The following is a 119,775-nucleotide window of genomic DNA, read 5'->3' on the forward strand; positions in this document are numbered from 1 at the left end:
CCAGTTGACTTACTGTACCAGTATGCCTTTGGACTGTGAGAGGAAACAGGAGCACACAGGGGAAGCCCTGGTTCACTGGCTTCAGCTTTGCACTTCATGCAGGTTTTACAACTTGCTTTCAAAAGGTGGAGAGGCATCAACCCTGTACCAGTTTCTGAGTTTCTGAACTGCCCTCACGCAGCTGAGGAAGTTGAAATGTGACCAACTGGACCTCTGCAGAAGGACAAAGCCAACACATCCATGTCCTTCACTATACCGTCACTGTGTCTGTCCACCATAAATCAACCCCTTGTTATTACTCGTCAAAAAAGAGAAGAAACTGAGGGTAGATTGCATTATAGATTGATTTGATAGATTGATTGATACGACAGATTGCATGATAGATTCATATGATCGTTTGCAGCTCTGTGTGAAGTTGCTGCAGAAGCAGAGTCTTTTTGAAAGCAGGGACCGAGTGCAGGAAGAGTTCAGAGTCTGTGCAAGGAAGTGGATCAGTTAAGGCCGTCACTTAATAACCTGTCATCACTGGTTTAAAACACTTTAGATTGCTTGTTTCCTTGAGTCGCACTTCCATGTGTTTGTCTGGAGCCACTGGAAAGCTGAAACCTTACCTCCCTCTTGTGGCACAACCAGTACATTACATTTTTCCTCCAGCCACCTCTGTCTCCTCTCTCTAAAACAAGCGACATCTCTGCATCTGCAAAATCTTCTGATTTTTAAAGTTATTCTGAACTATCTCTAAGGAGATCACTGAGAATGGACAGAACCGTTTCTCATGAGACCTCTTAAATGTTCCTCAAACAATTTTGTCTCTCTCCTACTGTTAAAAATATTTTCTCTTCTCCAAGTATAATAAGCTGACCTACAGTAAATGTTTATCCTGAGGTATGACAGGCTATGCATCTTTTACATTTTCAATAAGCACATTTATTAGAACAGCCCACTGCCTCTGTAGCTGAGTTATTGTGGATGTGCAATTAAATGCCCGTAACTGGAAATTTAGATTGGGTTGCTTTATTGATGACATACGGCAAGTGCAATACATTAAAAACGAAAACAGTAACGCAGGGCTCCAGTCAGAGGACACACGTGGCTTTCTAACTCGGCAGTGCCGGTCCTCGTTAGAAAAACTGTGACCCTCCTCCTGGTGGAAATCTCGAGGGCGCAGTGGACCCCCGAGCTGAGATCCAGTCAAATACGCAGAGTGAATTCTGTTCTCAAATGAACTGGGCTGTCCAAACATTTCACTTCTGTACGAAAGGCCAACCCGCAGGAAGACCAAGGAAAATGCCTTTGGAGGTTTACAGCACCAACTTTCCCTCAGCGTGCAAAGGTCAGATCCCACGATGCAACGTGTGCAGATAAAATGGGCGCCCTACCCCTCCGGCCCCCTGGGCGCACGTCCCTCGCCATTTTGTGTGACGTGACTGTGAGACGGTGGGGGGGCCTGAGCACGTGGGGGACTGCACAAGCCCATAAAAACAGCGACACCCGCGTCCGGGTTGTTCTTCTTTTTGGGCAAGATGTGAACACCCCCACTCGGGTGTGTTACCCCACAAGCCACTGCCTTCTGCCAGCTCTAGCCCCACAAGCCTGCGGGTGGGCACGCCTGACAGCCCAGCAGGACACCGGCATGCGCCTTGGCAGAGGAGGAATCGGGGCAGGCTGGGAGTGGGTGGGGGGCATTATCTTTTCAGGAAAGGGGGATCAGGAGCCAGTGGTTTGGATAGAAGCTCATGGGGTCAGACCTCCAGTGCAATCACTGCTGCGGAGTCCATGCTTCTCACGGTGCCTCTCTGCTTTGTGCTGGCCTGCTTTGAGAAGGACCCTGCAGCAGAAAAAGATGCTGTTTGAACCAGTACATGATCACTCAGACCTTGGTTGTTGAGCAACGTGGAAGAAGTGCTTTAAGCCTGAGAACGGGAGGTGTGCCTTTACATGAAGGGGGGTGGGAGAGTGCAACAAGCTACCCAGCCATGTTGTTAAAGCCAGCACCCTGACTTCGTTCAACTAATGGCTGGATGAGTTCATTAGAGGAATTAGCTAAAACAACGTAGATGGGCCAATTGGCTTCCTCTTGTTTGTAGCCTTTGTTATGGTCGCATGTTAGATTGCTGATGTTCAACCAACATAATAAACTTGAGCAATGTGACATGAATGCTTAGGCCGCGGCTAAGATAGTTCAACAGTGTTCTCTGTTCTTCCCACTACACATCCATGCTCCTGCTGTGTAAATATGGCCATTCTGCACAAGCACCTGTGTGGTATATTTTTTTAAATGTATAGTAGAATGCATTGTTCATCTGTGTACTGCTGTGTTTGAGTCTGGTCTTGTTTGTGCTTGGTGCTGTGCCACACAAATACCATTTACTCCCTCCTTCACCTGGCATCCCTCAGTATGAGCAAGGCTCTTCAGTGCAGGAGCAGGCGTGCAGCAAAGCGCTCTGTGATGAACAAGGGACATATAAGGAAAAAGTCTAGAGTGTGAGTCAGACTGAGTCATGCATTCTGTGAATGTTACAGCTGCTGTGTGGCTGTGAAATCAAACACTGAGACAGGTATTTAAAAAATAGAGCTCCCAAATTCCCTGCTTCTCATTAAAGCCCTGAAAACATAAAAGACATAAAACCATGTGTTAAAGCTATAGAAGCAACGATCGTATGGAGACACAGCAGTCTGTGAAAACCTCGGTGTGATGTGTGTATCTGGAAATTTCGTAGCACTTGTCTTTGCACACTGCACAGGCTGGAGAGTGCAGACAGCACAGCTGAGCCTTCAGGAGAGGACTAATGGAGTCTCTGGCCGCTTAAAGCAAGACTCAGGGGGCGCAGGGGTGCGGTCTGCCTTTGAAGCGCCTGGACATCTTCGCCCCCAGACAACCCACATGACAATACACCAGTGCAGTCTTGTGCTCCATCTGAAAATGCTCACTGAACATCTGCATGGAGAATCAGTACACTGAGGGTTCTGCACAGACAGGAGGGTAGAATGCAGGGTAAAGTAATAATAGTAATAATAGCTTACAATTATATCACGCTGTTCTGGACACTCCACTCAAAGCTCTTACAGGTAATGGGGACTCCCCTCCACCACCACCAGTGTGCAGCCCCACCTGGATGATGCGCCAGTATACTTGCCACACACCAACTCTCAGTGTGGAGCAGAACAGAGTGATGAAGCCAGTTCAGAGATGGGGATTATAAGGAGGCCATGACTGGTAAGGACCAATGGGAAATTTGGACAGGACGCCGGGGTTACACCCCTACTCTTTTCGAGAAACACCCTGGGATTTTTAATGACCACAGAGAGTCAGGACCTCGGTTTTACATCTCATCCGAAGGACGGCGCCTTTTTACAGTATTGTGTCACCATCACTATTAAGGCTTTAGGCTTTAGGACCCACACAGACCACAGGGTGAGCACCCCCTGTTGGCCCCACCAGCAGCAACCTTAGTTTTTCCCAGGAGGTCTCCCATCCAGGTACTGACCAGGCTCACACCTGCTGAGCTTCAGTGGGTTGCCAGTTGTGAGTTGCAGGGTGATATGGTTACTAGCATAATCGTAGTATTGTGCTGCATGAAAGGAATAGTTTTTATACTTGCCTCTTTTTCCAAAGAGCAAAACGAGGTAAGCATAAGCATAAACATCTTTTTGTGCAGGGATTTCTCCTGACAACATTCTGAAATGAGAACCCACCTTATTTGGGCGTGTGGGCGGGGTCAGTCGGGAGGGAGGTCCCAGGCTCTTCAGCGTTGTGAGCAGAACTGGCTTGCCAAAGCCAGACAGGTGGTAAAACACAGAACTGCATGCAAAAAAAAGATCCTAAAGAGACCGATAGAAGTTAAGTAATTTATTGATTTATTAATTTATTTATTTATTATTTTTAGGCTACTGAGACAACTAAGCGTTTCACCCAATTCAGGGTCTCATGGGAACCGGAGCCTATCCCAGCGAGCGACAGGTGCAAGGCAGGATACACCCTGGAAGGGATACCAGCCCATCGCAAAGCACACACAGACATAAACACTCACACTAGGGCCAGTTTTCCCAAAAAGCCAGTTGAGTTACCAATATGGCTTTGGACTGTGAGAGGAAACAGGAGCACCCAGAAGAAGCCCACACAAACACGGGGAAGACAGCACCCCAGGTCCCAAATTCATCCCCGGACCGCAGTGTTGTGAAGCAGCACTGACCACTGCGTCACTGTGACAACCCTCATTCATTTATATATTTAATTCAATTTATTTAATCTGATTTATATCTAATCGGATTTACGTCAAGCTTCCTCGTTCTCTTGGGTCAGCTCCCTGCTCCAGACCCGATCAGGCCTGAGAACATCTGTGCGTTCGTATTTCTCATCCCTTCTCTTTCTCCGCCTCACAACCGCCCCCCCGTCTCTGTTCCTCCTCTCGCCCTCCCTGTGCACCTTGTACTGGCCAGCTGGGCGCTGCCTGTCCATCTTTCTGTCTTGCCCTGGGTGCCTGTCCGTTGTTCTCTCTGTGTGTGCCCTGAGAGCAGCACGGGCACCTTCTCTGTGCTCACCCGCTGCCACTGCGCCCGAGGGTCCCCCGATCTCCCTCACGGAGTTGCTGAACTAGGAAAACCAAAGGACCCTGGGGAATCGAGCTGGGGATTTCTTCATCCTAAGAATGAAGAGGAGGACAGAACTGGCCAGCGGCTCGCCTTTCGCTCGCTTCTCTAAGGAGAGCAACAGGCTTGAGCACAATTTTCATGCGAAACATGCGCTGATTTATTTATTGTTCAGTAGCAGTGTGTCACCATATAAGGTGTAAGCAAGGTCAGAAAGTTAGGGAGTTAGGTCAGCCTCGTGCAATTAGCCAAGATCCCTAATTAGCTAAGACGCCTGTTCCCTTTCATGTTGCTTACCAAGCGTAGGATACATGAGTTACACCTCCACTCCAGAGACCTTGAAGAAACATAGGCCAGATGGGAATGCACAGAACTGTAAAACAGCTCTCCAGGGCCCGGCTGTTAACTCCTAAGGGGCATAGAGTCCTTCAAACTGCAATCACCAGCATGGCACCACCTGACCCCACCTGCTGCCGAAGATCGGACCTCCTGCAGCCCTTCTTGACACCACTGTGCAGGTGTCATCCTGCTGCTTGCTAAACCAGGCTGCCCGCACAAGTACATATGGCAAATGGACTCCTCTCTCTCTCCCTCGCCTGGTTACTTAACTGATTACATTGCCATCCTGCTGTGCAAGCTGTGTTATACTCGATCAGTGCGCGGCTCTTTATATGTACCTGCCGGCTCAGAATGTACATTATAAATATGATATAGCTGGATTATGTCATGCAAGGTTATAATTTGGTGCGAGTCAGTGTGGATGAAAGCCTCAGCCTGGTTAATAAATAATGAATGACAACACAGCCTGTCTTTCCCGAGCTCTGAATTAGCTGGATTGAAGAGCGAGTGCACACACTCTCTCCCCTCTGATGTCTGCACAGGCTGCCCTGCTGGGCTTCTATATTTAGTGCCCCGGGCCCTGCGCAGTGGCAGGGGGGTTTGGACGGCCTCGGGCAGGGTGCTGCAGTGACATCAGCAGCCTGGGTGACTCACGGTGACTCAGAGGGACGAGCCTTGCGCAGCGCCAGGTGCCGTGGATGGAGCTCACTTCCTGCAGCTCCGGGGCTGCATGCAACAGCACGGACAACAAACTCCGCAGGTTGCAAGATCCTTAAAAGGGGAAGAGCGTGAAAGAGCCAGCCGGCAGGGCCCCTGTGACTTCACTGGGTTGTTTTGTCAGTCGAGCTGGGTGGGAGTCAGCCATCCACCTTCTTACCCCTTTATCCAGTACAGGGGCGCGGGGGAGCTGGAGCCTATCCCAGCAGGCAATGGGCACAAGACAGGACACACCCCGGATGGGACTCCGGTCCATCACAGGGCACACACTCACACCAGGGCCAATTTGGGTGAGAAAGGTGCCCCACTGTAACCTAAAGAAAAGTAATGAATAGGTAACATTTTGAGGATCTGCTTTTAAAGATAAGATCACTTTATTGGTCATATACAATTTCTTGCATTAGGAATGTGTCTTTTCACATACCCCAACTCGCTCTCCATGAGACACACAGACAGGGAGAGAAGCTGGGGGTCAGAGCGCAGGGTCAGCCATTTATAAAGCACCCCTGGAGCAGCTGGGGTGAAGGGCCTTGCTTAGGGGCCCAACGGAGTAGGATTCCTCTGCCAGCCATGGGATTTGAACTGGCAACCTTCCAGCCACAGGCACCGATCCTTAGCCACAGAGCCAATGGGAGACAGAGGGAAGCAAATTTCTTTTATGGCTTCATAGTGGCGAAAGACAGTGTGTGACTCTATTTGCTGTCCCTTCTCTCTTCCCTGGCAATGAGACTGACCAGTTGAGGATTAGCAGAGACTGACTTGGCTTCACAGCTGAGGAACACAGAACTTTGACAGGGTCGTACAAAAAAGAGCAAGACGTTTTCCACGCTGACCTTTGAGAATTTGTTTCAATCTGTGGGTGAGGAGAGGGGGTCTGCAGGGGTATAAGAGTCAATTTAAAAAAATGGGATCGACTTCGAAACCAAGACCTTATTCTGTCAGTGGATCGGGAACCCTGGGATCGACAAGAAAGAAGGAAAGAATACGCAGAAAGAGCACGCTGACCGTGTAAACCATAAAATAAATTTTTATTGAAAATTAACAAAATAAATAATCTACTGTACAACATAATAAAATCAAGAGGTTGTCTAATGCTCTCGAGCCAGAGGATCTAGGCAACTAAAGGTGTAATGGCAGGTTTAGCCACCCAGGGGGCGCTCTTCCTTTGCACTCCTGTAACCCAGGGGTATCAAGCTCCAGTCTGGTCAGATCTTCCTATTTGTTCTGCAGCCACACTCTTGGCTACTTAACCAAATCAACTATTTGCCTCAGTAGCTGCACCCCTGCCCCACCCTGCCCTTGGGTTTCCTTGTTGGCGGGGGCAGCCTCTTGTCTGTGTCTGTGAGGGCGGTACTGTGAATGTAGTGCCATGACGTTCCCTCCTGGTTCCAGGGCACGGCCCTCTCTCAGCACGGCCGGGTGATGGGGAGTGTCCTGAGGACTGGAGCAGGGGTGTGCTTGTCATCCAAGTCCGAGTCGCAGTTACTGTGCAGGCCTGAAGAGTTTGCTTGTGGGTATGGTGCAAGAGACTCTCAGACCCCCTCGTGCCCCCCAGCACCAGGACAATCAGTAGGGTAGTGTATTGGTACATCACTGACTCGGTGGGAGACCCATCTGGCTAAGGAAGCCAGGATCTCATTTCGAGAGCTGTGAGCTTGGGCAGCTGCTTAGAGACACCAGTCCGTGACCTGCGCACAGACCATTGCTGAATGTCAGTGCAGACAAGGCTACTGAGCGTCCACACCACTTCACCCCTTAACTCTCCCTTACAGGCCCAGCTGCCCGACAGGAGCGTTTGATTCATCACGTTTATGCATTGATTATTGACACTTAACTTTGCGTCTTACTTGACCACACCTCTCTGTGCCTTCTCATGGTTCCCAGTGGTATGACTGTGCTGTGCTACAGCTGAGTTAACCAGAGTATTGCAGTAGCATACAGGGGTGGCAGCCCAGAAGTGTGTTAAGAATGATTTCGGCTAGTCTGATGTTTTTGAGCTTACTACCAGTGGAGCTGTTTTAGATGATCAGGTGTTCCAACTGTGTCTCTTTGATGATGGCTTTCTGTAGCAGGGAAGCTTGCTATAAACCAGCATCTTGCTTGTACTCCGAAATCAAGGGGCTGTATTTGGGCCTGGAAGTGCCAAAATGAGCAGGTTTGTCAAGTTGACCCGTGCCTAAGTCTTAATAAACAAGACAGACAAGAGTGTGGCTGGAGCAAATCCTGAAGACTCTGACTCTTCATGGGACCAGAATGTGCCTGTTTGGCAAATCTTCCTTGGTGAGCAAAGGACTTGTACCAGCCCTGTTGGCTAAAGTTACTGCCAACAGCTCAGACACAAAATAGGTTGCATAATTTCTACTATAAACAGCAACAACAACAACCCCGAAAAAAAATAGATGTACTGTGGAAAAACACCCAGAGAAACGAGAGGAGGAGCTCCGATCTACCCAAACCGAAGCACGAGCCATTGAAAGCGCTGAGGGACGATGGCGTGCTGTTGGTTCGCCGGCACGTGCCCGAGCCCGAATCCAAAGCCGCGTTTCGCCAGACGCATCAGCTGGCATGCAGGGGGCTGCTGGGACACGGAGGCCCAAGCGTCAGTCAGAGCCGAGACAGCCAATCAGCGCCCGGAAGCCCCCAGGCAGACAGCAGGAGCACTCACACAGTGGCAGGACAACCCTGATGTTCGGTGACCCGGGCTTGACCTGGCCTCGAGGGGGGGGGGTCACCGGCACAGCAGGTCACATGGGCTTCAGCGGGCGTGATCCCTTGCCAACACGAGGAGTCGGCTCAGACGAGGTCGTCATCGCTACCTCTGTCGCCTGCCTCTGTCCCACAACACTGTCCTGTGATTTCGGAATCAGATGAGCAGGCAGCGCCTCCGATCTGAGACTTAACCAAAGTGTGTTTTCATTGTAATGGACGCTTTTAGCACAGTTTTTCTGTACACAGTACGTTGTAGTCACTAATTGCCCTGCGTTTCCACTGGCTTAAGGTCTTTTCTCCCCCTCGGTGCACTGCTTTGCTTCACTAGTATAATTATCACGGTAACAACCGCTCTCCTCGCTCATCGCCCCAGGCTTTCACTTTCTCGCCAACCTGTCCTCTCGCCTCAGCTCGTTCCAGCTCTTTTCAGACTCTGAAACATGTCGCCCCTCCACCACCGGGCTCCGGCGGTTTCCCCCGCTCAGCTCGCGCGCTCCAGATCACTCTGGGACTCGAACCGTGAGCGGGGCAGGACGCTGCGTTTTCCTGACGCTCCCAGGCGCTGCGGCTGCCATTCGCCAATCCCACGGGCTCAGGCCAGGGCCACGGGAACACAAGTTGAACCACACGAAAAAAAAAAAAGAGATAATAGCACCAGAAAAAAAAAATCTCTAAAGGAAGGTTTGAGGCAGACCCTCTGCTGCCCCCCCTCAGGCCGGTCCGTGTTACTGCAGCTTGTGTTGCACTGCAGAGGGGTCCGGACAGGTTTTGGCAGAAGAGAAGGAAATTATTGCTGGATAGAGGATGGCTGGGGGTAGGGGTATGAATTGTGGGGAGGGTGAAAGTGGGGTAGGTAGGTGGTGGTGGGGAAGGTGGGGGGCTCTCACTTTCCGCTGTGATCCGAATCGTCTTTGGTACTGCAGGAGCTGCTTCTTCTCCGGTGCTGGGACAGGCGCCTCTCGCTGGCTCTGTCTTCCTGCTCTGCAAAGAAACGGGCCGTGCAGATGATCAGTCTGGGCACACCCTCTTGCGCATGGTCTTTAACAGTGTGTTAATCCCTAACCCAACGTTAGTCGCCTCGGGACAAATAAAGGTTTATTCCCTGCTGAAAAGAGAAGAAGAGAAACACAATGTTTCAGCTGTGGAGCCTTCTTCGGGCGTGAATCACAGCCAAAACGTTGTGTTTCTTTTCTTCTCTTTTCAGCAGGGAATAAACCTTTACTTGTTCCTTTGCAGGCTACGCATGCTGACGCAGCTCCCTGCTTGAACTACGTTAGTCACCTTGGCTTATCTGGAGCAGATGCCATTGTGAAACCCCTGTTCCACGCTGTCCGGTCTTTTTAGTTCCACTAGTAAGCCCAAAAACGTGCAAACAGCCGAGCGTGCTGTTGAACAGCAGACTGACAGAGATCAGTGCACTGTGGGCCTGCAGCAGAGCAACACTTTGCAGTTAAAGGCTCATGATAACCTAATTGAGGATGAGTGGAGGACTGAAACCCAGTGGCACCTGCAGCCTTGTGGGTCAGAGCTTGCTGGACCCTCACTGACCATCCTCATCATTGTCCATGAGAGCGTGCTCCTTTCTGCGTGCATACCAAATTTTACTGCTCTTTGACGATCAATTTTCTTGACACCTTTATTTCAAGATGCTGCTTTTCTTTAGCAGTGCCCTGTAAGAACAGCTCTCATGCTGGATGTGTACGTGTCTGACCCTGTAGTATCCCCACACAGTAATACGCACTCAGCACAAGCACAGATCTCAGCAGGGATGAATACAGCTGTTTCTGGTGTGGGTCAGCCTTGTGCTCAGATGCGTGTGTGTTTACCAGGTCTATACCAGGAATCGATGGTGTGTTTTGTGTCTCCTTTTAAATATGGGAGGGCTCTGACTCGATACAGAGACTTTCCAAAGAGCAGAACACAAATGCCCAAGATATTGCAGCTGGGGAAATGTGAACATCTTAATCATAATGCCTTAATCTGCCTGAGCAGCTGGGTGCAGGTCTTTGAAACAGACCCCTTCAGCATGCATGGAAGGTGCCTTTCAGCGCTGCTTTCCGAATCAGGGAGCACATAATATCAGGAAACAGAGCGAGACAGGAGGGGGAGAGAGGGGAAAGGCTGATGAGCAGAGACGTCATATTCAAATAAAATAATTCTCCTGCTTTTTCTAAAAAAAAAAAAAAAGAATCTGAGATGGCAACCAGCTCCCTGCCCACAGCTTTTTTTATTTTTACACCACTGTGCCATGCGAAAGCAGCTCTCAGTTACTCCCCTCCCACCACTACCCACCCACACACATCCCCCCCTCCCCTCCAGCTCCCTGCAAACCCCCGCCCACAGACACACGTCTGTCTCCCTCTGCTCTGACGTCAGGGGGGGTTTCCAATTCAACACCCCCCCCCCACCTCTCCGCCTCCCCCTCACTCTGCCGCCCCCCTCCCCCCAGCTGAAGCTAGAATTAGCTCAGGCTGAAACACACTGAAGGAGACTCTCTGCACAGCCAGAGAAAAGGCAATTAAGAAGAAGAATCTGCCTCAGAAGGAAGGAAGAATGAGAAAAACAGAGGCCACTTGACAGAGGAGTACAGCTCTTGAGTCGTCCTGAATGAACTGTTCACCAGTACCAGTGCGAGGTCTGTCAGCACCGGTGCATAACAAGCCTCTCCTCTCGCTACGAGGCCCAGCAAGATCTACAGCCGAGAACGTTTACACCCGCAGGGCAGGACACTGACAGGCACCCATTCGCAGCAGACAGGGCACACCTCGTGCAGGAAACCCCAAAACAACTCACCGGAGTCACCCCTCCTTTCCTGTGGTTTCCCTTAGCTTGAGCCATGAGACACCGAAAGAGAGGTTTCTAAGGAAAGTCTTCTATTATAGTGCACCTGGGCCACTGACGCCAGGGTGAATTCACTAGGAACAACACCACCCAGGAAGTAAGTGTAGTTTAAGGTTTTATGGAGTGTTTCATCAAAATTCGGCTTAACCAAACAGGGCTAAGGGCTAATCTCCTGGCCACAGGAGGAGTATGCTTGGACCACCATGCAGAGTGAGGGGTGACCAAGGGGCAGCTGCAGAGCTGAAGGTCAAACGCTCACAGAAATTCGAAGTAAATAAGGGAATCGCGGACAGTATTTATAGCGTTTTAGGAGAGGAAATGATGTCAGAAGTGGTTGTGATTTTGTGACTGCTCAGTCTGATTGAACTTGGTTGCTGTCACCCCTTCTGAACTTTCATTATAAGCTCCATTCAACAGGAAGTGAAAACAAGGTGCTAAAACACAATAAATACATGTGGGGAGCCCTCATTACAGAGATGTGGCCCTCCCTGTCTGTGAATTCCTGGAATCCTGGCATGCAAGAAAAAAAAGCAATAGGCTCTGGGTATCAGTATGATCAGTAACAGTAATTCCCGGAATTCATTTCTCGCATCAGTATCACCTCTGACCCCCCCTTCCCCAACTCACCCGCAGCTTGGACCACCACTGTCATTCCTGGGCTGACCCGGCCCACGTTGTCATGTGACACCAGCCTGGCCAATCGCAGCCCCTCGTCCATGAGAGTCTGCTGCATGAGGTGCCGGCTCCAGGCAGAGGGAGCAGCCGCAGTGGCGGGGGGGTCAGCGGGGGGGCAGGGGGACGAGGAGTGGCTGGACTGGGATCCCACACCTGAGGGGTCGGGCAGACAGACAGGGTCACTAGCTGTGTTGTGGACACTGGAGAGGTGCTGTTACATTCTGTGAGATGACAGCCAGTCAGAACCTCCCTGCATGACTGCTGGAGAATTTATACTGATGTACACTACACTGATGTAGAAACTAGTGTACACGCTAACATAACAGGTCTTAATTCACAATACTCTTATTACAGGATGAAAGGCAGAAGGGGACTTGAACACACCTTATTTGGCTGTTTTGCTCTGTGCCTGAAGTTTGCAGAACCTCACTGTTGTGACAAATACACAGGAAAATATAAAAGTCACACTTTTCATACCTCTTAGGTAGCTGGTACAATTTTCCATATTAGGAATTCAAGGCTTTTTAGTTGTATAGCTTAACATCAAGCAGGAAATCAAAATGATTAGGTCATATGTTTCCAGCTGCGCTATTTTTATCTAGTTTGTTTTGACTTTGGCTTTGCTTCGTGATTTAAAAATTCAAATAGCTTCATTAAACAGCATTCCTTTGCCAACCAGAAAACCACAGGCAGTGTTATGTACAGCTTTGCCATATTAAAATATATAGCCTCCAGAAGACAGCAACATCACTGATGTGTGCATCTACATCACGCCCTGCCTAATTCTCTTGGCCAAGCTTCCAGATATTCTCTTGGCCAAGCTTCCAGTGTTTGAGTAACCTCCATTTTCTGAATGGTGTTTTGCCTTTTTTTCCCCAAAGCAGGAATAACTGGTAGGTTAACTCGTTCACATGGTTTAAAGTGCCAGAGATTAACCCTGTTTGTGCAGCATCAAGAGCACTGAGAGCATGAGAATAACACCCACAAAATTACAGTCCATCACAGCACAACTGCTAGTGAGTACTATTGGAGCAGATATGTTCAGATGGAGTGACTGGATTAATCTATGCAAAATATCACACTCAAAAACACAACAGCAATCTCCCCAGTGAGCACTCGAACCAACAACCCTCTGGTAACGGGTCCCGAGCACTAACCACTGCCCCTGAAAGCAGCCATCATCTCAGAGCGACCAGAAGCCGTCACTGATAAGACTGGAGAGGGTGCAGACTGTGAAGCCCTGGCCGAAGCTGGAGATACGTGCCCTACCCTGTGCGTGCCCATCCAGGCTCTCTCCAGACAGGCTGTCTTCGTCCGCGCCATGTCTCAGCACCCCCTGGTGGTAGCTCTCCGAGCCGGTGGGCTGCCCCTCCGCCACATCGTGAGAGGAGGAGACGCACTCTGATATCACCACCTGCAACACAGCGCAGGGCAGCCAAGCCACCCAGTCAGACTCCTGCGGGCCAGGGGGCTTGAGCTGTCAGGGTGGTCCGGCAGCACGCGGGTGACTCGGAATGTCTGCATGTAGGCAGCGTTTGAAGTCCTGTCAGTCCAGGAGTGGACGTGCGGTCACTCAGCCACTGTCTCGGGCGAGTGCCTTCATCCGCGCTGTCGAACCCATTCCAGGCCTCCAGGGCCATGGGTCCCAGGGTTTCCATTACTGGGTCTCACTAATCTTTTGTATGCAAAGTCAAATCTCCTGCATTCAAAGGTCTTAATCACTGGCCAGTGGAAGGACATTTGCCAATCCTGCAGGACTCTGGCCCTCCAGGATACATTACAGACAATGAGTCATTTCACATGCATTTAATACATAGCACCGGCCTCTCTGGCTCTCTCTCTGCAATAATGGAAGGGGTCTTGCCTCTGTGTCACAACAGGTGATTAACCCACAAGCATTTATCCCAGAAACATTCACTGGGAAAAAGTCAGGACAGCTGGACAAGGAGCACTGAACACGATGGTACCGAAACTCAGTGCCTTTAGGGCTGGGAACGAATTGTGCTTCTTTACGCAGAGGGTGGCAGGTGCCTGGAACAAGCTCCCCAGCCACATTGGCGAACCACGTTTCCCAGAGCCCTCAAATAAATCTGGGCCAGATAACAAAGATCAGCAAGATAACTAGAGACCAGAGAAGCAGGGTGGGCTCCCTTTTCTGTGAAGCATATATTTCCTTTTCCGTATTTGCTTGCCTGACAAACTCCTGAGTCATCTGAGAGCACTGTTGTGTGTCTGTGGAAAGGATATATGCATAACATACAGTACACGTTTCTCCACTGCAATAAAAGCCCGTAATGTAATTATAATAACACTCCGTGACTCATAAATGAAGACTGACTCCACTGACCTTTACTTCTCTCCCCCAAAGTGCTAACCCACGCTCCCCTCTCTGCTGACCGATTCCGCTTTCGGAACGCGTCTCAGCACGTCAGCGCAGACCCCCACGTACCTCCTGTTTGATCTTCTTCTGGGCCGGTAGGGGGCAGTCCTCCATGCTCGTCCTGCGGGGGGAGGGATGGAGAGGGGGTGTAAGTGACTGCTAGCCTGGCTCAGAGGATCCTCAGGGCCGAGGTGTGGCAACGACACGAGTGAGCCGCATAGCCCGCACGGCGTCAGGGCAGGGGTGGGCACCCCACTGGTCACAACGGAGTGTAAGTGTTAAAAAAGATTAGTGAATGGAGTACAGAAATAATTTTGCACATTTTAAACATTCATGTCTCTGTCAAACACGCCTGTGCTCTTCCCCTTACAAGATGCTTCTCCTTGAACAGATAGATGCCTCCCCTACATACTGTATTATTCTCTTTGAGAAAAGATGACATTATGTCTGAGAAGCCCACTCCCCCCGACAGGAACTCCTTACAGTTTTACAGTTAAAACTCCTTACCCCCCCCAGACGGGCAGAGATTTGAGAGGGACGCCTTTATCCCAGCTCAGATCAGGGGTTCGAGACTAAACGGTTTCCGAGCCACTCTTCTGGTCTTGTTAAATCAGGGCCAGGCAAAGAAAAGCAACAATGTCTTAATGATAAAGCTAATAATAGTAATCTGTATGTCCAGCGTCTTTCTTTCTTCAGGTTATTCTGAAGTGCTGTACGATAAAAACTTAGGAAACAAAACTATATAAGAATCAGACAAAATACAAAAAGACACATCTACAATGGAGCAGGAGGTTTTAAAGAAGAGATTCCCAAGAGGGGCAAGGTGATTTCCTCTGTGTCCTTAAAGGCCAGGAGCAATGTGTTACAGTCTGTAAGAAAAGCCAGGGTAGCAAACAGTATGAGTGCTGCTGGCGACAGTCAGGTGCTTGCAGCCAATGCTGAACCTCGTGAAAGTCAGCACAGAGAGGTTCAGTGAAGCACTCAGGTTAATGTATGACACCAGCACAATAAGCCTCAGAAAAACCAAAGCCTTTTTTCTGAACGATGAGCACAAGCAACGGTACAAGCAGTATCTCTGCTTACCAGCTGGTGATTTCGCTTCGCAACGCGATCTTGATGGAGCCTTGCACATGGCAGCTGTGACACAAACCAGAGCACGCAGCGGGCTAGTTTGCGTGTGACAGCAACTCACAGACGTGCAGGTGGAGACAAAGCTTGAACCCCACAATGCACGCTGGCCGAACGCACAGGGGGACGGAGACGGCGTCGGCCGGCGGGCGGGCTGCGGGCGGGGGCGGGGGGGCGGCCACCGACCTGGCGTTCTTCAGCGTGGAGGTGTAGGCGCACTCCCGCGCCACCTGCCTGGCCAGCGAGAAGAGCTCCACGCGCCGCAGGAGCAAGGCGTTGTCGCGGATGCAGAACTGGGCGGCGGCCTCGTTGATGATCATCTGCAGGGAGACGCAGGAAGCTCACGCCCGGGTCTGGCACGCGCAAGGGAGGACCTTCGCCCCCTCCTCCCACAGGCCAGACAAGCCGCCTCACCAGTTATATCACACCACACACCTGCATTCCAGCCACTCCTTCACACTCTTTCATGCTGTCTGCGATGTAGCTTGAAAGGCTAGTTAAGAAAAGTCAACTAATCATCCAATGGATAGATTGATTGATTGATCGATCGATTGATTGTAAGGCTTCTTGGCTTGAAGTTCGGCAATGGGAAAGGTTCAAGTTATAGGAAAGGAAGGCAGAACATAGTGGCTTCCGTTTTACAGTGTAATGGGCTGTTAAAAAAATTCAATATCATCACTGAGGTCTCTATCTCATTCCGTGCTGCGCGTGAGCTTCAACTTCAAATTGAAATCAGCTCCGGAGGCTCGGGAAGAACACAAATGAGCCGATCTGTCGTGCGATTGCAGCAGCACCCTGCCGGAGCGTGTTCAGTCTTGCTACAGCGCCGCGTTACTCATACGCCTCATAGCGCAGGTCCTCCTTGATAAATCATTCACACCTGCGCCTCAGAGCGTGGAGAAGAGCCGCAGACGCAACTGCTGGCATGAATTTTGAAAACGCCTGGGAGAGATGTCGCTGACCAAGTGATACACCTGATACACACAGGACTTATGTCACAGGGAGTACTCTAATTGCAGATACTGGCTCCTGAAGCGTGGCTCTGCAGCTGTGTGTAAAGGAGACGTGCTGTTAGACAGCCTTCAGAGTGCATCCCTGCCCCACTGTACAGCAGCTGTCCGACTCACAGCGAGTGTGGGGGTCTGTACAGTGACAGCAGGAGATCGCAGTGGCATGTTCTGCACGTCATACTGTATTTCGAATCTTCCCAGCTTCCCTTGGCTTCACCCAAGAACTAATCTGTTTCTGCTACAGACCCCCCCCGCGCCCTCCCCCCAGCTAGCGTCATGGTTTGCAGCAGCTCTCCGCTGCACCACGCTGTGTCTGCCTGCTCTCCGATTGGACCATATCCCACCCCGGTGCTGGAAACCCGAGGACGGGGAGCTGTGATGACTCAGGGCTGCGAAGCCTGAACACGCAGGAGGCACAGGGGACACAAGCAGGCTGAGCCCCGTGCGTCAGGACGGCGAGCCGCACCTCGTGGTGAGTCAGCTGCTTGCCCTCCCGCCGCTTGGAGTCGAAGCGCCCGTAGATCAGGCTGTACTTGCGGATCTCCTCCTCCTTGGCCGGGTCGCCGGGCTCCAGCCCGAAGATGTGCCCCACCGTCTTGGCCAGCTTCTTGTTCAGCTTGAGCAGGGCCTTCACCTCCCCGGGCTCGGCCCGCGGCACCGTCCGCAGCAGGCGCGCCACGCTCTCCGCCACCGCCCGGGCCGTCTCGGGCTCCAGCCGGCCGCCGGGCCAGGCGGCGGACGGGGGGCCGGCGGAGGAGGAGGAGGAGGAGGAGGAGGAGGGGGCCAAGGGCAGGGGGGGGGTGCAGGAGGCGGGAGGGGGAGGGAGGGGGGGGCTGGGCTGCTCCTCGTCGGCGCCCGACCCCCCGGCGCCGTTCCCATCCGGGTCAGGGCTGAGCCACTGGGGGTCCATGGGCGACAGCTTGTCCCGGTAGAGGATGCCCTCGGGCTGGGGCGAGGCCTGGGAGCAGGGGCTCTTGGGACTGGTGCTGCGCATGGGAGTCAGGGAGGCCCGCTCCTGGCTGCCCTCCCTGTCCACCCCGGGGGATCCCGGCTGGCCGTTGCTGAGGGACTTCCGCGCCCCCGCCGCCCCGGCCGTGGCGTCGATCTTGAAGAGCGGGATGCTGTTGAGGGGCACGCTGGCGAGGGGCTGGTTGAACAGGGCGGGGTTGGCGGCCCAGTCGCGCAGGGCCTTCTGCAGGCGGCGCACGTGCAGGGGCTTGGTGGCCATGCCCACCAGCGCCATGATCTCCAGGAACTCCTCCTCCCCGGCCTCGCACAGCTGCTGCACGTCGTCGCCGCCCTGCTGGATGAAGGTGTCGTAGTAGGCCAGCAGGTTGGCGCGCTGCAACACCCGGTACAGCTGCAGCTCCCCCAGAGTCCGCGGCAGAGACATGACCTGCGGGGGCGCAGAGCACAGGAGAGACGCTGGATGACTCACCGGCCCCCGTGACCCCCCAGCCCCACCTTCCAGCCCAGTCCCGGCTGCATCTGGGACGGCCCTCCTCTTACTTCATCGTCTGGGAGCCGAGGCGCGTCAGCAACAAAAAAGAAAGCCTGGTGCACAGTCCGGGCTCGTTGGAGTGCACCCCTAATTCAACTGCTGAGGCCAGTTCTCGCATCTCCCCCAAGCTGCCGTGTCACTCAGGTGGGGCTGCACTGCAGCAGTGGAAGAAGTTGGCCCCTTTCTACAGGCACTTTTATGGCCACTTGAGGTGAAAGGCGCTATATAAATGGCTTGGACACAGTGTTTCGAGTGCATATATGAAAATCGGCATAATAATTATGACTGAAGAACGCCATTAATAACAAATGATTATTAAATCATAATAATTTATTATTATTATTATTATTATTATTATTATTATTATTATTATTATTATTATTTAGGGGGTGGGTCTTAACCGAAGTAGCTTTCTGCCTCACCTGAGACTGTGAGGCTCCCAGAACGAGTCTGGAGGAGAGACGGATGTTGGGCCAAGAGGCCAGGAAAACAAATCGCTGGTCCGTGACCAAGCCCAACTCATGCAAGCCACCTAGAACTGCACCATCACTGATCGGGCACTGCCTTTGTTCTGACTGCACCGTGTGCATGTGGAAGCAATCACCACCGAAAGTCCATATTAGTACCACTATTGCTGTTAGCGGTGTTGCTGCCACTATGTTTATTACTCAGAGAAACACTAGACTCCCACTGCACATCACTTTGATCCATTTCGGATTTTGCTAGCAGCTGGTCTGAACTGACTCGGGGTGCGGCGTGTATTTATCCCAGTAAACGGATCGGGTAAAGTGCGTGGAGCTAAATCCCATTAACCACGCCGTCTTTGTGCTTCGCCGACTCCACTGCCACAGCCCGCTTGTTTTCCTAAGCTGCTGTCACAGTAGCAGACAGTAGTAAAAAGAATCAGAAAAGCGAAACGCATAGAACCTCACTTGTCTGCAAACTAAATACTGAACACGCCAGCAGAGCAATCTGAGAATATCAAAGGCAGCAGCGGTTGAGGGACAACTCTTCAAAAACACCTCGATATCCTGATATCTAACACAGTGCATGCTTGCGTTTCCCACGTTTTTAAGAATGCTGATAAGACACAGCCACGTCCGACACAGAAAGACCAGACAGGCAGAAGAGATGACATTTGGCGCCTCTAGCAGATAAAGGTTTATCGGGGTCACTGTCTGGCGAGACGTCGGTCTATTGGCTCGGAGAAGAGACGCTTTCTCGGGAGAAGGTGCGCCTTGCCCACGGTGGCCGGCAGTACCTCGCCACGGAGCAATAGAACAACCCAACCGATCCGCTATCAGGATATTCCTAATCACCGAGCCCCCTGGCTGTGATGCGCCCATGGGGCTTCTTACTTGCGACAGTAACCTCGTCCTCTCGACAATACATCGTTGCGTACTGCGTGCGCGCTCTTCGGGGGGCAGCGGGTTTAGATAGAAAAATACCAAAGATACCGTATGACGTGGAGCACAGCTCGCAATTTCTGATTTCTAGATCCCCCGAAAGTACAGAATTCTGTTTTCTGCAGCTGTTGACGGAAAACAGCGGTCAGCAAAAGTTTGATTTACAAGGGTCTGAATACAAAAGCGACTTATCTGGAGGAGCGGCGAAGCACAGGACTTGGGAAACACGATCAGGATAGTATGTTCAGAAACACAACCTGCTCGCGGGGGGAGGGAGGCAGTCAGAATGGTTGCCTACAGCGGCTGAAACACCGGCGACTCGCAAACGTCGCGATTCCGCGGATCTGCGAACGGGCGGACAGCTGCAAACGTAATAATAAGCGCACAAGCTGGGGGTGGGAAAGATCATGTAAGTGCTGAACGGCATCTGTGAAGAGGGGTTTACGCCGGTGTGTCTTGCTCTAGCCCTGACGCAGAACGTTTCACAATAGTTACAGTTTCAGAAGTTGCCACCCGCAGCCGTACGGGATCACTCGCACCCCAAAATTGCACGAAGGCAGCCGGCTGTGGCACCCGCTCCTTCCGAGGTCACCGGGTAAGCAAAGACGATCGCCCTACCTCTCTGGGATCCGCCCGGTCGGCTGCGATCACGTAGAGACGGTGCCCCGCGGGCGCGCTCCTCGGCTCGGCTCCCGGCGGGAACGCCCAGCCAGCTGCCCGGCTCGCCTCGCTGCGGAGCGCGGCTGTCCCGCTCACGCTTTCGCGCTCGTCGCTGTTCCGACGCTGAATTGGAAAAGGCAAAAAAAAAACACCGCGCAGGGAGAGGAGCGTGTGTAGGGGGAAATAAGTGAGAGAAAACGGAGAGTTTCCCCCGTTGCCCTCCCCTGCTCTCCCTTAAGTCCCGATGGGTGAGTTGTGCTCCGTCTTCTGCCTCGGCTTTGGTCTGCTCCCTGTTCACCCCTCAACCGCCCCGGCGCAGACAGGAATCGAAACGTTTAGGCAGAACTTCTAGAAACTTTGGTCCAACATGCCCGCCTGGTTTTTGTACCCCCCTATTCTCCCTGTTTCTTATCTTATGATAATATTTATTGTTCCCCCCTTAATTTCTGCTCTTGCCGATACTTTGTTGTCCTGCGGGCTGCCTGTTTTCTCTGGCTACTGTCCTCTCTCGGCGGACCGCATTGTTAAAGACAGTGTTTTGCAGGGTGTGTGGGTGAGAGAGACCCGGGGGCGGACTGCAGCGCGCCATCTGACCGAAAAAGAGCTTTCCTCTCCCGGGTAGAGAGGCGGCTTTCAGGGTGGGGGTGTGGAAGTTGGGGGGGATAGGGTGGTGGGGGGATTCACATGCTAGCTTTTATCATTTTAACCCTTTCTTTAAAAAAAAAACCAACAACAACACAACTGCGGCGAGAGAGGTCCCGGCCACCTACAAACTTCCTTTCGGTCTGGTGTGTGCGTCTAACTCTACAGTGCGGGTTTCTTCTCCTGAAGAGAGCTGAACGACCCAGTCACACCCCCTGTGTCGAGGCCGTTCCAAACCGTGCAAGTGCTCAAAGACTGCTGCGGATCACGCAGTAAGGCGCGGAGATCTGTCGACAAATCCCATCACGCCGCTGCCGTCGATTTCAACACCTCCCCAGCGCCACAGAGCGGCGTTGCCGCTGGCGGGCTCAGTCGTGCACGCACAAGTGCACTGCCGCGACTTCTGCACGGAGCCCCAGCGACAGCCCCTGCCCGCATCGCCCTCCGCCTGCGCGGCGCCCGGGTCACCTCGGCAGTAGCCGTAACACAGTAACAAGCCTCTGATTGAACAAAAAAGTTCTGAAAAAATGACGCAACTTAAAAGCAAGAGAAGCTAATTAAACATCAGCAATGCAATTAATATTACCACCATCACCAATAATAATAATAATAATAATAATAATAATAATAATAACCCACCATCCGTTCCCACAGCCGAAAAGGCTCCAGTCCTGTAGATTTATGGGAGTAAAACACATCTATTGCTTCCTATGACTTGGGTTGTGCATCTGGAGTCTGTGAAATTCGGGGTATAAAAAGAGCTTCGCTCCTTGTCATCAGAAGAGCTACGTCTCGCTGTCTCCACTTCACACTCCATAGCGCTTAGGAGTGAAGAACTACGTAACCACAGTGTTTCGAGTGTGTTTGTGAACATCGGTATTATTATTATTATTATTATTATTATTATTATTATTATTATTATTATTATTATTATTATTGGGTTAGAATAATTCAACAAACACCTTGGCAAACTTGTAAAACAAGGTACATGATAGATGTGTGTCTTGTTTTATGACGAACAGCAGAAAAACTCCATCAGCAGCACCGCGGCTCTGCGGGAGCGGGCTGTGTGTGAGCGTGCCAGCGTGTGGCTGTCCGGGGGAGGCGCGTGGGCCACTTCCGACTGGGTTCGACGGATCCGAAGCGTGACGCAGTTGAGAAGGGGGGATTCCCCAGTGATGTAATTCTCAGCTCACATAAAACCGTTCGAAAACTCTCCGCTCGACTGCAGCCGGTATGATATGCAAGAGCAGCGTTTTCTTGTCAGGCACCCTGCGTCTGGCGTGCCCATACCTCCGCCGCGGTGTACGTAGTTGGTCGGCTGGGTTGCTTGTGTGATCGCACCAGTGGAACACCCGGCTTTCGTTAGCTTGGGACTTTCTCACCCTAGAACGAACACAGTCTCGTTTCCTGTTTTCGCCATGACGTTGCTTGAGAAGGACAGCAGGTCCAAGTGGGTGAATAGCGAAGGCGTCTGCAAATCGCCCACCTTCTCTTTTATCCCCTGACGTTACACAACAGGCCGTTATGCGTCACTGTGTGGATCCTATTAAAAGCAATTAAACAATTAAGATGTTTTTTTTTCTGTCAATTCGCAGCACCAGCATTACAAAATATCAACATCTCATTATATAAGGCGGCGCTACGGGTTCGATTCCGACCTGAGGAACCGTCTGTGTGAAGTTTGCATGTTCCCCTGTGTCTGTGTGAGTTTTCTCTTAGGTGTCTAGTTTCCTCTCAGATTCGGAAGACATGCTGGTGGGGTAGTTGTTGTCTCAGTTGTTGTCTCCTTGTGTGATGGGCAAATGTTCCACTCGGGATGAGATCCCATAATCCCAGGAGATCCCATAATTCCTGTATCGGCTCCATTTCCTGAGCCAGGTATACAATCGTCTTAATTATAATGGGTGGAATTTGCTGAAATACTGGACTTTTCTAACGGCGAGGTCTTGAACACAGCCCCCTGGAGGGGGACTGGTATCTGTTTGTTTGTTTTTTCCCACCCAGACTTACCAGCTGGTCTCGTTAGTTAATTAACTGCCTTCTAGACAGGCTGAGCCGGGTTTTGCAGTGAGTTGTCATCAACTATAAAAGACCTGGCAAAGACAAAAACTCCTGCGCATGTACAACAAAGACAATAATCGGGCAAACGGTTTCATGACTCCGGCGAATGCCAGGCAGACACTAGGCACTCAGGGAGCTGCGTCTGAGGCCCCCGTTCCTAAGAAGATCGTGCACGAGCGCCTTTGTGCAAGGAGGAGCACAGGCAGGGGCTGTCTTGGTGCATAAGATTGAAAAGAGTAACTAGGAGGAATCCAGTAAAGACCGAGGATGTTTTTCTGTCTTTTGTATCTTGCCTCCTTGCAATGTCTATTTGTCATCTTTTTCAGCTGAAAAGCCAGATTACGTGTTTGAAACTGTGATGAAGGAAGACTGCTTCCACAGCCGGGCTGCGATGGGGTAGTGAAGCTGGGACAAGCCTCGCATGTCTGGGCAAAGTAGGCGACCGAACCATGATTTCTCGATCGGGCCATGCAGGGATCTGTTCTGGAGAGACACTGTAGGAACGGATAGCAAGCAGTCGTGTTATAGGAGCAAGAACAAGGGGGCAGTTTTCAGGGTCTGATGTTCCCCTCTGCGAATGGGCTTCAGAGTACTGAGCAATACGAAATTCGCTCTGGCTTCCCCTTAATGCAGCCCGGACTAGGAGCAGGCCCCAGTGCAGAGATTTCGGGGGACAATACGTATCACACAATGAGGCCACTCAGGCTCGTTTGGACTGCTCCCGGCCCCTCTGGCTGGGATGCGCAGGCAGCCCCAGGGGCATGTGGGGGCAGCCTCACACTGCAGGGCTTGTTCAGCACCTCTGCCGGGACAGCAGACTCATTGTCCTCTGGGGCACAATCGGCTCGTCTGTGGGGGAGCCGGAGATGCCTGCACGTCCTTCCTCTGGTTGCAGGGGGCGGCCTGGCCACTGGCGCAGCCCGAAAGCAAGGGCCCCTTTCCCTGCTGGGAGCGACGACCACCAGTCCGCCTCAGCAAGGTGCCGAGCCTGGGAGAAACTCAGCCCAGCAAAGTCACGCTGAGTGCAAGGGACAGTGGCGATGAAGCAAGCCCAAGGCAAATACCAGGAAATGACAAGCAGTTAAAAGGGGAAAAAACTCCCCACGAGCCTTGCCAGACTGTTCTGTTTGTCCTTTTTCAGGCGGTGGAAACAAAAGTGCACCTACATGGGGGTACATTTAAGACCCTTTACACAAAGGGTGGTGGGAGTGTGGTACAGGCTGCTCAACCAAGTTGATGAGACCCTGGCTTCTTTCAAGGAATGGTTGGTGAATAATAATAATGAACCTGTATAATAATAGTGAACCTGTACCCTCACCACACATCAGCTATCAGTGAGGAGGAGAACAGAGTGATGACGTCAGTTCAGAGATGGGGATTTAAGGAGGCCATGATTGGTAAAGGCCAATGGGAAATTTGGCCAGGACACTGGGGTAACACCCCTACTCTTTTCGAGAAACGCTCTGGGATTTTAATGACCAAAGAGAGTCAGGACCTCGGTTTTACGTCTCATCCAAAGGACAGCACCTTTTCACAGTATAGCATCCCCGTCACTATACTGGAGCATTAGGACCCACACAGACCTCGGGATGAGCGCCCCCTACTGGCCCCTCTAATAGCTCTTCCAGCAGCAACCTTAGCTTTTCCCTAGATGTCCCCTAATCAGGTACTGGCCAGGCTCACACCTGCTGACCTTCAGTGGTCTGCCAGTTGTGAGCTGCAGGGTGATATGGCTGCTGGCTTAAAAGACACGCTTCTGTGACCGGGAATCGAACCCAGTCCGCAGCAAGGAGAGCACCAAATCCTAACCACTAGACCACCAGGGAGATCCCTGGACCAATTAGCTACTAACTACCAAACGGGCCAGCTGAGCCGAACGACCTCTTGATTGTAACCTTGCATGTGTGCGGTCCGTTAGACTGACAGCGCTGCAATGCAGGAATATGCTGTGGTGACTTGGCCAGTGTGAGCTACTGGTTGCCAGTTGTGCTCTGTGGCTCCTGCGGTGGTAGCACAGCAGATCCAGGCAGCCTTAGCCTGTCATACAACATTGGTTCAGGTCTGCAGTACTGAGGATGGTCACAAGGCCCCAGTGCAATTTGATTGCTTGGGTCTCGTCTTCCTGTAGGCCAGAGCTACACCTTCTGTGGCCCTTCCAGGCTGCTCCAGTGCACAATTCTGCCACAACCTGCTGCGTAACTGATAATCAGAGGAGTCAATATTGTATCGGAGGAGTTGGTTACAACAAAGAGCAGCAATGGCGTAGGTTGGCGGGGCCAGACATGGAGTTGTCGTGCTAAGGGGATCCGTCTCCCTGTTTTTCCCAGGATTATTTACACACCACTGGGCCTTGACCAGGCTGGCAGGGGCTCTAGGAGGTAACAGCTCCTTCCCTCTCTTTCTCTCTCGTCCTTTCCTGCTCCCACTAATCCATTTTCCCCTCCGCCGTTCACGCCCTCTCTCTCTCTCTCGGTCTCTCTCGCTCTCTGGGTAGCTGACGCACATCCTCCCGCCCCCGTATCGAGCCGCTCCCCCCCCCCCCACCACCTCCCGGTATACAAGCATGAGCTCCAGTTGATCTCGCCCACCCACAGACTGCAACTATTCCTCAAGGAACCCATTAGCCCGGCATCCGGAATGGGCAGAAATAGAAACCGCACGTCCGGGCGTGTGGGAGGGAGAGAGACAAAGAGGAATGGAGCCCTGTACTGTATGCGGCGGCAGGGACTCGGAAAATAAATGAGATGGAGAGAAAAAAAAATCAAGAAACGCATAAAAAAAGAGCAAACAGAGCCCGTAGCTCCGCTTTATGAAAACGCCAGAAGGAAATGAGCTAATCAAAGCCCTTTTGCGTTCGCCTTTTTGAAATATCATTGATCTTCTGCATACGGAGCAGGCCGCGCGCCCCTGTGCGAGCGGCGGCGCGCACGGGGGCCCAGGGCAGGAGAGCGGCCTCGGCCGGTTGCGGTGGCGGGGAGGGGCGTGTGCACGTTTGTGCGCGCTCACGGGCCACTCCAGTCGTCATCTTCGAGCTGCCAAGTCAGTCGCAAACGTTGATCTTTGAGCATTTCCGTGTGAATGACGGATTCAAGGAGTCTGATATTATGTTACACCTTGCAATATGTAATATGACAAAAACCCATCTATTTATAATGAATCGGTTATTAATAGTGAGTAAATATCACATAAACGAGACAAAATAGTCTAATGTGACTCCCCTCTTTAATGATTATAACGTGGAAATGCAGTATTACTTAAACTCCATTAAAACATGAAAAGTAACAAAAAAACACAACTGACGTACTGTGCAAACATAACTTATTGTGTTCGTTTGCAATTATATCTTCTGCTCTTTTATTGGTTCATTTATATTTTTTTCTGGGCTCCTCTTCTCCCGTGTTCAATTCAAGTTTGAAATAAACTACCGGTTCATCCAAAACACGTCTCTGCACGCCGCTCACACTCATAACAAAAATCAGTCCTGGACAGACTTTAATACTGTTCATTCAGAGGCGTTCCGTTTCCGGAGTTTATAGCCTAATTTATCTGGCCTATGACGTATCGTTTTTTTAACGAGATGTATGATTTGTTTAATGTAATAATTATATATTGTCAGTTTTGCGCGGATACATGAAAACACTTTGTTTCCCACAGGGAATTATCGATGCCTGATACAGATACCAAACAACAAGGCGGAGAGACGAGACGATCAGTCCGTGTTTAGGAAAATGACGAGAACAGACGCACGGTCTCTGTCCTTTCTTCCCATTGAAGTGTCTCATGATTTCAAGAAGGAAACAAAAAGTCGTTCAACCGAGCAGGGGGCAATATTTCTGGTTTTGAGTGTTCTCGGGTGTGTGGGTGTGTTCGCACATCTGGAATGAGAGCCGTGACGTTTGTCTCCGTAGGCCTGTGTGTGTGTGTCTGTGTGCTTAAACAACTTGTGTAATGAAGGCGCTGATGTGTGTGGGCAGAGGAGGAAGTGTAGAATAAAGAAGATTATTTATGGAGGGGGTGAAGTTGCCTCAGTCACGGGAGAGGATGGCAGAGGCTGAGCGGACTCCAGTGTCCTTAAAGCTACGCAGCAGTTGCGTGATCAGTTACACAGGCATTAGAAGCGTGCAGGTGTGTAACATGACAGGCCACCACGTTAAAGACGCGATCTTTAGCGCGCATTCACCCTCTCGCTTCATTTGACTCGGGATTGAGCGTGCGGTTTACGGCTGTCCAGTCTCGGCCCTGGATCCGAGTCTGCGGGGCTTCTGGGTTTCGCTAGACCGGGCGTTCCTGGAGGTGCTTTTACACAGAAACAACTCCGGATGGCTGGGAGCTGTGAAGCACCACGCAACGCAGGAAATGTGCAGTATTGGGAAAAACACGTTTTCACAATCCCCCAAATGCTGTTTTTACGGTAGGGGGAAATATTTAGGAGTTGCAACACCGCTCTGAAGCACACTCCAGGCCGGTGGTCCTCACTGGGGGTCATGTAGGACTTGTTCACCCCCCCTAAAGCAGGGCTCCCCAGCCCTGTTCCGATGACCCACACACCTGCTGGTTCTCTTTCCAGCCGAGCCCTTAGTCACCCTATCAGACCGTTTATTGACTTAATAATAATAGTGGGATTAATTTGAACTGTTCGCTCCCAGCTCTTAAACATGTGGGAGCTTTAACCGGTGTATTTTGCACACACAAAAAAGAAAGAAAATCCCAAACCTGTGACTAGAAACAAAACGCAACCATTCAATTGAAGCAGTGTCTTCGATCAGTGCAGGCTTCAATGACCTCACGAAGGTGGGACAGGAGGGATTCTAGCAGCGTGGATGACCAGGTACCAGGACTGACTGGTTTATTACAGAAACCTTTTTTTTCAGATCTATTACACATTGAACAGTAGCTAAAACCACATGCAACTCCACCATTATACTACAGAGGATGATACAAAATAAGACCTTTCAGTGTGTGTATTGTAACTACATTAATTTCATTTTTTGCCCCATCAGTAAGCCACAGGTGTAAAGCAAGAGCTACTCCAGAGCTCAGACAAAAACTGGTCCAGTTAAGACAGTGATTTGCCGTTTTAGCTCGCTAGGATCTGAGAAATTAAAGACTCTACTGACACTGCTCCCGCAACATAGCCCATGTGCCCTCGCGGTGACTTTCACGGGCCACCCACTGTGAGACAATATCAGATTTTTTCAACTATCTCTTGCACTGAAAAAATGTTAATGTATAACGTTATCCCCGTTTATGTGTTTTTCTTGCGATTTAAGAGTTCCGTGGATCCAGTTTACTGACTATTACGTAACGGTCTGCCCCACCGCCCCTGCCTTCCAGATCCAGCAAGGTTGAGTGACGCTCAATCTGTTATTGTTGTTCCAGTTGACGAATCATCTAATTGGACCCGCCTCCCAGCAATTTACTTTCACAATGATTGGTCTGCCCTCAGTGCACTCTCCTATTCTCATTGGTCGATACTGTGGAAAGCAGGGCAGGGTTCTGCTCTTTGATTTGTTGCAGCCGCGTTTCTCAAATCGGTTGCTAGGCGAAGGAGCCAGCAAGTGCTTGTGCGCGTTTGTCTGTCATGGCGGGAGAGATGAAATGGATGGAAGAATTTGATTTTAAAAGCGTGAAAACTGTGGCTGTCTTCCTCTGTTTCGTGTTGCTGTGCCTCCCGACCATTACCTCAGGTACGAAGCCACTAACGGTACATATTTTTTTAAATTTAAATTTAAACTCAGGGCATGACAGGGGAGTTCCCGTTTGATTGTGAAACTCTGATATTGTAGGAAGTAATGAATATGGATGTCTCGTCCAAACCAAGTCTCTAGTTTTTGGAAAAGTTAAGGAATACGGTTAGAAAAAGAGCGGAGTTTATTGAAACTTATTATTTAAATTGATTAAATCCAAGTATTTAAAACCTGCCTATCTGGAAAAGTTGACGCTTTAGTTAGGCATTAATCTCGGACAGTTATCGATGAACGGTACCGTGGGTTTCAGGAAGTGCCGGCGCGTCTGCCCGTTCTCATTTCAAGGTAGCACTTAAAAGGCCTAAATTAGATCGCCAATGGCTTAATCGAACAGTTTACAGATATTTTCCAACTCTTGGAAAAATAAAGAAACACAAAACCTTCAGATTTCCCGCAGGTCCGGAATTGATGGCTGTTAGTGTAAAAGGTGCTTAATGATGTTGAAGCTGCAATATGAAAGTATTACCTTAAGAAAACAAAATATGGAGGCATTGTGAAAAGATCCTTTTTTCAGTGCAGCGCCTTTCCTGTCTTTCCCCTGAGTTGTTACACTGCACAATTTAAAGAAGGCAATTCGGGTGTTGTAAATCACGTTTTCCATGCTATCTGGTAAAGAAATGGGGAAAAATGAAAAAAAAAAACAGGATTACGGAAATTGCAGTATCACACAAAAAATGAAACGACAAATCTAAATGTGCTGTGTCTTTGTATAATCTCATGTATACCTGCAACTTGTGGATTTAATATATGACTAATATAGGAATTTTAGAATGTTGTTTTTAGTAGATGTGATAGTTAGCATGTGGTGTGGGCTTATGCTGGAGTCTACACCTTGTGCGATGGATGTATCATCTGTTTCCCTGAAATAGTGGTTCAATAAGTGTGTTCGACAAAGGTGACAAAGTAACAGGAATAGGTGCAGTTCGAAACTGAAGTCTGCGTGGTTAGTAAGTCCTTAAGCATGGAATTGGAAAACGCAGAAGTTCCCTTCGGCGGTTTTAAAAGGACACCAGCTTTTTAAATTGCTCTCCTGCCACTTTTCTGTTTTTGTATCTCGCAGGTGATGAGCTGCCCATCATCTCAATCAAGGATGGAGAGGCGCTCAAGAAGCTTAATCCTCAGCGCTTCTGTTACTACAACCACCTGCAGCCTGGCTGGAAGGAGACCTGGACTAGAATACAGGTAAGCTATTGCACTGGTCACCTGTCGACATCTGTTTTACCCCGTGTAAGCTGGTAAAAAGATCTTAAAAGTTCCCCAACAGGCTGTGATGGGGGGGGATGGTGGACATGCCTGTTTTGTGCCCTTAAGTGATGGCCATGTCCCGTGGCATCACACCATGGAATTAATTTTGTGCTGTTTCTTGCAATGTACTGTGTTTCTTAGTTGCTTTCTGTGTTAACCAGTTTCATCAGAGCGAAACGAAAACCAGATTTTGATCCGGTCTATTTGCACGATACTTGTACCTCTGCAAACGTGGCGTTGCTCTTGGTGGCAGATCCAGGTGCGGAGCTCCAGTCGGCTCAAGGTGACAGTGGCGCAGGACGAGCAGGAGCTGAAGGAGCTGGAGCAGCTCACCCTCTGGAGCCTCTTCCAGTACATCCTGAAGGAGGGCTCCAACGAGACCAGCATTGCCGTCAGCCTGTTCCGGAACAAGACCTGCTTCCGAGTGGACCCGACCGACACCAGCACCGGCTATGTTGTGCAGCTCACTCGCAGTAAGAGCCCCGGCGCGTACAGAGAGAGGCTGAGCTCGGGTCCCGTTATTAGCCTTTTTACCCATAGCAGGTGATATGCTTAATTCAACAGGGCTGTTGTAGTGAATGAATGCCAGAATCACATAAGTAAGGCTCCACAGACTTGTCCAGCAGCCCGATCCTTGACTGATTTTACAAGCATCTCCCAGTGCTTTATATATTAATATAAAAATCAACACATTGCACTGACAGTAAGCCACAGTGTTTCTCCATTTCATCAGTACAGCCCTGGTGAGTACCTGGCAGACCTTGACACAGATCAGCAGGGGGAGTCTTGTTTCTCCATATGCTTATAGGCGTTATAAAAAAAGTTGAGGAAGCTTCTTACCTACTACATTGGTAGATTAATTTGGATGAAATTTGGATGACTCATAACTTCCTTCATCTTAACTGTGACAAGACTGAAGTCATGCTTATTGGTACCCCCCATCAACTTCGTAAAGCCAGTCCTGTAACCCTGTCTGTAGATGGCTCTGTTCTTGAGCTCCACTCAAAATTGAAAAACCTTGGGGTTATATTCGATTCTGGCTTAACATTCGACCCACATGTACAGCATACTGTCAAAACATCTTTTTTTCACCTTAGAAATATCGCAAGACTACGCCCTATGCTATCATTAACTGTGGCTGAAAAGCTGATCAACATATTTGTATTCTCTCGAATTGACTACTGCAATGCTCTGCTCCCTGGGGTATCTAAATCTACTCTGAACAAGCTGCAGTATGTCCAAAATTCAGCAGCCAGAATCCTGACCAGATCTAGTGCAAGTGTCCACATTACTCCTATCCTGGAGTCCTTGCACTGGCTTCCGATCAAATTCCGCGTAGACTTTAAAATCCTCATGCTCACCTACAAGGCTTTACATGGCTTGGCACCTCAATACCTGTCTGAACTTTTATCGCCCTACTCCCCACCTCGCAACCTCCGCTCTTCAAATTCTGCCCTCCTTACTGTCCCCCAAGCCCGTCTACATTGTATGGGCGACAGGGCCTTCTCCTGCTATGCCCCCAAGCTCTGGAACTCCTTGCCCAAGGATATTAGAGAGTCACCTTCTCTAAACTCCTTCAAATCCAGACTCAAAACCCTCCTTTTCAGAAAAGCCTTTACCTAACTGGTTCCATTCTTCACCCCTCTGCTCTTCTTAATACCATCTTCCACGGTCTCCTCTATTGTTATTGTTGTATTGTTGTAATTATAATTGTGTCCTGTCTTGTGAAATTTTCTTATTTATTGTTGTAGTCTTCTTATTTATTGTTATTGTCATCCTGTAAAGCGCTTTGAGAAGCCACCTTTAAAGGCGCTATATAAAATAAAGTTTATTATTATTATTATATTACATCTGTTAACTACAACAATAGCCCGAGACAAGGAATTTTCATCCTTTCGGCGCTGTAAAGATCAGAATGACATTTGTCGGTACAACTGGAAATGTGTGCTTAATGCGCTTTCATAAGACTGCACTGCAGCAACTGGAAGTGGGAGGATGGGCAGTTTTCTCTTTTGATTACATGTAGTTGGCAAAACTGCTCAGCACTTTACAAGTGTTTTGGGCACCTGCAGTGGTTTAAGTTGTAATTGTTTGTGTTTTATGTGAATTAATTTCCCTATCTTACAAATGTAAAATTGCACGAACATTGAAATGCCTACCGTGCTCTGTAACGGGGCCATGCGTAGGCAACAGTAATCTTGAGAAGACGGACCTCCCAGCACCGCTGTGCAATCAGAAAATTCTAAGGATGCTTTTTTTCCCCCCAGGATTTGACATTTGCCTGTTCATGGTCTTCCTGGCTGGTTTATTCCTGTTTTTCTACGCAAATGCACTAAGCAGGTAATCCCATTCTATTTTCCATGCTGCCACGCGAAAGTCGAAGTGCCTTTCAAAGTCGTGGGTTGTTTCCTTGCACTGCTTTATTTTTAGTGACCTGATGGTTCTTGTTTTGCCCTTGCTGAGGAGATGTGCCTCAGTGCAGCGTGCTGAGCTCTGCCCTGATGCCAGGGTCTCTGGGTCTTAGTTATCTTTGTAGCTATTAGGATGGACTCGGGCACATTGTTAGGAGTTTGATCCATTTCAGGATTTCTGGGTCACAGGCCCTCGGTTAAGTGCAACCGAAGGTTGTTACTAAGGGATTGTTTTTATTTATCTTTTATATAACACCATGATGATCTCAAAATCATTGTAATCATCATACTTATGACCTCATGCTCATACTTTCTCTGCAACCTAGTAGTAAGTCAAAGCACTGATGACCTTGCATCTAAAAATAAGTGTTTTAAACACAAACACTTCTTTAGTTAATAGCGTGTCCTTTTAATTCTGACTTACCGGAAGGCAGATGGGTGAGGGACCTCTCTTCAGGAGACCAGGAAATGAATCAGAGTCTGGGCTACAGAGGAAAAGCGATCATCAGGTTTTTATTTCAGCCGAAGTTATGGCACAATAGCATGAGAGGAAGAAAACGTTTTTTTTTCTTTTCCGTCAGTTTCCCCTGGCTGAGCTGTCTCTATAGCCAGAATTGTAAATTACAATTCTCATTTCCACACCAACACCCCCCACCAGCAGCTGGATGACTTTCCATTCTTGCCTTTCCCTTATCAAAAACATTTTGGTTGCCTGAACTCTGTGCGTTTCATATCGGAATTACAAGGACATATTGTTAACAAAAGATGCATTTAATAAACAGCCTTTTAACGATGCAAGGTTATGGGTGCTTTGAATCTCTACTAGGATGCACAGAAAGTACAGGCAGAAGGTTACAAGTGTAATGGTCACAATGATATTGAGATTATACATATTTTATATGACACCATGATAAAAACAGACCTTCATTATATTATTCCAAGTAAATGGGTGAAGACAAGAGAGCACAGATATGTTCTTGAATCCAGATTACAGTAGAATGTGTAGAAGAGCTGGGTCCCAATGAGACACACCCAGGGTCTCATTTCAGTTCCTAGATGACTCTGATGGTGATTTTTACATTTTCTTGCAGGAGTCAGGTTTTCTTCTACTCTGCAGGCATGAGTACTGGGTTGATCGCTTCCCTCATTATTCTGATCTTCATTGTGGCCAGGTTCCTACCAAAGGTAAGTTCCCTGGGGAGGACAAGCTTGTCTCTAGCCATGGCCCAGTACCCGGAGGGCACTTTTTATACTTGTACTCAGTCCTGCCAGGTGTTTACTGTACATTTACCTTGTACTATATGGGATGAAAAACATTTTGGTACCAATGTAGACAATTCTTTTATTTTTCCCTTGTCTTTGCTGCCTCTCTCCCCAGAAAAGTCCCTTTTTTGTGCTGATATTTGGAGGCTGGTCCTTCTCCCTCTACCTCATCCAGATGGTGTTCAGGAACCTGCAGGTCATCCTCCGTGAGCACTGGCACTATGCTGTTGGTGAGCTCTTCCTTGCTGCAAGCGGACTGCTGTGTCTCTGAACACAGTCTTCCATGCTGACACAGTTGCTCCAGGAGCCAGGTGACCTCTGTGTCTCTCTGTTCTCCTTGAAAAGTAAAATTAAAACTTCATTGTAGTTGGGAAACATGCAGTGGTCCTTCTGCTTTGATCCTGGGTACCCCCGATTCTTCCAGTTTTGTAGATGACTTCATTTAGTGGCTAAACATGATAATCTCAACCACTCAGTCCTATAGTTTTAGCAAGAGTGTTTTGAGAAAAGATCAGAAAGTCCTGTGGCATTTCTGGACTAGTGTCAAAGACTTTGTGTTGGGGAAATTTCTGTGTGAATGTGCTTGATAAATGAGTTGCCACTGTTGTCTATGCCTGATTTGGAGTGTTGCTGTTTTTCAGGCTACGTGTCAGTAGTGGGGTTCATCAGCTTTGCCGTGTGCTACCGGCACGGCCCCCTGGTGGAGGAACGCAGCATTAACATCCTGTCCTGGACACTGCAGCTGCTTGGCCTGTTCCTGGTGTACGTTGGCATCCAGGTCCAGCAGGTGGCGCTGGCACTCATCATTGCTGCCTTCTGTTCCAAGAATCTCGAGTACCCAGTCCGCTTGGGCGTGGCCTTGTGCAGGTATGACCATTCTCCTCAAGTGCTCCTGCAGAAAGAGCCTGCTGCTATGAATGGCATGGGACCTGGGACCTTTATATAGCTCTTGTAAATCTGTTCCAAAAATCAAGGAAAATGTGTTCTTTTGCTCCTCCCTAGTCCTTGTATTTTGTCAATTTATTTGCATTAAGATACAAAGCTTGACATTGCAGGCTAGTGTTACTACTGTATGTGACTTGCATAGGCCCACTGCTCTTAAAACAATTCTGAATTCTTCACATCACCTTGCCTGGTGGCCTCAGGGGGTTTCCTGAGCTTTTTGCATGTGAGGTGAGCCATCCTCAACAGTTCATCTTCAGCAGCTCATCACAGGCAAACTGTCTGAAGTGAAAGTCTGTCCCCAGTGGTGGTGAATGGGGACAACGATTGTGTACTATGGACAAGATGCATGTTGCATACAATATGCTGTTTTCCCCAAGCAGGAGAGCAATTTCTCAGTATTGGAGTGAGTCTGCCGGCATCTCACTGCAAGTCTTCGGAAAGTGTTTATCCATGAAAAACGTAGCACTTTTTGCCTAGACAACCAGTATATATCGTCAAGATACTCCAACTGCTTTCATTTTCAATAACTCATTTTGTTTACAGCATCTTTTGTTATTATTCAGTTATTTTACAGCAGTTTAATGAATGAGGACAAAGGTTGCAGTGCAGAAAAACAGTTCACAGCAAACACGGAGTATGTTGTATGTTCTCTAGTTGGCCGTATTTAACACCAGTTTAATTATGCGGTTTTGCTAACCTGTGCATGAAATGCCTTCAGTTGCTTGTCAGTTTCACCATGTTGTACATGGTGTGGATATGGAACTGCAGTACTTGTCCTTGTTTTTTGAGGGCCTGGAGAAGAATTTGTCAGAGAGGCAGAGACATACGATTTGCTGCTCCCAGGTGACAAATCACTGACGATGAGCTGCTGGTGTCAGCCGTGAATTGTTGGTGATCAGTCGTCATTGATCACTAGGGCTTTGCATTTTCAATCGTCATTAAGGAAAAATAAACCCACCTGCCTTTCATTGCTTTTTGTGGCAGTTTTTTTTATTATCTTGAAGCAGTTCCGTTTAGATGAGCTTAATTGTATTTTCTCATTAGTTTGGGGAAAAAAACCCTCACTCTGTATATAATGGAAAAAACGTCAAACAGCATCAACTGATTTTTAAAACGTATAAAGGTTGTCAAAATGCATTTCATCGTTTAGTTTTTTTTGGCATCAATTCTGAGTTTTTTTGGGGAAAAAGCTTTCATAAAGAAGTCCTTCTCTCAGTGTGAAGTAAAAAAATTCATTCAAGACATTAACATTGACAAAAGATTTTAATAGGAAAGTGGTGAGAAAGCTGCTAGATTTTTTGCCTGTCACTATTGAAAATGCACAGGTCTAGTGATAGGTTGTTGGTGGTGTGTTGTCTGGGACCAGTGGTGTTCACTGTGTGTGTGCTCTGCACTTTTCTGTGGTCAGTAAGTGCTGTGTGTTTTGTGTGTGAGGCTGTGCTCACTTAGTGCTCTGTGTTGCACTTGTGTGTGTGTGTGTGGGGGGCTGCGCTCACTCAGTGCTGTGTGTCGCACTCGTGTGTGTGTGTGGGGGGCTGTGCTCACTCAGTACTGTGTGTCGCACTCGTGTATGTGTGTGTGGGGGGCTGCGCTCACTCAGTGCTGTGTGTCGCACTCGTGTGTGTGTGTGGGGGGCTGCGCTCACTCAGTGCTGTGTGTCGCACTCGTGTGTGTGTGTGGGGGGCTGTGCTCACTCAGTACTGTGTGTCGCACTCGTGTATGTGTGTATGGGGGGCTGCGCTCACTCAGTACTGTGTGTCGCACTCGTGTATGTGTGTAGGGGGCTGTGCTCACTTAGTGCTGTGTCGCACTCATGTATGTGTGTGTGGGGGGCTGCTCTCACTCAGTACTGTGTGTCGCACTCGTGTATGTGTGTGGGGGGGGCTGTGCTCACTCAGTACTGTGTCGCACTCGTGTATGTGTGTGGGGGGCTGTGCTCACTCAGTACTGTGTGTCGCACTCGTGTATGGGGGGGGCTGTGCTCACTCAGTGCTGTGTCGCACTCGTATGTATGTGTGTGTATGGTGGGGGGGGCGTGCTCACTTAGTTGTGTGTGTGTGTGGGATGGGCTGTGCTCACTCAGTACTGTGTGTTGCACTCGTGTGTGTGTCTGGCTGTGCTCAGTCAGTGCTGTGCTTTGTGCTGCAGACGTCTTACGAGCTGGAGGTGGACACCACAGCCCCGCCGGCTGCTGACAGAAGAGGAGTACCAGAAACAGGGGGAGGTGGAGACACAGCACGCCCTGGAGGAACTGCGGGAGTACTGCAACAGTCCAGAGTTCAAGGCCTGGAGAGCCGTCTCCAGACTCCAGTCCCCCAAAAGGTGAGAGCAGGAGAGTAGACCCCTAGGGTATGATGACCCCCTGCTGGTCAGCAATAGTGCATTCTGTCCTTCCATGACTGCAAGACATTATGGACACGGGCCGTCATCACACTAAGGTGGCGCAGTAGCATCTGCCCTTATTTGCTGACATTGTCTATTGGATTGTGTTCCTCGAGGTTCCATTTCTATATGTGCCGAGTTCGATATTGCGTGGTTTTGTCAACGCATTTGTTTGATTAGACCATATAACTTTTTCTCTTCCTTTGTGTTCTTTATTTTTAACTGATTTTTTTTTATTTCATGCATGTGAAAACCTAAGAATACTCAGCGGTGTCAAATGCAGTTTCATGCAGAAAATCTCAGCTGTTTCATACTTGGACAATTTTAATATTGTGATCTATACAACCTTTCTCTCCACTCTCCTATGAATCAGGTGCATCTTCTAAATCTGATTTAAATCAGGTTTCCTTGAGAATAAAATCTTTAAAATAGAGCAAACAATTGGATGGTATCCACTGGGCTTGAGAGTTTTGACCCTGTTGACGAGCTCATTGTTGGTGTCTTCTGACCCCGGCTGCCGAAGGCTTATTCGTAAATGTGTTTGATGTGCCCATACAGGTTTGCGGATTTCATGGAGGGCTCTCCTCACCTGACACCCAATGAGGTCTCTGCTCACGCCCACGAGTACGACCTGGGGGGGTCCTTCTTGGAGAATGAGCTCTTTGGTGAGGATGAAGAGGAGGAGGAGGAGCGGATGTTGAAAACGGAGGAAGAAATGCTGCGACTACAGAACAACCACAGGAGGTTGTGACCCATCCCACACTCCCTCCTTGCCCTGTCCCCTGACTCACAGCTACAGCCTTAATATGCCAGTGCTAACACACTTAGTGTGAACACTGCAGTAAAAGAGCCTTTTTGTCTGGTCCCAGTGGATCCAGAGTCAGAGCTGATCAGGCCAGGGAGGGGGCTATGCCCTTATCTCAGTGTGTACAAGACAATCTACCCAGAACATGTCCTGTCAAAAAGCAGGCTTTTTTCAGAGAAGAATTCTCAGGCCTATAACTTCCTGACTCTGGTAAATTTGCTCTTGCACATTTCATTTTTTATATATTTTTTTCTCGGTAAAATGAAAATCGTGTTTTTTTAATTATGTGCAACGAGCCTGGTTTCGGGAGATCAAAGTCAATCATTCTTTTTTTCCCCCGTTTGGTTCATTTGACACTTCGCAGGTTGGAGGAGAGCTGTTTGTTTCGGGGGGATTGTTAAGGGGTTTAGGTTGTCATCAGTCTAAATGCTAATTTGTTCTAGGTCAGCTTCATCTCTTCAATAGCAAAAGTTTTAGATTAGTGTAACATACGCATTCAAGGAAGAACAAAGGATTTTTCATTTTCAGTCTTTCTGCCGATGCACTGCTTGAATGTAGATAAAGATGACTTATTTGATGATGCTGACAGATCCATGTTTAGTTTTTTCTTTTAAATCTCCCTGACTTCATTCATAATTATAAGTAGGATTGCAAATGCTAGGATATCCTTTAGGGTGTGGCTGCCGGAGATAGCCACTGCCTGTGTGTGCTGCACATTGGGGATCTGTCTTGTGTTGAAAACTGAGGATGACAGCTGGTCTCTTATGATTTACTGGGCAATCTTTCTGTATCGGTTTTAGAAATCCGCAAAACGTGTCTTTTAATGATAGGAGGTTGCCCGTGGTGAACTTAGTCAGTGACCCAGGCCAAATCAAGCTAATTGTGTTGCAGTCTTTAGAATAACTTGTGAATGTGATGATTGCTTTATTTTTTGTTAGCTACACAAGAGGGGTTTGCCAGACTGGTCCAATTGACAGTTTCCGCCATCAGCTCTCCAGCAAGGCGTGTTGCAGACCTGGAGGAAAAAGTATCTTTCCACACTGTCTGGGAGATTCTGTGGGAACAAGAGTTACATTCTACAGAGCTTGATGTAGTGATGTCTCCACTTTACATTAAGAATAGGTTTACCGACCATGATTTGCTCTAGTCCCGGACTCTTACCTGGATGAATAGTAGGTAGTCCGAAATTAGTACTGATTAGGGTCTGTGAAACTACGGCTGATTGCTCCCTTCGTTTGAAAATGGAGTGGTAATAGGAAAACATCTTGCAGCCACTGGGGAATATATCACCAGGGTTTGGTCCCCGAAATGTCAGTCACAGTATAGCTGGCTCAGTGGATCTGTTTTATTAGTGGTGTTTTACAAATAAGGTGCTGTCTCATACAGGATTCAAACCAGGGATGATGTATTGTCCTGTTTTTTCAGAAAATGACATATTGACATTCTGTTAGAAATAAAAATAGCTAACATTTTATCCCCGTTTCTCTAAAACATACGAGCTCAAAAATGTGATTGTTTTTGGAGTCACAAACAAGGCTTGTGTTGTTATCAGTGGGTATTTGAGTAATGGAGCTGCGCCGCCTCAGTTATCCCACGCCCTACGGATTTTGTTTTCTTAATTTGACAGGCTGGTGTCGTAAATTGATTATTCCACTAATTAAGGGCATAATACTGCCCCAGAGACTGCTGATTTGTGCCTTGAAACCAAAACCGGCCTGACGAGGGTGTCAGTGCCCCCCCCCCCTCACCAAGGAATGTGTTAGAAATGGAAACACTGCTGTTTCATGAATCCAGTTAAAGCTGCAACCTTCCCAGAATGGGGGTAAAGGCTGATGCCCTGGTTCTGGGTGCTTGGGTCTCAACAGTTGGGGTGCCGTATGCTCACCTGCAGAGCGGCAGTGTTGCTCCCCCAGGGACCTGCAGGTGTTTGTCAGTGGAGTTATTTCCATCGTCGGCATGCTGTGAGCAGCAGTGGTGGTGGTCAGTAACCAAGGACCTGAGCCACCTGGGCTCCACAGTGTTTCTGATTCACACGGCTAGCTTCCACAGACCCAGCGCGTTTAACTGGGCTGGGGGTTTTAAACTTTAGTTCTGGCCCTTAAGGCTTCAGTCACTCACCTGGAGGAAGTTGTAGGTTATAATGCAGCCATCATTTACAAGCTGATTCTTTCTTACCACTGTTTTTATGAGTGAACTATTTTTAGGGCTTCAGCTTATTTCCTGATGTTTGTTTTTAATTTTGTAGCTTCTTGTGTATAATTCATAGGTTTGTGTGTTCTTTTTGTCTTATTGTGTAGTGTACTCCGGGCAATAGATTAACTCTTTCACCGCAGAATTTGTGCTCGTGGCATTTCTGTTAAAAACCAATAGATAACTCTAAGATAATAAAGCAATAAAACATCTAGAATGAACTGGAAGAAATGAAAATGATCCAGGTAGCATAATCTGTAGTGTGCAGTCAAAGCAAGCTGGCCTGTGGCATGCAGTTGGAGGCAGTGAAAAGTCTAATTGTCTGAAACCTTTAGGTAGAAATTAAAAATAAAAGCTCAATTTCTCTTTTCAGTACTGCAAGCTGCTCTTCACATGTGCTTTGCCTGATCCTAGTAGGCTGTCTGTGAGTAATGGCCTCTGAATGTGCCGTATTGCGAGAGCACTGTGCACGATGCATGCATGATGGCACAACGGTGGTCAGTGGTGCCAGTGTGTAGAGAAAGGGGTGTCCAGTCCTGGTCCTGGAGGGCTGGTGAATCCGAGAGTCTCCCAGGTGTCTTTAAAGTGGCAGCACCTGAAGAACTGGGAAGGACGGTTGAACTGGTCCAGTTAAAACGAGCTGATTGCTTGACGAGCCGGTTCAGGTCGAGTGCCCAGCTGGCACTTAATCAGCCCTTCAGGACCAGCATATGGGATCACTTGTGTAGAGCCTCAGGTCACTGATCTCCTGCGCATCAGGCTTCCCAACAAGTAGAAGAAAATGCTGGGGGTCTCCATCTCTGGTGTGTTGTAGTGAAAGTTAGAGAAACTAACTTGTTTCTTACTTGTTTCGTGAGTGTGGAACAGTGATTGGGAATCTATTAATATTTTCCCCTTTAGTCATTTAAAAAAAAACCTTAGTCCAGTTTTCAGCTTCCATTTGCTCTGATTTTACCACCTTTGGTGCTGCTGAATTAATTGTCCTTGCAATCTTACGGCACTGGCAGTAGACCTCCTTGTCAAGCAAACTACCTGCTTAAATCTTCTGACCATCCCGCCCAGGACGTCCCTGGGCCCTGCGCAAGCCAGATCTCTGTATGCAGCCCTCTTCAATTCAGCTATCGTTCAGATTTTGTTTTCTAGATTGGTCTGAGGTTCACATCAAATGTGACAGCAGCCCGGGAACTCACTCGGGCGTATATCACTCCTCAAACAAAGGCTGGGTGCAAAAATGTCTCCTGACTAATAAATATGTTGTGAGAAAAACCCGGAGGGTTGGGTGGGGTTGCAAGTGATTGGTGAAGGAGGAGAGGAAATTCTTCCCCCATTTTTGCGGAATCCCCCAATAACAGATTCAAAGTGACCATTCGTTTTTTAGTTCTTCTAGCAAAGCCAATCACGACAATCAATAAGCCAGTAACTCAGGTCAGTATACAGTAATGGTGCCTGGGAAAGTCAAATTCTATTGCTTTGAAAAAGCTTTTTGAGTTCTGTAACTTCACATGTATCTTTTTTTTATTTTGTAGCTTCTCAAAAGGAATTTACAGACATGGGTGTTCTTTTTTTTTTATTTTATGCATGTTGTGCTCCAGGCATTAATTTAACTCTTTCAATGCAGTTTGTGCTCATGGTGTTGCAATTAAAAGCCAACAGCTAGGTCTTTGAATGTGTGAACAAAAACTTTGACTTCCTGTGGGTTTGTGTATGGTTTTACCCAGAGCAGCAGCTGAGTGGAAATGGGCCCTAGTCTGCAGGTTTGGCTAGTGGTAACAATTTTCAATACACTTTGTCCAATCAAAGCCTGTTAATATGGGCTTACAGGAAGGTCTTGTTAAAACATTGTCCTTGGAATGTCATGTAAGGCCATACATAAAACACGTGGTCCGTCTACAACAAGGTGTTCATCGGGTACGGTCTTTTCTATAGAGATTAATTTACTAAAAGCTTGCTTGCCTGGTCTTGCACGAGGGCTGTTCTTGTTTATTCGCAGAGCTCTTTGGCCCAAGGGCACCTCATACTGTAAGCGCTTTGCTGTTTCACAAGACTGTTTTGTTTTGGCTCCGTCAGAGGCCGTTGTCCACACGGTGCGTGTCGCAGGCAGTTTCCTGGTGCCTTGAGATGTAGTAACCGAAGCCGTTCCCCGCGCTGTTTTGCAGTTTGACTCAATGGGAGGTGAAGAGTTTAAGTGACACTTCTGTTATGTTCATAATATCCATGTAGTGTAGTAGCCTCTCCAGCTCTGCAATATTCCAAGCTCTCTAGTGCACTACACTTGCTTTTAAAAATATTGGTGTGAATATTATAGACTTCCTTATCACTTACACTTATTACTAGTACCTTTTCAAGAGTGACTGAATACTGATTCATCCCAGCAAGCAGCAGGGAAAGCTCCAGGTGGAATAAATGAGTTCAAGCAATAAGTGTTGATGAACAGGACTGTCGTGTTACAGTTATAGGCATTTAACCTCCGAACAGCGGTTCTTATCCACATTTCTGAGAGCCGCCATGTGCAAGCCCACCCCTGGGGCCCAATGAACTGTGCGAATCTAATATGAGCAACACAAAGCCAATCGAGGCGTGGTCAGTGTGTCAGCCAGTTCGTTAAATCGAAAGTTTTTTTTCATTTCCAAGGTCTGAATGGGTTACTCATTATTAGATACAGGAAATTACTATGGAGTTACATTGATTGTAACACAGCATTCGTGTGTGCAAAGTTCAAAGTATTTGGAATCTGTTGTGGAATGTTCGGTATTGCCGGTCTCTCTCTCTTTCTGGATTCTTGTTGACATGTACAGTTCTTGTTTGTCGTGTTTATATATATCCCAAAAAACTTGTACATATTCAGATTAATCTTTATTTCTTTACTAGATTATTTTGACTGAAATAAATTATTTTAAAACTCCAATATCGTCTTTACTAATGTTTTGTTTTTGTAGCGAACTGTTCCTTAAAACCTCTGTTTACCAGGGTTGTCTGATGTTGGTCCTGGAGGGCCGGTGTATCGGCAGGTTTTCCTGAAGAGCAGTTAATTTCGTTCAAATAAGCAAATAATTTCGTACCTGAAGAGCTACGTTGTAACATAAACCTGGCAGAAACACGGCTTTCCAGGACCAGAACTGCACATCACTGTACCGTACAGCAGTCTTCTGCATGGTAGTTCACGTACTGTACGTCAGCTGGTCATTTTAAAAGCCAACAGCGCCCCCTGCTGGTAATAAAGATGCACTTCCTGCCAGGCGGTGCCTCCGGAGAGTTTTCATTTGTAGCTGCATTTCTGCAGTCCATCTCCAGGATACCAAAGTACATCACACGCAGGAGGGCACCCAGTCTATCCACCACTGAAGTACAGCCCCCGCCTGAGTGATGTGCAGCAGTCTTCCTGCTTTCCAGCAGCCTCACCGGTCAGAGGGGGGAGTAAGACATATGGGTCACACAACACCAGCCAGGGCACCGAGGTTTATACCTGTACTCTTCGAGCAGTGCCTTGGGATCTCTAATACCCGTGTGTGCAGGACCTTGGTATAGTGGCTCACTCGGAGGTTTACTGGACTATCAGCAATGCCCTTCAGCAGTCACTTGGTTTTCCGTGGAGGTCTCTCACCCCGGGACCGAACTGGCCCAGTCCCGTTTGACTTCTGGGAGCTGTCGCTGAACACAGCAACACAGCTGTCACGAGCCTTCCTTCAAGTTTAGAACGAAACAATCATTTCGTTTTTCATTGGATTTTGTTCCCTTTTCTTTTGGATGGGCGGGTAGCTCCTGGAGTTCTAAAATAAGTGCCTGTTGTAACTAAAATAATGTTTGGCTACAGTCTTTAAGGGGTCCAGTATATTCATGCACCTGTTTGCTCTAAAGGAGATGGAAGAAAGACTACTCTTTATTTTCTTGGTTGTGTGTGGTCGCTGTTATTCAGTCACCGATACAAACTTTAGCAAGAGGGGGTCGAGCTTTCCAGTGAATTAAGTAATTAAAAGTATGGTGTCCATGCTGTTTTTACAACTCTGCAATAAATGGATACTGGGTGGGGTTAGTAGGTGCTCATTAAGTGAGATTTTGTCAGTTATTTTAGTTGTTTAAACTTAATTACATATTATCATTGTTGGAGGGAGGGCTCTCTGAACTGTGTCAATTCTCAGCAACGTGTGCCCGGCAAATTGAAACTGGTAGGCTTTTCCAGGGTGGTGTCCATCCATGTACAGTTGAGCCAACCCCGTTTGTCTGAAGCATGACTAAAACAATTTAAAAACTCTTTTACTGGGCATACAGCTTTTTCTTGAACTCGTGAACTCTCTCCCATACCACACACACTTTGCTGTGCCCTGGCGACGTGAGGGTTAAGTCGGCGGAAGCGGCGCTCCTGCCCCCGGAAGTGAAAGCCTGAAAGATCAACAACAACTGGGGAACGAGCGGAATGAGGAAGGCACGGGCAGCGGAGAGAGAGAGAGAGAGGAGCAATCTTTCGGAGGAATAATTTTCTAAATATAGAGGCCGCTGCGCCTCCCCTCTCTGGGTAGAGCGGAGTTGCGCGGTGTCGTGCATGGGGACACCGCCAGCGACGCCGTCGTTTCCCGCATTACAGCGAATTCCTCTGTTCATTTTTACACAATTCGATAACACTTGCGAGCATCGAAGGTAAAACATCTGTCCAAGGATTTGCTTCAAGATGTCACCTAGCCAGCTCACCGAAGCACGAGGAAAGTAAGTTGTTCCTTTGTATTTAAGCAACGTGCGGCGACTCCCTGTGTTGCTGTCAGATCAGGGAAGTGCCGTTTTCCCTTTCAAGCCCGGCTGTCATCTACGTGCACATTTCAGAGAGTTGCGGACCATATGGGTCCCGTGGAGCCATGAATGCGCTTTTTGATGTAAGTGTAATCCGTCACGAAGTGGGGAAGCATTCACACTTCTGGAGCTGGATTAGTACAAAGTTAAGGGGAAATTTTAAATATTGAACGCGTTATGTAGTGCAAAAGTGTCTTTTAGTGTATATTTAAGAGTGCAACCGTGTTATATCTGAGCTAAGATGCCAGACAGCCTGCCCCTAATCTTGTTACTTGAAACGCTGCCGCCGCCGCTCCGACAGGGACATTAGTTCTCAGAAGCAGCGGTTCCCGTCGTTGTATAAAACAAAGATACCCTTGATGTCCATAACTGTTCGGGGCGTATTTGTGGAAACGGTCTTTGTACCAGGCGCGACCTGTAAGTTACAGGACTGAAGTTGGCGGGGGGGAGTCGTGGTGTAGCGACGGTTTGACTTGAATGTTTCATACTGTAGCCGTTGCCTGTTCGACCTCGAACGACCCTCTGCATTGTAAATGGCCGATGGCACTGGGCTAGCTGGGTATTTCCTTTGCAAAGTATTGTAAAGAACAGTCAGGTGGGATGGACGAATTGCAAGGGTCAATGTATCTTTAATTTTGCTCGTCCACTCGCCGGAGCCGAAGACAGTAATGAGGCTCGGTGTGTGTTGCTTGTGATCGTGATTATTTGGGCATTAAGTGTAAGGCTTAGAAACTGTGGCGCTCTGGAAAAGACAAGCCCAGCCGGTCTTGTGATTACTTTGTTCCATCCAAGCTCTTGGGCACAATTACTATACACAAGTGATGAAAGTTCCCGTTTATATAAGTGAGTCTATTTGCTGATAAGTTATTTAGACCTGTAAAAGTCTAAATAACTTTTAAAATAACATCCTGTAGGATGATGGTTTTCCAACAATAGCTCTGCTGACATTTATCTTCTCAGTAAATAAGGTTTCACATTTATATAAATGTGAAACCTAACAGCCTTAAGAATTTTGTAAAACCTGTGAAACTATTTAATGAATTGCTTGCTGCCCTCTTCAATAATTCTGTGGCAATGGAGTGTTCTTGGGCAGGGCTCTATGGCTGTGGTCCAGGAGAGCCACAACTCCAAGGTGTTTATAAGCGGGGTTACACCAGTGATTCCCAACTGCAATCCCTGCGAGCTGGAATTCGGAAGGGCTTCCTGTAGCTTTTCAAGTTCGAAGCCGCTCTACAAAAAGATGACGTCTTCAACTGCTCCAATTAAAGTTGAACCAGTTTGTCCCGTCTCCCAGCCTTGAGTGGCTGATCATTTACAAGAATGTGCTGGATTGGAGACACCGAGGACCTGAGTTGGGAACCTGGAAGAGACATGGACTAGAGTTAGTCCAGACATCAGCCCTCTGTGGATCGTAAATCCTGAAATTAAACGCGCGACATCTCTGGGAAGTAGGAATAGTGGCTGCTAAAGTTGTTATAACTTATGGGGAAGACTCTTAACTTGCACTGAAAAGCATATACAGGTGGTTCTATCTCTCAGAGCTTCGCCCTCAATGCAAAAACTCTTTTTGATCTCCAGAAGCTGAAGACTTTATCTGTCGGGCCCATAACAGAGCACAGCTGGCTGCAGCTGGCTGTGATTCTCCTCACACGATGCGTCCCTCTCCCACCCCTGGGTCGCTGTCGGCATGCCCAGGGCATTCCTGTCCTGAAGAGGCCACCCTCACGAGGATGCGAGTATAGCCTAGGACTGAGACAGCAGTCTTGGGGAGCTCCACCTCCAGTGTTTAGGATCTCTGTAGAGGAGATATTGTTGCCAGTTTTTACTACCTGGGGCCTGCCCATCAGGAAATCCACTATCCAGCTGCACATAGAGTTGCATCAGATTCCTGAGATTTGGGACCAGCTTAGCGGGAACAACTGTCCCACATCTCTGGCTGCTGCACTGAATAAAGTGTTTGGGAGGAAGTCACTGTGAACGTTTTGCTTTAAGGGCATAAGAACAGTTCCAGTGGAGAGGAGGCCATTCGCCCCATCTAGCCTGTCTGGTAGTTAGCAGCTGATTAAGCCCAGGATCTTGTATCCCATCCAGGTGTGTTTTCAGAGAAACCAGGGTATCAGCTTCAGCAACATGGCTGGGTAGCTTTTTGGGTTAAACAAAAGTGCCTCCTGTTTCTCGATTTTAAATGCACTTCCCCATAATTTCCACTTGTGCCCTTCGGTTCATGTTTCACTGTTAGTGCTGAAGAAGTCTTCTGTGTTGACTGTGTCAGTGCCTTTGAGGAATTTGAACACTTGTATCAGGTCCCCTTCTAGTCTTCTCTGTTTGAGACTACCAGGGTTCAGTTCCTTCAGCCTGTTACTCTAGGACAGGACACTCTCCTAACCTGCAAACTGCAAGTGTTTTAGTTGTGCTAAACCGTGTGGCAGTGTGCAGCTAGTTCCCCCTGGCTAACTGCAGTGAGCACAGCAGCTAGCGTCAGCAGTCACTTTCACTTTCCATTTCCCCGTGTCACAGAGAACGGACTCTCACCCTCCCCGTTTCCACAGTGTCCATTTCATTCTGAACGGCTGGTGTTCTTTTTTCAACCTGTCCCCTGGTCACTTGATCTGGATCCAGTAGTGGGATTTCACCCGAAGAGCAGCGGGCGAGTGGTGTTCGTAAAGAAACAAAGAGGACTTTTTCTTTACGAAGAGTGAGTGACGGGTTTTTTTTACATTTTAAAAGAATTTAACATGCGGATATAGGGAACGTGCCCCTGGATGGTCCCAATCCAGCTGCGGAGGGTGGGTGTGTCTGCAGGTTTTCACAGCCTCACTTCATCTGAGTGTGTTCTTTGCTTTAAAAAAGCTCTTTTATGGTATAATTTGTTTCTGGATGCTTATTTGAATATAATGCAATGGGTAAAGCTTGAAATTTCCCTGAATTGTGGAGAAAGGCAAGGTTAGTGTCTTCTTGCAATATACATATTTTTCCCTGTGAGCTTCTTGCATGGAATAGAGTGGAAAAACCTAAAGATAAACAGCAGTGATTCTGTTGATAAGGGGGCTCTGCCATTTTTTTAAGACATAAAGAGGGTTCTTAGAAAGTCACATACTTGGCTCTGTGTAGGGCATGGCCCCAGTGTTCCTCAGGTAATTGTGATTGCTTCTGCTTGTCATGTCGAAGTCAGTAGTTAAATCGTTTTGCCAAGTTTAGCAACTTTCCAGGATTTTTTAGAGACAGAGGTTGAGTGCTTCCACAGGGAATCCTGTGGACTCCTGTGGGAGTCCAGCTAGGGATGTCCCCCAGCTGTGCTCTGGTCCTGCTGTCTTTCCGGCGTCCTGACCCCCCCTGCCGTCTCCCTCTTCGTCCTCCCAGCAGGTGAAGGTGGGCGGAACATGAGGGCAGCAGGACCAGAAGCTTGCGATGGATAAGAAGGCTCGCAGTGCTGGCAGGAAGAGCTCGGCACCGGAGCCGGCCCGGAGCGCTGGCGGTGCGTGCCACGGCCTGCCCCTCCCCCCGGGGCCCTTGTCGGCATGCGGGGACGGGGGGGTCGGCCCGGGGGACCCATCGGCCCAGCAGACGCGAGGGAGCCCCGTGAGGGTGGAGTCCTGTGGGGCTCTGGGGGACCTCGGGGAGGAGGCACCAGTGGAGCCCGTGCCCTCTCTGGATGAGCTCCTGGACGCTGAGCCCGAGACACCGGCTGCAGGCTCCAGTTCCCACAGCCCACCCCCCCTGCCCAACGGGGCCCTGAAGGTTGAGGAGTGGGGGGGGTGGCGTGCAGGGGGGGGGAGCGAACAGCAGCCGGAGCCCTGGGACCCCCAGGACCCCCAGGACCCTATTTCCAGTGGGAGGCTTCAAAGTGTGGGAGAGGAAGACGCAGGGAGTTCTGGCGGCTTCGAAGCAGAAAGCAAGGTGGATTCCAACAGGCAGCGTCGGCTCTCGGGAGAGCCAGGAGCAGCTGGATCTGCGGGATGGGAGGAACTGGAAAAAGAGGAGGAAGACGAGGGGGAAGAGGAAGAGGACGGGGGAACGGAGTTGAGGGTGGATGGGATATCGGGCCCACGGAGGGCAGGGAAGAGGCAGAAGGGCAGAGAGAGGGACCGGCCAGCGGCTGGGGAGCACCCGATCTCCTCCTCCTCTTCCAAGCCACCTGTGTCCTCAGGGGGGCGCCACAAGCAGGCAAGGCGGCGGAACAACGCCAGCCACCACCACCAGAGCCGATCCAAGGGCTCTTCCACGCCCCGCGCCTTCCTGGCCTGCTGGGATCTCCTGTCGGAGTCGGTGTGGCCCCGGTGCGAGTCCTGCCTGCGGATGGTGGTGGAGTTGATCGTGCTGGTGACGCATCGCTGTGGGGAGTGCGTGGAGGCCGGGGGCGCTCTGGCATACAGCAGCGGCTCCCAGCTGCTCTCCAGAGCCACGGACATGGGCGCCATGAGGAGCGAGGCCAAGCGCCTGAGCCGCGGCTTGCACAGGCGGGGCCGGCGGGCCGGGGCGGCCCTCCTGGACTGGGGGACCGTCGCGGCCACAAGGGGGCGCCGTCTCCTGAGCGCCCTCCTCAGCCTGCTCTGCCTGGCCTTCTTCGTCTCCCTCGGCTGCTTGCGCTGGGCGGGGAGCGCGATGGAGAGGCGGTGTGGGGGCAGGCCGGGTCGAGCCTGGGAAGCGCTCTGTGAGACCAGGGTCTGGGGGCTCCTGGTGGGGCTCTGGGGGAAAGTCAGGACCGCGGCGTGGGGTCTTCCCTCCGTTTCCTCCTCCTCCTCCCCCCCCCCCAGCGCAGCCCCAGAGTCCCCCGGCGGGACGGGGCGCTGCCAGCCCGGACAGGAGCTGGAGAGGCTGCTGGCCCTGGCGCAGGTGCCGGAGGAGGAGCTGGACCCCTTTAAGGTGCTGGGTTTGGAGGCCAGTGCCACGGACACCGAGCTGAAGAGGGCGTACCGGCAGCTGGCGGTGCTGGTGAGTGAGGGGGCCCCACACTGTTGTGCGCATGGCACACTCTTTTGCTTTCTTGGAGAAGATGGAAATGTTTATGGCCTGAACTTGTGCTTGTAGGAGAAGCAGGGAGGCAGAGCAGATGCCAATTGAAAGGCCATTTTTATTTTCTTTTACGCTTTCAGATTTTAGAAGAGCTGAGGCCACCAGGTTCCAGATAGTCCAAGCTGGGGCCTCAGTTTGCCGTGTATATCTTCTGCTTCCTCTGCGCTGTTCGGTTAAGATCACACAGACCTTAAACCCTGAAGATGGGACCAGTGGCTGCTCAATGGGGGTCTTGTTTCTCTGCAGAGGGCTGTTCAGCAGATTAGATTGAACACTAAACCGTATAGAATAGCTACATGAATATGTGTTTATTATTAACCACTTTCATTATGAGGACAGCATTGCTGCCTCACAGTGCTGGGGCCCTGGGTGCAGTTCCTGACCTGAGGTGCTGTCTGTGTGGAGTTTGTATGTTCTCCCCGTGTTCATGTGGGTTTTCTCTAGGTGTTCTAGTTTCCTCCCACAGTCAGTCCAAAGAAATGCTGGTAGGTTAAATGGCTTTTGGGAAATCTGGCCCTGGTTTGAGTGCGTGTCTGCCCTGCCATGGACTGGTGTCCCAGCCAGGGTGTACCCTGCCTTGCGCCCGTTGTTTGCTGGGATAGGCTCTGGCCCCTCAGTTGGAAGAAGCATTTAGAAAATAGATGGCTCGATTATTTGGATGTAGAAAGATGGAAGACAGGGGTGGGAAGCGCCAAATGTTTCACAAAGTGTTTTAATACACAGATGTCTCCGTTTCATTTATTTTCACAGCTGTATTGTCATGGCAGCTGCAGTTTGAATGGGACATGGAGAAATGTGTCTCCCCAAATGGCCTGAACACACTTCTGGCTTCTGTCTCTTGCTTGAAACACCAGAGCTTGTAGTTTCTGAGATGAGCAACGTCTTGAAAGACTTGACTTTATTTCTGATAGGAGAAACCTTTCTTGCAAAGCAGTCTTTTCCACAGAAATCCCCCTCCCAGAGTCGTCAGTATCCTGCCGGCTAAACTTTAAACGTGATCAAGCTTAATTGGATGATCACGAAGTGAGCAGACAGCAGCCACCTAGCCATATGTCAGACATGTAATGTTTGTTGGAATTGAACAGAATTGCTTTCTCAGTCTGGGTTTAAATTTGCAGAGTTGTCCTCAAAACATGAACAGTAAACCTGTAAATGTGAAACGCATCTAATCTGGCTTTTGTAATGCATAGACAGTCCACCAGAGGACGCCAGCGCGTTGTGGAAAACAGCTGTGGTCAACTCATTACTGCTATCGTCTGCACTGCTCCTCTGCTGCTTACTGCTTTGCACATGGCAGAAAGTGCTTATTTTGTATTGATATGTCCTATAGCAGATGCTTCTGAAATGCTTTAATCTTTTAGAATGTTATAGCTAAAATTTCCAAATCTGGGGCAGCAGCACAGGTCAGTGGGATCTCAGTTGAGGTCCTGCTGTTAAACCTTTCAGGACAGCTCTTCAGTCTGGAGTTCTTCAGTAAAACAGCCTGCTGTGTGAATGGGTTTTCATGCTTGTCTCTGTGAACTCTGTGAAGAGTGCGTCTTTTAATTCGTGTTGATCGGACTTCTCAAAAAAAAAAAACCTTGTTGTAATTCAAGGTGAGCTGTATATTTATTGCCAGAAAACAGCTCATTTACAGTAAGGTTTAAAAGCATTAGGCACAAAGAAGGACTACATCCTGGATGTGATCCCAGTTTTATCACAGGGCATAGACACGCGCACAAAGCACACGGGCACAGTTGAGAGACAGTACGTCTTTGGAAGGCACACCTCAGCACTCAGAGAAGATGGTTGCGTATGTGGTGGAAACACGCATACTCCTCACAAAAGGTTTCACAGTTTGAAATTCAACCCAGAATCAAGATCCGGGAAGCTGCAGTTCTACCTCGCTTAGTACCTTGTTATCCCACACTGTACATGAACAGCCAGTATGAAGTGATGTAATAGCAAATCCATCACATTTACCAGTGGAACCTCATCGGCTAATTGGCAGGTGTTCTTCTTCATTAGCAACATTTGATCTTTTCTACACATCCATGAAGCTAATGCGAATATGTTTTTCTACAATTATACGTTAAAATGGCTAGAATATCTGCAAAAAGTTTACCAACAAACTGCATGAAGAAGGGAAAGCAACAGTTCCTTTCTCTTCTACTCTTACCCTTCCCTTCTTGATCTTTCTTTCCTCCATCTCTCTCTGCTGGCTCGGTCCTATCCCGCTCTCTTCCCTGCCTGGGCTCTTTCCACTCAGGTCCACCCGGACAAGAACAAGCACCCCCGTGCAGGGGAGGCCTTCAAGGTGCTGAGGGCGGCCTGGGACATTGTGAGCAACCCTGAGACCAGGAGGGAGTACGAACTGTAAGTGCCTCGTGGTGAATGATCGTACCTTCGGGCACCGAGGGGTGGAGTGAGGCACAGCGACTGGGGTGATCTGCACGCTGAGGCATGGCTTCTCAAAGAGCTAGGCTAAACAGCACCGAGAGCAGGGAGCAGGAAATGGAGTAGCAAACAGGACAACGCAAACAGAAAATACTTTGCTCAAAGGTGCCATTTTTACTTAAAGGATCCTCAGTACTGTCATAGAAAGAGTCTTTGATCTGTCACATGTACTGTCACACAGCTTTGTTAAGTGCCTTGGGGCAACCTTGTTGTGAAAGGCGCTATATACAAATAAATTGATTTGAATCTGTCTTAAGCTGCGATGATTGTGTGCAGTTACAAGTGTGTTTGGTCAGAAGGCCTCAGCTTCTGTGTGGGTGTTCTCCTGCAGGAAGCGCATGGCTGAGACAGAGCTGACCAAGTCCATGAATGAGTTTCTCACCAAGCTGCATGACGATCTCAAGGAGGCCATGAACACGATGATGTGCAGCAAGTGTGAGGGCAAGCACAAGTAAGTAGCCCCTCCTCAGGGCAGCCTGGTCTGAGGTTTCCCCCGTTGGTTTTGGACATTTTTCATTTTAAAATAACTGGTGTAATTTTTCTGAACAGTAAAAACAATTGAATAATGCAGGCTGTTTCCATAAAAGGTATGCTTTCATAAAGGCCTCCACTCAGATGTTGCGTCCTATGACAGGGATTCCCGGATATCCACACAGCTGCTGGTTTTCATTCCAGCTGAGATTCAGTTTCTAATTGATGACTTAATTGAACTCGCAAGTTTGCATGATTAGAATGTTTGCACTTTGGTCCCCTTTGATTGAGCCTGGCGTGAAGGATTCTGGGAATCGGAGATGTAGTGGGAGTGCTGAGGCCACTGGCCCTGTCTGTTTGTGCAGGCGGTTTGAGATGGAGCGGGATCCCGGTGAAGCCCGGTTCTGCGCAGAGTGCAGCAAGAGGCACAGCGCTGAGGAGGGCGACTTCTGGGCTGAGTCCAGCATGCTGGGGCTGCGCATCACCTACTTCGCCCTGATGGACGGGAAGGTCTATGACATCACAGGTGCGTGATTTACGTAGTGATTCTGCTGCCCAAGGAGCTGTGGCCAGTTTTAGATTGTGGTGTTTATTTCTGGTTTCCATTCTCTCAGACCTTAATGACTTAATGACTTTGAGTCAATTAATCATCTGCAGTTTCCAGGTATTAACCAGGTGCTAATTGGAAGGTGCCTCTAAAATCTGTAGGAACCAGTCACTTAAAGACCAGGCTTGTCTACCTCTGGGCAAATGCATTGCCTGTCTGTGATCTAAGAGGTGCCAGTTCTCGTGGCCTGAAGGATGGTAGCATTTGTAATTTGACCCCTGGTTGTTATTACAGAGTTTGACTAAGTGTTTAACAAGAAGTGCAATTAAAGACCCATTTTCTCAGTCTTAACGAGTACCAGATTGAACAATACCCGTTAAATCTGCAGGAATTTGGCCTGTGAGGACTGGAATGCCAGTTCCTGCTTTAGGTTTATCCTTAAGAGACCCTTGAGTTCCTGTTTAAGTGAGGACCCTGATTAAGGGAAGAGGTGTCCATGTAAGTAGCATGAGAATGAGCAAAATACAGAGCAGAACTATAGGCCTCCTGAGTCAGTAAAGGCTCCTTCTGCTATGAAGCCTGAGCCCTGCAGTGCAGGGATTACTGTTCTGAATTCATTGAGTTGTTTTGAACGAAAATATAGAGTGCTTTGACTATGGAATTCCCTCTGACCTTCAGGAAAGTGGATTGTATTCTGGGGAGGAATTTAATTCCCCAAGTGGCAGTTTCACAGTTCAGCATTGATCCCTGTGGCCAGGAGCCTCTGAGATTTTAGTCTTAAAGGTCAACCTTGCATCAGTTCCCCCAGCTGATGCCTCAGCACCTCCGGGCTTGCATTGTAAAGGAGAACGGTTGCTGGCTGTCCTCACACTGTTTTCCCCAGGACGATACGTGATTTATTTATTGAGGTCTTTTCAACAAATAATGTAGACTTCTTTGGCACCGTGGAAAGCCCCTGTGAGCCTCAACAATGTAGATGACTAGAGTGTCTTAATCTCTGTCCCATTCTCCCTTTCCCTACCTCTACCTCTCTCCTGTCAGAGTGGGCAGGCTGCCAGCGGATCAGCATCTCTCCAGACACCCACCGGGTGCCCTATCACATCTCCTTTGGCGCCAAGAACAGTGGCGGCGCTGGGCGACACAGGTAAGTTCCTCTACTTTCGTTTGACTTCCAGTCCTCAGGTTTAGGTCCAGTATCTTCCAGAAACCATGCAAGGAAAATGGACTGAATAGAGTCCTCTTGTCTCATTTGTTTAACCAGTGTAACCAATGAATATCATTCAATAGTGTAATCTTCATGGGGAAATTGTTGTACTACAATGGCCCCCTATGGTAAACCAGAGCAATTCTGACTGCGATGGTCCCCAGTGTGAACGGTAAACCAGTGTGAGTCTGACTGCGCTGGCCCCCAGTGTGAACGGTAAATCGGAGTGAGTCTGACTGCGCTGGCCCCCAGTGTGAACGGTAAACCAGAGTGAGTCCGACTGCGCTGGCCCCCAGTGTGAACGGTAAACCAGAGTGAGTCCAACTGCGCTGGCCCCCAGTGTGAACGGTAAACCAGAGTGAGTCCGACTGGGCTAGCCCCCAGTGTGAACGGTTTAACCAGAGTGAGTCCGACTGTGCTGGGCCCCAGTGTGAACAAACCAGTCTGACGCCCGACCCCTCCTCTCTGTTTCTCTAGGACTCCCTCCGAGACTGTCCCAGGTCCAGGCTCTGCCGCTGACTTGCAGGACTTCTTTAATCGCATCTTCCAGGGCTCCCCCAATGGTATGGCCAACGGGAGCTTCTTCCCTCCGCCCCCTCCCCCACCCCACCCGGGGGCCGCACATGGCAGCCACACCTTCCCTGCCGCTCCCACCCCTCCCGGCGGGTACCCCCCAGGAGCGGGCCGGGCGGAAAGCGCCCCCAGGACCGAGAGTGGCGGCAGGCCGCGGCGCCGCAAGAAACTACGGCGGCCCTTCCAGCGCTGAGGAAGTGCCAGCCCATGCGTGTGCGTGCGCGTGCTGTAACACACACACAGAAACACGCGGTCTCTCTCTCTCGCGCGCGCGCCCACGCCCACGCGCTCCATGACCCAGCAGGAGAGCGGCGGGGCCTCGCAGAGGACAGGAACGGACAGCGGAGACCCATGGGAGATGAACACGGGAAGAGTAGCCATACGGAAGAAGCTAATCCGGATCTTAACGTTCTGTGTATTGTCGAACACTATGCTTTTGATTTTGCTTTTTTTTTTTCCCGTCTCGAGATGGTGTTTATGGAATCGGCCGAAGGTTTGTTCCTTCGCCTGTGATGTCACGCTGGCATCCGCAGGATCATTGTGCAGAATCCGCTCCGATCTGGCTCCCACGGCCAGCCTTTAGAAGAGTCGGTGCGGAGTTTCCAGATATGTTTCAGTGTCACGGCAGGATGCGATTCTTGGATCATAAAACCACAGCTCGTTATGAAGGGACGAAAGGCCCGTGCCTCTTTTGTAACCTCCCTCTCTGTTCTGAGTTGGCCTTGGGGCAGGGATTGGGCTGCAGGTGAAGATTTAGAGTCGGAGATGTCCAAACGCACACGGGCGTAGCCGATTTCATAGCTGTGATGCCGGCAGTGAGGCTACGCCTCCTGTCTGAAGCTGAGCTGGGGTGTGGCGGGTGGGGTGTTGTCAGGAGGCTCATGGTCCTTCAGTAGCAGCATCATCATCTTTCAGCTTTTAATTCCACGGAGAGTGAATGTAGGATCTCTTTATTTTAACGCCTCTCTGAGGGGCTGAAACCCTATTTCTTTTTCTTTCTGTAGTTGCAAAGAAGCCACTAAAAATAATGTTCCATGGCAGGGAGATGCAGGGTGAGACCTCCTGCAGTGCTCCTCCACCCCAGGCCTTGAAGGCAACAATCCAGCAAAAAACATTTTTTGGAAGGTGGCATGTGAAGAGTATACTTGTTCTTGTACAGGCACACATGCTGGCCGCTCCTCTGGAAGTCAGTAAAGTGAAATGGGGAGTTGTTCCAGCCCAGTGGCTGTGCACGGAAACGCACAGTGCCTGGACTGGCTGTGCTTTTTTTGTTCTCTTAATACTTGAGGGAAGTTCACGTTTCCACCCAGATGCAGTTGCAGGCTGACCTTTGACCGTGTTTTCCTGTCATTGTCCTCACTCCCCCCCCCCCCCCCCCAGCAGAGTTATTTTTCCCAAAATGACAACTATGCTGCTCGCATGAGCTGCTTGCCTGAGCCCTGTGTGGCACGGGGACCATACTTATCAGTGACTTTTTATATATTAAGTTGATGCTTTGAAGAAATTAGGAGATTCTATTTTTCTTAAAGGAAAATTAAAACTCGCTCTTTACTGAAAGCTTATTTCATCCCTATCTGCATCTGTAACCTTTCTTTTTAGGCTCATGTAAAGCCAGGAAGTATTTTTGAGTTCTAATCTCCAATTTCTGCTGGTGGTCTATTACATTACATTCTCCATTATATTGCAGAATATACTTTAAAGCTTGTTGGCAAAGTTTTTACCTTTCTTCGATGAAGAAAACAAGCAGTTTAAAGGTTTCCAGTATTCTAAGCTGGTGAGCATTTTTGATTGACACTTACCTGTCTCTCATCGTTGCGTATAGACATGAAGCTCAGTGACAGGGCTCGTCATTCTGTTTAAACCCAGCAATAAATGCGGTCATCACTGGCCCTATCAGACCACAGGGCTGTGTACTCCACGATGGACAGATGTCCATCTGGGGTTTAGGCTTCCGAGATAGACTCAGGGTTGCCGTCACCCTGACCAGGAGTAAGCGGGTTTCCATTATTAGGTGGATGATTTAGAAATTCTGAAAGCATTTACAGAATTCAAAGTCCAGTGAGCACATAGGTAAAGATGTGCAAAAATGCAGGAATACAGTAGTAGGTGTTCAGTGTAAAGAAGAACATAACCTGACCAAGGAGATCATGTGCGTCTGGCATTGGGGGGGGTTAAATAGCTATAGACCGTAAGACAAGGGGGAATGGTGGAACACTTCATCCACTAAATCCAGAAAATGTATTATTTCTGCTAACATTTGAATAACCTCCAAAAGATCGTATGTTGGCTTGTTTGAAAGGTGCACACTGGTAAATAGTTTTCTTACCCTTGTAGCAGAGGAAAATTGCAACCCGGCACTTGGACCAGCTCTGGGGACAGGAGAGGACTTGGGTTAATATTCCAGATCATGATGACTGTAACAGCTGTGTTCAAAATGAACCCTCTTTGACCATTTGCACCACAGGCTAAAGAAACGGTGATGTCCCTTTCAGAAAGGCAACGGAAATGCAAGATTTATTAGAGCCGGAAAATTAAAGCATCCCAGATTTCAGGGTGGGCCAGCATTAGTCAAATACAGCTCTTTCCAGTCCATTCCATTTCAGGTGTCCAGTATAGCTTGCTACTTAATTATATAGTTGACTTAGTCATTGGTTAGACAGCAGGAATTGCTGGAGAAAGAATGCGTTTTTAGAAGGACTGGTGTTTGGCTGCTTGTGGATGAGCCTAACAAAACTTTTAATACTGCTTGGAAGATAGCTTTTTATTAAAATATACCAGAAAGGACCTAAACTCTTAACTTTTATGATTTCAAGAAATCAATGCATGTCATTTTTCACATGAGCTTTCCACAGATTTCTTCCCCATAGCAGTGATCACCAGTCCTGGCTTTGAATGCCAGTGTCTCCAGACTTTCATCCCAGCTCAAGTGTTTCTTTATATGCAAAGGACGTTTATTGTATTTCAGTTAATCTGTGTTTAGAAGGAGCCTTGGATTGGTGTGATGGAATGGCCTTCCTGTCCAGCAGGTAGCCAGAGCCTCTTGAAATTATTCCACCGTCCACCCAGGCAGATGTTAGCTTGCAGCTGGAAGAGACGAGGATGGTATATCTGCCCCTGCAGAGGTCCAGCTTGTATGGTCCACCTTACCCCATGCTCTTGGGCTACAGCTTATAAAAGCTGTTGCCAGTGAATGGGAGAACCTTGGAAATCACCCCCTCAGTCCTTGGTGTGACAGACCTTTCCTCTCCTGCCTGAGGTGGAATGAGCTGGGGGTCCCGCCCCTGAGGTTGAAGCTGGGCTTGAGCAGGAAGGGGGAAACGGGGGGCCTGTCTGACTCTTCTGAGCCTGATGCCTGATGCCTGAGGCCTGAGCCTGAAGAACGGAGTCTCGGTCTGCACTTGTTCAGGGGTGGCTGTTTTGCAAACCTGCCATCCTGCTGGAGGCAGCTGTGTTGTGTGCTTGGACAGCACACCCTGCCTCTTCCATTTAATTTCAGGGTAAGGCTGATCCTTAGCATTCAAAGTGCTCTTCAGGAACTGGGTCATAGAGGGAATGAAGGATCAGTTTAGCGTGAAATGTGTCGGAGAAATCAGTTCTGTTGAAAGGCTCCGGTCTGGAAAGAATCAAGCTAGCCCACCCCTGATCTAGCGCAGTTGGGTGGAGTGGGGTGGAGGGTGGGGGTGATTGCAGAGGCACTTGTGCCACCCGTTAGGGGTCAGACTCATCAGTCAACTCAGTTTTGTCCACAGGTGGGAAGAGAAAAAAAGTGATGTGGGCAGAATACAAACTCGCTAGCCCTGCCGCCTGGGACATGGTAGTGAAGCATCTGTGAAATGTAAGTTATATGCAAAAACAAAAGTGTATATATTGCAAAAAAGTGATTTGACAATCATGGGGATTCAATGTGCGAACAGTGTTTCTTCCGCTTTTGGGAATGGAGGGGGGTGGGGTCTGTTCTGGCTTTATTTGTAAGAATTGTAGCACTGCAGAACATGAAGATTGTTGAAAGAATATTCTTTTTGGATTCCTAGTAAAGCTGATTTCTTACAGCTGGGACTGTGCTGTGTGGAGTTCAGAGATGTGTGTTCTGACTGTGTTTTGACATGCTGGTGTCGAGTGGGCCTGGTGGGGTGGTGTAAATAGAGCTGACGGAGGCTGGTGCCTTCTCTGACATGGACCACAGCACAGGGACTGATGGGAAAGGAATTAAAATGACATGACCAGGTTCATTCAGATTCAACCAAAGTGTATGTTTATTTCATGTATATTTGTGTCTGTCACTTATAAGTTGCAGCAGAAATCAAATTTATCCAGTAGTTTGAGTTTACTGTTAACATCTTACATTTAGTACTGATGTGTATACTCATGTGTTCATCGAGGTCAGCCTTCAGTCTTTGTCAGAGCAATGGGCAATGGGATTGTACTCTGTGCAAACACACAAATAAGTGAACCTCTTCATGAAGATGTGTATGGATTTGCTGACATAGCTTTGATCCTCTATCTAAAACTATTTCATTTTGAACATTTTCCTGAGTGTTCAGTCAGTTTAAATAAGGTAAGAACCTTTGAGGAAATATAGCACTTATTTAATAAGCTAACCCTTAACAGGTAGAGGGAGCCAATACATAGGTCTGTTGCTCTGCACCCTGGGGAAATACTGTTAAAAATGGCAGTGATCTAAGAAGGAATTCATTACAAAGAGGATCATTTCAGTTTTGTGGAATTCAAACTGTGGTCTGTTTGTTCAGCATGATGGACTAACTCAGTATAGGATCCCAGGTTCCTTATTTTTTCTAGGAACAGTGCTGATTCACTGCGTGCAGTTCATCCATCTATTCTGCTGTGCTCCCATTAATTTGCACATGGAGTTGGCAGTAAAGTGGTGCAATCGATAATTTGCCTCTTATTTGCCAATGATTAGCTTCCCAGGCATATGGCTTTCAGTTTTCATGCGTGGAATGAAAGAACTGCAGAAACAAGCAGAGAGCCTCATCCTGGCCTGGCCTCTCATTGGCCGATGAGAGTGGTGTTCTTGCCTACTCAATCCATTCGGGCCTTGTGTGACTGTGTGATCTTCATGCATCCTTGGTCTTTGCTCTTTGTGCTGCTCATCTACAGCATCTCCTCACTCGTGCTGCCCTCCAGTCTGTGATGACAAGAGCCGTGCATTTCTGGCATTGTCTGATACACTAACCTTTAAGGCAGTAAGTGATGTAATTGTAATTTTCTTAATTGCAGCACAAGGAAGAACAAACCCATCTTTATGTGTCAGCAGCAAAACATTCTTATAGCTGTTCTGTTTCATCTGCAGAACAGGTCCTACAGGTTCCCTCAGTTGTACAATTTTGCTACAATATGAGCAATGTAATAATTAAGGAGCTGGTTCTATTAAATTTCTGCTGTAGAGTAGATTGGAAAATGCCACTTGACGTTACAAAATTAGATGTGTCAAACAAACCTGTTCTGTTGCTTTAACAACAAAAAACATTCAGCTAAACCAGGGTTAATTATGCAGGAATATTCTTTCGTTTTCTTGGTAATTTATTTGATCTTCGTGGTAATTTTTGCAGAAGTGATCTTTGCTGGGACAGTTCATCGATCAGCAAGGCTACAGGAACTTTGATCTTGCACAACATGATAAATGATACAATAGGTTTATTCCGCGCTGAAAAGAGAAAACACAATGTTTCAGCTGTGGAGCTGGTGGCTGTGTTTGCACCCGAAGAAGGCTCTAGAGTCGAAATGTTGTGTTTTCTCTTTTCAGCATGGAATAAACCTATTACTTGTTCCTTTGCAGCATACACATGCCGACATACTGTAGCTATCCACCTGAATTATGATAAATGAGAAGATGAGGACAACCTGTTTATTAAAGGCCTTGTTTGACAGGAAGCCACCCACATGGGCAGCTCCTGTTCTTGCTTTGGGACTTTAATTGATGTTCATAGTTCTTTCAGACATGATATCAAACCCCCAAAAACAGCTAGTAGCCACGTTCGTGCACAGAATAATGCACGGGTTCCACTAGATTTTAAAAGCAAGGACAGAATAGAGGCATTGATTTTTTTTTAAATTTTAAGTACGTTTTAAGTTGGCCATAACCCTTTCAAGCCTTCCTTATATCAGCCCTTACGGTCTGTGACCCCAGGCTGCCCTTTGTGGGTTTTCCTAGCTGTTACAAATGAACTGTGAACTATGTTATCATCAGGGAACGATATAAGACTCAGAAGCTGTTCTTCCCTGAGCAACATTAATCTGGGAAGCAATTGGAATTTTTCCCAATATGCTACTTGGGATACCACCCCGTATCTTAAAAAAAAACCCGTACTTAACGTTATCAGAATGTTACTCAGGTAATACAGGCTTCTGAGGTGATTTAAATGAACCTGTTACATGCAAGCAAATTTGATGCCACAGGGAAATGGGCTCAAGCTCTCTCATGCAACGGTGAAGCCTGAATTTGAATTCTGCATTGCTTTACGGTAGTTCAGAGCCCTAGGAAATCCCCCCCATCCGTATCAAAACACCAGTGGGTCTGGGGTAACCCCTGCAGGTCTGATGTAAGCACCTGGGATTTTCCCTGATGTGGGCAGTAGGCTGGAGAAGAGCCCTGCGCGTTCCAGCACTTCCGCAGCCTTTCGTGGAAGCCGGAGGAGCTTCTCACCTGCCAAGTTCTGTTCGTCTTTCTTTGAAAGCGCTTTATCTTTTAGATCAAGGAACACGATTCCTGGAGGGCCTTTGATGTGGGCTGGGTTCCTTCCTCATCCCGGGCAGGTGCAATTCGAACAAATACGGATCTCACCGCTGGAATTACAGGAAAACGGCGCCGCCGCTCGCACAATGCTTTGCAAGTAACTGTGCCTTGAATTGAGTGCCTCTTTTGAGCTCCTAACTAAAACACAAAAACCTTTAAACACCACATTACCACACTAAAATCAGTCCGTTCCTTCTTTGAAGGCCATTCTTGAAGTTTACGCTCCATATCGCCGCAACCCTCTTCCTTCGTGTCAAGGAAACACTGATGCAGCAATGAGATTCTCCTCATTTATTTTCAGAGAAAAATAATATACATGCGATGAAAAGCAAGACACTGGGCTCTCTTCCTAAGACATTCATATAAAACTTTTCTCCCACCTTTCCATGTCCTGACCCCCCCCCCCCGCCCCCGTCTCCTCCATGCCTTTGGGACACAAACCAAGACAAGTGTTTGGAATCTGCCATGTAGTGATAATTACTAAAAAAATCCTAAAAGCACAATAATAATAAAGCATCCAAAGAGTGCAGGTTAATATTAAAATACGGTTTGCCACGTTCAAAATCACTGGCATTTTTCTCCTCTTAGGAAATAAAAGGCCTCATTTTCCAAGAACGAGTCAACCCTCAACGGTTTACTCCTGTTGATTCGGTCATTGCCTACTTTTCTGACTGTTTTAGTGCGAACAAGTTTCTTGATTAATCTATAGTCAGTTTGACCATAACCTGGCACTTGAGAAGCCAAGTTCTTGTGTCTTTTCTCCACCACAGGTGCATTCAGGCACCACTCCGCTGCATCGACAGGTTCAGACCATTCAGATCGGCAGCCTCCTAGACCCAGGCTCTCTCAAGATGATTCTGAACTGCTGTTCAGAAACTTACTGACAAGATATAACCTGGACCCATCTGTCCATATGCATTCGCTTCCCCTGTTTTTTTTTCTAATTTAGAGTAGCCAATTACTGAACGGGGGGGGGGAGTCCTGTCATAGCAGCCTCTAGCACAGGGGAGACCCAAGACATCACAGATTGGCCAACTATCGTCAACTGGCAGGACTCCCCCACCTCTTTCTCACTCAGTTGAAACTGTGAGTCCCAGGGCTCTAACAGCACAGAAAAGGCATCAGATGTAGCTGAGTGGGCACATGGTCAATGCTATGGCTGTCGACTAGTGACTTTGTCCAGCGGAGTGAGCGCCTGGTCACTCCAGTGACTGCCCGTTAGTGACAACACAGCCAAGTGGGCACCTGGTCACCCCTATGGCCATCCACTAGTGGCACAGTCCAGCAAAATGGGCATCTTGTCACTCCAATGGCCACACACTGAAGACAGTCCAGCAGAGTGGGCATCTGGACACTCCAGTCCAGCAGCTAAGGCCTTATTAAGCTGAAAACAAGGCCTGATGGAAACTATTCTTTAAGGCTGGAATAGTCACATTATACTACAATTTTATATGTATGCAGTGAGACATATGGCATTTGAAATGATATTTTAACAGTTTTACAAAGCAAATACTGATAATGAAATGTGCTGAGCACTATAAATAGCGACTGATCCACAATATAAACTGAAATAAAAGCAAATTGCAGCCATTCCTCGGGGTGTTAAAACGACTGTTGACGCAAGGATCCAGAAGCAAGCACTTGGCGCGACTGGATTAAGGAGAATTGTGATTGTACTTCTCATGTGGAATATTTCCATTACATTCTTGATCCCAGCACTGGCCAGTACTGTTTTGGACTGGAGTAATAAATAAAATAAAAGCAACATTCTCAATTTATGCACATTTATCTAAGGACATGGTAATAGGAAAGAAACATGCAGAATAAATACAAGAATGAATAAATAAATAGCAGGCAACTGCACGGGTTATGCTACCTGGCAAGAAACTGGGGGTTTGCGGGGAGCGGAGCGAAAGAAGAAATGTATCTGACACTCCCACTCATCGTTGTGAAAGGGAGCACCTGTGTTCTCAAGGTATTTAAGGATGGGGAGAAAACAGAACAAGCAAGACAGATCTACAAATGAAAAGTGAAGCTCAGAATGCGAAGATGAGAGCCCCGGTCTGAAAGGCACATTACTGAACAGCTGTCAGGTTTTGAAGGAGAAAGGCTTCCCTTCTGCAGAAGTGCAATACACAGATGTTTACTAGATGTCACAGAACAAACTCTGAAGCCTTTCTGATCCACAAAATCCCACGTTCCCACTAAAAAGTGGAATTATACCATTTTGTTTTTCAGGTGCCTGTAGCACTATTTCATAGATTTGACTTTTGGGGGAAGCAGCTAATAAACGTAGTGCGGGCTGCCGCTGCGAAAGACGCCCTTCTCGTGTTGTGCACCAACATGCTGGGGAAAGACGGGACAAGCGCCGTGACCTCCCGTCGCACAGACGGGGCGTGTTCACACCAGTGCAACACCCTTGGACACAGCGCGATCGGGCTAGAGGATCCAAATCAGATCCACTTTTAACTGCTCCAGACTTGGCTGCTGAGAATGAAGAGCATACACTGGGAACAGGAAAGATCAGTGGGACGAGGCCAGACGCAAAGACGTAGTAATCTGTGAAGTACGGACATGGGGACCGGGGACTTGAACCCGAGTGCGGCCCTCGCAAAACAGAGCTGTCCAGTGCTGTGTGGTGCCTTTTCAGATCATAGTGATCCTGGAAAATTCTCGAATTCCCGCCGGGGCAGAGATCCCAGATTCCCTGGTCTCCCTCCCACTGCCTCGTCAGCCACAGAGGAAAATGAGTCTGTACTGCAGAGACGGTCCGAGCTCTGGTCCAGTCACGTCAGTACTTGTTTATCCCAAAAATCCTGACTCCATGAAACTGCGGGAGCTTAGGCAGCAGCACGCTGAGCAGCGAACAGGTGTTGACCAAGAAATGTGTGGCGTCGTACTTTGTGTAAAAGCTGGCCAGGATGTATCTGAAAAGGGTGAAGGAGAGATATCATGTTAAGTCACTTTTCCCATGTCCTTGATCACATTTCCTGAACTGCTTGATCCAGATTGGTCTGTATTAATTTTCATAGTGCTACAGTCTTCAATACACTGAATGTCGCTTAATTACTGGGCACACTCTGGCTGTATGATTCATTATGCAAATTAATGAAGAATTCTCAAGAGCTGTTCTCTCGCTCTGGTGCAGAAATAGCCATTCTGGTGCAGAGTACACCTGATCCATGATTTTGTCTTAGCAGCGATAGGCTGACTTAGGCACTGCGTAATGCTTAATAGAAAAAAATATTTCCTTCCAGAGAAGTCAACTTTGAAGTGTGTTCAAGGTATCCCAAAGCGTCCGAGATGAAATTAAGGCAGGTGTACTAGTCGCCACCAAACGCAAAGCCCTAGGTATTGCTAGACTGCTGGATTAGCACTTCTGTCCAAACTGATTAATACAGGAAAGAGGAAGTTTCTATCTAGAAATGCAAATGCTCATCCTTTTAGGTTCACAGCCCCTCTCCTTTCCTTCAAATGGCACAGACTGACAAAAACCACAGGGCTTGACCTTTAAAAGAATCGTCCCGTTTCCGCGCTGTCGTCTTGCATAATCTGCACCCCGCCACCTAACAGCGGAGCTCTTCCTCCTGCTCGTTTCCTTGAGCTGGTGACATCACACGGCCACGCAGCCGGATCAGGGAAGCCCTTCACCTCAGCGCTCGGGAATGCCATATGGAAATGTTTCCCTACAACGATAACCAATGTGCAAAGTCACCCTGCTAAGAGGAATGACAGGACAATGTCTAGACTCTAGAGCCTCGTGTCCCTAGTGCGCATTTTCCTCCACCTGTTCTCTTTCCAGATAAAGCTTGGCTAGAATCCCAAAGCCATATTTATGCGGAAAATTAATTATATTTTCCGTTTCACACCCCTATATCATCTCCAGCCAGTCTTACGTCTTCACATTTCTATCATAACTTGCAGCAGACTGAGAGTAAATGAGCTGCTCCCTTGAAGGTAACTTTGACCACTGTCTTTCAGAGCCATTTTCCCAAAAACGAGCATTTAGGAGTCGAATCTTTGACTGCAGTCCTTACTCTCATGGACAAGCACTAAAACATGGCTTTTAAAGATATGCAGAAGGTCAGCAGTTCTTTCTTTACACATTGTGCCCCTAAAAAAGTCATATTAAAAGCAAAGGAAAATGAATCTGGAGAACAACTCTTGAAGAGCTTTGGGCAAAGTAGATCATATTAATACTGTCCTGAGTATTTCTCTCTTGAGGCATTAAAGGACATGATGTAAACTATACAATCATGAAAAATGTATTTTTTCTATTCCCTAAAATAAATGCGGAGCACAAGTCCCCCGCGATTAACAAACCATTCTTGTTAGCGGACAAATGCAGCTGTTGATGGAGGTGAGGAAACTCTCCCTCCCCTCCTCTCGGTCTCCCCTCAACCATACTTCGAGGGAGGAGGCGATGTGCAGAGAACCAAGCCACCAGTCAGACAGGATCCCTGCTGGGGCCGACACAGAGGACGCAGCAGGCAGGAGGCGAGGCGGCGGGCGGGTCTTACAGCACGATGGGCGAGATGGTGAGGAATTTGCGGGAGGAGGTGAACTGGATGCCGTAGTCCATCTGCTCCCAGTGGGTGAGGAGGCGAGCCTTGCCCTGGTCCGGCGTCTCGAAGGGCGTTCCCTTCACCGTGTGGAGGAACACGTACATCACCTGCGGGACAAGCCGGGCGTCAGACACAGCGGCTGCAGCGCGAGATTGGAGGGGCATCATGCCGGCAGACAGGAAGGGGCAGGCTGGCAGCAGGGGCACAGATCCGGTCGCCTGTGGAGAGTGAAATCTGGCTCCGGCCTGGGGTCATTGCTCCGGGGCAGGCCTGGGAGAATTCTGAGCCGACACCCGCCGTTGTACGTGATACCGCAGAAATAGCTGAAAGGTGGGTTGACGTCATCGGGTATAGGGACTGGATCAAGCAGACTCTTCAACCCCCCCATTCATGGTAATAAACCCACTGCTGCTAAGCAGGTGTGAGCCTGGTCAGTACCTGGATGGGAGACCTCCGGGAAAAACTAAGATTGCTGCTGGAAGAGGTGTTAGTGGGGCCAGCAGGGGGCGCTCACCCTGCGGTCCATGTGGGTCCTAATGCCCCAGTATAGTGACGGGGACACTATACTGTAAAACAGGTACCGTCCTTCGGATGAGACGTAAAACCGAGGTCCTGACTCTCTGTGGTCATTAAAAATCCCAGGGTGTTTCTCGAAAAGAGTAGGGGTGTAACCCAGGTGTCCTGGCCAAATTTCCCATTGGCCCTTACCAATCATGACCTCCTAATAATCCCCATCTATGAATTGGTTTCATTACTCTGCTCTCCTCCCCACTGAGAGCTGGTGTGTGGTGAGGTACTGGAGCACTATGGCTGCCGTCGCATCATCCAGGTGGGGCTGCACACTGGTGGTGGTGGAGGGGAGTCCCCATTACCTGTAAAGCGCTTTGAGTGGAGTGTCCAGAAAAGAGCTATATAAGTGTAAGCAATTATTATTATTATTATTATTATTATTATTATTATTATTAATAGCATGGATAAACACAGACTATAAAACCCTCTGGAACACTGTTACAATTTGGGCCACTGTGGCAAATACACCCTGTGTGTGTCTCATTCAGTGTTCTCCGGAAGTGGCCATCTCAAACCTTCACTGGACTGTGCTGCGACTCCTGGCATCCCCACACCCCGACACTCGTCCGTGGGCTTTTACCAGCCCGTGGGCAAGTGGCAACACTCGACACCCGAGCACCGGGCGGGGAGGGGGAGGGGAAAGGGCCGTCACGTTGGGGCTCACCAGGTTGTGGATGACGTTGGTGAGCGTCCACACCAGCGGCACGCTGAAGAACGGGATGCTGAGCAGGACCACGTGAAGAACGGCCACCAGGAGCAGGTAGGCCAGCCAGATACCCCGGCTGTTCATCACCCGCGTGTTGGGGTTCACCTCGCTGTGCGCCACCCCTACGTTCATCCTGCAAACAGCACACAGGCCGGGAAAGCAGGGTGTCAGCTGTCCCATTACTCTGCCAGTACAGTACCCGACCCGGACTCAGCCCCACTGAATCGCACAGTAGCAGAGTGTCCGCCAATGCTTCACAGCCGCTGGCTCGCTATTAATCCCCACGCAGGGAGCTGGGGTTCCCAATACTGGGTGAAAGATCGTTCCCTTTCCATCTTTTCAGTGCCTGTGCACGCAGAGCCTAGAAGAGGCAAACACCATTGTAGGGACAGGTTCTTAATGGGTGGAAATTGTGATTTATTGGTTGAACAGAGAAATATTATTTATTGTAAAACACTGGCTACTTTTTTCTACTGATCCACCGCTTTCCAAAGACATTGATGAATTGTCTCTGTTGAAGGGTGAGAAATGAGTACAGAACTGAGAGGCATCTGCGAATTACTGAGAGAAATCATGATCGAGCTATAGGCCGAAATATATCGTTGTTGTTTTTTTTCTGAAGCAAAACTAAGTTGTCACACGTACACCTTACTGGATAGAAGAGTTAGCCTCATGCATATGGAAATCTTACAAAAACTGAAATAAAAATGTTTGTGTGGGGTGTGAATTTAGTACAGTGGACATTTTTGTGAACAGAAACCAGTGTGTCTGTGATAAGAGCTTTCTGTTCTTGCAAGGAAGTGACTGAACCCCAGCAGCTCTGTCACACATCCAGTACAGGGGTTCCCAGCCCTGGTCCTGGGGCGCCTCTGGATATTCTGTGTTTTACTCCAGCCGTGTTCTTAATCACAGGCTAACAGACTTCTTTATATTTATATTCGGGATACATTAGTAAATTTCCTTTCAACTCCTAAAACACCGAATGGGACCCAGAAGTGGTACCAGCTCAGGTACCTCCACTGAGGAACAGAACTGTCCTCATCCAGGTGGGCTGGAACTGTAACCAGATGGGCTCTGCAGAGTCTGCAGGAGGGGACGGTGGGATACAGGCCTCCCTGATCACCTGCTACAAGCTGTTTAGCCAGATTGAAGGGTAAACAAACTGGAAACAATAGGCTTAAAGAGGTGTAATTTGAAACTCAGGACTAAGCACAGAAAACACGTGATCCGAAAGCAAATCAGCAAGCAGATCCATCGAGGTCATCACCTAGCAATGGCGAATTGTTACTTCGTGCCCCGTAAAGTGTTACGATTCGGAATGACTGACTACGTGATCCAAGGCTCCCAAAAGCTCTGTACCTGTCCTGGTGAACAAATTACGACAAACAGACGCCGTTCAGCCAGTTAACAGTTGTTAAACGTGCAGGGCGACGTGTGGGGACGAGGGGACTGTGCACGTATGTAAATTCCCGGAGCGGTACGGCCTCGTCCACAAACTCAAACATGGGACCAAGAGCCGAGTCCTTTCACTTTCCGCACAAGAGCGCCCAGCTACGGTAACGCCACGCTCTGTTTCGCCGGGGGAGAAGGAACAGCGTTTTCTAAATCAAGGTAAAATCAGAAAAGACGCTCCCTGTGGCCACCCACTCGGTTGCCCATTCACAAACCAGCGCCTTTCCGCGCAGTGAATGAACGGGCGTCTCGTTTGAAACAGACAGACCAGGAAATCGCCGAGACACGTCCCTCACAGCAAACTCCCGGGAGCTAAATCCAGCTACTTTACAGTTTGGAAACGTAATAAACACACCTGCCCACAAAAACCCTAGGGTTTCAGATTGGCCGTTCAATTCTGTAACTAAAAAACACCCCACAAACAAAGCCCCACAAATCAAATCATTCCGGTCCTCTTACCTTATGATGGAAACTGTAACCAGGAAATCTTGTACTGTAATAGAACCCGCCCTCGTCAGCCCTGGATTGGGCCAATGGTGGAATAAGGACATTTCGGCTGGTCTTCAGAAACATCAATCATAAGACTCTCTTTGCGATGATTGGCTCTTACATTCCATTGGAACACAGTGTTAGTCAGTCCCTTCTGCTTTTAACCAGCCTGGCCCCATATCATTGGAAATATAAAGTAACATACAATACTGCACATACTTTAGATATTCTTTTTTAAAATATTCTCTGCTAATGTTTCCCATTAGAAATAATATATCAAAAATTAGACCACGGAAATTAATCCAGTATGAACTAAATTTACATATAACTTTGTTTTAATAACAGCCCAATTTTAATTTCAAGGACATTTTTATATCATATACATATATGTTTATATATTGAACGTTTCACTCAACTTTTCAAATATTTTGGGAATATAATAGAAAGGCAACAGTCTGGTACAAATCCCCTTTGGTGTAGCTGTCAAAACATTGAGACAATGTCCTGGAGTTTCAAAAGCCCTGGGGGAAATTATCTGTTATAACGAACAAATAAACCTGGGTTGTGCAACACAATATTGGGAAAGAGAATGAATAGCGTTTAGTCACGTTTGCGTCCCTCTGAGCACATTCCAGTGATCTAATGCGAATTTTCATCGGCGACCGCCGTGCGCAGCCGAGCGTCACAGACACGAGTGGTTCGCATCCACCAGATGTACACTCCGCCCTCCCAATCCACAGACTTCCCCGCCAACGCCAGATACAGACACGCGTGCCTCCTGCTACCTGCGCTGTAATCGCTGTACGTGAAGAGAGTTGAATACAATGTACCTAAACTGCTTCTGAAGAACAGTCCAGTATTTAACAAGCCTCGTTTTTAATCAGTCAATAGATGTATGCGCGCTTTTCCAATCTCTCGCATTATTAAGCACACATTTACTAGCAAAAGCATGGATTTTAACACGACACTGTTGTAACAGCCTAATGCTAGGATGAAGACATAAAAATCAAACCACTGGGAAATATCGTCTTTATTTATTTAAATAACTATAGCATCATCCCTATTCATTCAGACTATATATATCCATATATGCTCCATTTCTGTAATCCAAAGGGTTGTTTGTGTGCCTATTCTTACCTGTATATCGCCATAGTAGACACTGCAGTGTAGTTTTAACAAGTTTAAAATCCAAATATACTTTTTTTTTAATATGTAAAACTCTTACATAAATATTGCCTTGTTGTAACGTCTCTTTGAAGCCGTATTTACCTGATGCAAACCAGGGGATAAATATTCTGAGTACTGTTTGTCCATAGTTTAGAAATTCCAAAAATCCAATAGAACAATAATTCCGCTCTGAGGAAGTCGTCATGACGTCATGATAGTAAAGCGAACGAGTGACGTATTGAAAACTCCCATCGAAAACAATACTAAAATATAATTTGTCATACATTTTAATTATTATAATGGCACGTTATTTTATGCACAAAAGGAAGTAGTCTGGGAAGAGACCTATGTTTGAGCATTTTAAAATGGATGTAAAGGAATATCTACAGACTATTTCACAATGTAAAAATATGAAAGCGGTGCGGACGTTATCTTTATTTTGTTAAAACTGTTTTCATAATTTCAATAATTTTGTAATATGTACCCCTGACGATGTTTTTGTCTTGAAATGTTATATGTACTCTTGCTTGTATTGTATTTTTTGTTATTGTTTATGCATAAATTAAAAAAAACCGTGATGAAAACTCAAGTTCCTGTTTGCCGGGAGGACACCGGACAGCACGAGTGATGGTGTTGGAGGCTACGCCGGGGTCCGTCAAACTGAGGGATTTTTAGCTTCAGCTTCGGGGAAAGTAACAGTTCTGCTTACCACTGACCCCCCAGGAAAGAAAAAAAAACACAATAATAATAATAAATGAAATTAAGGAAGCATTTTTTTTATCACTGATGTGACTAATCCTGAGCTATTACCAAAAGAATGCTTCCGCCTAGGTTTGAAATAGCGCTGAATTAAACGCGGAATGTTTGATGACACCGACCTGCTATGGTTTCCTCTTCTGTGCATAGATGAGGTCTGTGTTTGTTTACTGTGTGGCTATCTGGGCCTGTCAGATATGGATATGTATAGGGCCTATTTTAAACCCTGGGGCCATCATTTCTGGGCATTTTCCAAAACGTAGGTCTGTATAGTTTATATCATATAGTAGTTCAGGTGGGTAGCTGCGTCAGCATGCGCAGGCTGTAAAGGAACAAGTAATAGGTTGATTCCATGCTGAAAAGAGAAGAGAGAAAACACAACGTTTCGGCCGTGGAGCCTTCTCAGGGCAGTAAGCAAAGGTAATGTAGCAGGAGAACAAAAGCTGGGAGAGAGGAGGAGCGAGGGGCAGGAGCAGGGGACAGAAAGAGAGGCCAATCAAGAGGTGTGAAGTCAGGGTAGGTGAAGCGAGGTGTGAAATGAAACCTACAATGAATAGAGAGAATTTAGAAGAAAAGTAGTCTGTCGTTGAGAGAAGGGGAAGGTGTGATCCTAGCTGCAGAATAGCTTTAGTTTCTGTAGTCTTTCTGATGTATGAGTTCGGAAAACTGTCTTTGAGAACACAGACAGAGAGATTAGTATGATCATGGTCATCAGAAGTGAAATGAGAAACAATGGGCTTGGAGAGATCTTTAATCTTCACAGCCCTGACATGTTCTCTGAAGCGGTCTCCGAGTCTCCTTCCTGTTTCTCCAATGTAGATGGCTGGGCATTTACTGCAAGAGATACAGTAAATAAGGTTGCTGGAGGTACAAGATGCTGTCTGGGTGATCCGGACTTGTCCTGAGGGGCCTTGAATGAGTGTGGTGTTGGATGTGTACTTGCAGGTGATACAGTGAGCTCTGTTGCAAGGGAAAGTGCCTGGTGTGGATGGGTGCTGAGGGCGGTCAAGGGAGCTGTGAACAAGGAGGTTACGCAGATTAGGTGGTCGGCGATATGAGATGATGGGGCGGTCAGAAAAGAGGGCCCCAATGGAGGGATCATCCTGTAGAATAGGAAAGTTGTCGTTAATAGTCCTGGCGATAGGAAGTGTGCTGGGGTGGTAGGGAAGCACCAAAGGAATGCGGTTGTTACAGCGGGAGTTCCTGATTGGGTTGATGGTCCGAGGGCTGTTTTTGGCTTGGGCAAGGGCCCTGTCAGTCACACTGCTGGGGTATCCCCTGTTGATGAAAAAGGAGTACATTTTGAGGGCTTGGTTCTGGAAATCGGTGTCATCGCTGCATAATCGTCGTAGCTGAAGGAACTGTGAAAAAGGGAGAGTTTTTAGTGTGTTTGGGGTGAAACGAGCTATACAGGAGATAGCTGTGTGAATCCATGGGTTTGTAATAGACCGAAGTAGAGAGTCGGGGGTAGTTGATGGAGAAGTTGATGTCTAGAAATGGAAGAGTAGTGGAAGATATGTTAACCGTATATTTGAGGGACGGGTGGAAGTTGGTGAAATGATGCAGCAAGTGCTTAAACTGGTCGTTAGAGCATGTGGCGGCACCTACGCAGTCATCAATGTATCGCTTGTAGAGGTCAGGGACATAGCCAGTGTAGGAAGCGAAGAAGCGTTCTTCTACCCAGCCGACAGAAATATTGGCATAGCTGGGTCCCATTCTGGTGCCCGTGGTGACTCCACTAACCTGTTGGTAAAAAAGGTTATTGAATGAGAATGTGTCCAGTGTGAGAACCAATTCTGCAAGGCGTACCAGGGTGTGGGTGGGTGGATCAAGCACTGTGCGTTTGTCCAGCGTGTGCTTGAGGGCTGTAAGGCCGTCATCATGGGGAATGACAGTGTACAGAGATGTGATGTCCATGGTAAAAATGGAGCATTCGGGGCCCTGAAATTGAAAATCATTAAAAAGTTGGAGCGCGTGGTTGGTGTCCTTGATGTATGAGAGAGAAAGCTAACAGGGCAGCGTGATGGTGCAGTGGTTAACATTGCTGCCTCTCAGCACTGGAGCTCTGGGTTCAATTCCAGAGCTTGGATGCTGTCCGTATGGAGTTTGTATGTTCTCCCTGTAGTCATCAGGTACTCTGATGTTCTTCCACAGTCCACAGACATGCTGGCAGTTTAGTTAGCTTCTGGGAACATTGCCCTGGTGTGGGTGTGTGTCTGCCCTGTGATGGACTGGTGTCCTTCCCAGGGTGTATCCTCCCATATTCCCCTCAATTAGAAAATGGATGAATAGTATAAGGATAATCTGATTTAGGCCTTTCTCATGTTTTGTCCAGCTACCTGAGGCCCAGCTCTTTCTTTTGCTCTGTCCTGTGAGATTCTTGATGATATTCCTTTGTCAATCAAGATGAAAAGCATTCACAAAAGACAAGACGCTCACCCAATAGTTTTCATTTTCAGAAGCTGTTTTATTTATGTTTTCCATATAAATATGCTTAGGCTGTAATATAAATAAATATTTTCTAGAAATCACTGAATAAATACATTGTAGAAAATGAACATGCCATATATGCTGTATGGTAACCACAAAAATAACATAATAAATAGACCAATAAATATGCACTTTAATAAATAAATAGAATAGCCCACATATATTTTATAAAAAAACCTCAAACCCTATAGCTGTATAATGTGACCCCCAGCAAAGCAAACACGTAGGAATTGGGAAAACAATGTAAAAAGGATTATTGTATTCAGAAATACTAACATTACCTCCAGAGATTAAACGTCTGCAGGAAAAAACTAACTTACAGTATAACCTCCTTAACTCAGAGGTTTAATTTTTTTGGCATATGAAAGGTGTTAATTAAGTTTACAATGTGTTTTGCAGGCTGGGTAAATGTTACAAGTCCATGTGCAGGGTAGCTCTCCAGATAGCTGTAACATCCTTTGCTATAAGCAAGTCTTATCACCAGCAGTTACTGTCCTATTTATTGCTGCTAATAAATAAATAAATAAGTTAATGACTGTTATTTTTTTAAATAAAAGGAAGACTAATCTGACTGAAAGCTTTACGAAATGGCAAAAAAATGTGCATTGGTAATATACACTATTACTTTTATGCACTATAGTTGACTGCCCTGTGTTATAGATTACTATTCTGCACTTTTACTCACAGTGATGCACTATAGTTTACTATTCTGCACTATTATCCACTGTTCTGTACTATAGTTTACCATTCTGCACTATTACTCACTGTGATGCACTATAATTTAAAGTTCTGTAATATAGTTTACTATTCTGCACTATTATCCACTGTTCTTAACTATAGTTTACTATTCAGCACTATTACTCACTATGATGCACTATAGTTTACTGTTCTGTACTATAGGTCACAATTCTGCACTATTACTCACAGTGATGCACTATAGTTTACTATGCTCTACTAGGCCATTTTGCTACAAGCAGTACTTGCCAAGAGTAAACTGCAATGGTGCGAGTCCCCGCCTATGGATTGTAACGCCCAGACAGACTGCAGTCCTGACAATAACAACACTGTTGGGCAGCAGGTTTCGGGGGAAGCTGGAGCTGCTCAGCTCCTCCTGGGGGTGTAATACTGAACTCGTCTGTCTTTGCCGGCGGTTTTAGCTGGGGGGACAGCTGTCCTGAGAGCCGGCGTCGTGCGTGGCGGGGTCGCCGGGGCTGAAGACGCGCGCTGCGATGGTGGAGAAGGACAGCAGACGTTCCACACTGTACTGCTGCAGCTGCCAGAACATCCACCTGCTCTCCTGCCCCAGCAGGCTCCCACTGGAGACCGGCTTCTGCAAAAACAGATCAGACAGCAGGTTAGGAGCCTCACGCTCTTTCTGTTGGGCTAGAGACCCCTTTTTACCCTACAGCCTTCCAACAGGCCCCCTGCCCCTGCTCTGCCGAGACTTGCAATATTATTATTAGGCAGTAATAATTATAGCCATAAAAACATTTAAATACTGATACAATATATGAAACCCGGACTTCACTTCTGCTTTTTCTGAAGACCTTTGCTTGGTTTCTGATTGTCTTCTCTTCCACAACACAGGAGAAACAACCCTTTGAGTGTGTGTGTGTGGGGGGGGGGTATAATAACACAACAGTCATGTAGAAGACGCAGTCAAAAGAATTTACAGACTATCAGTGAGATCAGATACCAGAGCTCTGTTGAAATAAGCAATTTTGTAATAAGGCTGGGAATTTTTCATATCGCCTCCTGTCTGATTTCCAGAAGTGAGCCAGAAGCAGTAAAGTGATCACAAAAACCCACACTAACTGCCAAATCTGCTCGGATACGTAAGGACTGCCAAAATGGTGCATCATTCCAGTTCCCAGCAGGTCCGGTTGAGCTTATTAAGGTCATTTTCTGCTCACCGAGTACGTGAAGGAATGAAAACCCAGCGACACTGCAGCCCCCAGGACTGGAGTTATGCACCACTAGGCTGACTACATCTACTGTGCGCTCTGACATTAGGAAGTTACTTATAATTTCAAATGTTTAGACAAGGAACTGCACTATCAGGGCTCTCATGTAAATATGCACATTCACTAGTGGAGGGGGTCTCCAGGTCTGGTCCTGGAGAGCCCCAGTCAAGCCTTAAAATCATCCATTTCTAAAGGTCTGAGACCGTTTAAATACGAACAATTAGACAGGTGATGTTCAATTAAGTAACACCAATCACAATAATATCCTCTGTTTCTGAAAAGCCTGTGTTTGTTTCATTGAAAGAATACTTTTTAATTGATAAATTGTTTAAACATTCCTGCTTTTTAAGTAACAGGTGACCTTTGAGAGCAACTTAATCTGGGAGACCCCTGCTCTAGGCATAAAGCAAGCCACAGTGAGTCCAGATTTCCTGTGAGAAACAAACTCCTAACCAGTGTTATATACAGTAGGATTCCTGGTTGTACACTGTACAGAGTGGTGTCAGACACTAGTAGTGGGCAGTGACAGAGGATCCTGTCCTGTAGCAATCTGTGTTCCCAGTGAGCTATCTTTTCATCCAGAGAGGCTGTGCAGATGGAGATTCATAGCTGTCTTTGTGTGCAACTGTTAGGTGCAGGCTGAAATTGATCAAGAGCCTATATTCTATATGCATCACCCTGCTACTTCACTGGGCTTGCAGTGTACTGAACCCCAGCTGAAACTCTCTTAATCATAACCAACCCACAGACTGCAGCAGCCTTTGCGATTGTGTGAGCAGTGCAGCATACTGGGTTTACTCACCCCAAGTAGTCCAAGGAGGTGTTCTATCACTGTGGTCACCTGCTGAGCCAACTCTTTCCAAGGGGAGTCCTTGAACAGGTCACGATCCCCAAAGAGCCTGGAGTAGTTCTGGAGAGCGCCGGCGATCTTGCTCAGACAGGGCTGCAAGAGAGGGGCTGGTCAGTGGGGCCGGACCGAGGTCAGCCGAGAGTGACCTGTGCGACCGTGAGGTGCCCCCCAAGAAGGGATGGGCGTCTCTGTTTCCTACATTCACGGTGACAGCCGCGGCGGCTGTTTTTATTGACAAAATCCACAGCAGATTTATGAGAAGCTCTTACACCTGATTGCACAATGACCTAGTTTATACAGTGTCAGCACGTCCTGTGTAATGGCACATAGCCAGGTTTCTGATTACCTAAGCTGTGTGAGGTCAGTGCGCCTTTAACTCCACATGATTTCAGATGAATGAGACGAACCAGCAGGCACTTATAAATAAGAAATAATAATAAACTTTATTTTATATAGCACCTATATAGAAGGTGGATTCTCAAAGCGCTTTACAGCATGACAACAACAATAAATAAAAAGAATACACAAGATAAAACACACTTACAATACACAGAGGAGAGCGTGGATGGTGGTACTAAGTGTAGTAGGAGAAGAGGGGTAAAGAGTTGAACCAGTTGAGTAAAGGCTCTTCTAAACGAGAAGGTTTTGAGTATGGATTTGAAGGAGTTTAGAGAAGGTGACTCTGATATCCTTGGGGAGAGAGTTCCAGAGCTTGGGGGCATAACAGGAGAAGGCCCTGCCACCCATAGAGTGTAGACGGGCTTGGGGGAAAGTTAGGAGAACCAGAATTAGATGAGCAAAGGTTGCGAGGTGGGGAGTAGGGCGATAATAGTTCAGACAGGTACTGAGGTGCCAAGCCATGCAGAGCCTTATAGGTGAGCACGAGGATTTTAAAGTCCACACGGAATTTGACAGGAAGCCAGTGCAGGGACTCCAGGATAGGAGTAATGTGATCACTTGCACCAGACCTGGTGCTAAAACAATAAAGAAACCCAAAAGCGCTTTCCAGCAGACCCTCACCTCACCAGACAGCCATGCAGGAGCTGGGGCTGAACTTTAAACCCGGGTCAAAGCAGAGGAGCCCAGTATAAAGAAACAACAGACGGCCGCAGCCCAGGCTTGGAACCTGACTCGGGTGCATATTAGCACATGTGCCAGAAAAGTGCCAGGGGGTTTCGGTACACTTACCTCGGGATCAGACTTCAGGCTCAGCGGGTCGCATCTGTCTGCGCTCTCCACCAACAGGACACCGCCCTTGACATCCTGATGACTGAGCCGGGACTTGTCAGGGAGCTGGGAAAGACAAGGGCGCATGGTGAAGCAGAAAAGTGTTGGGAATATCAGAGCCATGGAGCACGCTGACCCAGGGAGCTGTCTGTCATCCCTGCCAGGCTGGAGAGGGGAGCCCTCTTTATAAAACTGCAGATTCCACTGTGAATTCAGTCCCACACAGTTAGATCTAAAAGCCCATTTTTACACCAGGTTAAGTCAGCACGGGACGATTAATCTCACAGTGGCCACTCGGCTGTGCACCCATGAGCTGTAATATCAGCTTTAAAACTGTTTCCAGCTACAATCAGCACATGAACCAGTAACACAACATGACCAGCTCTGCTGATGTCACACTGTATTAAAACAAGTTGGCCGTCGCCCGTCCTCCATGTTGGACAGATGTCTGTGGGGCTGGTGGGTAATGTACTGTATAGCAAAGCGCAGTGAAACCAACAGATATGTGCAGGATAGAACAGCGACAAAGCAAATTCCGTGAGTAAACACAGTAAAAACTAGAAAAACGGCATAAGTCCGGTGAAAATGTATCGTTTGCGGATCTACTAGAAGATAAGCTGAAGCTAACCTCTATTGTGCGTAAATTTGAACATTTAGCTACAAGAGGCTCATTTCATTTAGGCGGGTATCCAAAACTACCAGCCATTCTTGTTAGAAAACGTTGCGCCTGAAGCGTCGGTTTTAATGCGCCGTGTTAGATATGCGGAACGTCGCTTCCTAAAAGCAGCAGAACGCCGTTTCTTTCGCCGTGACCGGAGCTGTACCAAAGCCCGTGGTGGCAGGGAGCGCTATCTCAAGCTCAGGAGTGGGAGTGGGGTCCACACCTCCGTGTAAGGGGTAGAATGTGAAGGAATCCCGGGACCTACAGTACTCGCGCTCCCGACTTCCAGTTTTGCGTCGGCTGGCGCCCTGCGCCGGACCCCGGAGCGAAACCGTGAGAATCGCAAAGCAGAACTGAGCACTGGAGAGCGCGAGCAATTCCATTCCTCGACAGAGCCCGTCCAGAATCGGAGCTCAACCACGTGTTGCCGTCGGGGGTAAACACGGACGTCCAAGAATCTGCATCTGCAAAATCTACACCGGAGCGCCTGCACATCAGGAGCGGAGAAGAGCTGTTCAACGGCTCTGATGTAGTCAGACGCGAGCTTCGGGTTGAAGTGGTTTCAACCGCTTATTCGAAGTATAAAATCTAGTCGGTGCTGAGAGGGGGAGCTGTACCTTGGCGTAGCGGTAAGCGCCACAGTCTCCAGTTTTCGGCTTCTGGGTGCGATTCTAGACTATGGCTCCATAAGTGAGGAGTTTGTTGAGGTTTCTCTGGGCACTCCGGTTTCCTCCTAACGTCCGCGGACTGTGCTGGCTGCCTTCATCGCCCCTTCTCGGTTCGCTGCGCCCGCGACTGCGTCCCGTCTGAGGTGCCACCCTGACCGGTGCTCCGAGCCTCCAGGATTCGTTCAGGATCGCCGTGGCTGCCGGCAGGAGTCGGCTTCCTTCTGACGAGGGGGGTGGAGCGGGCGATCGCACAACGAGCCCGAACGGGGCGAAGACAAGCGGGGCTCGAAACCCTAGGCGGTTGAACTTAAGGGCGTAGGGAGTTTGTCGTTCGTCGCTTGTGACAGGTCGTGCTCTTTGTAAGTACTGTAAATGACCTAGGAGGTGATCTGAAAACGCAAGCTAGAGGTGCAGTTAACGATACTCAAAAACCTCTCGTCGCCTGTTATTTCTACGCTGTTTAATTACGATTTTTTAAGTGTACTGCGAATTATTGTTCGGCACTTATTCCTTAATTATACAGTACGTTGTTTATTTGTTACCGAATAACGGTCTCTGTATGCAACGTTCAATGTAAAAAAAACTCCAGTGAAAATAAGGAGACAGCCCCACATTTCCAGGGAAAGTCTTTGGTGTATGAAGGTTTTATGTCAAACGCGTGTTTGCAAGCTTTTTGTACAGGACCCTGATGCTTTGAATGCTCTGTATCCGTTAGATTTACACGTAGCTCGTGTTTAACAGCTAAGACCAGAACCGTGTGCACGAATTTGTGGCGGAGCCGTTCAGCTTTCCATGTTTTAACCGGATTAATGTTTTCTTACGCGATTAGGTTGCCACAGAATTTCGGAAACCCCGGTGTCTGTCAGTTTTAAATCAGCTAAAACGAACGGTTCCTTGTGTACCGCCACCACGACAGTGACATTAAGGATAAGAAGGCTGGTGCTTACCATTCTGGCCATCTGTCTCGCCAGCCCGTTCAGCTCCACAGAATATGTCTTGAACTTGTCCCATTCCTTAATGGAGTCCCCGCGCCCTTCTCCGAGCCCTGTCAAGCCCAGGACGAGGCAGACCAGCAGAGCGGCGCCAGCTCCGGACGGTGAGGGCATCGCGACTGTTCTCCGCTTTGTGACTCTTCTGGTTCCGCTACACCTGAGCTTGACGAGGGAGGCGGCGCAGCAGAGATTGATGTCGTCCCGAAGGTGCATAGCCCGAATTTATAGGGCTTGCAGTAGCAGGGTGACTCACGATGAGGTACACGCCAGGAGTTTCCCCGCGCCGAGCCCGACAGGTGTGCTGCGAAGCGGCGGGGCGGCGCTGCTGGAGATAAAAAAAAAGTTTCATTTTCTCAGCGTCTCTGTCGCCGTGTCTCACAAGTATTTCAAGCTCCTTAAAGAAAAGTTAAAGACTTTTCGAGGCAGGGGGGGAAATGCGAGCCTTTCGAGCATACGGTAACTGTAGGCCAGTGGTTATTGCATTATTCGTCGTTATTAAGATTGGATTGACATTTTTATAACCCAAGAGATTAACAAATAATTGTAATACGACACGTACACCCCTAACCCCAACACACTAACTTGGTGGATTCGATACCCGGTAAAGATTAATAAGGTTTAAGCGCAATTTTGTTTCTAACTGCAGCAATATTAGCGACAGGTCTACAGTATATACAATACATTCGTCTTTTATTGTGTTTAAAAACTAGGGGGTCACGGATTAGGGGGCATTCCCGGAGATGATGATTATTGAGTACAGAACTGTGACAAGGATTCATTTACTGCCTTTCACCGCAAATAGGACATTCTGTCGCTAATGGGTCGCCTCGACTGTTGCCATGGCTCAAAGCCAGGGTGACGAATGGCGAAGACCGACGAAGCTGGGGAAGGAGACATGCGATCCCATCGTGACAACACACTCGACGGGAAGCTGGGCGGTGGTGCCCTGGCTCAGGGCTCTCGCGTCGCTCGGTTCCCGCAAGGAAACCGGCAGCCGCCAGCGACCATTTTCCTCATCACTTCCGCCGCCTGAAAGACTGGAATTATAGCGTCTGGTGAGATCAAGACGACGAAATGGTCTTGATGGTGATTATGGTGAAATACCGATTGACTATCTAGGTGCGCTATGTCATACAGTACAAGTGGCCCGGTCATTAAGGAAACATAAGTTTAGCTATTGCGATTCTGTAACAGGATTTCTAAAATCTGAACTCAATAAACTATGGGAAATGGTAAAATGGTACTTTGTTTTAGGCGAGGGGGTGTTTAAAAACAATTCTCCAGACTCCGGGCCTCAAATAAGTCAATAATCAATCTTGAGGAAACGGCTCGAATATCTTGGTATTGAAACTGAAACACAACTGTGGAAAACGTGTACCTCGACATTGAGGTTAAACTCTCATCTATTATTGGTGTCACGACACAATAATGTGTACATTTAAGCACCATAACTGGAGTTTTTATTTTCATATATAGGATTAAACTACATCTTTTTCATTGGGATCTGAGCATTATTAAACAAAAAGTGGTTCTATTTTCACTTACATAGGCAATGTATTAGTGTTTTTTTGCAACACTATTTTGAAAATATTCACCAAGGTGCCGTTTCATTATAGCAAGACGGTTAGCAATTCGGTTTATGCAGCTTCAACACGAAGTGCCCGAGCTGTCCTTGACCAGACGACAATTCTCACAACAAACAACAGGGGGCAGTGATCTCATGTACCGTCCATGTCTTTTCGACAAACAGAAGCATGAATTGAACTTCGCCGAATGACACAGATACAACTTTGGACGTAACAGGGAAAATAGTGGGTTTACTTGAATTTCCAGTCACCTTTGAAGCTTTGAAATACATTTAAAAAAGTTGCTTCCCTTATCTAACATGGCGACACACAGTGACACAGCCACAGCGACGCCCTGTACATTAACTACTGAGCCGGCTTGCCTGTGCGCCTTTAATTTTACTCAACGGTCCGCAGTAGCAGAAGCGCCCCAGAAATTGGAAGTTTTTCTTATTTACACCCCACTGTGTAAAGGTCTTAAGACGGAGGCTGCTTCCACACCGCGAGCCCCCAGCCGGCCCGCGTGACGAGGGCTCGGGGCAGATCCGCGGTGCGCGAGTCGAGCGGATACACCGACAGCTTCGCCTGAGGAGGAGACCCGCCCTGACCACTCCTGCCGGTACAGCCGGCTTAGGCTGTTTCAGCTCGGCGCCAGCCCTCAGTCCCAGCCCTGGCTCATGGTTGAAATAAACTCTGGGCCCACAGGAGCTGGACGCCTGCTCACACCCCGGGTGAGGACGCCCGTGGGCCCCGGAACAGCAGCTGCCAGCCCTGCAGACATGTCTCCCCGGCAGCGTGGGAACAAACGTCCCCAAAATGGAGAACAACCCCCGTTGTTATCTTTTTATTGTATGGTGTAGGTGGACCTTTTGGTTCAGAAAGTCTGAAACTACTTGTTTGGGGTCCATTTTCACCCTTTGTGGGGTTTCATCTGAATGTGTGTAGAGGCTGTATGTGTTTATGTGTGTGAGTGTGTAGAGACTGTGTATGTATAGGATGTGTGTATTTATATGTGTGTATTGGGGGCTGTGTGTGTGTGTGTAGAGGCTGTATGTGTTTATATGTGTGTGAGTGTGTAGAGACTGTGTATGTATAGGATGTGTGTATTTATATGTGTGTATGGGGGCTGTGTGTGTGGAGGCTTTGTGCATCCCTGTTCACCTCAAGGCTATGTGTGTAGAAGTTGTGTGTGGCTTGGGCTATGTGTGTGGAGAGTGTTTGTGTATGTAGGGGGTTGTGTGTGTAGAGGCTGTGTGTGTATCCCTGTTCACCTCAAGGCTTTGGTGTAGAGGCTGTGTGTGTGGAGGGTGTTTGTGTGTGTAGGGGACCATGTGTGTAGAGGTTGTGTGTGTAGAGGTTGTGTGTGGAGGCTGTGTGTGTAGAGGTTGTGTGTGGAGGCTGTGGGTGTGGAGGCTGCATGTGTAGAGGTTGTGTGTGTATCCCTGTTCACCTCCAGGCTGTGTGTGTAGAGGTTGTGTGTGGAGGCTGTGTGTGTATCCCTGTTCACCTCCAGGCTGTGTGTGTAGAGGTTGTTTGTGGAGGCTGTGTGTGTAGAGGTTGTGTGTGGAGGCTGTGTGTGGAGGCTGTGTGTGGAGGCTGTGTGTGTATCCCTGTTCACCTCCAGGCTGTGTGTGTAGAGGTTGTGTGTGTATCCCTGTTCACCTCCAGGCTGTGTGTGTAGAGGTTGTGTGTGTGGAGGTTGTGTGTGTATCCCTGTTCACCTCCAGGCTGTGTGTGTAGAGGTTGTGTGTGGAGGCTGTGTGTGTAGAGGTTGTGTGTGTGGAGGTTGTGTGTGTATCCCTGTTCACCTCCAGGCTGTGTGTGTAGAGGTTGTGTGTGGAGGCTGTGTGTGTAGAGGTTGTGTGTGGAGGCTGTGTGTGTATCCCTGTTCACCTCCAGGCTGTGTGTGTAGAGGTTGTGTGTGTATCCCTGTTCACCTCCAGGCTGTGTGTGTAGAGGTTGTGTGTGTGGAGGTTGTGTGTGTATCCCTGTTCACCTCCAGGCTGTGTGTGTGGAGGCTGTGTGTGTAGAGGTTGTGTGTAGAGGTTGTGTGTGTGGAGGCTGTGTGTGTATCCCTGTGCACATGTAGCCGCGATGTGTAAGGTTCCCTAGCATTCATTCCTTCCCAATTCAGGGACTAAAGTGGTGGTGGGGGAGGATCACTAAAACCGAGAAATTTAGTAATGAAAAATAACCTAAATCTTAACCTGAAAACGAGAACTGAGTCAGGTATTCAAAGTATTCTGCAAGGGGCCTTTGTCGCGAGGGAATTCGGTGGGGATATCTCCGCCGAGTCGGCACCCTAGCCACCGCTGAGCACACCGCTGCTGCAGCTGCTTTCCCCCTGTGGGAGTCGGACTTCTCTTTCATGTGGCGTTTTCGATCGCTTTCATATTCAAACGAGGTGGCTTTGTTCATTGTGTTCGTGCCCGTAAGTCAAGCCACAGCTGACTCATCGCTACGGCGCTAGCAGGCTGCTGGCATGAACGACGGGTGTCCGAGTGAATGAAGCCAGCTCACAGGGAATCCACTCCTCCAGCTGCTGTTTGGCTTTTTTTTGGGGTCCTAGTGCCCCAGTATAGTGACGGGGACGCCGTACTGTAAACAGGTGCCGTCCTTCCGGTGAGACGTAAAACCGAGGTCCTGACTCTCCGTGGTCATTTAAAATCTCAGGGCGTTTCTTGAAAAGCGTAGGGGTGTAACCCCGGTGTCCTGGCCACATTTCCCCCCTGATCTTTACCAATCATGCCAACCATGGCCTCCTAATAATCCCAATTTGTTAATTGGCTTCATCACTCTGCTCTCCTCCCCACTGAGAGCTGGCTGGCACATCATCCAGGTGAGGCTGCACACTGGTGGTGGTGGAGGGGAGTCCCCATCACCTGTAAAGGGTGTCAAGTGGAGTGTCCAGAAAAGCACTGTATAAATGTAAGGAATTCTTGTTGCTGTGAGGCCTGAATTCCTCTGTGAAGAAGCCAGGAATCCCACACGCACTGACGTAAGCTCCCACTTTGATGTGTGTCCCAGCAGTATATTTGTATGTAACCTTCGCCATGTTGTCCGTCATGTTTTTAGCCTTTCATCCTGTGGTCGTACAGTTTTGGGAAAACACCAAATATAAACACCAAATATAACACTTTATATAACATTCAGGGGTGTGACCAGGAACCCAGAAGACTGATGCTCATGGCATGGGCGCAGAAGCAATGCCGGAAAATCTTACATGTCTGCTGTTTCTAGGAGTGTTAAACCAGGAGAGCTCTCTACAAGGAGATAAACTTTGTTTCCAGCAAATTGAGGCCAATTGCAGTAGTACCTGAGTAACAAGCATGAAAAGGCACGATCATTTTAAATCTGAGGGACTTCATTAAATGTGCACTTGTTGGTTGAATTCTTACTGTGCCTGTACAATTGCACTCATACTGCCCTTAATCAAGTGATACATCATTGCACAGTTTATGGCCAAAGGTTTTAGGTAAAGGTGCAAATTTGCAGCCAGGTCTAGTGCTGATTGCTGGAGTTTACAGTAGCAAGCCCAATTCCCCACAACCTCAATTGAACCCATTGCTTGTAACCTATGAACTATAAAGACTTCATTATTTTCTGTATGGCTGTGAGGCACTCCTGCCCCAGCCAGTAGGGGTTGCTCTCACCATTGTACCAATGGCTTGGCCACCGTGCTGGAGCATGGAGCTCTTACTGAAACTGCTCGATCTTTTGGATCCTTCAAGGAACTGCTGGGGCAAAAGAAACACCCTGATGGGCGAACACCCCTCCTCCAGTGTGGGGCTTTCAGACATTTTTAGGATCACATGCATGTTCTGAGGATCACACATGTGTTTTTAAGATCACACTCATGTTTTTAAGATCATGCTCATGTTTTTAGGATTATGCTAAAGTTTTTAGGATCAGACTCATGTTTTTAGGATCATGCTCATGTTTTTAGGATCATGCTCAAGTTTTTAGGATCACTCTCATGTTTTTAGGATCACACACCTTTCTTTAGGATTACGTGCTATTTTGGGATCAAAGTCATGTTTTTAAGATCACACTCATGTGTTTAAGATCACACTCATGTTTCTAGGATCACACTCGTGTCTTTATTGCTGGGCAGCATTAAGCAGGAGTGAGAGCTAGTGAGATGGGGAGCAACACACCTTAGCTAAAAAAATACCAGTGAGAAAATCACATCAGTGGCATATATACCAAACTTTCCCGCTGGGAAAACCTTTTCTTCTCATGGATGGTTTCATTCATTTCAGAAATAGTAAGTCAATAAATGAGTTATATAGCCTCTATGTGTATATCTCTAAGCAATGCATTTAATTGAGATCACGCAAATGCAAAATAGATAAACATAAAATAGAATTTTAAAAATAAAAATAGATTACTGTTCAGCTTGCTTTGATTCTCCTTTTACCTCAACACAGCTCAACACATATGGGCTTTTGGTGAAATTGTATGTGAGAACACACTCCAAACTGTCCTTCATGACTTCTTGTGTTAATGAGATTAGTTCATGTGTCACACACTGATTTTTCTCTCCTTCTGAAGTTCAGAAAGTGTTTAATTCTTTATGGCAAGAATACCAGATCTTTCCTTTCCCAGGCGTGTTATATGTCACTCTGCATACCAGGCATTTTCATTCCCTTGAGGTCACACCCCCGCAGGCTGGAGGAACCTCTAGAAGTCGTTTTCTGATCGTATAATTAGGAGACTAATTAAAAGAGACGCTCTTGTTGCCCCTGTGGATCAGAGTCAACAGTAAATGGAAACAGGTGGACTTGACTGGGACAATCCCCTTCATTAGTATTGGCATGCCGGCTTCATTCAAAATAAACCAGTTTCTGTCTCTCTCCACCCTTTGATCTGAAACTACCAGCTCAGCTGGCTGCGTCTTCGCTCGGGGGCTACGCTGTGTGTATGTGTCTGAGCTGCCTGCTACTCCTTCTCATGCTGCAGGGCTCTCCAGGTCCTGTGTAGGAGAGTCGGGCTGCACTGCAGAGGTGATGCAGAGTAGGAGACTCTGGCAGACTCAAGCCCACCTAACAGAGGTGGTACTGTAGTGTCACACCAGCTCAGGGTGGATATCAAACACAAGCAAGGTTACAAGTGAATGGAGGGCAATCAGTCCCAACTTACTTGTTTAATAATACTTGGCACAGTGGAGTGGGAGTAGGCACTAGTGCCTCAGAGCTCCAAGGTCCTGATTTCAAGTCCTGCATGGGACACCTGTCTGTGTGGAGTGTGCATGTTTTCTGTGTGTGCATGCTCCTGGTGCTGGTCCTCTTCTCAAGACATGCCAGTTATAATTAATAATAATAATTGCTTACACTTATATAGCGCTTTTCTGGACACTCCACTCAAAGCGCTTTACAGGTAATCGGGACTCTCCTCCACCACCACCAGTGTGTAGCTGGATGATGTGACGGCAGCCATAGTGCTCCAGTACCTCACCACACACCAGATCTCAGGTGGGAGGAGAACAGACTGATGAAGCCAATTCATAGATGGGGACAATATCAGGAGGCCATGACCAGTAAAGACACCGGACACCAGGGGTTAAGTTCACTTTTTTGTGTCAGAGGGGATTGTCTATGTGATTTCATACCCGGAGAGCGTGTTTTCCTGTACCAGCTATGGGACCGTAGAAAATTCAGAACCAAACAAGCCTGATGGGCTGAATGATGACCGTTTTGATGTTGGGAGCAAGGAACTCCACGAGCGCATCCAGTAGAGACTGCTCCTGCCGCTTGCCTGGGGAGCTGGCTCTGGACAAGCGCGTTCACCGCTCGAGCTGAGCGCCACCAGTGCGCTTTCAGGAGACGCAGAGGTGGCCCTGTGGCTCTTACACCGCCGTACGTGTGGCTGTTGAACAAGCGCTCCAGAAATCGTGGGGGTTTTTGTTTCTCGCCGGCCAGCTACGAGAAGTGAAGTTCGCCAAATGCAGAACTGCTGAGCTTGTGGTTGGCCTGAGCAGCAGCAGCAGCTCCAGGATGGAGCCCTCAAGCAGCGCTCACCGTTCGCGCCTGCTTCAGAGACCACCCTGGAGAAATCCCGTCACTGATAGCAGCAGGCTGATGACGACCTCTTAGCACACCGTTTGACTCCCCCCTGTGCTCACATGATAACAGAGCCCCCTTCAATTCCCCTTCTGAAAGTTGGACAAATATTTATGTGGTTGAGCGGCGCTTAGCAATGTAGGGAAGTAGCAACAGACGTGACGTCACCTGTGTGTGGTGGACTTAACTCAAACTCCACTGACATTAGGTGAGAAAATTCGCAGAGCGTTAGTTTGGAGCAGCTTGGCTGTGGTCCATGTGGCGCTGTGGACTCCCCTTGAACTTCTCTTTTGGCCAAGCTTGCTGTCTGAATGTACTGAACTGCAGCTTACTGGTCATCGCTTTGACTCTTAAAAATTGTTTATGTTAACCACTAACATCGAGAGTGGCTTGGAAAGGTCTGAGCTTGGCCATCAGGCTGACAGTAAAGACTGCTGCAGTTGCTCGTAGCCTGTGCCGAACGTGCTCAGTGTCTCCCAGTATTCCTAGATCATTGCGGTCCTATTTTACACTGTGTCCTTTGCATTTATAATAGACAATGGATGTTCGCATCCAGCCTTTAGAGTGTTGTGGAATTTTCAGACGGTCTCAGCTTGTGTTCTGAAATTTCCCTTTGGTCCAGTTTACCAGCCTCTGCAACTCTGATGAAAGCATGACGCAGGAGTTTCTGGATTTTCAGAGCTGATAGTGTCAACGCATTCCCTAAGCTGTGGTCTGCAGGAACCTGGAGTTTTCCATTTTTGCTTCGTTCCAGCTGAATCCTCTGAGTCTTAATCTGGGAATGGGGCAGCCCCAGTCTCCAAGTCCACCTCTGGTCATAGTTCTGTCATTGAGCTCCGTGTGAGGATATGGACTCACATCAGCTCTCGTTGCTTTACTGAGCTTAATCAGTTGCCTACTGTAGCCAATTGTTGCCTAAAAGTACTACTAGAAAGTTCTTCCAGGACTGGAGCTGCCATTCCATTGTTATTTTGTTCCACCTGTTGAACAGTTAGGAGATCTCAAGAACACGCAAAAACGTGAAGATGTCTTTGTGTTGTAGGAGATAAAAAAACAATCATGCAGGTCAAACTGAACAAGTTGGCAGTCTATAATAATAACAATAAAAATAATAATAATTGCTTATACCTATATAGCGCCTTTTCTGGACACTCCACTCAAAGCGGGTTAACAGGTAATGAGGACTCCCCTCCACCACCACCAATGATGATGCGATGGCAGCCATAGTGCGCCAGAACGCTCACCACACACCAGCTCTCAGTGGGGAGGAGAGCAGAGTGATGAAGTCGGTTCATAGATGGGGATTATTAGGAGGCCGTGATTGGTAAGGGCCAATGGGAAATTTGGCCAGGACGTGTGCCTTGAAAGGTGGAGAAGCCTGTGATTGGGCTGTTTGAGTGCACGCAGCACAGAAGAGCGTAACAGCACTGTCTCCAGCTCCCTGTTCTGCCATTAGAGTCCAAATATTAGGAACCTGGGCCCAGTGAGCCCCAATCCAGTTACTCAAACTTTTAATTAAGATCACCCCGTTGATTAAAGATTAGGAACTGCTCCTTGATGTTTGAAGGGTAGCCAATACAATTAAGTTAGCAAGTCTCCTGTTTAATTGGTCACAGATCATGAACGCATCCTCATAGGCTTTGACAATGGCAACCACAGTCTTTTTCACAACAGATAGTGAAACACTAATCAGGGGACACAAGAGGAAACTTGGAAGTGCATTTAAAACCGAGAAGAGGATGTACATCTTTACTCAAAGGGTTGTGGGAGAATGGAACAAGGTACATTTGTTCCTCTACAGTACCCCTTGATTCACACAAACAATCCCTGTAAAAAGGGTGAACCTGCTGTAAAAGCAAAGTGAGGTACATAAATACTTGTATTACACATAAAAAATAACTAAAAAAACATTTCCACGTAAAATAGCAATCGGTTTTCTGCATTAATCGGGATTTGGTAAAGTTTGGGGGAGTACTTTTTAAACTTAAAGATGATAAATGCCATTTTGAACGCCTTTTTTATCCAGATATTTATAATAATAATAATAATTGCTTACACTTATATAGCGCTTTTCTGGACACTCCACTCAAAGCGCTTTACAGGTAATGGGGACTCCCCTCCACCACCACCAATGTGCAGCATCCACCTGGATGATGCGACGGCAGCCATAGTGCGCCAGAACGCTCACCACACATCAGCTATCAGTGGGGAGGAGAGCAGAGTAATGTAGCCAATTCATAGAAGGGGATTATTAGGAGGCCATGATTGGTAAGGGCCAATTGGAAATTTGGCCAGGACACCGGGGTTACACCCCTACTTCTCTTTTCGAGAAGCGCCCTGGGATTTTTAATGACCACAGAGAGTCAGGACCTCGGTTTTACGTCTCATCCGAAGGACGGCGCCTGTTTACAGTATAGTGTCCCCATCACTATACTGGGGCATTAGGACCCACATGGACCACAGGGTGAGCACCCCCTGCTGGCCCCACTAACACCTCTTCCAGCAGCAACCTTAGTTTTTCCCAGGAGGTCTCCCATCCAGGTACTGACCAGGCTCACACCTGCTTAGCTTCAGTGGGTTGCCAGTTGTGAGTTGCAGGGTGATATGGCTGCTGGCCATATTTGTAGAAAACAAACGTCTGATAGGTAGAAACAGGCAATTGCAAAAACGATAAGAAGTATTTTGAAGCGCTCATGCGATATACTCTCAAAAATACTATACAAGGACGCCATCTCCAGGAGACCTCCTACCTTGCGAATTTGAAATGAAGACCGAACTTGAACGATTAACGTGGGGCGGCGAAGCGCCCTCTTGTGGTGGTTGTCTATAATGTAATAATAATAATAATGTCGGTGCGTGTTCGTCCTTGGGGAAGCGCTTTGCAAACTCACAGGACGCCTTTATTAGACAGCATTTTGTGTAACACTGTACACACGTTTATATCTTTAAAACCAACTCCTCATGAATGAAATGTCAACCTTTTATTCATAGAAATATTAAAATACGTGCTCAATGAAAAATACTATAGAAAGGAGCCCATAAGCAGCTACAAGCTGATAGAGATAGTTATATATTTAGATAAATACTTTATCGTCCAATACTTTGGAAATTTATTTTGATATATTGTTTTATACTGTTAGCTATTTTATAAGATTATATGTTGTTAACAACGACAAATTAAAACAATATTCTGCAGCGATCGATCAGTTCCCTCCCCGTTCTGCATGTAATTGGTAAACCTAAAATTGACAGGCAGCATCTCTTTTGCCATTGGATGAACATTCTGTCAATCTAATAAGAGCTCAACGCTATTGGCTATTGCACGTCTTTCTGGAGACAGGATCAAGAGACGGAGCTGCCCCGGAAGTGATTTTGTGTTATTGTTTGGGAGGGAGGCATGCAGGTTTTCGAAATTCAACGTAAATTTGTAAACGGTAAGAGAAGGTTATGTTCTTGTTTTTTTTTTTTTACACACGTTTATGTGTATTTTTAGACCGTGTCTAATTCCTCATTGCACTTTCATTAGAAGACAGTTCAGTTTTAATCCTTATTCGTTCCACTTGTGGAAAAGCAAATTAGTATTGTAAATTATTATTTCAATTTGGAATATAGAAACTTTTTCATTGAGTTCTGAGAACAAAAACCGTTGAAACCAGGTGCAAATGTAAACGGGGTGCCTGTGAGTTATAGGCGATACCCTTCGGGAGGTGATGTGCATTCTGCGAGTTTGAAGTTTTCAAATTGCGCCCGTTTTCGGAGACGGACATCTGTAATTGGCTATTCAGGAGAGACGGGAGGCACGTCTGTTTAAACTGACGTTTGTAATTGTTTTACTAATGGCGCTAGTTAACGTTGCAAAATTGTGCTTGATTAAATAACGTAGAGCTTGTAAAGGCTTTTCGTTTTCAGAGTTGTTTTTCATACCTTCTTTGACGCGCTGATTAGCAGCTTGTGAGTCCTCACCGGATTCCAATTAAGTGAAGTATTAATCGCCCCCCGAGCTAAGGGATGTTTTTAGCATTAATTTATCATTTGAAACTGCCTGTGCTTTCTGTACCCTACGTGTATCTCCATTGCGTTGAATAGCATATCTGTCTCCGTATCTCGTGTGACAACTGGCGAAAATAAATTCGTAACCATGCACACACAAAAACAAAGCTAAAATTGCTGCTGGAAGAGGCGTTAGTGGGACCAGTAGGGGGCGCTCACCCTTCAGTCTTTGTCCTAATGCCCCAGTTTAGTGATGGGGACACTATACTGTAAAAAGGTGCTGTCCTTTGATAAGATATAAAACCAAGGTCCTGACTCTGTGTGGTCATTAAAAATCCAGTTTTAGAAAAGAACAGGGATGTTACCCTGGTGTCCTAGTCACATTTCCTCCTGGCCTTTACCAATCATGGGCTCATAATAATTCCCATTTATGAACTGGCTTCATCACTCTGTTCTCCTCCCCAGTGATAGCTGGTGTGTGGTGAGTGTACTGGAGCACTCAGGCTGCTGTCACATCATCCAGGTGGTGAAGGGGAGTCCCATTATCTATAATGCATTTCTAGTGTCCAGAAAAACACTATATAAGAACAAGGAATGATTATCATAAATCCCCTCGGGTTAAATTGTCTAGCTGTGCACTGAGGGATCAGCATGTGTGAAAAGACCAACGCTCAGCTCGCCTTGTTGCGTTTTAACAAGGTATCAGAATCAGCTAAAGGAAAGTTTGAAGAGCAACCAAGGAGTTAAACATAAACGTCCGAAATGAAGTTTTTTTTCCATGGATTATTTGCTACAGGATTGGGGATTTGGGTTTGCGTGGTGTCAGTATTCCCCCATTCAGCATGGCTCCGTGACGGCCGCGTTCAGTCGGTTATACCCGCTTGTACAGACCCTGATGAAATAAGAAAGCCCAGTTTACTGTATCTCAGTGGTTCCCAGTCCTGGTCCCGGCACCACACACACCTGCTGGTTCTCATTCCGCTCAATTTCTCAGTTCAGCCTGCGTGAGCTCGCTGCAGCCTTTCTTGATCTGAGAAGTGGCGTCATTGGAATATTTGTGTTGTGTTTCCAGTCACAAGTTTGGGATTCTCTTTCACTTACAGAATGCGACAGTGAAAGCTCTGACATGTTTGAGAGCTGGGAGCAAACAGTTCAGATGAGTCCTATTATTATTATTATTATTTTTAAAGCAATTGATTGTGTAACTGAGGCCTTGGCTGGAACACACAGCCAGCAGGCGTGTGGGTTCCCAGGACCAGGATTGGGGAGCCCAGGTTTATATCTTGGGGGCCGCCTGCCCAAGAGTGCTCCAGCTGCTCTGCCTCACCCCACCCTCCTCCCCTGCAGCCTAGCCGCTCCCATGATGAACTTCGACGGGCTGGACCCCAGCCTGGCCGACTTCCCCCCCGCCCTGCACGGCGGCCTGGAGGCCGGGCTGGAGCCTCCCCTGGACCCGCGGCTGGACCCCGCCCTGCTGCAGAGCGTGGAGCTGGACCCCGAGGGGCTGGCCGTGCCCGTGCCCGACTCCGTGCACCTCCTGGAGGGCATGTACTCGGAGCTGCACAGCGTGGCGGCAGAGGTCGGGGTGCCAGTCACTGCCACCCACTTCGACCTGCAGGAGGAGCTGCTGTGGATGGGCAACCACCGGGTAGGGCGAGTGCTGGCCGGGCGCCCCAGCAGTGTCGAGACCAATATCGGGGTGGCGCGCCCCAGACTTCTATCATGATGTAGCAGGTTGCCCCGCAGCAGCAGCAGCAGCAACCGAAAGGCACTGTCGAGAGGAAACTGGCTGTGCTTGACAGTTTGGTCTCCATCAGGTGTTGTGTAGCCCATGTGACTTGTCATGGAGTTGTGCAGCTTTTGTAATCATCAGCTGCAGTTAAGCAAAGCAAAGCAAACCTGTAGGAGCACCTGCTTGCTTCCTTCGTTGTCCCAAATGGTAAAGTTGCTTTGCAGGCAGGTACAAGACATAACGTGATACATTTAGCACAACATGAATCCATTTAACAATGAGAAACATGCATGCATAAGATGTGTGAAACAAGTTAGCAGCCTAAGCTTTTTCTTCCCTATTTAGAAAAAAAAAATCAACGAAGTAAGTGGGTGTGCGAGATGGATACAAGTTAAATGCGTGATAAAAAAAATAAGCAGAAAGTAAAATATACAATCAGTTGTCCAGATTAAGCAGATTAATAGCCGTGGGAATAAAAGATTAGTCAGTTCTGTTGCATTTGAATCTGGTATCCTGATGGAAGGAACTCAGATTCACTGTGCATCTGGTGGTCCTAACTGTGAGTGATTATACTGGCCTTCCACAGTATTTATTTGGTATAGTTGTCTTCCAGCTGTAGCTGTTGCAAATCAATGATTTTTCTGGCTACCTTCACTATTCTGCTCAGTCTGTTGTTGCGATTATGTCTGTTCAGGTTACCAGACATTCGCTACAGTGAATGCTGGAACAGATTCAATGCAATCTGAGAATGCATTGCATTGGGGTTGCTTTGTAAATGGAGAGGGAGCCCATGGTAAAGGTGTGAAAGATTTTGTAGCCGTGGTAAACTCTCTGCTGGAGCCTGCTGGTTGGAGTCTAGCCTGGGGCTGGGGCCGGGGCCCAGCTCTTTCAGAGCATTGCAGACTGTGCCACACTGCTCTCCCTCTCCCCTCACCCCTTTCCCTGTCTCTCCCTGCCCCTTCCCGTGTCTTCCCCCAGGGCCATGCCACCTCGTTCTTCGGCCCCACCATGGGGCGCTACTCCTCCTTCCAGGCGCATTCGTCTGATGACATCCGCCACATCCAGAGCCTGGAGACCGGCGTGCTCTTCCTCTCCAAGATTAATCTCAAGTGTCTCACCCGCGGGGGGCTCATCATGTTCGACTACCCGTGAGTACGCTGACACGCGGGTGCCCTCGTGTTCTTGACTCCAGCTCACTGGGAGAAGGGAGACAGTGCACACCAACTTCACTTGTGTAGACCGACACAGCTGTACATGCTGATGGCAAAGAGATTACCACCTGTCCATTTTATATCCGCTTTACCCAGTATGGGGTCGTGGGGCAGCAGGAGCCTATCCCAGCAAGCAACGGGTGCAAGGCAGGGTACACCCTGGTCAGGACACCAGTGCATCACAGATGCACACTCACCCCAGGATCAATTTTCCCAGAAGCCAATTAATTTTCCACCATGTCTTTGGAGTGTGGGAGGAAACTGAAGCACCAGGAGGAAGCCTGTGCTCACATGGGGAGAACATCCAAACTCCACACAGATAGCACCCCAGGAATTGAACCTGGTGCTGCAAGGCAGCAGTGCTTACTACTGTGCCATCATGCCGCCCCCAAGAGATATTATGGGTTGTTTTCTAAAGACCAGGATCGCTCTGGGTGATTTGCTAAAAAAGGAGTCTTGTGATTTTTTTGCAGCGTGCTCGTATTTGCCTGCTCTTTAAAAGGCTGCGGCTGGCAAAGGCTGATGGGCTAATGCAGGCGGTGTGTGTTTCAGGATGGAGGAGGGTGCCGACATGCACAGCCTGCTGCTGACTGACAACAACACGGTACTGCTGGGCGGGCTTCAGAACTACGTGGCCGAAGTGGACCTCAACACCGTGCAGGAGACCCAGAGGGTGAGAGCGGGCAAGACATGGCTCTGATGCCACCGCAGTGGCCTGTGAGAAGACATACTCACATACTGGCATGTTCCCACAAGTGACTGTGACTCAAACCGAGTAAACACACACCCCACACTCCACTGAGCACCTGCAGCTCGGCATGCTGGTAACCCACCTGTCAAAGCTAATTAGGAACTCTGGTAGTTTTTATTTTTATGTTTACTCTTCGATTGTTGTGAGTTACCCAAGAAATCAGCTGTGTTCTAGACCGTCACAGAGCTTTAATATTTGTAACTGTGACAAAACCATGTACACAATTGTGTCTAGTGTTAGTGTCTGTGTGCTGCCAGCTCTGCTCAGGGCTGCTGTTTTTCTCTAGTTTACAGTGGAGGTGCCAGGCGTGGCCATCATGAGACAGTCCAATCGCTTCTTCTTCTGTGGGCACACATCTGGAAAGGTAAGGGGAGATCCCCACGTGTGCTCTGCAACCCTACCTGCTGACCTACTGTAGGCACTGGAAATGGACATGTGACTTGGGAGATAGAAGGGTCAGGGTTAAGGACTTGCATCCATTCATGCTAAACTCTTGAAGAGAGTTATAGTAAGGCTCTATTCCTCAGATGTAGTCAAATCCTGGGATTTTTAATCTGGTTAACACCAGGAGTTTGGCCATCACCATCATTGTTCTCAATTAACTTGCGTAGACTACTGGCTGGCTTGAATTACTAGTAGGAGTGTTTTCCTGTGCCACAGTGAGCATGCTTTATAAAATCTTTTTATGAAAAGCTGGGGCACAATCGGGCCCTGTCTTTGGGCTGATGCACCTCCCCATGCAGGTGTCCCTGAGGGATCTGCGCACGTTCAAGATGGAGCAGGAGTTCGACGCCTACTCGGGCAGCCTATCGGACTTCGATGTCCATGGCAACCTGCTGGCAGCCTGCGGGTTCTCCAGCCGCATGAACGGGCTGGCCTGCGACCGCTTCCTGATGGTGTACGACCTGCGCATGATGAGGGCCATCACCCCGCTGCAGGTCCATGTGGACCCCCTCTTCCTGCGCTTCATCCCCACCTACACCTCCCGTCTGGCCATCATCTCCCAGACAGGTACCACTGCCCGCCTGGCACACGCCTACGCTCATTCTACCTTTACTGTGCGTGAAAGCACAACCTCCTGTCACGACCTGTTTGTGATCGTAAAGTAAAAAATCTTAAGTGATCGCCATCTTGGATGTTTCACCCCACCATCTTATGTTTTTGATCAATTTTTTTCTGGTCTTCCATGGTGCTCTGTCAAATTTGAAAGTACAAAAAATAGATGGTAGCATTGGTGCGAAAGGTCACGTGGTCGCCCAATGGCATAACATATTGGTTTCATGTGTTCTGTTGCCTTTACAAAATATCACGTTCTAGTTTTTAGTTGGGGTGTGTGTCAGATGTCTGTCTCGAATTACAGTCAGAATGCGTTGCTGCTGAGAGACGCCAGCACGGAGCCTAGAGTCACCTCTGCCCTGTCCTGCCCTGTATGTCAGAGGGAAGGTGTGGAGTGACCCTCTGAGTTCAGGTCGCTTTGGGTGCTCAGCCAATTGCAGAAGTGATGCTGAGCAGTCTGCTGACCACTCCTGGCTTGTAGTGCCGGAGAGAGTTTCATCTATGTGTTTTACGTGTTCTACGACACCCCATCATGGTGCATGTGGTTTCAATCTAAATTGAAGAACTTTAGGGCAATATTTGTTCCAGCCTTGACGTTTGAGCCACACATGCAACATAGCGTGAAAACATCATTCTTCCACCTTAGAAATATCGCCAGACTGCATTCTATGTTGTGACTAACTGTTGGTCAACGCTTTAGTTTTCTCGCAAATTGAATATTGTAACACACTGCTTGCTTAGGGTGTCTCAATCCATTCTGAACAAACTTCATTATGTCCATAATTTGACAGTTAGAATCCTGACCAGGTCTAGTGCAAGTGATCACATTACTCCTGTCCTAGAGCCCTTGCACTGGCTTCCTGTCAGGTTTTGTGTCTACTTCAAAGTCCTCATGCTCACCTGTAAGACTTTGCACCTCAGAACCTGCCTCCCTTCCCTGGCGCAGGACAATGCCAATTCTGTGAACCCACCGGCCTGGCCAACCTGGCGGACATCTTCCACGTAAACACGGTGGGCCAGCTGCTGATGAGCTTCGACGTGTCCTCCAGCAAGCAGGCGCTGGCCTTCGGTGACTCGGGCGGTTGTCTGCACCTGTGGTCTGACGCCCCCGAGGTCACCTTCAACGGCTACTCCCGCGAGACGGACTTCGTCCTGCCCTGCATGGTGGACTCGCTCCATCACCTCGACTGGGGCCACGATCTGCTGCCCCTCTCGCTTATCCCCATGCCACTGACCAGTGCCGAGCCCCTGCTGTCGGACTGGCCCACCACCCTGGCTGCCCCCAGTCCACGGTAGGTTCCCCAACCCACGAAAAGCCATCCAGAGGGGTTTCACAGTCACTCCAGCACTATGCATGTTCTTATCAGGGCCTCAGGTGAAGAGACCTGTTTGCTCTAAGAGACAACTGCTAAGAGACATTTTACAGCAGTGCAGGGCTTAGGAGTTGCAGACAGTTTTCTGAAAGACAGACCCAAATGCTGGATGTTTTATTGTGCTTTTGGATCTGTTTGTCACTGCCTGAGGAGGAGTTTTCAGGAGTCTGTAATCGCTAAAACCTCAAATCAGTCGAATTGCGCGATGCAGTGGGAATCTTACTTCTGTTCCCGATTGAAAGAAGACAGGAAGTGGTCATTGCTGTGGTCATTGTGTTTGTTTGATTCACGACTTTGTCTGAGGTGACAGCAATGGGTAATAAATATTGTCAAAACAGACTAGTAAGTTACCAATATCATCAGATTGTAATGTGTCCATCTTCCTGCCTCCTCCCACCAGACGAGCCCCCCCAGTGGACCCTGAAATTCTCCGCACCATGAAGACAGTGGGGTTCATCGGCTACGCCCCCAATCCGCGGACCAAACTGCGCAACCAGGCAGGGCTGTTCGCGTGCAAGCGCTTACTGGTGCTCTTCCCGTTCAGTTCAGGGCTGTGCTGTAAGAGCAGCAGGGCCGGAGCCAGATGAGGCGGGGAGCTGGATCACATGCATGGATCCTCAGCTGTGGTCTCGAGCTCTAGCTGCTGGGATATAAGCAGGTGGTGATTTAGAGACCCTGTCAGACCTCCAGACCAGCAGAGCTCTGGGAGGGGGGCTGCCCACCGGTGGTTTAAATGTGACAAGGTTAAAATCTCTGACAACGTTAATACGTTAAATTTTTCAGTTAGGCAGAGAATGAGGTTATTAAGAGCTGAGGAAGAGCACCCTCATTATGGTACTTTCTTTCATTATAATTTAGACTAGATGGTATACATGTTTAATAGATATTCTGCTATTTACTATGCTTTGAGGTTCTATAGAATTCTGGTAAACTATATAGATGCACAGCAGTGTTCATATTAACCCTTAACAACTCAAAAACCTTCCCTATCTTTTATCTTGGCCTACTCTGATAACTTCTGAATATAAGACCTTAAATTCTGCAAATTCACTTTCTAGTTCAGGAGTCTCCATGCCAGTATCTTTTGGGTTTGCATTGTTGGTTGTCAGTTGCTTAATTGTACTCCTCATTGAGCAACTGATCAGAATAATTAAAGATGTTTAATAATTAAAGAACAAGAATCAAGTTTAATTGGTTCTTCTTCTTTAATGATCATTTGATCATAGCAGTTTGTAAAGCTGTATCAGTCAATAGAAATACCCCAACTGCTGAACAGCATTGAAGTGGTGTAAATCATTTACAGGTTGGTTCAGATAAGGGTCAAGTTGTTTAAGTGAGGAAGAGAAGAGTATGCTGGATCCAGTTTGCGAGTCCCTGTTCTGTACGTTGCTTGCTATACTGTTCGCAGTGTCATGTGTCTGTCTGTATGTTGGCTGGTCAGTCACTGTTCTGTCATGCCTTCCAGGTTCCCTACAAGACCAAAGAAGTGGAGCTGGAGTATGACAGCTACAACCAGGTTCCCGAGTCCCCCATTGGGCGAGAGGAGGAGCCTCATCTCTACATGGTGCCCAAGAAGTACAGGAAGGTACGAGCACTGGTGCATAGCACTCTAAGACATTCCAGGTTTCTTTTAGCTGCTGGGCTCTTGTATGTAAGTCGTACCAGGTGCTGAATGTTTCAAATGCACCAATAAGGATGACTTACCGGTCTAAGAACTGGTAGATTGAGATCATTTCAAGTGCTCCGAAGAAAAGATCTCTAGTATGTTCCATTGTAGTACAGTGAACTGTAGTTCCCAAATACCTGAGAAAACAAAAAAGGTTTTGTATTATATGACAATGATTTCAATTAACATACAGCAGTGGTTCTCAAACTTTTTGGACCAAGTACCACCCCTGATCAAACCAAAGCATCCAAGTACCACCTACAAGTCATCTTCTCATAGGAACCCCAGAAATTCTCAATGACCAACATGAGCGTGCGTGTGCGCACACACTCGCACACACATATAATACATATTATAATAATAAACTTTATATGATATAACGCCTTTAAAGGTGGCTTCTCAAAGCCCTTTACAGAAAAAAAACAGGAACAACAGCAAATAAAAATAAACAATAAAAAAGCACCATTTCAGTGAGCCTGTTAAGTCGAGCAAAGCAGATGTGAATTCATTTTTTGAGCCTTGATACAATTCACAACAGAGTCTAACAGATTTTAAATCGTCAGGCATTTTCTTGACGGCAAAGGTCTTGCAGTGGATGTTGCAATGCGTCCATTCATTTCTGCAGCAACCTCTCTAATTCGTGCAACTACACCGCTGTGTCGGCTTGTCATCGCTCTAGCACCGTCTGTACAAACTCCGACGCATTTTATCCAGTCGATGCCATTCTCTTCGATAAATTCATTCAGAACCTGAAATACCTGCTCTCCTGTAGTTCCTGTTGGTAGCGGCTTACAGAACAGAAAGTCCTCACGGGACGTACCCTCAAACTCGTATCTAACGTAAACAAGCGAATTGGCCAAATCGACTACAGACTCATCTAATTACAGTGAAAAACATCTGCTCATCTTAACGCGCTCTATTAGTGTCCTTTTGATATCATCGGCCATTTCAATAATTCTATGAATGACTGTGTCTTTCAGAGAGGGCAGCAGGTCGAGCTGTTTAGCAGCTTTTTCTTCACACATAATACGTCAGCTCTTTTGCCAACGGTAAATAAGGTTCTTCAAAAATAGTGTGGGGGTTACCTGCTTTAGCAATCCGCAAGCTTGCATTTTTCCCCTTTTCCGTTTTAGGTGTCTGTCTCAGAAGTTAAAAAGTTTTTATTTTATGCGCATGGGAGCGAAACACAAGAGACGCTCGGTGTATTTTTCTCAAATTTACCTAGAACAGTTCTTAAATATTTTTCTGTTATCTATCACGCTTTCCTGTGCTCACAAGATTACCAGCATTCCTAGCACGCATTTCTATGCATTCCTGTGTTTACAACATTGGCATTGTTTGAAACTCACGCACATTCTCCTACCTCCCTATTTGCTGGAGATACGTTTTTTTAAATACAATGGGTCACTTGCGTTCATAGCATGCATTCCTATAGAGTGGTATAGAATTACATTGTAGCTCTGTCCACTCAAGTATTAGCACGCGCTGTATCGTAGTACGTAGGCTGCGTATTCGACACGTATTAAAATACAAAATATGAAAACCCGTCCTGATTTTTCAGTGCACACAACACCGTGCCAGGGTCATGTGGCGTACCACCTGGCAGCACTCCGCGTACCACTGCCGGTACGCATACCACAGTTTGAGAACCACTGACATACAGCATTAAGCTCAAACAGCCTCTTGGCACTGCATCTGGGCTGTACGTCATAGATGGTTTTGTAGGAGTGGCTTAGTCTTTCTTGTCCAAGGTATGTGCTCATGTTGATGGGCTTCAGAGCATTGTGTCACCGTGATTTCCATTCCAACGGATCTTCCCCACATTCTCTGCTGCTTGTACATGACTGAACCTCACGGGTAGCACATCAGGAGTTGAGAAACAAAAATCCATTGCATGTAAATGTCGTTTTGTTGAGCTTTCTCCTGTTTGTGCTGTCCAGGTCACCATTAAGTACTCCAAGCTGGGGCTGGAGGACTTTGATTTCAAGCATTACAACAAGACCTTGTTTGCTGGGCTGGAGCCCCACATCCCCAATGCCTACTGCAACTGCATGATTCAGGTAAGAGCTACAGAGGTACCCTTGGATTATTAGACTGTTGCACAGTAAAATTAAAAATCTGTGTAACATCGTCTTGCAGATGTCTTGTGGTTAAGAGCCCTGTTTTGATCAAGGTCATTTTCTTTAAAAAAATGGCAAATGATTCAGGGTTTTTTAAATTTGGTGTGGCAGGAGGTGAATGTATTGTGCGAGTAGTTACAGCAAACCCGCTGCCAGATGTCAGATGTAGTAGACCTCTAGTCTTCAAATCAGAGACGTGTTGGTCTACACATGGGCTAATACATTTTCATGGTGTGTAGCTGTCTGGGGAGATTGGTTAGAGGGCAGCAGCAGTGATGGGGGGCTTCTCTCAAACCTTTTCTGCACTCTTGCTAAACCTCTGCAAAACGGTCTTCTGTACCTTTCAGTTTTTATACGCTCAGATCCCTGAAGCCACCTTCAGTCAGGCGCATTGTTCCACAGTGAAACCTGAGACTCGGGTGTGTGTGGGTGTGTGTGTGGGTGTGTGGGTAAGATTCAGTCTTGTCTCTGGCCTCCAGGTGCTGTATTTCCTGGAGCCAGTCCGCTGTCTGGTGCAGAACCACCTGTGTCAGAAGGAGTTCTGCCTGGCCTGTGAGTTGGGCTTCCTCTTCCACATGCTGGACCTGTCCCGCGGGGACCCCTGCCAGGTAACGGGGACCCCAGGGGTGAAAAGGGGTGGCTCTTATTTAAAAAAAACAGCATGGTAGTTGTCTGGAATAAAACACAAACACGTTGAAGATGATTCACTGGGACGCTTCACAAAACATCTGGTTGACATCCTTGGGTCATTAGCTACTAGAAACCACATGACTTAGATGGTCCAGTTGGCTTCCTCCTCTTTGCAACCTTTTCTTATGTTTTAACATTAGTTTACAAGCATCTGGATGCCATGTTAAGAGTCCCCACAGGAATCTAAACTATTTCCTCCTGTTTTTTTTTTGTGTATGAACTTTAAACTCCTGTTTTTCCATATGCACTTGCAGCTAATAGTAGCTTTCTCTTCCACCCAGTGAGTGCCGACGGCCATGTTCTTGAATGTGTTCATGTCAGGTGTTGTTTGAAAACTGTAGGCTGATCATGGGAGGAGGGGTACCAGAGGCCAATGGCTGTGGTAGGCACTTGTCATTTCCTGTGTCCCTGTCCCTCCCAGGCCAGTAACTTCCTGCGTGCATTCCGGACGATCCCAGAGGCCTCTGCCCTTGGGCTGATCCTGGCTGATTCCGACGAGCAGACGGGCAAGTCCAAGCTGGGCCGCCTCATCCAGAGCTGGAACCGGTTCATCCTCACCCAGCTGCACCAGGAGACCCAGGAGCAGGAGGGACCGCAGGCCTACCGTGGGGCTGGCAACAGGTGTGGTCATCATGTGCGCATGAGTTTAACTTGGGATGGAATTAACTTCGAAAGTCAGCCTAGCCTCAGTAGGACTGGAAAGATCCCCTCCCTACCTCACTTTGAATAAATCTGCATCAACAGAGGCAGTGTTAAAGTTCTCTGGTATTTAAGAATGCTAAATATACACAACAGGCTGGCAGAGGAGACTTTGATTACCTAGTAGTTTAATCCATTTCAGGTCTGCTGACCTCGCCCTGTTAGACTTACACTGGGTTCTAGGTAATTTCGGTATTTGATGTATATATATATACCCTAAAGAAGATATCTAGACCTGAAATTAAAATATTGGATCCGCTGCAGTGGAGGATATCTAACCACGTTAGATGTCGGCAGTCCTGCTTCCCCGTGTGTCCCGCAGCCTGCTGAGCTGCGAGCGGCTCTCCCCGCGCGGTGAGGGGCGGTTCCATCTCGCCCTGTGCTGTCCTGTGTCCGCAGTGCCTTCGGGTCCACGGGGGAGTCCGTGGTCGGGAGGCTGTTCGGCTGCGAGGTGGAGAACAGCAGCATGTGCCGCTGCGGGAAAGAGACCGTGCGCTCTGCGCTGACGCTGCTCTTCACCATGCACTACCCGGAGAACAGCTCCCTCGGTGAGTGCGCCCCCCGCTGGCCCAGGCTGAGCCCTGCATCCTGCCGGCCGCTCGGCACGAGCAGGCACGCACGTGCACGCCCGCTCGCAGAGGGGCTGCTTTCGTTAAACAAATAGGGGGGCGCTGGCCACTCCCTTCCGGGACAGCCGCTTGCTGTGACCGCAGGCCGGAGCCTGCCCCCTGGGGTTGGTGGTTCTGGATCCAGCCAGCGGCGTGAGCTCAGCTCATGTGGGGGCGGGCTGGGCTTGGGTCGGCCAGGGCTCCTGCAAGGCAGCAGCTCTTGAGCCCAGTCGCCTGCAGTCACATCGGTGAAGGACGTGCTGGTCTGCGCTGGTCTGCGCTGGTCTGCGCTGGTCTGCGCTGGTCTGCGCTGTCTTGCTGAAGGACTGATCTCTCGGCCAGCGAGCGTGTCGAAGGAGCACACGCACATCACTTCGCTCTCTTTGTGTGTTGCGGCCAATTCCGAAGTATGTTAGCTGAAAATGGAAGACGGAGATGTCGGATTTGAAAGGAAAGTCCTGTAGGTTACAGAGGCCTGTATAAGGGCCGTTTCAGGGAAGCTGGACACTCTTTGATTTGACCTTCGTAGAAAATGTACAGTTTAATTAAAGACTTAACTGTTAACAAAACAGGGAACAGGTTTTTCTTCTGAAAGCAGCTGGAAAAGACTGCAAGTGTTATGTTACAGATGACAACATCTGTATTGTTTCTGCTTAATGCTCAGTTTTGAAAAATATGATGTTACTCACAGTTATTAAAAGGGGAGCAAATCTTAAACGGGAGCAAAATTAATTTAGAGTCTTCCTTGGGGAAGCCAATCACTAAGTCTGTGTAGTCCAAACACAAGGCAAGGGGCTTTGCACCAGGAAGCCAGTGGGTGAAACTCCTCGTTTCTCTCTACTACCTTATTCTGGATAAAAGGAACCTGCTCCACATCCAGTTAATTCCAAATGAAAACCCGCACTCCCCCAACAGCCAAAACAAAGTAGTTTCCCTTCTCTTCTTTCCAGACAAGACGATCAAGGAGTACGACTTCACAGAGATCCTGAAGAGGAGCGTCTGCCTGGGGCAGAGCACGCAGGCGTGGTGCGAGAACTGTGAGAAGTACCAGCCCACGGTGAGCGTCGCCCCCCCGCACCCCACTTTTCTGCGGCCTTCTTGGGCTCCTCCGCCCTCACCAGCAACACGCGCCTCTGCGGTCTCTCTCCCACAGCTGTGATTCGTTGACTTTTGTTTTGCTAGCACATCAAAAACACATCACCAGGCCCTGCTATTGTTTTGTTCTTCCTGTGGGGACCATGTTAACATAATGAAGGGCAGACTGCAAAAGGAGCAAATTGTTAACTAATTGAACTCGGTTTGAATAATAAAAGGGGGCCCGTGTTCCCCCAGTGCCCCACATTCTCATTTGAGCTGGAACCACTCAGACGTGGCAACCTCTTGAGCGAGAGATTTGACAAGTTCATCTGACGGGTCGGCTTTATCTGCAGTCATAGCTTGTCTAATCCTCAGTTTACAGTAAATCACCTCTAATGGGTTTGGATATTCCATGTTTTTCTCGGTATGTGAAAATGGCCTTTCACTTAAAAATATCTGGCATATGTATCCATAAATGGTAATTCAGCCATTCCATACCGCTCAGTGTTCACTGTCGCCATACTGGGGCACTGGAATATCTGCTCCAGGGGGAAGAGCGCCATCTACTTGTCCACCAGCAACCTGGTTTTCCTTACAAGTTCTCCCTTCTCAGAACTTCCTGAGTGCAGTCTTGCTTAGCTTCTCAGCTTTATGTGCTGCAAGGCTCTCTGGACTAGGCCAGTAACTAGGCTCCCTGACCTCCTGCCAGAGGGTTCCATCACAAGGCTGTATCACCCAGTCTGTAGCAGTAGTGACTTGGCACAGCTACTGCAGTGGGGTGAGCTACACGTGTTGATGAAGAATGAAATCGGTGGTATTTGAAACTGACCTCTCTACCTGAAAACCAACACTCATGGCACGGCCTGTGTGAGAGACTGAAATGCGCATGACAGGGGAGCATGACTAGAGATGCAAATGGACAATTTGGTTTGTCATGTAACCTCACATAGGGAGCCAAATGAGAAAGCACGATTTGCAGTTTTTTTGCGGTCTGTCTGGAATGAACAGCCTGAAGCCAACCTGTTTGGTTTCTTCACAGGTCCAGACGCGCAATATCCGCTGCCTGCCGGACGTGCTGGTCATTAACTGCGAGGTGAACAGCGCCAAAGAGGCAGAGTTCTGGAAAGCCCAGGCTGAGGTGAGGGCGAGGATGTATTTCACCCCTTCGTCCTGATCCCCATCCAGGAGGCTCTTCAATCCTACAGTCCTGTAGAACCCAGACCCTTCCTCTCACTGCTGCTGGAAATGACATCGCACAGTGTATGGCAGAGGTGGCCAGCCCTGGTCCTGGGATGCCACGGCCCAGCAGGGGATTCGTGCAGTGAAGTAGTTTAATAATCATCAGTCTTTTGAAGGGCAAGTTCATTTGCAAGGGTAATACCAACACCCTAAGCTCACAAGGACCCCAGCTGGCCAATCATGACTTAATTGAACCAATTAACTATATAAATCATTACTCTATATAAGTTCAAGTAGGGAGCTGCATCAGCCGCAAAGGAACAAGTAAAGATTTATTCTATGCTGGAAAGAGAAGAAACGAAACACAACATTTTGGCTAAGGAGCCTTCTTCATGTGTGAAACGCAGCCAAAACGTTCTTTTCTTCTCTTTTCAACATGGAATAAACCTTTACTTGTTCCATTACTCTATATAGACGTGTTCAGAGTCTTTTACAACAGTGTCGCTCCTGGAGCAGGCTTGGCCACCCCCTAGTACTGTATCCGACAGGAATAAATGAATACAGCCGTGGATCAGAGTGAGTGCTTGTCTTTCCACAGTATGCCTTCAACAAAGCTGTGAAGAAGGAGGAGATGGAGCCTCCAAAGCCGCCAGAGCCCAGCCCGACAGAGTGGTGAGGTCACAGAGGGAGGGGGCAGGGCTTTGCTTGTTAATTCTCAGATGCTAATGCCTCTGGATGTTCTGTGCATGCGTGCCGTCTGCCTGGGTACATTACTGAGTAGTAGTAGAGTAGAGGAGTTTATTGCCTTAAGTACATGTACATCGGAATTCTTATTCACGCTGATCTCTCGGGCCATACACAGACAACGCAGTACAAGAGACAACATCACACTTTGCAGGCAGTACATTACAAGCATAATAAATAATACAATAAGCACAATAAATATGAAGAACTGGAAAAAAAACATGGTACACCATGCAAAAAGTGCCTAGTGCAGTTAGCTGTTAAGGATGCATATTGCAGTAGGGTAGAAGCTGTTCTCAAACCTACTGGTCACAGCTTGAACAGTGTGGTGCTGCTGACCAGAGGGCAGGGGGAAAGCAGTTAGTGGGCCGGGAGGGTTGGGATCACGAAAGATGGATTGGGCTTTATGGCGACAGCAGATTGTGTGAATCTGGCCAATAGTAAATCACATTCTATTATCCTCTGTCCAGTGCCACAACCCTTTGTAGTGCATCTCTGTCATGCATTGTAGTATTGCTGTACCACATAGTGATACCACTAGTGAGGACACTTTCTATGGTGCTGCGATAAAAGTTCATGGGGAGCTGCTTCCCCATTCTGCATTTCTTTTAAGTACTGCAGAAAGGAGAGGCACTGTTGTGCCTCTTTCAGACTGGCTACAGTGTTGTGAGCCTGGGTACATTATTTATTTGGCAGATGCCATTGAACAAAAGAGATTCTCGTACAAAAATCAACCATCTTTTTAAGGAACTTTTGCTGTACTTGGATGTTTTCGCTCGCCCCATTACACTGCCTGCAAATGTTTCTGCACAAGCTTTTCTCAGTGTCTCAAGCACAGTCAGTCCCAGTTATCAGTTTGCAAAGTAATAGAAAATCGGGCAGTAGGAAAAAGTTCAATTAAAAACAATTAGCAGCTAGTCTTTAATTTGCACTACATGTTCGCATATCATTCATTACCCAAGGTGACGGAGCCTGGTGGGAGCAGACTGTTTACACTTCTCTTTCATGATTAGCGGTGTTCTGCTGCCTCTTGCAGGGAGGAGCTGTGCAGCGCGGAGGGCCTGACCTTTGACTCCAGCCTGGAGGACCTGCGCCGCGTGTGGATCCCCCTGAGCATCAAGATGACCATCAGCAAGACGAAGGGCCTGGAGGTGCACAGCTGGAGCGAGAATGAGGAGGTGAGGGAGTAGGGAGGGAGCAGAAACGGGGAACCATCCATCCATCCTTTCATGTATCCGTTTCCTAACTGCTTCTCCCAATTCAGGGTCGTGGGGGAACTGGAGTCTATCCCGGCAAGCAACGGGCGCAAGGCAGGGTACACCCTGGATGGTACACCAGTCCATCACAGGGAAGACAGACATAAACAGACACTCACAAGGGCTCATTTTCCCAAAAAGCAGTTAACCCAGTATGAGTAGTTTGTCTTTGGACTGTGGGAGGAAACCCACGCAAACATGGGAAAACCCACGCAGATAGTGGCCCAGGTCCAGCACTACCTAAGACAACCCAGGCGGGTCGAAGGGGTTTTGCTCCGTGGCTTTTCCAGAGGGTTGAGTGGGTGGTCGCAGTGTCGCATCTGCAGATCATGCCATGCCTGAATAGTTGCTCGCTCATGGCTGTGCCACGGCAGTGTGACGCACACATGTGCTTTGTGTTGCCCCCCAGCTCAGCTCTGAAGAGGAGGCAGAGGGAGCCGTCATCTACGATTTGATGGTCACGGTGTCGCACATCCTGGATGCCCGGACTGGCGGTAACCTGGTGGCACACATCAAAGTGGGAGAGACCTATCATCAGAGGAAAGAGGTGAGAGGCTCGAGTGAGGGCAGGGGGTTCTGAGAGAGCCCGGGGAGTCCTGGGGGGCGGGCAGACGGGTTGGAGAGAGAAAGATTGAGCTGGGGACATATTTTAGAGAGATTTGAGGTGAAACAGTGCAGCCAGAGGAAGGCAGTGCTTCCTCTGTGGAGAAAGGCCACAAAAAACAAAGATCTGCTTTATCTTCTGAAAGGGGGGGGGGGTACGAGACAAGCTGAGAGGGGGAGATCTGCTGTTTGCGGATTGTAATTTGACAAAAAAAAAAAGAGGACCAAGAGATGTCTTTCACATGTCCTAGATAAAGAAGCGTGTGAGTTCAGGATGTAATCTTTCACTTCGCTCTATCATTATTAAAGGACAAGCTGGGAACAGGTGCCGGCACCATAGAAAATCAATCTATTTGTTTCACTTTGTTTTCTGCTCAGTAAAAATATTCACTCAGTATTTTGTGGGGGGGTTGGGACTCATTCACTCTGGGCTTTCCTCTGCCTTCACTGTTATTTTTAAACCCCCGTCCTGTGGTTTCAGGGGGTGACACACCAGCAGTGGTACCTCTTCAACGACTTCCTGATCGAGCCCATTAACAAGGTAAGGGCATGGGTGCTGGGCTTTCCAGGTGGGCGGGTCCAGTGGGACCCTCAGGAGCCCCAGGATGCATGGGACCCCCATCAGTGTTGTTCCCCTGCCCTGTGGTCTGCAGCTCCAGCTTGAAGTCACATTGCTACACAGGAGACTTGAGCACAAGGTCTAAGTTATGGTGCATCGTTTGAAGGGGAAGAAATCTCTGATCCCCCGAGCAGGAACAGTTTCACTGCTATATCTTAATGTTTGCATCTGCCAAGCAGAAAGTCATGTTCTGTACAACTGCAAGTCTGAAGGCATCAGCAAACATTGCAGATGTCCTTCGAGAGTTTTGCAGGCTACTGGCCAGTACAGGGAAACAGTGGTGAGTGTAGTAGGGAGGTGGGGAGCCTTATGAAATATCTAGGGTGTTTTTGACTACCACAGTTAGGGTGAGCCTCCAGCTGGTCCTTACTTGCAATTAAGGGAATTTGAAGTGGTGTTAAATAGTGCTTCTTCATATTGTTTTTGCAGTGGTGGTTACTAGGTTGTGACATTCCGTTCATTATTTTAACATAGAGCCTGATGATTTTTCGGTCCCGTTCTCGCGTCCTCTTTACAGTCACTGGCTCTAGCAGGCCCGAGCTGCAGCCGCTCTGGATGAGTGACTGTGAAGGCAGAGCGCCTGTTGATGCTGTTGATGGTTTTTGTCCACCAGGCAGAAGCAGCCCAGTTTGACATGAACTGGAAGGTGCCGGCCATCCTGTACTACGCCAAGAGGAGCTACCACACCAAACACGACCTGCGCAGTAAGACGCCTGGGGTTCATTTGCCTCTGGGATAAGTACAGCTGGGCTGCACACACTGCTGACCCCTGTCTGAGACAGTAGGTCTTGCACAAGATACAGCAGGGAATGCTCAAGAACTCAATTATTTGTATGTAGGGGCATCAAGCATTAATACCTGTATATGCTGTGCATCTCTCTATCTCGCTTAGTGTTGGTCTCCCTGCCTGTGTTCATGATTTATGCACTCCAGTATTTCTTAGTTCCATTCATCTTCCTAATGTCTCCGTCTCCGACAGCCATGTGATCTCTGACCTCAACATCAGTTAGAGCCACTAATCTGTGTTGTGGTCTGTGTGTTCAGTTAAGAACCCCATCGAGGCCAGCGTGCTGCTGGCGGAGGCATCTCTGGCCAGGAAGCAGAGGAAAAGCCATGCCACCTTCATCCCCCTGATGGTCAGTGAGATGCCCCAGGCAGGGGACCTGGTGGGGCTGGACGCTGAGTTTGTCACCCTCAACCAGGTCAGTGTGTATTTGTACCTGTGTTAAGAGAGGCGCATGTGTGATAATAAGGCTGAGTTATAGGTTTGATGGTAACTCTATGGAACACTAGAGAAAAAACAAGAGACAGAACAATCTTTTGGCTGGATTGTTGGTGTTGAAGTACCATAGTGAATGAATATGCAGTAGACTCAGTGATAAACCAGGGAAAAGCAATATTTTAAGTCCACATAGTTTGGAGTACAGTTTTACTCAAAATAGTTGTGACAAACGTTTTAAATTTCAAAGAAATCAGCCTTCTAACCCAAGAAGAAGGGAATCTTAACAGTCTCTTAGATGTGTGGATGTTTAATATTACTCAATCTAAAGAAACAATTTCCCAATAGAAAGCACCGTCTGTGTGCTTATGTATTAAGAGTTTGCTGTCGGTTGCTGTTTGTTGAGGAATCTTATTTCCATCGCGACTTAATCACTTGCGCGTCTGCTGGGACAATGCCTCTGGTGTCTAACCACATGGCCTGACCGTGTTTGACCATGTGGCCTGACCATGCTGCGCTATGTGTGTGCAGGAGGAGGCGGAACTACGCAGCGATGGCACCAAGTCCACCATCAAGCCCAGCCAGATGTCCGTGGCCAGGATCACCTGTGTCAGGGGTCAGGGCCCCAATGAGGGCGTCCCCTTCATCGATGACTACATCTCCACGCAGGAGCAGGTTCGTGCGCAGCGAGGGGGATCCGTGCTCAAGACCGAGCTGGAGAAATCGGCCCTTCTGCGAACGCAACTCCTGAGCAATTCAGAGATGCTAGTTGGATCTGGGCTGTTTCTTTATCCGAGTTAACAAGGGTTGTTATTGTGAAAGTTCTGGGAATAACAGGATATTGGTGTACAGTGGGCAGTCCTTATTCCCGTGTCTCTGTCTGTTGGCAGGTGGTGGATTACCTGACTCAGTACTCCGGTATCAAACCAGGTGATCTGGATGCCAAGATCTCTTCCAAACACCTGACCACGCTCAAGTCCACCTACCTCAAACTGCGCTTCCTCATCGACACAGGAGTGCGCTTCGTGGGCCACGGGCTGCAGAAGGACTTCCGGGTCATCAACCTGCTGGTGAGCCGGGAGTGGGGCGGGGGGCTCATCTGCTTCGGATAGTGCAAACCAGACTCTCGTCATCCTGTGGGCCAAGTTCAGACATTTCTAAAGTTTCTGCTGCTCCCCAGATTGCAGCAGTCTGGAGTGCTAGACACCCTAAGGGAAGCAGTAGTGTGTGTGTCTTGTCTGCAGGAGAGCATGTCCTCAAGAGGGCTGCTGACACCACCTTAAATTGTTCCAATTTTTATCTCTTCCTGGTCACATAAAGCACGTGTGTTTCACATGTTTAGTGTGACATGTGGCTCGGGGTTTAGTGTAGTGTGTGATTTTCAGATGTTATTCTTGATTACGTTCCCTGCCCTGGAAAAAAATATTACTGATAACCTTATTAATGATTACAAATGATAAAAAATAAAATGATTTAGCAGACACTTTTATCTGTGGGGGGGGTACTAACTTAAGTGCGCTCCCTGTGATGGCTCAGGTGCTGAAGGACCAGGTGATCGACACGGTGTACCTGTTCCACATGCCCCGGAAGAGAATGATCTCCTTGCGCTTCCTCGCCTGGTACTTCCTGGGTCAGTCAGCGTCTCTTACCTTCAGTGCCTTGTCTGTGTTTTGTTTCTGTTGGCACCGCTTTGTTTTGATTTCTTAGGGAGGAATACCAGTGAGGTTGGTCATGTTGATGGTTGCTGCTGGTTATTTTTGCTTATACCCCTTTCATTCTAATTTGGAAATGTTTAGTTCATTTGACTCGTTACATGAATGAACCAGCCTTAAAGAGAGTGTGCATGCATCAGAGTCTTGTGCTTCCGGTTTCCTGCTCATGCTGCAAGCCCTGAAGTGCCCCCAGTAGAGATGGCATCAGCCGGAGGAGTGCTGCAGCTCTTTGACAGTACTGCTGTCTCTCAGGTGCCAGTTGAGTCACAGGGCTAACTCTCTGTCCTGTCCTGGCTAACTCAAGGTGTGCCATCCCCTGCACCACTGCAGTTAACTGATCGATTTCTTAGCCTAGACTCCTGTGCCACCAGAAGGATCTGGACTGCAGGGGCTCAGCCTGCAGCTCGAGTGCCACTGTACTGGCAAGTAAAAGCCGTGAGGGGCTGGGCAGGGCTGAGGCTCTCGCTGCTGTCCTCCCTGCAGACCTGAAGATCCAGAGCGAGACGCACGACAGCATCGAGGACGCGCGCACCGCCCTGCAGCTGTACAGGAAGTACCTGGAGCTGAGCGGCAGGGGCCCCGAGGACTTCCGCAAGGTGCTGAAGGGCCTGTACGAGAAGGGCCGCAAGCTGGACTGGAAAGTGCCCGACTGCGACGGGGGAGACGGCCAGGGCAGCCCCAAAAGTAAGGCCTGCTGGTTTCACTCCCGCCCGGGCTTGACCCCCGCGTCAATAACCACTTGACCCTTAAAGGGCTGAGGTGAGGTACGGGAGCCACGCTGGGCCCCACTCTGCGGGATGAAACGGGAGTACCAGGGGCACACCCACACACATGGGGAAAACATGCAAACTCCACACAGAATGGTGTCTTAGTTTGTCATCAAACCCAGGAACCATGCTGTGAGGGAATGGAGCTAACCGCCAGCCATCATACCCCCTGACTTGGCTTCAGCTCAATTTTTCATAGTTGGTCAGTGCAGTCAGATCCTTATGAGCTTTATATTATCCAGTAGAGTCTTGTTTTTATCTGTGTTGTGTGTTTGCTCAGCTGCAAAAAATACCCAAAAAAGCTTTCTCCTACGGCATATGGAATATGAAAGATCATACTTTTTTTAAAGCTGGCTGCCTTCCACGTGTTCTGAGTGTCTGTGCAGAGCACCATCTCACACACACAGTTCCCTGAACGACCTGGACTCGGTGGTGTCTTCAGCTTGCCAGGCGCCTGGGAACAGGCCCGGTGTTAGATGAGAGATCCATCAGTGCCCCTGGCAATGCCAACTCTGCTGAGGGCACTGTGGGAGTCTCTCTATGAAAGGTAGCAGGACCCATGGAAAAGCCTGTGGGTGTCACAGTGGGAAAGCTAGATTGGCAAAGAATGGCTCACTCAGATCTGGTTGTTCATAAAACAGAATAAATCTGTGATGCCAAATGTGAAACATGAAGTGGTCATATGGGCATGTACATGAGCATGCTGGGTCCTGCAGACACAACCATCACATGCTGTGACTTGCTGTTCTCTTTCCTGCAGGTGCAGCCGTGTTCCCCTCAGTGATGGGACTGTGAGAAGACCGGGGTATCTAAAAAGAGGTCAGGTTTTGTTCTAAAAAAAGGGGGGAGATTTTAATCTTATCTTCCCAGTTCATTATTCCCCCCTAATTATTTTTTTTTGTTTTGATTTCACATTTCCAGAGAATTAAGAGTTATGTGAGGACGATTCCACACACAGGATTTCACTCCATGTGTGAATTCGGTTCCTTTTTTTAAAAGCAGGTCAGCCTGTGCCTGCGCTGCTACCGGGCAGCCTGTCAGGTCATTGAGCTGCTGGTTCTGCTGGAGAGCAGCAGCTGGTGAAATGAAGTAATGGACCTGAATCTTTGCTGAATCTCACTAGAGTCTGGCACCCATAGCTGCGTTTTTCTGAAACTAAGGACAGAAGTGGGAAGTGGGTTGAGAAAACGGGTGTTGTAAGAGCTTGGACAGCCTGTTAAAGAAGAGGAGGAGGAGGAAGGGGCCCTGTGGAGCTGCAGGGAAAGGAAGGCCAGTATTAAGACAAGTGATCCCTGTTGTCCACCCATCAGCACTTAAGATGGCCTGTCAGACTGGTGTGCTGCACTTGTACAGATCGTTTTTTGCTACAAAACATTTTGTATTTGAATATTTAGTTGTTTCCGGTTTTACCGTATTCTTTTGTAAAGTAATAAATAAAGTTTTGTATTTCTTGGGCGGTTATCGTTAATTACACCGTCGACCATGAACGCGGTCTTACTGCTGCCAAACTGCACTGGCTCTCCCTCGCTGCCGTGGGGTGTTGAACCCTTTGAATCCAAGGCGCTGTGTGCGGCAGATGTTGCTTGTGGCGGCTGGTGTGACGTTTGGAGGACGGGGCAGTGCGAGTGGCCCAGTTTGAGGAGAACTGCCCCCGAGAGGCTCTGTGCAAGATGGTAAGTTTTGCAACCTGTGGCTGCAACTGCCTCAGGCACAGACTTCCTGTCTCTTTGCATAGCCTCCCTTTCCATTCAAAGCAGCTTGCAAAGCCCCCAGGCACTTTGCATGTGGCGAAGCAACGCAGGCTAGCACATGCATCTCCTCTAGAATCGTTGTGGTTAAATGGAGCCCTTATCTGAATTGCTATCCACCTCTGTTGAAAGGAGAAAGTCCAGTTTTGTTCCCCAAAATACGTCTAGCCCTTTTGCCCTTAGGCTTTGTGCACTCAAACATGTTATCTTCAAACATGGATTAAATTTAAAAGAGGATTAAAATGTTCTGGTACACGCTACTGCACAAACCTATTGCTTTGCTACATTAACTTCAACCTAAGCTTTTCTTTAAAAAAACAAGTCTTTCACTTTAGAATGTGGGGCTATACTTGGTCCACGTTTGGCTTCATCATCGTTAACATGAAAATATCATTTGCTTTCTGTGATAGTCTTGCAACATTTCAATTTTAAGTGTTTTAATAAAAACATCAGGAGAGTCCTAATAAAAGCAAATGCATCACAATTACATTTTACAAAACAACTCAATAGTCTACGAGTGGAAAAAGCAAGAAAACTGAAGAGTAGAAGAGTACAACCCACGTGAGAGAGTGGGGGATTATTTTATTTGTTTAGCTGCATTGATCTGGCAGTCTTAATTTGATACAACTTCATGTACAATGTGGCATCCCAGTTATTACACTAAAAACATGAACATGTAGTTTGGGTACAGTGTGGAATTTGGAACATCAGAGGAAGGGAAAACAGCCTTTTAAGAGCTGGTTACTAATGAAACATGAACCAAACCATGAGGACACCGGGTGGCAAATCATGCCCTCCTCTCATGAACACAGGTTGGTGTTGTGGTTGCAATTCTTGGGCACGAATGAACCATGCAACAGGTTACAATTGATCCCTTAGCTCCAATAAAAGAAACAAACGTTTATTTCCTGCTGAAAAGAGAAGAAAAGAAAGCATTTTGACCGTGGAGCCTTCTTTGGGTGTCACAGTCGAAAGATTGTTTCATCTCTTCTCAGCATGGAATAAACCTTCACTTGTTTCTTTACAGCCTACCCATGCTGACGCAGCTGCCTCCTCGAATGGCATTAAAAGTACCCAAGTACTGAACTTGCACCAGTTTCCTCATGTATTTACTTCCCACTGACCCTCTGCAACGGAGGAAGTGGGGTTCCATATTTGAGTGATTTACCAACACCTGCCTCAAGAACTACATAAAAACACCCCATGTCACATCTGCTCTGACAGCTCTGCTACATGATGACTGAAAATCCCACCCTGCCTCTCACCACTGAGACCAAATTCCAACCTGTTCCTCCCCCTCATATGCGTGCAAAAGTCCTGTTTATCAAACAGATCCAACTGCTACTTCAACTAACTGAGATCAGAGAAAAATTAGGAACTAATACCAGCGCCCTTGAGCCCTAAAAGAACAACATCAAGGAACTTCAACTGGAAGCTGATAAAAAAAAAACGGTTTGATTTCTGGATATAAAACATCTGTCCTAGTTTGGACAAATAGTGACAGACAGCTGCAGTTTACTAGACAAAACACAGACCTTCTGTAGCAGATTTCATCGACTCCAGCGTTTATCATTTTTACTCGGGACAAATGGATATATTCCAAAAGGTTCAGACATTAAGCAAAACTGGCTTTTTTTCCCCCAGGAAGGAATTCAGAATTCAGTGCAGGAAGATGTCAACATGATACAGAATTGCCTGGTTGCCCTTCCTCGCAGTATGCTCTCCAGGCTGAACGTCATGTTTTGGTTTCGGATTTGAAATCCGAGTACAGCCAGCTCCATTAGGGCAAAAGATCTGTTTTTCAACAGAAATTCACTGGTGCATCACGTTTATCTGAGTTCTTCTTGTGCCGATTTGTGGGGTGAGTTGACGAGGGGCGTCCCCTCCCACTCTGCGTGCCCTCTCACCTACCCTCCCCAGCTCACCGTTGGCTTGCAGGTGGCTGCAAAACGTCAGAAAAGACATTTGGAACAAAGGGCAGCACTTAATACTGTAGTCCAATGTTGTACCTGTATCCAAACTTGAAATTAAAACCATGATAAAAGATGTTGCCTGATGCCGGTGACCAAAGGAGTTAAATTAAACGGTTTTACACTTCTCCCAGAAGCGCACTGATCACCCTCTTCAGCCTCGTGGGGTCCAAGAAGGCCACAATTCCACCCTCGTTGGCCCATCTCTCTGCACCCTGGCATCCCGCTCGGGGCAGGTGGTACTTCAGCTCTGGGCGCCCCCCGTGTTCAGCAAGGCCGCTCAGGCACTGCCCCAGGTCAACCGCCCCCCCGCCCAGCGCCCGCAGGATGGCGTGGGGGGCGCACGAGTCCCATTTGTAGGTGCTGCCCTCCGAGACTACGTAGGCGTCCACCAGGCCGAGGGCCACACACAGGATCTTGTAGCCAGCTCCCGAGGCGTAATGCAGCCTCCCACCACACAGGGGCGCCAGAGCCTGCTTCACAGGCTCCTTCTCACTGGAGCTCAGCACCACAGCAAGCGCCTCCTGGGAGGGCGCCTCCGGCCTAGGCAGCGAGGAGACGTTGAGGTTCCCATAGGACACCCCCCAGAAGTACTGACCCCTCCAGCTGGAACAGCAAACAGCATGGGTTGACTATTGTGCACAATCCGTTCAGATTCACATGAATATTTCTTTCTGTTTTTCTTAAAAATTCACGTTTCTGGTCATTTTTTCCCCTGCCACTGAGCCTCTGGCTGGGGGGTTGCTTAAAATGGCCGGCATACATGTTAAACAGGTCAAGTCAAATATGAAACGCGTCAACGCCTGTTCTTCTGCCCGGAGGCTGGATGGCCTTACCCCTGTCCTCCTGGGTCTTTGTGAGCGAAGGGCTGACTGACGACGCCCATGATGGGCTCTCCACTGGCCCGCAGGTACACCCCGATCAGAACCAGGGCACACTGCAAACCCCCTGGGTATAGTCCATCCTGGGCCTCCACGTCCTCTCTCCCCTCGATGTACTGACTGGTGGCATCTGGAAGGACAGCACAGCCCTGGTCAGGTCAATTCTAGGTCTACGCCTTCCGTCTCCTTCTCCTTCCTATCCAACTCCTTCGATAAGCCTAAAGAACTTTAATGTCAGTCAAAATGTCCTAGAGATGGCATGTAAAAGCCTTGTTGAGAGCTGGTGTTTAACATGACAGTTTGGTTTGGAAACCTGATGTCGAAAAGCAAAACCAAACTGTCCAGGATTGCGAAAATGACAGGGAAAATAATTGGGAAGCAGCAGCCCCAGCTCAGGGATTTATATTGTAATACAGTTCTCAGACTGGCAGGGAACAGCTGACTCCACACAGCCACTCCATTCTCAATTCATAACACTCCCATCAGGAAGACGGTACAGGGAACCAAATTCAAATAAAAACATTTATAAGACATTTTTTGCTCCCTCTGCAATAAAACTGCTCATTGAAGGTATGTAAATGTAGCTCTGCCACTACATATTTATTTATCCATCTATTTATGTATCACATACTGTTGTTGTTATTTCATTTACTTTCTCATGATTTTATGTGACATGTTTAGCTTGAGTGTTTTGTACTTCTGTGGGAGAAGCCAAAGACAAGTTTCCACAGCAGTGGACAATAAAGTATCTATCTGTAGTTGCCAATTTGATGAAGCGATGAGATGTGGTTGCAGGACCTGGAGGAACACTGCTGATTTTCACTCCAGCGTAGCTGGATTCATTCATTCATCTGCTTGTTTAAACTTTTATTTTTGTTTTTTTTCGTGCTAACTCCTGCGCATCAGAAATACCCAGCCTTAAGGGTAGTTTTCAACACCTTCAGCACACAAATCTGAACACAGCCTGATGCTGATTTTTCTGACTGAACAGCTCTTACTAGTTGATCCGTTAGTTGATGACGAAGAGACACGTGTGGGAGTGGCACTAGATTAGACACGCCCACAGGTGGGAGTGGCACTAGATTAGACACGCCCACAGGTGGGAGTGATACTACGTGAGAAGTGCAAAGGAACAAGTAAAGGTTTATTCCATTACGTAAATGGAAGAAAAGAAAAACTGTTTTGGCTGTGGGGCGTTTTTCGGGTATCAAGACATTGTTAAGACATGGCACAAACCTTTACTTGTTCCTTTGCAGCCTACGCATGCTGACGCAGCTCCCCACTTGAACAATGTGAGACATGCCCGTAATAGGTGTGACACTGTAAATCAGACACACCCAGATTGAGCATATAGAAACCTGAACTCAATTTCCCTGTGATTTAATCTCAGTTGGAAGAAAAAGCATAAGACCCAGTGTTCTCGAGATTCAGGGCTAAAAAGTACAGGGATTCAGAGCCACTTGCATTGGATCCGCACACCCGAGAGCAGGACTCCTGCAGCTGGGCAGCCATAGTCCTGCACAGTTTACAGGGCATTTCAAACAGTCAAGATATAAACAGAGCAGGATCCTTCAAGTAACTGAAGGATCAGCCGAGATGAAAACCATCAGGCCCTCTGGCAGAAAAGAGCTGCACAATTCTGTGTGGTCAGTCCTGGCTCTTGCCCGAAAGAAGGAATGGTTGAGCCTGCGAGTTCAAAGCACGTTCAGCAAACAGAACGCGAGGAAAAGCAAGGGAAACAAGTAACGGGTTTAGGATGGGAGACTGGTCTTTTGGAGCCGGGCGACTCGCCCCACGCCGGGGAACGCCGTACCGATGGGGTCGATCCAGACGCCGAGGCTGTCGGGGCTCACGTCCAGCTGCAGGCTGGCGGCGGCCGGGTCGCTGACCTCCAGGTCCTGGTGGACGGCCTGGGCCAGCAGAGAGGCCGCCGTCCGGTTGCCGTCCAGAACCACGCTGAGCAGGGCGGCCGTCTCCCGCGGCGTGTCGCACACCCGCACCGTCACGCTCTCGCCTGCCGGGAGAGCCCACACATGGCTGCTGACCGCCAGGAGAACACAGCCCCCCACCCCGAGACCTTCCGTACAGCCTTACCCAGTCCGTTCTCGAACTTGTTGGACTCCTCTCCGCTGATGAAGCCCACCAGCTCTGGAAACTGAAAACAGACACCATTAGCGCCCCCCCCCCTCTCACACCCGCGCAGGGGGGCGTCTGGCCATGGAGCCTTCCAGCGAAACCCCCCCCAGGGTCGTCTGCCTTCGAGGTCGTCCCACCCTACGCCAGACCAGGAGCTCAGAGCTGGAAAATGAAAGACTACCAATCTGCCCAGTGGGTAAATACCGGGCCAGACAGGGGTCACTCCCCGTTTCTGTAACAGGAATTAGGAACGACTGTGACTAAAACAAAATGTTCTGGAAATTATTCTTCCCAACGGCATGAATGTAGGACTGGCCAACAGGCAAAATGACTGGTGCTACAGCTTTCAGACATCTA

The 119,775-nt window shown here is 48.2% G+C and overlaps 7 protein-coding genes across 15 annotated transcripts in view; 3 read left to right on the forward strand and 4 right to left on the reverse strand.

Moving 5' to 3' along the window:
* Positions 1-6,655: 6,655 nt before the first annotated feature.
* On the reverse strand, positions 6,656-22,134 carry nab2 (NGFI-A binding protein 2 (EGR1 binding protein 2)). 4 transcript variants are annotated; one of them, XM_088634740.1, is made up of 8 exons: positions 21,238-22,134; positions 19,915-20,079; positions 16,856-17,785; positions 15,566-15,699; positions 14,321-14,372; positions 13,141-13,285; positions 11,824-12,024; positions 6,656-9,331 (listed from the first exon to the last, which is right to left on the reverse strand). In XM_088634740.1, exons 1-8 carry the CDS (start codon positions 21,238-21,240, stop codon positions 9,081-9,083), a joined length of 1,881 nt encoding a protein of 626 aa, XP_088490866.1. In that variant the 5' UTR covers positions 21,241-22,134; the 3' UTR covers positions 6,656-9,080. The 4 variants fall into 4 exon arrangements, with proteins under 4 accessions (XP_088490866.1, XP_088490893.1, XP_088490876.1 ...); XM_088634759.1 differs by having other exon boundaries at positions 9,107-9,336; positions 21,238-22,126; XM_088634767.1 differs by lacking the exons at positions 19,915-20,079; positions 21,238-22,134 and adding an exon at positions 19,554-19,645.
* A 6,058-nt stretch (positions 22,135-28,192) lies between these two features.
* Positions 28,193-42,555, forward strand: nemp1 (nuclear envelope integral membrane protein 1). 2 transcript variants are annotated; one of them, XM_088634790.1, is made up of 10 exons: positions 28,193-28,349; positions 29,470-29,591; positions 29,908-30,127; positions 31,922-31,994; positions 33,157-33,250; positions 33,444-33,558; positions 33,970-34,195; positions 35,063-35,116; positions 36,422-36,595; positions 37,214-42,555. In XM_088634790.1, exons 1-10 carry the CDS (start codon positions 28,244-28,246, stop codon positions 37,404-37,406), a joined length of 1,377 nt encoding a protein of 458 aa, XP_088490916.1. In that variant the 5' UTR covers positions 28,193-28,243; the 3' UTR covers positions 37,407-42,555. The 2 variants fall into 2 exon arrangements, with proteins under 2 accessions (XP_088490916.1, XP_088490926.1); XM_088634800.1 differs by lacking the exon at positions 35,063-35,116.
* A 1,458-nt stretch (positions 42,556-44,013) lies between these two features.
* Positions 44,014-58,918, forward strand: dnajc14 (DnaJ (Hsp40) homolog, subfamily C, member 14). The gene is made up of 7 exons (XM_088634778.1): positions 44,014-44,348; positions 47,790-49,361; positions 51,691-51,797; positions 52,210-52,329; positions 52,715-52,875; positions 53,938-54,040; positions 54,578-58,918. The coding sequence occupies exons 2-7, from the start codon at positions 47,838-47,840 to the stop codon at positions 54,864-54,866; spliced, it is 2,304 nt and encodes a 767-aa protein (XP_088490904.1). The 5' UTR covers positions 44,014-44,348; positions 47,790-47,837; the 3' UTR covers positions 54,867-58,918.
* Positions 58,919-61,703: 2,785 nt separating this feature from the next.
* On the reverse strand, positions 61,704-69,314 carry ormdl2 (ORMDL sphingolipid biosynthesis regulator 2). 2 transcript variants are annotated; one of them, XM_088634812.1, is made up of 4 exons: positions 69,180-69,314; positions 67,227-67,401; positions 65,948-66,099; positions 61,704-64,354 (listed from the first exon to the last, which is right to left on the reverse strand). In XM_088634812.1, exons 1-4 carry the CDS (start codon positions 69,269-69,271, stop codon positions 64,219-64,221), a joined length of 555 nt encoding a protein of 184 aa, XP_088490938.1. In that variant the 5' UTR covers positions 69,272-69,314; the 3' UTR covers positions 61,704-64,218. The 2 variants fall into 2 exon arrangements, with proteins under 2 accessions (XP_088490938.1, XP_088490947.1); XM_088634821.1 differs by lacking the exon at positions 69,180-69,314 and adding an exon at positions 69,076-69,166.
* Positions 69,315-73,578: 4,264 nt separating this feature from the next.
* Positions 73,579-80,219, reverse strand: LOC148678603 (uncharacterized). The gene is made up of 4 exons (XM_088634835.1): positions 79,940-80,219; positions 77,625-77,729; positions 76,389-76,529; positions 73,579-74,952 (listed from the first exon to the last, which is right to left on the reverse strand). The coding sequence occupies exons 1-4, from the start codon at positions 80,195-80,197 to the stop codon at positions 74,776-74,778; spliced, it is 681 nt and encodes a 226-aa protein (XP_088490961.1). The 5' UTR covers positions 80,198-80,219; the 3' UTR covers positions 73,579-74,775.
* Positions 80,220-90,957: 10,738 nt separating this feature from the next.
* Positions 90,958-114,137, forward strand: pan2 (poly(A) specific ribonuclease subunit PAN2). 2 transcript variants are annotated; one of them, XM_088634856.1, is made up of 27 exons: positions 90,958-91,045; positions 92,949-93,249; positions 94,312-94,481; positions 95,097-95,217; positions 95,582-95,659; positions 96,039-96,306; positions 97,298-97,643; positions 98,125-98,221; positions 99,190-99,309; positions 101,331-101,450; positions 101,990-102,118; positions 102,622-102,821; positions 103,299-103,447; positions 104,458-104,564; positions 105,624-105,722; positions 106,362-106,435; positions 107,544-107,685; positions 108,173-108,310; positions 108,848-108,907; positions 109,599-109,689; positions 110,030-110,187; positions 110,736-110,879; positions 111,095-111,274; positions 111,741-111,834; positions 112,400-112,600; positions 113,444-113,502; positions 113,605-114,137. In XM_088634856.1, exons 2-26 carry the CDS (start codon positions 92,962-92,964, stop codon positions 113,476-113,478), a joined length of 3,609 nt encoding a protein of 1,202 aa, XP_088490982.1. In that variant the 5' UTR covers positions 90,958-91,045; positions 92,949-92,961; the 3' UTR covers positions 113,479-113,502; positions 113,605-114,137. The 2 variants fall into 2 exon arrangements, with proteins under 2 accessions (XP_088490982.1, XP_088490973.1); XM_088634847.1 differs by having other exon boundaries at positions 113,444-114,137.
* An 856-nt stretch (positions 114,138-114,993) lies between these two features.
* inpp1 (inositol polyphosphate-1-phosphatase) overlaps positions 114,994-119,775 on the reverse strand; it is an 8,902-nt gene continuing 4,120 nt past the window's right edge. For all 3 annotated transcript variants that reach the window (XM_088634891.1, XM_088634869.1, XM_088634880.1), the window contains 4 exons: positions 119,377-119,437; positions 119,096-119,296; positions 117,238-117,412; positions 114,994-117,007 (listed from right to left, as the gene is read on the reverse strand). In XM_088634891.1, coding sequence (XP_088491017.1) covers positions 116,521-117,007; positions 117,238-117,412; positions 119,096-119,296; positions 119,377-119,437 — 924 coding nt within the window. In that variant the 3' untranslated portion in view covers positions 114,994-116,520. The remainder of the gene's footprint in view (positions 117,008-117,237; positions 117,413-119,095; positions 119,297-119,376; positions 119,438-119,775) is intronic.

The sequence above is a fragment of the Lepisosteus platostomus genome, chromosome 1 (assembly GCF_059453375.1).
Source record: "Lepisosteus platostomus isolate fLepPlt1 chromosome 1, fLepPlt1.hap1, whole genome shotgun sequence".
NCBI lineage: Eukaryota > Metazoa > Chordata > Actinopteri > Semionotiformes > Lepisosteidae > Lepisosteus > Lepisosteus platostomus.

Coding starts and splice junctions, on each gene's coding strand:
- nab2 (XM_088634740.1), bottom strand. Junction 15,700..16,855: donor AGCAGCTGACTCACCACGAG/GTGCGGCTCGCC, acceptor GTCTCCCTGCAG/ATGATCATCAACGAGGCCGC. Junction 13,286..14,320: donor AGAAGAAGATCAAACAGGAG/GTACGTGGGGGT, acceptor GCTGTGTTGCAG/GTGGTGATATCAGAGTGCGT.
- nemp1 (XM_088634790.1), top strand. CDS start 28,244: ATGGCGGGAGAGATGAAATGGATGGAAGAATTTGATTTTAAAAGCGTG. Junction 30,128..31,921: donor TGTTGTGCAGCTCACTCGCA/GTAAGAGCCCCG, acceptor TTTTCCCCCCAG/GATTTGACATTTGCCTGTTC. Junction 36,596..37,213: donor AGACTCCAGTCCCCCAAAAG/GTGAGAGCAGGA, acceptor GTGCCCATACAG/GTTTGCGGATTTCATGGAGG.
- dnajc14 (XM_088634778.1), top strand. CDS start 47,838: ATGGATAAGAAGGCTCGCAGTGCTGGCAGGAAGAGCTCGGCACCGGAG. Junction 49,362..51,690: donor ACCGGCAGCTGGCGGTGCTG/GTGAGTGAGGGG, acceptor CTTTCCACTCAG/GTCCACCCGGACAAGAACAA. Junction 52,876..53,937: donor GAAGGTCTATGACATCACAG/GTGCGTGATTTA, acceptor CTCTCCTGTCAG/AGTGGGCAGGCTGCCAGCGG.
- ormdl2 (XM_088634812.1), bottom strand. CDS start 69,271: ATGTCCTTATTCCACCATTGGCCCAATCCAGGGCTGACGAGGGCGGGT. Junction 67,402..69,179: donor GTTACAGTTTCCATCATAAG/GTAAGAGGACCG, acceptor TGCTGTTTGCAG/GATGAACGTAGGGGTGGCGC. Junction 64,355..65,947: donor ACCATCTCGCCCATCGTGCT/GTAAGACCCGCC, acceptor CACCCTTTTCAG/ATACATCCTGGCCAGCTTTT.
- LOC148678603 (XM_088634835.1), bottom strand. CDS start 80,197: ATGCACCTTCGGGACGACATCAATCTCTGCTGCGCCGCCTCCCTCGTC. Junction 77,730..79,939: donor CGAGACAGATGGCCAGAATG/GTAAGCACCAGC, acceptor TGTCTTTCCCAG/CTCCCTGACAAGTCCCGGCT. Junction 76,530..77,624: donor GCCTGAAGTCTGATCCCGAG/GTAAGTGTACCG, acceptor CCTCTCTTGCAG/CCCTGTCTGAGCAAGATCGC.
- pan2 (XM_088634847.1), top strand. CDS start 92,962: ATGATGAACTTCGACGGGCTGGACCCCAGCCTGGCCGACTTCCCCCCC. Junction 104,565..105,623: donor GTGAGAAGTACCAGCCCACG/GTGAGCGTCGCC, acceptor GTTTCTTCACAG/GTCCAGACGCGCAATATCCG. Junction 106,436..107,543: donor GAGCCCAGCCCGACAGAGTG/GTGAGGTCACAG, acceptor TGCCTCTTGCAG/GGAGGAGCTGTGCAGCGCGG.